This window comes from Anomaloglossus baeobatrachus, chromosome 10, assembly GCF_048569485.1.
Source record: "Anomaloglossus baeobatrachus isolate aAnoBae1 chromosome 10, aAnoBae1.hap1, whole genome shotgun sequence".
Lineage (NCBI taxonomy): Eukaryota > Metazoa > Chordata > Amphibia > Anura > Aromobatidae > Anomaloglossus > Anomaloglossus baeobatrachus.
Genome location: NC_134362.1, coordinates 34,283,325 through 34,427,503, shown reverse-complemented (window position 1 = coordinate 34,427,503; position 144,179 = coordinate 34,283,325). Strand labels below are relative to the sequence as shown.

The following is a 144,179-nucleotide window of genomic DNA, read 5'->3' as shown; positions in this document are numbered from 1 at the left end:
ACGGAGTCCGCCAAAGAGAAGAAGGGAATTTTGTTACTTACCGTAAATTCCTTTTCTTCTAGCTCCTATTGGGAGACCCAGACGATTGGGTGTATAGCACTGCCTCCGGAGGCCACACAAAGCAATTACACTAAAAAGTGTAAGGCCCCTCCCCTTCTGGCTATACACCCCCAGTGGGATCACTGGCTCACCAGTTTTAGTGCAAAAGCAAGAAGGAGGAAAGCCAATAACTGGTTTAAACAAATTCACTCCGAAGTAACCTCGGAGAACTGAAAACCGTTCAACATGAACAACATGTGTACCCGAAAAACAACCAAAAATCCCGAAGGACAACAGGGCGGGTGCTGGGTCTCCCAATAGGAGCTAGAAGAAAAGGAATTTACGGTAAGTAACAAAATTCCCTTCTTCTTCGGCGCTCCATTGGGAGACCCAGACGATTGGGACGTCCAAAAGCTGTCCCTGGGTGGGTAAAGAATACCTCATGTTAGAGCTGCAAGACAGCCCTCCCCTATATGGAGGCAACTGCCGCCTGCAGGACTCTTCTACCTAGGCTGGCGTCCGCCGAAGCGTAGGTATGCACCTGATAATGTTTGGTGAAAGTGTGCAGACTCGACCAGGTAGCTGCCTGGCACACCTGTTGAGCCGTAGCCTGGTGTCGCAATGCCCAGGACGCACCCACGGCTCTGGTAGAATGGGCCTTCAGCCCTGATGGAACCGGAAGCCCAGCAGAACGGTAGGCTTCAAGAATTGGTTCTTTGATCCATCGAGCCAGGGTGGCTTTGGAAGCCTGCGACCCTTTGCGCTTGCCAGCGACAAGGACAAAGAGTGCATCCGAGCGGCGCAGGGGCGCCGTGCGGGAAATGTAGATTCTGAGTGCTCTCACCAGATCTAACAAATGTAAATCCTTTTCATACCGATGAACTGCATGAGGACAAAACGAAGGCAAAGAGATATCCTGATTAAGATGAAAAGAGGATACCACCTTCGGGAGAAACTCCTGAATGGGGCGCAGCACTACCTTGTTCTGGTGGAAGACCAGGAAGGGAGCCTTGCATGATAGCGCTGCCAGCTCAGACACTCTCCGAAGAGATGTGATCGCTACCAGAAAAACCACTTTCTGTGATAGTCTAGAAAGTGAAACCTCCCTCAGAGGCTCGAAGGGCGGCTTCTGGAGGGCAACTAGTACCCTGTTCAGATCCCATGGATCTAACGGCCGCTTGTACGGGGGTACGATATGGCAAACCCCCTGTAAGAACGTGCGCACCTTAGGAAGGCGTGCCAAACGCCTCTGAAAAAAGACGGATAGCGCCGAGACCTGACCTTTAAGGGAGCCGAGCTACAAACCTTTTTCTAACCCAGATTGCAGGAAAGAAAGAAAGGTAGACAATGCAAATGGCCAGGGAGACACTCCCTGAGCAGAGCACCAGGATAAGAATATCCTCCACGTTCTGTGGTAGATCTTAGCGGACGTGGGCTTCCTAGCCTGTCTCATGGTGGCAACGACCCCTTGGGATAATCCTGAAGACGCTAGGATCCAGGACTCAATGGCCACACAGTCAGGTTCAGGGCCGCAGAATTCCGATGGAAAAACGGCCCTTGGGACAGTAAGTCTGGTCGGTCTGGTAGTGCCCACGGTTGGCCGACCGTGAGCTGCCACAGATCCGGATACCACGCCCTCCTCGGCCAGTCTGGAGCGACGAGTATGACGCGGCTGCAATCGGATCTGATCTTGCGTAGCACTCTGGGCAAGAGTGCCAGAGGTGGAAACACATAAGGGAGCCGGAACTGCGACCAATCTTGCACTAGGGCGTCTGCCGCCAGCGCTCTTTGATCGCGAGACCGTGCCATGAAGGTTGGGACCTTGTTGTTGTGCCGGGACGCCATGAGGTCGACGTCCGGCCTTCCCCATCGGCGACAGATTTCCTGAAACGCGTCTGGGTGAAGGGACCATTCCCCTGCGTCCATGCCCTGGCGACTGAGGAAGTCTGTTTCCCAGTTTTCTACGCCGGGGATGTGAACTGCGGATATGGTGGAGGCCGTGGCTTCCACCCACATCAGAATCCGCCGGACTTCCTGGAAGGCTTGCCGACTGCGTGTCCCCCCTTGGTGGTTGATGTATGCCACCGCTGTGGAGTTGTCCGACTGAATTCGGATCTGCCTTCCTTCCAGCCACTGCTGGAAGGCTAGTAGGGCAAGATACACTGCTCTGATTTCCAGAACATTGATCTGAAGGGTGGACTCCTGCTGAGTCCACGTACCCTGAGCCCTGTGGTGGAGAAAAACTGCTCCCCACCCTGACAGACTCGCGTCTGTCGTGACCACCGCCCAAGACGGTGGTAGGAAGGATCTTCCCTGTGATAATGAGGTGGGAAGAAGCCACCACTGCAGAGAGTCCTTGGCCGTCTGGGAAAGGGAGACTTTCCTGTCCAGGGATTTTGACTTCCCGTCCCATTGGCGGAGAATGTCCAATTGAAGTGGGCGCAGATGAAACTGCGCAAACGGAACCGCCTCCATTGCCGCCACCATCTTCCCGAGGAAGTGCATGAGGCGTCTTAAGGAGTGCGACTGATCTTGAAGGAGAGCCTGCACCCCAGTCTGTAGAGACCGCTGCTTGTCCAGCGGAAGCTTCACTATCGCTGAGAGAGTATGAAACTCCATGCCAAGATACGTTAGTGACTGGGTCGGTGACAGATTTGACTTTGAGAAGTTGATGATCCACCCGAACGTCTGGAGAGTCTCCAGTGCAACAGTCAAGCTGAGTTGGCATGCCTCTTGAGAGGGTGCCTTGACCAGTAGATCGTCCAAGTAAGGGATCACAGAGTGTCCCTGAGAGTGCAAGACTGCTACCACTGCCGCCATGATCTTGGTGAACACCCGTGGGGCTGTCGCGAGACCAAATGGCAGAGCTACGAACTGAAGATGGTCGTCTCCTATCACGAAGCGTAGAAAGCGTTGGTGCTCTGTAGCAATCGGCACGTGGAGATAAGCATCCTTGATGTCTATTGATGCTAGGAAATCTCCTTGAGACATTGAGGCAATGACTGAGCGGAGGGATTCCATCCGGAACCGCCTGGCGTTCACATGCTTGTTGAGCAGTTTTAGGTCCAGAACAGGACGGAATGAGCCGTCCTTTTTTGGCACCACAAAGAGATTGGAGTAAAAACCTTGACCTTGTTCCTGAAGAGGAACAGGGACCACCACTCCATCTGCTCTTAGAGAAGTCACCGCCTGCAGAAGGGCATCTGCTCGGTCGGGATGTGGGGAAGTTCTGAAGAACCGAGGCGGAGGCCGAGAACTGAACTCTATCCTGTACCCGTGAGACAAAATGTCTGTTACCCACCGGTCTTTGACCTGTGGCAGCCAAATGTCGCAAAAGCGGGAGAGCCTGCCACCGACCGAGGATGCGGAGGGAGGCGGCCGAAAGTCATGAGGCAGCCGCCTTGGAAGCGGTACCTCCGGTTGCTTTCTTGGGGCGTGAGTGAGCCCGCCAGGAATCAGAGCTCCTTTGCTCTTTCTGAGTCCCTTTGGACGAGGAGAATTGGGGCTTGCCCGAGCCTCGAAAGGACCGAAACTTTGACTGCCACTTCCTCTGTGGAGGTTTGCTTGATCTGGGCTGGGGTAAGGAGGAGTCCTTACCTTTGGACTGTTTAATGATTTCCGCCAATTGCTCACCAAACAGTCTGTCTCCAGATAATGGCAAGCTGGTTAAACATTTTTTAGAAGCAGAATCTGCTTTCCATTCCTTTAACCACAAGGCCCTGCGCAAAACTACAGAGTTGGCGGATGCCATTGAGGTACGGCTCGTAGAGTCCAGTACCGCATTGATAGCGTAGGTCGCAAACGCAGACATTTGCGTAGTTAGGGACGCCACTTGCGGCACTGCTGGACGTATGAGAGAGTCCACCTGTGCCAGACCAGCTGAAATAGCTTGGAGCGCCCACACGGCCGCGAATGCTGGAGCAAACGACGCGCCGATAGCTTCATAGACAGATTTCAACCAAAGGTCCATCTGTCTGTCATTGGCATCTTTAAGTGAAGCCCCATCCTCCACTGCAACTATGGATCTAGCTGCAAGCCTGGATATTGGAGGGTCCACTTTTGGACACTGGGTCCAGCGTTTGACCACGTCAGGGGGAAAAGGATAACGTGTATCCTTAAGGCGTTTAGAAAAACGCTTGTCCGGATAAGTATTGTGTTTCTGGATGGATTCTCTGAAGTCAGAGTGGTCCAGAAAAGTACTCAATTTACGCTTGGGATACAGGAAATGGAATTTCTCCTGCTGTGCAGCTGCCTCCTCTGCAGAAGGGGCTGGGGGAGAAATATCCAACAGCCTATTGATGGCCGCTATAAGGTCATTTACCATGGCGTCACCATCTGGCGTATCCAAATTGAGTGCGGCGTCAGGACAAGACTCCTGATCACCCACCTCTGAACCATCATATAGGGACCCTTCTCGCTGAGACCCTGATCCGCGTGATGACGTGGAGGGTCTCTCCCAGCGAGCTCGCTTAGGCGGACTGGGACTGTCATCGGAGTCAGAGCCCTCAGCCTGTGATGCCTGGGACCCCCTTGAAGTACGGATTAGTTCCAACTGAGGGGGACCGGGGAACATAGACGCAGCAGTGTCTATGGTCTGAGCAACTGGCCTGGACTGCAAGGTCTCCAGGATTTTTGTCATAGTCACAGACATTTTATCAGCAAAGACTGCAAATTCTGTCCCCGTCACCGGGGCAGGGTTCACAGGCGTCTCTGCCTGGGCTACCACCACAATAGGCTCTGGCTGACGAAGTGCCACTGGGACTGAACATTGCACACAATGAGAGTCGTTGGAGCCTGCTGGTAGATTAGCCCCACATGCTGTACAAGCCGTGTATACAGCCCGTGCCTTGGCACCCTTGCGTTTTGCGGATGACATGCTGTTGTCTCCTCAAAGCAATATAGGGTGTACAGCCAAGAAGCGACCTTACAGTGCAGTATATAAATATATCTGGTACAGCGAAAAATATAACACTGTGGCACTAGTGGGGCCGCACGTATGTGCTGCTTACCGCCCGCTTAGCGCGGGTGTGTGGTCGCCAGAAACCCCTAGCCTGGGTCCCCCAGAGCCTGCGTCCGTTCTCCAGCCAGACTGCATGTGTATAATGGCTGCCGGCGTCCTGGGGAGCTGCAAGCCTGGGGGCGGGCCTAGGGCGTGCACAGAGAAAAAGCGCGAAGCCTGTGTCCTACTGTGCTCAGTGAGAGGGCTGGTGCATGTAAATCGTGCTCCAGCCCTCGGCGCTGCCGATTGAACAACGTCTCTCCCCTACCCTGATTGACAGGGTGGGGGGCGTTAACGAAGCGGAGCTAGGCCGCAGAAGACCGGGGACTAAAGTTAGAAGCGCCGCCGCCGTAAAAGCGCGGTCGGCGCGTCCCCGGCGCACTACAAGTCGCAGCTGCGCCGCCGCTCCAGGGGCGGTCGGCGCGGCGATCCACACACATAAAGTCCCCCAGTAATCTGCGGGGACTATAAGCCCAGCGCACAGCGCTACAGTCCCCGGCGCACTAGCACACCCAGCAAGCCTGGGGTGTGCGTGGCCTGCCATACGGGGACACAGAGTACCTGAAAGTTGCAGGGCCTTGTCCCTGAACGGCACTCCCGCTCCACATCCAGCAGGTTCTATGGGTCTGTGGATGGAGCCCGGCCTCAGGGCTTGGTGGCCGGTAAGATCCCACTTCCTCAGAGCCCCTCAGGGGGATGGGGAAGGAAAACAGCATGTGGGCTCCAGCCTCCGTACCCGCAATGGGTACCTCAACCTTACAAACCACAAGTGGGGTAAGAAGGGAGCATGCTGGGGGCCCCATATGGGCCCTCTTTTCTTCCATCCGATATAGTCAGCAGCTACTGCTGACTAAACAGTGGAGCTATGCGTGGATGTCTGACCTCCTTCGCACAAAGCAGAAAACTGGTGAGCCAGTGATCCCACTGGGGGTGTATAGCCAGAAGGGGAGGGGCCTTACACTTTTTAGTGTAATTGCTTTGTGTGGCCTCCGGAGGCAGTGCTATACACCCAATCGTCTGGGTCTCCCAATGGAGCGCTGAAGAAAACCGCTTTTGTTACGCCGGAGGGTCTCTTCCACTATGTTGTCTTGCCTTTTGGGTTACATGGCGCTCCGGCCACGTTCCAGAGGTTGATGGACTTGGTGCTGGAACCCCACCAGGCGTATGCATCAGCGTACCTTGATGACATCATTATTTACAGCTCTGAGTGGCAGACCCACTTGGAACAGGTACAAGCGGTGGTGAACGCGCTCCGAACAGCCGGATTGACAGCCAATCCCAAGAAATGTGCGTTGGGGCTCACGGAAGCCCGCTACTTGGGCTACGTAATAGGCCAAGGAGTGATTAAGCCCCAAATTAACAAAGTTGAGGCGATCCAGAAGTGGCCTAGACCCCTGACCACGAAGCAGGTTAGGGCCTTCCTGGGTATCGTGGGGTACTACAGGAGGTTTGTAAAAAATTTTGCGGGACTCTCAGCCCCCTTAACGGACCTTCTCAAAGGCAAGAAGTCCGTCATGGTGCGCTGGACTCCGCATGCCGAGGACTCCTTCCGGGCCCTGAAGGGGGTCCTGTGCGGACAGCCCGTTCTTGTTAACCCTGATTTCCGGAAGGAGTTCGTAGTTCAGACTGACGCCTCCGAGGTCGGCCTGGGGGCAGAGCTGTCTCAGATGGTTCAGGGGGAGGAACACCCAGTCACCTTCTTAAGTAGGAAGCTCACCCCTCCCGAGCGGAATTATAGCGTAGTGGAGAAGGAGTGCCTGGCGATCAAGTGGGCCTTGGAGTCCCTACGCTATTACCTGCTGGGACGGCAGTTTCGCTTGGTGACTGATCACTCTCCGCTGGTCTGGATGAGGTCCGCCAAGGAACGGAATGTCCGGGTTACCCGGTGGTTCCTTTCTCTGCAGAACTTCTGGTTTACGGTTGAACACCGGGCCGGTAGGTTGCAGGGCAACGCCGATGCCTTGTCCCGCAGCCCGTGTTTGGTGGCGGGAGTTCAACCCCGCACGTTTGAACTGAGGGGGGGGGTATGTGAGACTGTGACCAGGGTTGTCTATGACGGCCGGTACGTCTCGCCCCGGTTATCCTCCCTCCATGTATAGAAAGCTACTCCACTCCAGGGTTAATGCTGTTTCCCTGCAGGCTGAAAGGAGGGTTAAAAGGAAACAGGAACATGGGCGTGGGTCCCTAGTGTGAGGGAGTGAACACAACTCCCTGAGTTTCTGCCAGAGAAACACATGTGTGCTGTTTTGGACTTTTGGTTTGAGCAATAAACCGTGTGCTGTGACTATTGGTGCCTGGATCCCGTGTCTTCTGCCGCGCAGCCGACCTCGCTCCCTCACAATTCCCATCTCACTTGTTTATTTTCGCCAGGTAAACCAATATAACTGCACAAAAAAGAGAATTTTGTTTACTTACCCTAAATTCTTTTTCTTATAGTTCCGTATTGGGAGACCCAGACCATGGGTGTTTAGCTTCTGCCTCTGGAGGACACACAAAGTACTACACTTAAAAGTGTAGCTTCTCCCTCTGAGCTTATACACCCCCTGGTGAGCCAGTCACAGCCAGTTTAGTGCAAAAGCTGAAGGAGAATAGCCACCCACAAGTAAAAACAGAGCAAAAAAAACCCCAGAACAACCGGAGACTCTGTCCACGACAACAGCCGGTGATAACACGCGGAACAAGAAATTGCCAACAGGCAACAGGGAGGGAGCTGGGTCTCCCAATACGAAACTATAAGAAAAAGAATTTACGGTAAGTAAACATAATTCTCTTTTTCTTCACCGTTCCTATGGGAGACCCAGACCATGGGACGTCTCAAAGCAATCCATGGGTGGGAAATAAACAGAAAAACTAAGTAGGCAGAACCTAACTTCACAAATGGGCGACAGCCGCCTAAAGGATGCGTCTGCCCAAGCTCGCATCTGCCGAAGCATGAGCATGCACTTGGTAATGCTTCGAAAAGGTATGCAGGCTAGTCCAAGTGGCAGCCTGACAGACTTGTTGAGCCGTAGCCTGGTGCCTGAAAGCCCAAGAGGCACCGACAGCTCTGGTCGAGTGTGCCTTGATCCCCGGCGGGGGAGGCACCTGAGAACACTGGTAGGCGTCCGAAATGGTCGACCTAATCCAACGGGCTAAGGTCGGCTTAGAAGCAGAGAGGCCCTTGCGCCGACCTGTGGTTAGCACAAAAAGAGAAGTGCACCGCCTAAGAGCAGTGGTGCGAGACAGATTGGATCTGGTGCGTGCTCTCCGGATCTGAGTATGCAGCGCTTTTTCAAAGCGATGAACAGGAGCCGGACAAAAGGAAGGTAGGGTAATGTCCTGGTTAAGGTGGAAAGGAGAGACCACCTTAGGAAGAAAGTCCGGAGTCGGACGGAGAACCACCTTGTCTTGATGAAAAACCAAAAAAGGTGACTCCGAAGAGAGCGCAACCAAGTCGGAGACTCTCCTGAGGGAAGTTATGGCCACTAGAAAGACCACTTTCTGTGAAAGCTGAAACAAAGAAACCTCCCTAAGAGGCTCAAAGGGGGGTTTCTGCAAAACCGTGAGAACCAAATTGAGGTCCCAGGGATCCAAGGGCCGCCGGTAAGGCGGAATGATGTGAGACGCTCCCTGCATGAAGGTGCGGACCTGAGCCAGCCGAGCAAGACGCCGCTGGGACAGCACTGACAGAGCTGAGACTTGTCCCTTGAGAGAGTTGAGGGACAGTCCTAGCTGCAGACCGGACTGTAGAAAGGACAGAAGGGTCGGCAAGGAAAATGGCCAAGGAGGATGGCCGGAAGAGCGACACAACAGGACAGGAAAATTTTCCAAGTCCTGTGATAGATCTTGGCGGAGGAAGACTTATGGGCCCGAGTCATAGTGGAGATGACTTCAGGAGGGATACCAGAAGCCGTCAAGATCCAGGACTCAAGAGCCACGCCGTCAATTTGAGAGCCGCAGAATTCAGGCGGAAAAACGGACCTTGTGAGAGAAGGTCTGGACGGTCCGGAAGATGCCACGGCACCTCTACGGACAGGAGGAGCAGGTCTGGGTACCAAGCTCGCCTGGGCCAGTCCGGAGCAATGAGAATGGCTCAACGGTCCTCCATTCTGATCTTGCGCAGGACTCTGGGCAAGAGAGCTAGAGGTGGAAACACGTAGGACAGACGAAACTGGGACCAGTCTTGGACCAGAGCGTCCGCGGCGAATGCCTGAGGATCGTGGGAGCGAGCCACATAAACGGGAACTTTGTTGTTGTGACGGGATGCCATTAGGTCCACGTCCGGAGTGCCCCATTTGCGGCAGATTGACTGAAAAACTGCCAGGTGCAGGGACCACTCGCCACTGTCCACGGTTTGACGGCTGAGATAATCTGCCTCCCAGTTTTCCACGCCTGGGATATGGACTGCGGATATGGTGGACTTGGAGTCCTCCGCCCATTGAAGGATGCGTTGTACCTCCAACATTGCCAGGCGGCTGCGTGTCCCGCCTTGGTGATTGATGTAGGCAACCGCTGTCGCGTTGTCCGACTGGACTCGGATGTGCCTGCCCGCCAGCAGATGGTGAAAAGCTAGGAGAGCCAGAAGCACGGCTCTGGTTTCCAGCACATTGATCGCAAGGGCTGACTCGGACGGAGTCCAAGTGCCCTGCGCTCGGTGGTGGAGACATACCGCTCCCCAGTCGGATAGACTGGCATCCGTGGTGAGGATCACCCAGGACGGGGCCAGAAAGGAGCGCCCCTGGGACAGAGAGAGGGGCCGAAGCCACCACTGGAGAGAGCTCCTGGTCTGTGGCGACAGAGCCTCTAACCTGTGCAAGGAGGAAGGCCGCTTGTCCCAGCAGCGGAGAATGTCCAGCTGCAGGGGACGCAGATGGAACTGGGCAAAGAGAGCAGCCTCCATTGACGCCACCATTTGACCCAGCACCTGCATCAGGCGCCTGAGGGAATAACGGCGGGGTCTCAGCAGAGAGCGCACCGCCAGTTGGAGGGACTGCTGTTTGACTAAGGGCAACTTCACAAGTGCCGGCAAAGTCTCGAACTGCATCCCTAGGTACGTGAGACTCTGGGTCGGAATCAGAGTGGACTTGGGAAGATTGACAAGCCACCCGAATTGGGCTAGAGTGGCGAGAGTGAGCGAGACACTCCGCTGACAGTCCACGCTGGATGAAGCCTTTACCAGAAGGTCGTCCAGGTAAGGGATCACTGCCAACCCCTGTAGGTGCAGGACCGCAATCACTGCTGCAATGACCTTGGTGAATACCCGAGGAGCTGTGGCCAACCCGAAGGGGAGAGCCACGAATTGGAAATGTTCCCCTCCGATTGCAAACCGTAGCCAACGCTGGTGTGAAACTGCAATTGGCACATGCAGATAGGCATCTCTGATGCAGAGATGGCTTTGAGAGCCCACACTGCTGCAAAAGTCGGTGAGAACGAAGCCCCCGCCGCTTCATATATGGATTTGGCCAGAAGGTCAATCTGGCGGTCAGTGGAATCCTTAAGGGAGGTGCCATCAGCCACCGAAACAACGGTCCGGGCTGAGAGTCTAGACACCGGGGGGTCTACCTTTGGAGAATGAGCCCACTCCTTGACCACCTCAGGTGGAAAGGGAAAGCGGTCATCAGAACCACGCTTTGGGAAGCGTTTGTCAAGACAGGCCCTGGGCTTAGTCACAGCGGCCTGAAAACTGGAGTGGTTAAAGAACACACTCTTTACTGTCTTAGGTGAGGTAAACTGGTGCTTTTCTGCCAAAGAGGGTTGTTCCTCTGATACTGGCGGATTGAGATCCAGTACAGAATTAATGGACGCAATCAAATCACTAACATCTGAGTCACTTTCGGACAGATCAATGTGTCGCGGGCGGAGGAGGGGACGCTGCGCTCTCCCACTGCTCGGGTCCGGCTGCCGCTGCGGCCTGCTGCTGCTCGGTGGCTCGAGCGATGGGCCGGATCCCCGGGACTCTAGCGGCGCTCCTCGCCCGTGAGTGAAAGGGGTTTGGTTTTTGGGATAGTCTATTGTCCGTGACGCCACCCACGGTTGTGGTGATTGAGTGGACACCACCGCTGCTCTGTCTGGGGAGCCCGGGAGTGATGGTATGGAGCAGCCAGTTGTTGATTTGCCCCTCCGTGGGTAGGGGGTTTGGTGATCCCGGGGCCCAGTGATGGGGTTGGAATGGTGGACAGGCGGGTATGGGGCATGTAGAGGTGCAGGGGCGCAGGGGCAGCGCTGTGCCGCACGGCACGGAAGTACTCACTCAGCCAGTAAACACGACACAGTTCTCGGTAAACAAACAGCTGGTTGGACGGGTCCCTCAGACGGTTACGGTGCTGATGTTCCCTGCAGTTGACGGTGACTGTCTCTTCCCTGCACCCATGTGTAATCTTTTGGTAGCGATGGATTCCCACCGGTAACCCGCTCCCCGACCTGGATATGAGCCAGAGGAGTTCCACTCTTGCCCGCAGGCGCTGGCCCTGGGAAACTGGTGCCTTGGCGGTGGCGGTGTCTCCCTTTAACGGTCGGACTATTGCCTTCAAACGGGACTTGGTTGTTGGGAGACAGACGTCCCCGTCACTGACTGATTTGGCAAATTATGGCGACTCCTAGCCTTGCCGGGATCCGAAAGGCCCCTGCCCTGGTGCTGACTGTTCTTTTTATACCGCTCCGGTACCGCCGGGTCACCACCCGTCCGCGGTCCTTTCGGCAACCTCCGAGCAATCTCTCCTGCAGACTGTCACCGCCGTCTGCCAACCTTGCTGTCTCAGTCCGGGGCACACACCTGGACCAACTTCAGGCTTCTTGCTGTCACTTTTCCCTTTTCACTTCCACTACTGTCACTTGCTCCTTTACCACTTCCTTCTACTCTCAACTCTACAACTCAACTGCCTGGTTCTTCCCGCCTCCAGGGCTGTGAACTCCTCGGTGGGCGGAGCCAACCACCTGGCCCACCCCCTGGTGTGGACATCAGCCCCTGGAGGAAGGCAACAAGGATTTTAGTTTTGACTTCAGTGTACCTGCAGGGAATGTGGGGTGCGTGTGTTGTTGTGACCTGTGACCCCTGGCTTGCCCAGGGCATCACAAATGGGGTGCATGGAGTTAACCTCTGAGCTCCCCGTAAAGGCACCCTCCTCGTCCTGCGAGTCAGCTCCTGAATCAGAGCCGCGGGACGAGGAAGGAGAGGGAACCCTGCATCTCTTCTTAGAAGGACGGGGTCTGGGACCAGATGATGAATCCTCTGTGAGCTCCGGTCCTGAGAGACTCCTAGCAGCAGAGGCACCCTGTGAAGGGGGCTGATGCATGTTTAGCAAAGTCCTGAACAGAAGTCCCATGGAGTCAGCAAAAGACTGGGAGATAGACCTAGAAAAGGATTCTACCCAAGCCGGGGGTTCAGCCACAGGAGCAGGAGCAGCCTGAGAGACCACTGGGGGTGAGACTCCAGGCTGAGACACCGCCAGGTTAGAGCAGGCATCACAATGTGGGAATATGCTCGGTTCAGGCAGCAGGAGCTTACATGCAGTGCCTACTGAATACAGCTTTGGAGCCTTGCTCCTCGTGTGAGACATGCTGCTGAAGTGAGGGCTCTGCCAGAGAATGAACCCCAGAGAGAATAAACAGAGGTCCACAACCGGAGACCGGCTGTGGCTTACCGGACCGCTGGAGCGGTGTTGTGTGCCCTCCAGATCCCGAAGCCCGGACCCCCCCAAGCACAGCAACTTAGCAGAGATGCTGCAGACCAGCACCTGCAGAGAGAACGCTGAGAAAATGGCCGCCGGAGCGGAGAGGGAGCGGGACTTGCTTTGAGGAGCGGGAACTGGAGGGCTATAGAGACCTGCAGGGGAGGAGGGACGCCCCTGCAGTGGGGAGTGTCCTCTCCCCTATGCAGAAAGGCCGCCGGGCAGAGCCGAGCCTGTCCCTCTGCATGAGTGACATGCGAGGGCAGTGAAACCGAAACTAGGCCTCCGGCGAAGCCGGGGCCTAAATTTGAGCGGCGCGGCCGGCGCGCAGGCACCATCGGCGCGGTTCTCATGCGACAGCCAGAGAACCCGCCGGAAATGTCATAAAACACTCAGCACACTCTCCCACAACAATAAAGTACAGGGACCCCCAAAATATAAAACGTCTCAGGTACTTAGCTTGCTGAGACGCAGAGTTCCAAGTCCCTGGGGATGAGTGCTCCGGTCCAGCAGGGTCCTGAAGGGCTGCGGATGGAGACCGGTCTCCTGCCAAGCATGGAGACCGTGCTGGCTCCCACTTCAAGCCAGAGCCCAGGAGGGATGGTGAAGGAGCACGGCATGTAAGGCTCCAGCCTAGGAATCAACCTTACAACACTGCCGACACAGTGGGGTGAGAAGGGACATGCCGGGAGTCCAGACATGAACCCGCTTTTCTTCAAACTCTTTCCAAAAATCAAGGAAATCAGATGAGAATGCATGTGTGGATGTATGCCTCTTGAACACAAAGCGATAAACTAGCTAGATCTGGTTCTCCAGGGGGTGTATAAGCTCAGAGGGAGGAGCTACACTTTTAGTGTAGTACTTTAGCTTCTGCCTCCGGAGGACACACAAAACACCCATGGTCTGGGTCTCCCATAGGAACGATAAAGAAATTTAGAAGAAGGGAATTTTGTTACTTACCGTAAATTCCTTTTCTTCTAGCTCCTATTGGGAGACCCAGACGATTGGGGTGTATAGCACTGCCTCCGGAGGCCACACAAAGCATTACACTAAAAAGTGTAAGGCCCCTCCCCTTCTGGCTATACACCCCCAGTGGGATCACTGGCTCACCAGTTTTAGTGCAAAAGCAAGAAGGAGGAAAGCCAATAACTGGTTTAAACAAATTCACTCCGAGTAACATCGGAGAACTGAAAAACCGTTCAACATGAGCAACATGTGTACCCGAAACAACCCAAAAATCCCGAAGGACAACAGGGCGGGTGCTGGGTCTCCCAATAGGAGCTAGAAGAAAAGGAAGTTACGGTAAGTAACAAAATTCCCTTCTTCTTCGTCGCTCCATTGGGAGACCCAGACGATTGGGACGTCCAAAAGCTGTCCCTGGGTGGGTAAAGAAATACCTCATGTTAGAGCTGCAAGACAGCCCTCCCCTACGAGGAGGCAACTGCCGCCTGCAGGACTCTTCTACCTAGGCTGGCGTCCGCCGAAGCATAGGTATGCACCTGATAATGTTTGGTGAAAGTGTGCAGACTCGACCAGGTAGCTGCCTGGCACACCTGTTGAGCCGTAGCCTGGTGTCGTAATGCCCAGGATGCACCCACGGCTCTGGTAGAATGGGCCTTCAGCCCTGAAGGAACCGGAAGCCCAGCAGAACGGTAGGCTTCAAGAATTGGTTCTTTGATCCATCGAGCCAGGGTGGCCTTAGAAGCCTGCGACCCTTTGCGCTGACCAGCGACAAGGACAAAGAGTGCATCCGAACGGCGCAAGGGCGCCGTGCGGGAAATGTAGATTCTGAGTCCTCTCACCAGATCTAACAAATGTAAATCCTTCTCATACCGATGAACTGCATGAGGACAAAACGAAGGCAAGGAGATATCCTGATTAAGATGAAAAGAGGATACCACCTTCGGGAGAAACTCCTGAATGGGGCGCAGCACTACCTTGTCCTGGTGGAAGACCAGGAAGGGAGTCTTGGATGACAGCGCTGCTAGCTCAGACACTCTCCGAAGAGATGTGATCGCTACCAGAAAAGCCACGTTCTGGGATAGTCTAGAAAGTGAAACCTCCCTCAGAGGCTCGAAGGACGGCTTCTGGAGGGCAACTAGTACCCTGTTCAGATCCCATGGATCTAACGGCCGCTTGCACGGGGGAACGATATGGCAAACCCCCTGTAGGAACGTGCGCACCATAGGAAGGCGTGCCAAACGCCTCTGAAAAAAGACGGATAGCGCCGATACCTGACCTTTAAGGGAGCTGAGCGACAAACCTTTTACTAACCCAGATAGCAGGAAAGAAAGAAAGGTAGGCAATGCAAATGGCCAGGGAGACACTCCCTGAGCAGAGCACCAGGATAAGAATATCCTCCACGTTCTGTGGTTCTTAGCGGACGTGGGCTTCCTAGCCTGTCTCATGGTGGCAACGACCCCGTGGAATAATCCTGAAGACGCTAGGATCCAGGACTCAATGGCCACACAGTCAGGTTCAGGGCCGCAGAATTCCGATGGAAAAACAGCCCTTGGGACAGTAAGTCTGGTCGGTCTGGTAGTGCCCCCGGTTGGCCGACCGTGAGCTGCCACAGATCCGGATACCACGCCCTCCTCGGCCAGTCTGGGGCGACGAGTATGACGCGGCTGCAATCGGATCTGATCTTGCGTAGCACTCTGGGCAAGGGTGCCAGAGGTGGAAACACATAAGGGAGCCGGAACTGCGACCAATCTTGCGCTAGGGCGTCTGCCGCCAGCGCTCTTTGATCGCGAGACCGTGCCATGAAGGTTGGGACCTTGTTGTTGTGCCGGGACGCCATTAGGTCGACGTCCGGCCTTCCCCAGCGGCGACAGATTTCCTGAAACACGTCCGGGAGAAGGGACCATTCCCCTGCGTCCATGCCCTGGCGACTGAGGAAGTCTGCCTCCCAGTTTTCTACGCCGGGGATGTGAACTGCGGATATGGTGGAGGCCGTGGCATCCACCCACATCAGAATCCGCCGGACTTCCTGGAAGGCTTGCCGACTGCGTGTCCCCCCTTGGTGATTGATGTATGCCACCGCTGTGGAGTTGTCCGATTGAATTCGGATCTGCTTTCTTTCCAGCCACTGCTGGAAGGCTAGTAGGGCAAGATACACTGCTCTGATTACCAGAACATTGATCTGAAGGGTGGACTCCTGCTGAGTCCACAGACCCTGAGCCCTGTGGTGGAGAAAAACGCTCCCCACCCTGACAGACTCGCGTCTGTCGTGACCACCGCCCAAGACGGTGGTAGGAAGGATCTTCCCTGTGATAATGAGGTGGGAAGAAGCCACCATTGCAGAGAGTCCTTGCCGTCTGTGAAAGGGATACTTTCCTGTACAGGGATGTTGACTTCCCGTCTCATTGGCGGAGAATGTCCCATTGAAGTGAACGCAGATGAAACTGCGCAAACGGAACCGCCTCCATTGCCGCCACTATCTTCCCGAGGAAGTGCATGAGGCGTCTTAAGAAGTGCGACTGACCTTGAAGGAGAGTCTGCACCCCAGTTTGTAGTGACCGCTGCTTGTCCAGCGGAAGCTTCACTACCGCTGAGAGGGTATGAAACTCCATGCCAAGATACGTTAGTGATTGGGTCGTGACAGGTTTGACTTTGAGAAGTTGATGATCCACCCGAACGTCTGGAGAGTCTCCAGCGCAACATTCAGGCTGAGTTGGCATGCCTCTTGAGAGGGTGCCTTGACAAGTATATCGTCCAAGTAAGGGATCACAGAGTGTCCCTGTGAGTGCAAGACTGCTACCACTGCCGTCATGACCTTGGCGAACACCCGTGGGGCTGTCGCCAGCCCGAATGGCAGAGCTACGAACTGAAGCTGGTCGTTTCCTATCACGAAATGTAGAAAAACATTGGTGCTCTGTAGCAATCGGCACGTGGAGATAAGCATCTTAGATGTCTATTGATGCTAGGAAATTTCCTTGAGACATTGAGGCAATGACGGAGCGGAGGGTATCATCCGGAACCGCCTGGCCTCCACGTGCTTGTTGAGCAGTTTTAGGTCCAGAACGGAACGGAAAGAGCCATCCTTGTTTGGCACCACAACCAGATTGGAGGAAAACCGTGTCTTGTTCCTGAAGAGGAACCGGGATTACCACTCCTTCTGCCTGCAGAAGAGCATCTGCTCGGTGGGGAGGTGGGGACGTTCTGAAGAATCGAGTCGGAGGACGAGAACAGAACTCTGTCCTGTGCACGTGGGCACACTGTCCCTCACCCACCGGTCTGTGACCTGTGGCAGCTAAATGTCGCCAAAGGCGAGCGAGTCTGCCATCAACCGCGGATGCGGAAAGATGAGAGAGCTGAGAGTCATGAGGAGACCGCCTTGGTAGCGGTTCCTCCGGCTGCCTTCCTTGGGCGTGATCGAGCCCGGCCGGCAGCTGAGCCCCTCTGAGGCTTTTCAGCCCTTTTGGACGAGGACAATTGGGACCTGCCCGAGCCTGGGAAGGACCGAAACCTCGGCTGTCCTTCCAGGACAGCATTAATAGGGTAAGTCGCAATGCAGACATTGCGAGGTTACGGACGCCCCTGCGGCACAGATGTACTTGTGCTCAAGACCAGCTGCGCAAGAACAGCTGAAAAGCTTAGGGTGCCCATACGGCTGTGAATGCCGGAGCAACCGACACGCCGATAGCCTCACAGACAGATTTCAACCAGAGTCCATCTGTCTGTCAATGGCATCTGTAAGTGAAGTCCCATCTCCACTGCAACTATGGCTCTAGCCGCAAGCCTGGAGATTGGAGAATCCACCTTTGGACCCTGGGTCCAACGCCTGACCACGTCAGGGGGAAAGTGATAACGTGTATCCTTAATACGTTTGGAGAAAACGCTTATCTGGGAAGCGTGGTGTTCCTGGACTGCTTCTCTGCAGTCAGCGTGGCCAGAACAATACTCAATATACGTTTGAGCTTGAAATGGGACTTCTCCTGCTGTGAAGCTGACTCCTCCGCTGGGGGAGCTGAGGGAGAAAAGATCCAACATTCCATTGATGGACGCTATAGGATCATTCCTTATGGCGTCACCATCCGGTGTATCCGGAGTGAGAGCGGTGTCAGGATCAAAGTCCTGATGAGCTACGTCTACCTCATCATACAGAGAGCCTCCTGGGACCCCCCCGGAGCACCGATTTTTAATCCAAGTGAGGGTGGCCAGGGAGCAACGATCCAGATTGCCCATGGCCTGTCCGGACTGCAAGTCTCTATCCCATTGCAACTCCGTCCCTGTCCTTGGACAGGGTTGAGAGGTGGTTCTTTTGGCCACGTCAAGTAGAGACCCCGGCTGACCAAGTGCTACAGGGGAGCATTGCACCCAATGGGGAGCAGTGCCGTGGAACAGTATCACATGCAGCAAAAACAGCATCGAAAGCCTGTGTTGCTTATATGCTGCTGCCGACTTATAGAGCCAAGAATGGCTACCGTACAGTGCAATGTATATCATACAAGCATAAAGTACAAATGAACACTGCAGCACATGCAATACAAGCAGCATAGAAAGCCTGCTTTTCTGCTGCTGTAGACTAGCCATCTAGGGGAATATAGCCCAGAATAGCGACCATACAGTGCAATGTATAGCATACAAGCATAAGTACAAATGAACACTGCAACACCTGCAATACAAGCAGCATAGAAAAGAAGGGAATTTTGTTACTTACCGTAAATTCCTTTTCTTCTAGCTCTTATTGGGAGACCCAGACGATTGGGGTATAGCTACTGCCTCCGGAGGCCACACAAAGCACTACACCAAAAAGTGCAAGGCCCCTCCCCTTCTGGCTATACCCCCCCGTGGTATCACGGGTTCTCCAGTTTTAGTGCCAAAGCAAGAAGGAGGAAAGCCAATAACTGGTTTAAACAAATTAACTCCGAGTAACATCGGAGAACTGAAAAACCGTTCAACATGAACAACATGTGTACCCGCAAACCACAAAAAAATCCCGAAGGACAACAGGGCGGGTGCTGGGTCTCCCAATAAGAGCTAGAAGAAAAGGAATTTACGGTAAGTAACAAAATTCCCTTCTTCTTCAGCGCTCTATTGGGAGACCCAGACGATTGGGACGTCCAAAAGCTGTCCCTGGGTGGGTAAAGAAATACCTCATGTTAGAGCTGCAAAACAGCCCTCCCCTACGGGGGTGTCACTGCCGCCTGCAGGACTCTTCTACCTAAGCTGGCATCCGCCGAAGCATAGGTATGCACCTGATAATGCTTGGTGAAAGTGTGCAGACTCGACCAGGTAGCTGCCTGGCACACTTGTTGAGCCGAAGCCTGGTGTCGTAATGCCCAGGACGCACCCACGGCTCTGGTTGAGTGGGCTTTTAGCCCTGAAGGAACCGGAAGCCCCGCAGAACGGTAGGCCTCTAGAATTGGTTCTTTGATCCATCGAGCCAGGGTGGCTTTAGAAGCCTGCAACCCCTTGCGCGGACCAGCGACAAGGACAAAAAGTGCATCGGAACGGCGCATGGGCGCCGTGCGGGAAATGTAGATTCTGAGTGCTCTCACCAGATCCAGCAAACGTAAGTCCTTTTCATACCGGTGAACCGGATGAGGACAAAAGGAAGGCAAGGATATATCCTGATTAAGATGAAACGAGGAGACGACCTTAGGGAGAAACTCCGGAATGGGGCGCAGCACTACCTTGTCCTGGTGGAACACCAGGAAGGGAGCCTTGGATGACAGAGCTGCCAGCTCCGACACTCGAAGCGATGTGATCGCAACAAGAAACGCCACTTTCTGTGACAGGCGAGAAAAGGAAACTTCCTTCAGAGGCTCGAAAGGCGGCTTCTGGAGAGCAACTAGTACCCTGTTCAGATCCCATGGATCTAACGGCCGCCTGTACGGGGGCACAATATGACAGACCCCCTGCAGGAACGTGCGCACCTTAGGAAGACGTGCTAGACGCTTCTGAAAAAACACGGATATTGCCGATACTTGCCCTTTAAGGAAAGCTGAGCGACAAGCCCTTTTCTAACCCCGATTGCAGGAAAGAAAGAAAAGTGGGCAATGCAAATGGCCAGGGAGACACTCCCTGAGCGGAACACCAGGATAAGAAAATCTTCCACGTTCTGTGGTAGATCTTAGCAGAAGTCGACTTTCTAGCCTGTCTCATTGTGGCTACAACTCCTTGGGATAATCCTGCAGACGCTAGGATCCAGGACTCAATGGCCACACAGTCAGGTTCAGGGCCGCAGAATTCTGATGGAAAAACGGCCCTTGGGACAGTAAGTCTGGTCTGTCTGGAAGTGACCACGGTCGGCCGACCGTGAGATGCCACAGATCCGGATACCACGATCTCCTCGGCCAGTCTGGGGCGACGAGTATGACGCGGCTGCAATCGGATCTGATCTTGCGTAAGACTCTGGGCAAGAGTGCCAGAGGCGGGAATACGTATGGGAGCCGGAACTGCGACCAATCTTCTACTAAGGCGTCTGCCGCCAGAGCTCTTTGATCGCGCGACCTCGCCATAAATGCCGGGACCTTGTTGTTGTGCCGGGACGCCATTAGGTCGACGTCCGGCACTCCCCAGCGGCGACAGATTTCCTGAAACGCGTCCGGGTGAAGGGACCATTCCCCTGCGTCCATGCCCTGGCGACTGAGGAAGTCTGCTTCCCAGTTTTCGACGCCTGGGATGTGAACCGCGGATATGGTGGATGCTGTGTCTTCCACCCACATTAGAATGCGCCGGACTTCTTGGAAGGCTTGCCGACTGCGCGTCCCTCCTTGGTGGTTGATGTATGCCACCGCTGTGGAGTTGTCCGACTGGATTCGGATCTGCTTTCCTTCCAGCCACTGTTGGAAGGCTAGTAGGGCAAGATACACTGCCCTGATTTCCAGAACATTGATCTGAAGGGTGGACTCCTGCGGAGTCCACGTTCCCTGAGTCCTGTGGTGGAGAAAAACTGCTCCCCACCCTGACAGACTCGCATCTGTCGTGACCACTGCCCAGGATGGGGGCAGGAAGGATCTTCCCTGAGACAATGAGGTGGGAAGGAGCCACCATTGTAGAGAGTCCTTGGCCGTCTGGGAAAGGGAGACTTTCCTGTCTAGTGACGTTGACTTTCCGTCCCATTGGCGGAGAATGTCCCATTGAAGTGGGCGCAGATGAAACTGCGCAAATGGAACTGCTTCCATGGCTGCCACCATCTTCCCTAGGAAGTGCATGAGGCGCCGCAAGGGGTGCGACTGACCCTGAAGGAGAGATTGCACCCCTGTTTGTAGTGATCGCTGTTTGTTCAGCGGAAGCTTCACTATCGCTGCTAGAGTATGGAACTCCATGCCAAGATACGTGAGTGATTGGGTCGGTGACAGGATCGACTTTGGAAAGTTGATGATCCATCCGAAAGACTGTAGAGTCTCCAGCGTAGCATTCAGGCTGAGTTGGCATGTCTCTTGAGAGGGTGCCTTGACCAGTAGATCGTCTAGGTAAGGGATCACCGAGTGTCCCTGAGAGTGCAAGACTGCTACCACTGCCGCCATGACCTTGGTGAAGACCCGTGGGGCTGTCGCCAGACCGAATGGCAGAGCTACGAACTGAAGATGGTCGTCTCCTATCACAAAACGTAGAAAACGTTGATGTTCTGTAGCAATTGGCACGTGGAGATAAGCATCTTTGATGTCTATTGAGGCAAGGAAGTCTCCTCGAGACATTGAGGCAATGACAGATCGTAGGGTTTCCATCCGGAACCGCCTGGCGTGCACATGTTTGTTGAGCAGTTTTAGGTCCAGAACAGGACGGAATGAGCCGTCCTTTTTTGGAACCACAAAGAGATTGGAGTAAAACCCTCGACCCTGTTCCTGAGGAGGGACAGGGATCACTACTCCTTCCGCTCTTAGGGAGTCCACTGTCTGACCTCCTTCGCACAAAGCTTGAAAACTGGAGAACCCGTGATACCACGGGGGGGTATAGCCAGAAGGGGAGGGGCCTTGCACTTTTTGGTGTAGTGCTTTGTGTGGCCTCCGGAGGCAGTAGCTATACCCCAATCGTCTGGGTCTCCCAATAGAGCGCTGAAGAAAAACCTGTGCCTCAGCACCCTTGCTTTTCTGCTGCTGTAGTCTAGCCATTCTATGGCGAATATAGCCAAGACTAGTGACCGTACAGTGCAGTGTATAGCATACAAGCATAAATACACATGAACACTTCAGTACGTGCAATACAAGCAGCATAGAAAGCCTGTGCCGTAGCACCCATGCTTTTCTGCTGCTGATGTGTCGCCATCTAAGAGGGCATATAGCCCGAAATAGCGACCTATGCAGTGTACTTAAATACAAATAGACAAACTGCGGTATTTAGTGTCAGCACCCCAGGTGCCGCTTACCGCCCGCCTATAAGCGGGTGTGTGGTCGCCCTATTCCTGTTGGTTGCCCAGAGTCCGTTCTCTCTGGCTCGGGCTTCAGGAATGGCTGCCGGCGTCCTTCTCCAGCTCGTGTGAGTAGGGGCGGGCCGTGGGCGTGCCCCAAGTCAGAGCGGGAAACCGGCGTCCCACAGTGTCTAGTGAGAGGGCTGGAGCATGTAAATAAGGCTCCAGCCCTCGGCGCTGCTGAGTGTACAGCGTCTCTCCCCTACCCTGATTGACAGGGTGGGGGCGGGAACGAAGCTGAGCTAGGCCGCAAAAGCCGGGGACTGGATTTATGAGCGCCGCCGCCGTAAAAGCGCGGTCGGCGCTAAGTCCCCGGCGCACTACAAGTCCCAGCCGCGCCGCCGCTCCCGGAGCGTCCGGCGCGGTAGTTCCCAATAAATAAAGTCACTCAGCTAGGCTGCAGTGACTGTAACCCTTTACTGTCCCCGGCGCACTAGCACACCCAGCAAGTCTGGAGTGTGCTGTGCCTGTGTGTACGGGGACACAGAGTACCTGAATGGTGCAGGGCCATGTCCCTGAATGGCACTCCCGCTCCACATCCAGCAGGTTCAATGGGTCTGTGGATGGAGCCCGGCCTCAGGGCTTTGGGGCCGGTAAGATCCCACTTCCTCAGAGCCCCTCAGGGGGATGGGGAAGGAAAACAGCATGTGGGCTCCAGCCGCCGTACCAGCAATAGGTACCTCAACCTTACAAACCACCAGTGGGGTGAGAAGGGAGCATGCTGGGGGCCCCATATGGGCCCTCTTTTCTTCCATCAGATATAGTCAGCAGCTACTGCTGACTAAACAGTGGAGCTATGCGTGGATGTCTGACCTCCTTCGCACAAAGCCGAAAACTGGTGAGCCAGTGATCCCACTGGGGGTGTATAGCCAGAAGGGGAGGGGCCTTACACTTTTTAGTGTAATGCTTTGTGTGGCCTCCGGAGGCAGTGCTATACACCCCAATCGTCTGGGTCTCCCAATGGAGCGACGAAGAAATAAACATTTCTGACATGCAAAAACAAAACCCAAAAAATGAGTGACCAATATAGCCACCTTTCTTTCTGATGACACTCAACAGCCTACCATAGATTCTGTCATTGCTTGATCTGTTTACGATCAACATTGCGTGCAGCAGCCACCGCAGCCTCTAGACACTGCTCCGAGAGGTGGACTTGTTTCCCTCCCTGTAGAGCTCACATTTTATGAGGGGCCACAGGTGCTCTATGGGGTTCAGATCAGGTGAGCAAGGGTGCCATGTCATTATTTTTTCATCTTTTAGACCTTTACTGGCCAGCCACGCTGTGGAGTAGTTGGATGCATGTGATTGAGCATTCTCCTGCACGAAAATCATGTTTTTCTTGAACGATACCTACTTCTTCCTGTACCACTGCTTGAAGAAGTTGTCTTCCAGAAACTGGCAGTAGGTCTGGGAGTTGCGCTTCACTCCATCCCCAACCCATAAAGGTCCCACAAGTTCATGTTTGATGATCCCAGCCCATACCAGTGCCCACCTCCACCTCGCTGGCGTCTGAGTCGGAGTGGAGCTCTCTGCCCTTTACTGATCCAGCCTCTGGCCCATCAAGAGTCACTCATTTCATCAGTCCATAAAACCTTTCAAAAATCCTTCTTAAGATATTTCTTGGCCCAGTCTTGACATTTTAGCTTATGTTTCTTGTTCAGAGGTGCTGGTTTTTCAGCCTTCCTTACCTTGGCCATGTCCCTGAGTATGGTACACCTTGTGCTTTTTGATACTCCATTAACGTTGCAGCTCTGAAATATGGCCGAACTGGTGGCAAATGGCATCTACACGCTTTATTTTCCTCAATTCATGGGCAGATATTTTGCGCCTTTTTTGCCCAACACGCTTCTTGCGACCCTGTTGGCCTTTTTGCCATGAAACACTTGATTGTTCGGTGATCACGCTTCAAAAGTTTGGCAATTTGAAGACCGCCGCATCCCTCTGCAAGACATCTCACAATTTTTGACTTTTCAGAGCCCGTCAAATCTCTCTTCTGACCCATTTTGCCAAAGGAAAGGAAGTTGCCTAATAATTAAGCACACCTTATATATAGGGTGGTGATGTCATTACACCGCACCCCTCCTCATTACAGAGATGCACATCACCTCATTTACTTAATTGGTAGTTCGCTCTCAGCCTATACAGCTTGGAGTAGGACAACATGTATACAAAGTATCATGTGATCACAATACTCATTTGCCTAATAATTCAGCACACAGTGTATGTATGCCCTTTTTCACATGTAAAGCGCCATAGAATAAATGGTGCTATAATACAATGTAATCTTAAAATGGATGGAAATAAACAGCATTTGTATAAAGTATATAAAGGGAAAGTGTTTAAAAACCCAAAAGTACTGGAGGCCTGTGCGGACCACTCCTGACATTGTATGGAAAGAAGAGACTGGTGCGGACAAGGGGTAGAAATGAATGGATTGCACTTTAATAACAAGATTCTTACATAAGATCTAAAGTATTAAAAGCAAAAAAAAAAAAAAAAAATTATTATTATATGGACAACACTGCACACATAGATCCATCAGCAGCACACACTCCAGCCATCACCCATCGCCTGCAGCGCCCCCGGGTGTAAGACAGTCAGATCACTAGAGGCAGACACTATTGATGATGACCACACAAAAATCATTCCCCGTTGCAGAGAATCCCCCCAAAAAAGTAACATTTACACAATTCATTTAGTTACAAGGTCACAGCCTGTACCCCATATTTGCATAGGAGCTTCTAATCTGGCTATGCTCTGATCACATCCAGAGCTGCATTTGCAATTCTGCATTGTTGCAGTCATTATGCACGATCTGCTGCGGCAGATGTAGATCGTATGTGGCCATACTGTATCTGTGAATCACAACTACCGTAATACAGGAGCTTTAGACATCTCACATGTAAGGTTATAATAGCAGAATTATGAGTGCAGCTCTGGTTAGGACTGGGAAGAAAAAAAATGGCAATATATTCACTTAATTACAGGATCTACATAGAAGAGGGCAACTATGAGCACAACTGAGATTGTCAACAGTAACCAGACTATGTATGTATTTCACAATTTTATTTAATTTTTAAAAAAATGCAGCTCCAGTTGTGACTAGAGAAGACAAAACACCGTGTAGACTCTGTAAAAATGCAACATATTCGCTGACGTCGGATCTCAACCAGGACTATCCGCTCAGCGGAGACAAACTGCAGAGTGTACAAAGCGGCAGTCTCCTCTGGTCACAACCAAAGCTGCACTTACAATATGGTCACAGCTGTGCGTAATATTCAATTCATCGTAATATTTTTTTTTATAAAAATGCATTACATTATCCGCATTGTAGGATGTCGACTAAGGGCAGTGCACACTGCTGCGACATATTGCCAACGAGCAGAATTATGAATGCAGCTCAGGAGGAGTCTCAAATATCAGGTATAAAGTCCCCACCCTCCATCTCTAACGGGGACTTTCAGCTCTCCTCTTGCTCGGCAGGCAGATACCGTCACACACGTCAAGTATCACAATGTTTATTTCATAGATACAAGTATATAAAATCAGGGCATGAACAGGTTTCGATAAATTAATTAGACCCAATTCATTCTTGTTCCCCCCCCCCAGCATTATAAGCGTCACTCTCACAGTGTCACTTTCCAGGGCAGCAATTGATCTCTGAAAAATGGAGCAGAATTTGTGCAAGTAAACCAGGTGTGTGTATATATTTTTCATTTCATTTTTTTTTTTTTCTTTAAAGACTTGTGCACTTGCCCAGGCTCAAAGATATTAAAAATCTAGCACGAAAAAAAAAAAAATAATAATTAAGCGCCCATTACTAGAGGTAGAAATACAGGCAATATATACTATACGGCAACAACCATCGATTACAGTTATAGAGTCACTGTAACAACCAAATATTGCAACGACTCAAGTATCACACTGAGCAAAGTGCATCTACAGTATTCAGTGTTGCTAATCAGTTTTTTTCCTCTCGCCCTCTTAGTTTTCGGCAGCAGAGTCCTTGCCATTGACCAGCGTCTTGTTTTGAGAACTTTGGGGTGTAAATTATTGCATGCTGCTTATATACGGATCTAAACATTACAGATACTCTAAAAATATTGCATGGCTGACTATGATTAAGACGTTACACTTAAAAACCTGTTTTCATTTCTTTTTCTCCTCTTTTTAGGCAGAAGGATTCTAGTAGGACATGCCTCGCTGCGTTAGATATTGCCAAAAAAAAATAATAAAAAAACATTACAGCGGAATGGTGTTTTCGCAGTGGTTAGGTCAAAAGAAACGCAGTTTACATCATAGCAACAGTATGTCTGCACAACGTTTAAGGCTTTGGCTGGTTCGTTAGTCGGCCTCTTCCTCGGATTCTTCTTCTTCCGCCGTCTCCAGCCATGTCAGCCACTGGTTCACCTGCAAGTGGAGGGGGCGGAAAAAATAAATAAATAAAAATATATTAAGTAGGACTCTTACGTCTCACCTGGGTTGTTTCAAACATCTGTGCAAATTGATCCCAGCATGGCCACACTTTATTTTTCGGATTAGAAGATGCACTTTTCCTTCCAAACATTTGTATGGAGAATGGGCGCTGTGTATGCTGCGAAGGCTGAGTGGAGCAGGCTTCAAATAATGGTGCCCGGAATTGGCGTGTGCGCAGATGGGAGCTCTCAGCTCAATATCTCAACTGCGCACGCGCCGCTTCCGGTCTCCCATTGATCTCCCAGCAGCAGACTTAAGGAAAGTGGTGCCTTGAGGTGGCGCATGCGCAGATGAGATCTTGGCTTATCATTGAGCAGAGAGCTCAATCTGCACATGCGCAGGCTCCGGGCACCATTTCTTTTCAGCCCGCACCGCCGACAGAGCATCTGTGACAGCCGCCACACCGCCCTGCTCCACACAGACCCTATCACAGCATTGCGCGACTCCACCGCTCCCGCCCATCCTCCAGTAAGACACCACCGGAGTATAAGACTGACTTCCTTTAACACCTTCTCTCTAAATTTGGGACGAGTCTTATAATCCAGTGCATCTTATAAAACGAAAAATATGGTACGTGTATGAGGATCGGGTCCGATCTAGATGGACATCAAGACATCCCGTAAAGGAACGAGGGATCATGTAAGATTTTACAAAGTTAGAAATTACCATTTTAGATCCCGGTTTGCTATGAAGAATGATATTCTTGATAATGTTCGCACCAGGAAGCCGCAAGGTCTTAGTAGACTTAGGTCATTTGGTTAAATTTTAGTCAGAAGTGTGTTCCGTTTCCCCTGTAACTGGGGCCAATGTCATCTCCAGTTACAGGGGAAATCCTCAGATCAGTCAATTCATCCTACAAATAAAGAGTTCTTCATCCACTTACTAATGGCTGCCACGTAATAAAGACTTATACCACAACATTGATAAGTATAGATCATTAACCCCACCATCCTCTGAATATCTACAACGGATGTGACCAAAGGAGCCTCGTGGCAGAGGCCTTGGTATACCACAGGTGCCAGCAGTGTTACACGACTGATACCACCTGGGAAGGAGCAATTTACCCTTCCATATCCCAAAAACGAGACCACAGGGTGCCGCTGGGCTGTCATGGCAGGAAATTGGGAGTAAGATTTATGGTGCAAACACCACCGCTCCCAAGTTTGAAGAGTGGTGGTACCAAAGGGCAATTAACTTGCTGAAGCTCGGGCAAACATGGCGTTAGACCACCAAAATTTGAAAAATTTTATTGCAGCCTCAAGTTACGCAATACATTTTCATGCCAGAATCCTGGAGTAAAAGCTTTGATGAATTTTGAGCCTTAGGGGTACTTTGCACGCTGCGACATCGGTAGCCGATGCTAGCGATGCCGAGCGCGATAGTCCCCGCCCCCATCGCACATGCGATATCTTGTGATAGCTGGCGTAGCGAACATTATCGCTACGGCAGCTTCACACACACTTACCTGCCCTGCGACGTCGCTCTGGCCAGCGACCCGCCTCCTTCCTAAGGGGGCGGGTCGTGCGGTGTCATAGCGACGTCACACGGCAGGCGCCCAATAGAAGCGGAGATGAGCGGGACATAAAATATCGCCCACCTTCTCCCTTCCGCATAGCCAGTGGAGGCAGGTAAGGAGATGTTCCTCGCTCCTGCGGCTTCACACACAGCGATGTGTGCTGCCGCAGGAACATCGGTCATCCCGAAATTATGGAAAATGACCGACGCTACACAGATTGCAGATTTACGACGCTTTTGCGATCGTAAATCGGCGCATCTAGGCTTTGCGACATAGTTACTGGCGCCGGATGTGCGTCACTTTCGATTTGACCCTGACGATATCGCAGTAGCGATGTCGCAACGTGCAAAGTACCCCTTAGTTTGTAGGGTGGAATGAGTCACTCCTTAGGCCCTTATTACCCCCCCACCAAAAGATTCTGGCATCATCTTACCTGGAACAAAGCTTTTCCTTTCCCAGGAAACTCCTGTGTGATGTCTTCCTTCCATGCCAAAAAGGCCTCCTCTTCTATTATCTCCATATCATAGAAATGGACAAAGAAGCGCAGTAACATGCCTAAAAAATGAAAAGCAAGTCCGTACATATTAGGGAGACTGAAGATGCACGCCTGCTGCCAGCGGTCAGGTAGGAGGAGGAGGAGGAGGAAAGCGAACCTTTGGGGAAGCTTTTAGTGTAGCAGTGCACCTGGAGGGCGTAGAGGGCACTGACTTGTAATTCCACATGGTCATGGAGGAACTTCTGCATCACCGGCTTGAAAGACAGCAGCAGCTGCTTCTCCTGCTCCAGCTGCTCCTTGGATGGCGCTGCCGTCTGCTCGTCATCTTCCATTGGGCAAACATCATTACAAATATACTGTAAAAAGCTGAAAAGGAAGGAAGGAAATAAAATCAGTGGTAAATTAGTGACAAAGTATTACCATCAGCACATGCACCTCTGCCGCCAAATGTGAACACCTCAAGCAGAAGCCGCTTCTCCCACAGGAGACTCACCTGGTCATCAAAATATTCACAAATCCTTTATCTACATGAAGTTTAGGAGAAATGTTATCCTTAATCCACTTGTAGATTGTTTGTGGAGACGGATCCATCTTAATTTGTTTCAACAACTCTTTCTCCAGTTTCATCAAAGGAAATAGGAAGCTCAAGCCCTTTCCTTCAAGGATCTCCAGCATGCGGTCCTTGTTCTGGTCGATTTCTAGGGGAGAAAGGAACATGGTTCAGCTGTGTATTCCCATTAGGTGCGTTTGCAGGATTTTTAAGACCCCTTTAAAAAGGGAATCTGTCACCAGGTTTTTACCACCTAGTCTGAGAGCAGCATAATGTAGGGGCAGAGATCCTGATTCCAGCGATAAGTCACTTACTGAGCTGCCTAGTGTAGCTTTGATAAAATCACTAATTAAATCAGCGGTAGATCATTACAAGACTACTTGGCGTGCTATAGATAGTCCAGCATATCCATGAGCTCTGTATATCTGCAGCAGAGAAAACATTGACAGCAAACAGCTCAGTAAGTGACACATTGCTGGAATCAGGGTCTCTGTATTATGCTGCTCTCAGATGGAGGAGCAGAAACCTGGTGACAGATTCCCTTTAAGTGACTCATGCACATGACTGGGGCCATGGTGAATCTGCGCAATTAGGTGACCCAGGCAAAATCAAAGCAAATCTGCGGCACCTTCATTTTCAGGATCCGTGAAGGTCCCACAGGCCAGACCCCTAAAACTCATTGTGATTGTTGCATTTGGACAATGCAGTGTTTAGGGCATGCCAGGTGCCGACTTTGTAATCAAAGGGACCACAGCAGCTCTGTACCCCCAATCTTCCATGTGAAAGTGCCACAATCCACTCACCTGGCAACATCTTCTGCATATTCACTTTGCTCTGCTGGAACAGCTCCGTCAGCCACTCCCGATCTTTAAGCTTGGCCAGTTGTTGAAGGCAGAGTAGGAACAAAGGAAAATGGGTGCCATTCTCCAGGGGCTGAGCCAGCTCAGAGATGCTCACCAGGTCAGCGATTATGGCACGAGCTGCAAATTGTGCCAGGTAAGACTTCACCAGGGGTATGTCCACCTCCAGTTTAGAGCACTGGTCCAGCACATTTAGGAAAGCCTGCAAAAAAGACAATGTAGTCAGCAAGGAAGGTACAGGAGAAAAATAAAATAAAAAAAAAATATTATAAAAAGCCTAAAGATGGGGGGGGGGGAGAAGCAGCTTACCTGCATGAAGTTGTCACTAGTGGCCACACCTTCTTGCCGCAGGACCCCGATCAGAGAGCTGGCGCGCTCCTTGTCTTCATCGGACCGGTCAAGTGATTGCAGGATGATCCTACTGATCATTTCTGGGATGAAGTGTTTGGGAGCCCTCATTTCTTTCACGCTGTTTATGGCATCGGCATCATTTCCATTGTTCAAGTACTCTGTGACAAACGCTTCCTGAAACGAGAAACGGTCATCCATGAAATGCAACGTGTAACACTGTTGACTATTTTGGATGGCAAGAGATCATGTCCACAGATGGGAATGGCAATCAGACTAGTAACCTCCTCTGAAAGGGGGTCATGAGGTCCAATCATATATTACAATGTAATAGCTCGCTTGTATTTTTATTTCCATTCTTCAAAAAAGGACTTTTCAATTCAAAAGACAAAATCAGCAGGTTTTTGCTATGCAATCTGAAAGCATGATAGAGGTGCAGACACCCAGACTTTAATAATGAGTCATTTATGGTGCCGTGTTAGGCGGTTTCACTACAATCAGCAGGAGACCACCACTACAGGACTAGGTGTCTTATGCCTCCTGGTCCAACCATATCACTACCACCGAATTTGCAGCTTTCTGCCTATGCACAGAAAGATGCCAAATCAGTTATGTGGGTAGGTGGGTGGGTGTTATACACAGCAAAGTAAACCAAGTGATATATTGCTGGAATCAGGTTCTCAGCTCCTACTTCTCAGATTACATAGCAAAAAGCTGCTGACAGATTCCCTTTACTTGGGTAGGAAAGACCTTAAGGCCCTGTGCGCACACTGTTTTCATACGCTTTTTTTTTTTTTTTTTTTTAGTTTTGCAGCAGAAATTTGAGAAAAAAAGAATTGTTTACTTACCGTAAATTCTTTTTCTTATAGTTCCGTAATGGGAGACCCAGACCATGGGTGTATAGCTTCTGCCTCCGGAGGACACACAAAGTACTACACTAAAAAGTGTAGCTCCTCCCTCTGAGCATATACACCCCCTGGATGACCAAATCTAGCCAGTTTAGTGCAAAAGCTGAAGGAGAATAGCCACCCACAAGTAGAGAGAGCAAGAACCGGAACAACCGGAGACTGTCTACAACAACAGCCGGTGATAACACGCGGAACGAGAAACTGCCAACAGGCAACAGGGAGGGTGCTGGGTCTCCCAATACGGAACTATAAGAAAAAGAATTTACGGTAAGTAAACAAAGAAGGGAATTTTGTTTACTTACCGTAAATTCCTTTTCTTCTAGCTCCAATTGGGAGACCCAGACAATTGGGGTGTATAGGCTATGCCTCCGGAGGCCGCACAAAGTATTACACTAAAAGTGTAAAGCCCCTCCCCTTCTGCCTATACACCCCCCGTGCTCCCACGGGCTCCTCAGTTTTGGTGCAAAAGCAAGAAGGAGGAAAAGAATTATAAACTGGTTTAAAGTAAATTCAATCCGAAGGAATATCGGAGAACTGAAACCATTCAACATGAACAACATGTGTACACAAAAAAACAGGGGCGGGTGCTGGGTCTCCCAATTGGAGCTAGAAGAAAAGGAATTTACGGTAAACAAAATTCCCTTCTTCTTTGTCGCTCCATTGGGAGACCCAGACAATTGGGACGTCCAAAAGCAGTCCCTGGGTGGGTAAAATAATACCTCGTGATAGAGCTGTAAAAACGGCCCCTTCCTACAGGTGGGCAACCGCCGCCTAAAGGACTAGTCTACCTAGGCTGGCATCCGCCGAAGCATAGGTATGCACCTGATAGCGTTTCGTGAAAGTGTGCAGGCTCGACCAGGTAGCTGCCTGACACACCTGCTGAGCCGTAGCCTGGTGCCTCAAAGCCCAGGACGCGCCCACGGCTCTGGTAGAATGGGCCTTCAGCCCTGAGGGAACCGGAAGCCCAGCAGAACGGTAAGCTTCGAGAATTGGTTCCTTGATCCACCGAGCCAGGGTTGATTTGGAAGCCTGTGACCCTTTACGCTGGCCAGCGACAAGGACAAAGAGTGCATCCGAGCGGCGCAGGGGCGCCAACCGAGAAATGTAGAGCCTGAGTGCTCTCACCAGATCTAACAAGTGCAAATCCTTTTCACATTGGTGAACCGGATGAGGACAAAGAAGGGAATTTTGTTACCGTAAATTCCTTTTCTTCTAGCTCCAATTGGGAGACCCAGACGATTGGGTGTATAGCTACTTCCTCCGGAGGCCACACAAAGCATTACACTAAAAAGTGTAAGGCCCCTCCCCTTCTGGCTATACACCCCCCGTGGGATCACGGCTGCTCAGTTTTAGTGCTAAAGCAAGAAGGAGGAAAGCCAATAACTGGTTTAAACAAATTCAATCCGAAGTAACATCGGAGAACTGAAACCGTTCAACATGAACAACATGTGTACCCGAAAAAACCAAAAATCCCGAAGGAAACAGGGCGGGTGCTGGGTCTCCCAATTGGAGCTAGAAGAAAAGGAATTTACGGTAAGTAACAAAATTCCCTTCTTCGGCGCTCCATTGGGAGACCCAGACGATTGGGACGTCCAAAAGCAGTCCCTGGGTGGGTAAAGTAATACCTCAAGTTTGAGCTGCAAAACAGCTCTCCCCTACGAGGAGGCAACCGCCGCCTGCAGGACTCTTCTACCTAGGCTGGCGTCCGCCGAAGCGTAGGTATGCACCTGATAATGTTTGGTGAAAGTGTGCAGACTCGACCAGGTAGCTGCCTGGCACACCTGTTGAGCCGTAGCCTGGTGTCGTAATGCCCAGGACGCACCCACGGCTCTGGTAGAATGGGCTTTCAGCCCTGATGGAACCGGCAGCCCAGCAGAACGGTAGGCTTCAAGAATTGGTTCCTTGATCCATCGAGCCAGGGTGGATTTGGAAGCCTGCGATCCTTTGCGCTTACCAGCGACAAGGACAAAGAGTGCATCCGAGCGGCGCAGGGGCGCCGTGCGGGAAATGTAGATTCTGAGTGCTCTCACGAGATCCAACAAATGCAAATCCTTTTCAAACCGATGAACTGGATGAGGACAAAAGGAAGGTAAGGAGATATCCTGATTGAGATGAAAAGAGGATACCACCTTAGGGAGAAACTCCTGAACGGGGCGCAGCACTACCTTGTCCTGGTGAAAAACCAGGAAGGGAGCTTTGGATGACAGCGCTGCCAGCTCGGATACCCTCCGAAGAGACGTGACCGCTACCAGAAAGGCCACTTTCTGTGAGAGTCGAGAAAGTGAAACATCCCTCAGAGGCTCGAAGGGCGGCTTCTGGAGAGCAACTAGTACCCTGTTCAGATCCCATGGATCTAACGGCCGTTTGTACGGAGGGACGATGTGTCAAACCCCCTGCAGGAACGTGCGTACCTGAGGAAGTCGCGCTAGACGCTTTTGAAAAAATACCGATAGCGCTGAGACTTGCCCTTTAAGGGAGCCGAGTGATAAGCCTTTTTCCAAACCAGATTGCAGGAAGGAAAGAAAAGTAGGCAATGCAAATGGCCAGGGGGACACTCCCTGTGCCGAGCACCAGGATAAGAAAATCTTCCACGTTCTGTGGTAGATCTTCGCAGACGTGGGCTTCCTAGCCTGTCTCATGGTGGCCACGACCCCTTGGGATAATCCTGAAGACGCTAGGATCCAGGACTCAATGGCCACACAGTCAGGTTCAGGGCCGCAGAATTCAGATGGAAAAACGGCCCTTGTGACAGTAAGTCTGGCCGGTCTGGTAGCGCCCACGGTTGGCCGACCGTGAGATGCCACAGATCCGGATACCACGACCTTCTCGGCCAGTCTGGAGCGACGAGCAGGACGCGGCGGCACTCGGACCTGATCTTGCGTAGCACTCTGGGCAAGAGTGCCAGAGGGGGAAACACATAGGGCAGCTGGAACTGCGACCAATCTTGCACTAAGGCGTCTGCCGCCAGAGCTCTGTGATCACGAGACCGTGCCATGAAAATTGGGACGTGGTTGTTGTGCCGGGACGCCATTAGGTCGACATCCGGCACTCCCCAGCGGCGACAGATTTCCTGAAACACGTCCGGGTGAAGGGACCATTCCCCTGCGTCCATACCCTGGCGACTGAGGAAGTCCGCTTCCCAGTTTTCTACGCCCGGGATGTGAACTGCGGAGATGGTGGAGGCCGTGGCTTCCACCCACATCAGAATCCGCCGGACTTCCTGGAAGGCTTGCCGACTGCGTGTCCCGCCTTGGTGGTTGATGTAAGCCACCGCTGTGGAGTTGTCCGACTGAATTCGGATCTGCTTTCCTTCCAGCCACTGCTGGAAGGCTTGTAGGGCAAGATACACTGCCCTGATTTCCAGAACATTGATCTGAAGGGTGGACTCCTGCTGAGTCCACGTACCCTGAGCCCTGTGGTGGAGAAAAACTGCTCCCCACCCTGACAGACTCGCGTCTGTCGTGACCACCGCCCAGGATGGGGGTAGGAATGACCTTCCCTGTGATAATGAGGTGGGAAGAAGCCACCATTGAAGAGAGTCCTTGGCCATCTGGGAAAGGGAGACTTTCCTGTCTAAGGACGTCGACTTCCCGTCCCATTGGCGGAGAATGTCCCATTGAAGTGGGCGCAGATGAAACTGCGCAAACGGGACTGCCTCCATTGCTGCCACCATCTTCCCCAGGAAGTGCATGAGGCGTCTTAAGGGGTGCGACTGGCCTTGAAGGAGAGTGTGCACCCCTGTCTGTAGTGAACGCTGCTTGTCCATCGGAAGCTTCACTATCGCTGAGAGAGTATGAAACTCCATGCCAAGATATGTTAGTGATTGGGTCGGTGACAGATTGGACTTTGAAAAGTTGATGATCCACCCGAAAGTCTGGAGAGTCTCCAGCGCAACGTTCAGGCTGTGTTGGCATGCCTCTTGAGAGGGTGCCTTGACAAGTAGATCGTCCAAGTAAGGGATCACCGAGTGTCCCTGAGAGTGCAAGACTGCTACCACTGCTGCCATGACCTTGGTGAAAACCCGTGGGGCTGTCGCCAGACCAAATGGCAGGGCTACGAACTGAAGGTGTTCGTCTCCTATAACGAAGCGTAGAAAACGCTGGTGCTCTGGAGCAATCGGCACGTGGAGATAAGCATCTTTGATGTCTATTGATGCTAGGAAATCTCCTTGAGACATTGAGGCAATGACGGAGCGGAGAGATTCCATCCGGAACCGCCTGTTTTTCACGTGCTTGTTGAGCAGTTTTAGGTCCAGAACAGGACGGAAAGAGCCGTCCTTTTTTGGCACCACAAACAGATTGGAGTAAAAACCTTGACCTCGTTCCTGAAGAGGAACAGGGATCACCACTCCTTCTGCCCTTAGGGAGCACACCGCCTGCAGAAGAGCATCGGCTCGGTCGGGATGTGGGGAAGTTCTGAAGAACCGAGGCGGAGGACGAGAACTGAACTCTATCCGGTACCCGTGAGACAAAATGTCTGTTACCCACCGGTCTTTGACCTGTGGCAGCCAAATGCCGCAAAAGCGGGAGAGCCTGCCACCGACCGAGGATGCGGAGAGAAGAGGCCGAAAGTCATGAGGCAGCCGGCTTGGAAGTGGTTCCTCCGGCTGCTTTCTTTGGGCGTGAGTGAGTCCGCCAGGAATCTGAGCTCCTCTGCTCCTTCTGAGTCCTTTTGGACGAGGAGAATTGGGCCCTGCCCGAACCTCGAAAGGACCGAAACCTCGACTGTCCCTTCCACTGTTGAGGTTTGCTTGATCTGGGCTGGGGTAAGGAAGAGTCCTTACCCTTGGACTGTTTAATGATTTCCGCCAATTGCTCACCAAACAGTCTGTCTTGAGATAATGGCAAACTGGTTAAGCATTTTTTGGAAGCAGAATCTGCTTTCCATTCCTTTAACCATAAGGCTCTGCGTAAAACCACAGAGTTGGCGGACGCCATTGACGTACGGCTGGTAGAGTCCAAGACCGCATTGATAGCGTAAGTCGCAAACGCAGACATTTGCGATGTCAAGGACGCCACTTGCGGCACTGATGGACGTATGACAGAGTCCACCTGCGCCAGACCAGCTGAAATAGCTTGGAGTGCCCACACGGCTGCGAATGCTGGAGCAAACGACGCGCCGATAGCTTCATAGACAGATTTCAACCAAAGGTCCATCTGTCTGTCATTGGCATCTTTAAGTGAAGCCCCATCTTCCACTGCAACTATGGATCTAGCCGCAAGCCTGGAGATTGGGGGGTCCACCTTTGGACACTGGGTCCAGCGTTTGACCACGTCAGGGGGAAAGGGATAACGTGTATCCTTAAGACGTTTGGAGAAACGCTTATCTGGATAAGCATGGTGTTTCTGGACTGCTTCTCTGAAGTCAGCGTGGTCCAGGAAAGTACTCAATTTACGTTTGGGATACCTGAAATGGAATTTCTCCTGCTGTGCTGCTGCCTCCTCCGCTGGAGGAGAAATATCCAGCAGTCTATTGATGGCCGCTATAAGATCATTCACCATGGCGTCACCATCAGGGGTATCCAGGTTGAGAGCAGTCTCAGGATTAGACTCCTGATCACCTAGCTCTGTCTCATCATACAGAGAATCCTCTCGCTGAGACCCTGACCAGCGTGATGACGCCGAGGGTCTCTCCCAGCGAGCTCGCTTAGGCTGCCTGGGACTGTCGTCCGAGTCAGAGCCTTCAGCCTGTGATGTCTGGGACCCCCTTGGAGCACGGATTAGTTCCAACTGAGGGGGACTAGAATCAGCAGTACCCATGGTCTGAGTGACCGGCCTGGACTGCAAAGTTTCCAGAATCTTTGTCATAGTCAGACATCTTATCAGCAAAAACTGCAAACTCTGTCCCCGTCACCGGGGCAGGGTTCACAGGCGTCTCTGCCTGGGCCACTACTAGCATAGACTCCGGCTGACGAAGTGGCACAGGGACCGAACATTGCACACAATGGGGGTCCGTGGAACCTGCCGGTAGATCAGCCCCACATGCGGTACAGGCAGCATATGAAGCCCGTGCCTTGGCACCCTTCCTTTTTGCGGATGACATGCTGTTGTCTCCTCAGAGCAAGATAGGGGTATAAGCCAAGAAGCGACCGTACAGTGCAATATATAGGTACAGATAAAAGTACACAAAACAACACTGTGGCACTAGTGGGGTCAGCACCTAGGTGCTGCTTACCGCCCGCTAAACAGCGGGTGTGTGGTCGCCAGAATCCCTTGTCTGGGTCTCCCAGGGCTATGTCCGTTCTCCAGCTCAGACTGCGTGCAGGAATGGCTGCCGGCGTCCTGTGAAGAGGGGCGGGCCGTGGGCGTGCTGCAGACAAAGAGCGGGAAACTGGCGTCCCACTGTGCCCAGTGAGAGGGCTGGAGTATGTAAATAAGCCTCCAGCCCTCGGCGCTGACTATTGTACAGCGTCTCTCCCCTTCCCTGACTGACAGGGCTGGGGGCGGGAACGAAGCGTAACTAGGCCGCAGAAGCCGGGGACTAGATTTATAAGCGCTGCCGTCGTAAAAGCACGGTCGGCGCGAAGTCCCCGGCGCACCACAAGTCTCAGCCGCGCCGCAGTCACCATGGCGGCCGGCGCGGTAGTTCCCCACACAAACTCACTCAGCAAAGCTGCAGTGAGTATAACCCAAGCGCGCAGCGCTACTGTCCCCGGCGCACTAGAACACCCAGCAACGCTGGAGTGTGTCTGTGCCTGTCTGTACGGGGACACAGAGTACCTGAATGTTGCAGGGCCTTGTCCCTGACGGTACCCAGCTCCGTATCCAGCAGGATCTCCGGGTCTGTGGATGGAGCCCGGCCTCAGAGTCTGGAGGCCGGTAAGATCCCACTTCACCAGAGCCCTTCAGGGGGATGGGGAAGGAAAACAGCATGTGGGCTCCAGCCTCCGTACCCGCAATGGGTACCTCAACCTTAAACACCGCCGACAAAAGTGGGGTGAGAAGGGAGCATGCTGGGGGCCCTTAGTATGGGCCCTCTTTTCTTCCATCCGACATAGTCAGCAGCTACTGCTGACTAAACAGTGGAGCTATGCGTGGATGTCTGACCTCCTTCGCACAAAGCATAAAACTGAGCAGCCCGTGATCCCACGGGGGGTGTATAGCCAGAAGGGGAGGGGCCTTGCACTTTTTAGTGTAGTGCTTTGTGTGGCCTCCGGAGGCAGTAGCTATACACCCAATCGTCTGGGTCTCCCAATGGAGCGCCGAAGAAATGCTGGTTTAACCTGGCCTTGGTCTTAGCGATCCCTAGGTGTCCGGCCATCGGAATCTCATGTGCGATCCGCAACAACTCCGTCCGGAACGGATAGGGTACCACCAACTGTCGGTCCCTGGGCCACGCCTCCGGTGAACCCTGCTGGACCGTGACCCGGTACAGCCGTCCTTGGTCCCAGACCACTCGCTCCGGGTCCGAGTCCGAGGGAGGCTGTGCCGCCTGCTCCTTTAGAGCTTTCAGGCTGTCGTCAGCTTCTAACGCTGCCTGAAACCCCTGACTAGATGTGGCCAGAATCGACGAGACTGTCACATCTTCGGTCAGTACCCCGGGACCTGTGTCCTGGACTCGGCTGCCACTTGGTCAGAAGGGGAAGAGCTATCGGACCTCCGGGAGGCCCCTTGGCTTCCAGCACTCCCACTGCGGGTGACAGCGGCCACAGCCGCTGCGACCGTGGGTCGTGCCTGCTCCTCCTCCGTTCCTGACCAAGTCGCCGGTTCAGGCAGACCTACCTGGCTTCCTGACACCCCGGTTGTGGGGGAACCCTGCACCGAGATCTTACCTGGGAGCACTTCCGCTCCGGGACCGGCCCCAATCTCACCTGCCTGTTCCCTCCCTGCAGCAACAGAACCCCGCTGTGAAATCTCTGGGGACCCCACATTTGCTGTGGTAGCCCCCACCCCACACACAGGTCCTCCCCCTGCAGCACCCTGCTCTCTGCTTATCCCTGCAGAGGGCAACAGATCCCAGCTCACAGGCTGATTACTTGTAGAGGCATTGTCACACCTTTCTCTGACCCCCTCCCCTCCTGTCACAGCTGCCGCTGTGTGTGTGTCTATGGTGTCTATGCAAGCAGAAAAATCAGAGTTCACTCCCTCCTCCCTTACATCATTCATGGAGAACACATTAACATTGTCCGGAGGCATGTCAGTACTGGCTGAAGGGTCAGCCCTTGGGGGGGCCCAAACTGGGAGGTTATCTGCCCCAAATCTGTCCCAAGTAACACGTTTGCGGGGATCCAATAAGTTACCCCCACCTCTCTCACCCCTCGCCCTGCGCCCCAGTCCACATAAATGCCAGCAACAGGCAGCGCCGGGTCAATGCCTCCAATCCCGGAGACAGCGAGGGTTTTTCCAGGTATCAAGTCTTGGGGGGACACCATCTCAGGCCGCACCAGAGTCACCTCCGAGGCGCTGTCTCGCAGTCCTATGGTCACAGACCGGCCGACGGTGACAGGTTGGAAGCTGTCCAGGGACCTACCACCACCCCCACCCACACAATACACCTTGGGCGGCCCTTGGGACGGGGACGGAGCCGGGGCCTTGGGACGCTGAGGGCACATGGCCTTGAAGTGTCCAGGTAGGTTGCACTGGTGGCACCGTCTTGGTTCTGGCACGGGCCTGGAGAGGGGAGTTGAGGGGGGACACCTGTAGCCGTGGACCCCTTTGGCTTCTGGTCTCGGATGAACTGGCGGAGATCCTCAGGGCAGTTCCACAAGAGTTGCTCTGTGATGACCAAGTCCAGGATCTCCGGTCCGGTGGAAAGCTGCAGGCCTTGGGTCCAGTGGTCGGCAGCTCGGGCAAGTGCCCGCCGGTGGTCAGCCCAGGAGTCCTTTGGTCCCTTCTGCAGGGTCCGGAACTTCTTGCGGTAGGACTCCGGAGTGAGGTTGTACTGTTGGATCAGGGCCCGCTTGATGGTGTCGTAGCCCTGATCTGCCTCAGTAGGCAAGTCCCCAAGGATTTCCAGGGCCTTACCCCTTAAACGGGGGGTCAGGTATTTGGCCCACTGGTCCTTGTCCAGATGGTGCTGCAGGCAAGTCCGTTCAAAAGCAGTCAGGAAAGAGTCCAAGTCTCCATCCTTCTCCAGCACGGGAAAGTCCTCAACACGGACCTTTGGAAGTTTGGTGTCTTGAAGGTCACGGGTGGCTGATGAGGGCCGGAGCTGAGCTAGCTGCAGCTGGTGGTCACGGTCTGCCTGTTGCTGTCGCTCTTCACGCGCTGCCTGCCGCTCCGCAGCCTCACGCGCTGCTTGCCGCTCCGCAGCCTCAGCGTCATGCGCTGCCTGTCGCTCACGCTCGGCCATGAGTATCTCGTAGGTATCCCGGTCTCCAGCCATAAGCCTGGCCAAGGCAGCTTGAAGGAGGGCCTCTGCACCTCTCAGGCCAGAGGGATTGGCAAGTGGTGATCTGCGGCGCGCTGCAGAGCCAGGTGATTCACTGTCCATTTCAGAGCGGAGGACTGGCATCTGGCTCGTTGAGGACCCTTGGGCGAGCTCCTCCTCATTTTGTCCAGCAGTGCCAGGTTGTGCGATGTCCTCTGCAGAGCTGTTCTCTGGCGTCGGGCTCTTGGAGGGCTCATGGACAACCTCCTCATCGTCTCTGGCCTGAGCATCGGCCATTCCTTTGGCTTTGCTCCTGGTGCTCTCAGCCATTCTTGCAGACTTTTGGTCACTGACACAGAACTGACACCTGATGCGCCCACACACCTTACAGTATCTGCACTCTGACACTCTAGTGTTGAGCTAGTCTGAAGACCCCAGCAGCCACAGCTGCTGTAGGCAGTCTTTAGTGTCTGGGAGTATGGGTCTCACACTCACACACACTATTATCTCGATCCCACCGCTGCCACCAATATGTCACGAACCACCGGGGGGGGGGGGGGGTCACTCAGAAATCCCCCGCGCTGGCTACCAGTACGTCACAATCGGGGGGTAACAAGTGGGGGGTCACCCCTCCTTTATACCTCCCGACCGACAGACAGAGCACGTGACGCGCTCTCTAGCGCCCCTCTTATAGTCAGGCCAATTATGGAATTGCCCGACAATAAGCAAGGAGGCCGCTATACTACTTATGCCGATTATTGAAGGGTCCCCGGTGAGAGTAGGGTATATATTCCCCCGACCTCCGCGGGCGGAATATATAAAACCTCCCCGAATCTCACTGGCCTCCCCACAATAATCCTTGGCACAACTCGCTGCCACCAACCGCTTCACGGTAACTATTAGCCGAACACACAGACGTGGGATTCAAGATCGAGATAACAGAACAGCCCAAGATTAATTATATAATTTAATCAGCCTAAAGCCACACTAGAAAATACAATATATACAATAGGGAATCTACAGAATATACATATGTCAGAGTACAGTTACAGATAAAGCATGGTTTACAAACAGGCATACACAGTTATTATTATTATTATTATTATTTATTATTATAGCGCCATTTATTCCATGGCGCTTTACAAGTGAAAGAGGGTATACGTACAACAATCATTAACAGTTCCAGCAGTTACCTTGTGCGTCTGGCCACAGGGGGGCGCCGTGGACCAGGTTTCTAGGATCCTTCCCACAGATGTTTCCTACACGTGACCCCCAGCGAAAGAACACTGGAAAATGGCCGAAGTAGGGTTATCAACCTGGGCAAATCCAGGTCCCCTCCTACCTTAGTGACCTCAGAGGGAGCACTGCTCCACCCCTGGCTGGAGTTATGGACAATATCCACAACAGGGAATATGGGCCATAACTTGGCCTGGGAGCGCCGTAGGCGGACGCCAACACTCTCATTGTGACAGTTATGAATTTAGCTACAGAACGAGAGGACTCATGACTTGTCTACTAGTTCCCCATTGGCTGATATCACGCCTGGGGTACTTCCCAAGCTCCCGCTCCCATAAAAAAGGTGTGCCAGCATCGTCCGCATGCGCAAACACCATTTTTATGGTTGCCATATTTATCGGAAATATGGCTTGCGAGATATGAACCATATTTTACTGGAGTCGTCCTGTCTGGATACTTCCATAGCCTTGCTAATTAGATAGCAGCCCCTACCACAGGGTCACGGCAGGGAGTCATCCTGTGTCCATTGTTCCCACATCATCTAATCTCCATATCACAGGAGATGGCCATGGGATGTGTTGCTAGGATGTGACACCTTCCAAGATGTTGGACATTGAGAACAAGAAGGGAGGGGGCACGGCCATGGAGTGATGAGAGCGATTATGACTGGAAGAAGGGAATTTTGTTACTTACCGTAAATTCCTTTTCTTCTAGCTCTTATTGGGAGACCCAGACGATTGGGTGTATAGCACTGCCTCCGGAGGCCACACAAAGCAATTACACTAAAAAGTGTAAGGCCCCTCCCCTTCTGGCTATACACCCCCAGTGGGATCACTGGCTCACCAGTTTTAGTGCAAAAGCAAGAAGGAGGAAAGCCAATAACTGGTTTAAACAAATTCACTCCGAGTAACATCGGAGAACTGAAAACCGTTCAACATGAACAACATGTGTACCCGCAAACAAACCAAAAATCCCGAAGGACAACAGGGCGGGTGCTGGGTCTCCCAATAAGAGCTAGAAGAAAAGGAATTTACGGTAAGTAACAAAATTCCCTTCTTCTTCGGCGCTCTATTGGGAGACCCAGACGATTGGGACGTCCAAAAGCTGTCCCTGGGTGGGTAAAGAAATACCTCATGTTAGAGCTGCAAGACAGCCCTCCACTACGGGGAGGCAACTGCCGCCTGCAGGACTCTTCTACCTAGGCTGGCGTCCGCCGAAGCATAGGTATGCACCTGATAATGTTTGGTGAAAGTGTGCAGACTCGACCAGGTAGCTGCCTGGCACACCTGTTGAGCCGTAGCCTGGTGTCGCAATGCCCAGGACGCACCCACGGCTCTGGTAGAATGGGCCTTCAGCCCTGATGGAACCGGAAGCCCAGCAGAACGGTAGGCTTCAAGAATTGGTTCTTTGATCCATCGAGCCAGGGTGGCCTTAGAAGCCTGCGACCCTTTGCGCTTACCAGCGACAAGGACAAAGAGTGCATCCGAACGGCGCAGGGGCGCCGTGCGGGAAATGTAGATTCTGAGTGCTCTCACCAGATCTAACAAATGTAAATCCTTCTCATACCGATGAACTGCATGAGGACAAAACGAAGGCAAAGAGATATCCTGATTAAGATGAAAAGAGGATACCACCTTCGGGAGAAACTCCTGAATGGGGCACAGCACTACCTTGTCCTGGTGGAAGACCAGGAAGGGAGCATTGGAAGACAGCGCTGCTAGCTCAGACACTCTCCGAAGAGATGTGATCGCTACCAGAAAAGCCACTTTCTGTGATAGTCTAGAAAGTGAAACCTCCCTCAGAGGCTCGAAGGGCGGCTTCTGGAGGGCAACTAGTACCCTGTTCAGATCCCATGGATCTAACGGCCGCTTGTACGGGGGTGCAATATGACAAACCCCCTGCAGGAACGTGCGCACCTTAGGAAGTCGTGCTAGACGCTTCTGAAAAAAGACGGATAGCGCCGAGACTTGCCCTTTAAGGGAGCCGAGCGACAAACCTTTTTCTAACCCAGATTGCAGGAAAGAAAGAAAGGTAGGCAATGCAAATGGCCAGGGAGACACTCCCTGAGCAGAGCACCAGGATAAGAATATCCTCCACGTTCTGTGGTAGATCTTAGCGGACGTGGGCTTCCTAGCCTGTCTCATGGTGGCAACGACCCCTTGGGATAATCCTGAAGACCCTAGGATCCAGGACTCAATGGCCACACAGTCAGGTTCAGGGCCGCAGAATTCCGATGGAAAAACGGCCCTTGGGACAGTAAGTCTGGTCGGTCTGGTAGTGCCCACGGTTGGCCGAGCGTGAGATGCCACAGATCCGGATACCACGCCCTCCTTGGCCAGTCTGGGGCGACGAGTATGACGCGGCTGCAGTCGGATCTGATCTTGCGTAGCACTCTGGGCAAGAGTGCCAGAGGTGGAAAAGCATAAGGGAGCCGGAACTGCGACCAATCTTGCACTAAGGCGTCTGCCGCCAGAGCTCTGTGATCGCGGGACCGTGCTATGAAGGTTGGGACCTTGTTGTTGTGCCTGGACGCCATTAGGTCGACGTCCGGCCTTCCCCAGCGGCTACAGATTTCCTGAAACACGTCCGGGTGAAGGGACCATTCTCCTGCGTCCATGCCCTGGCGGCTGAGGAAGTCTGCTTCCCAGTTTTCTACGCCGGGGATGTGAACTGCGGATACGGTGGAGGCCGTGGCTTCCACCCACATCATAATCCGCCGGACTTCCTGGAAGGCTTGCCGACTGCGTGTCCCCCCTTGGTGATTGATGTATGCCACCGCTGTGGAGTTGTCCGATTGAATTCGGATCTGCTTCCCTTCCAGCCACTGTTGGAAGGCTAGTAGGGCAAGATACACTGCTCTGATTTCCAGAACATTGATCTGAAGGGTGGACTCCTGCTGAATCCACGTACCCTGAGCCCTGTGGTGGAGAAACACTGCTCCCCACCCTGACAGACTCGCGTCTGTCGTGACTACCGCCCAAGACGGTGGTAGGAAGGATCTTCCCTGTGATAATGAGGTGGGAAGAAGCCACCATTGCAGAGAGTCCTTGGCCGTCTGTGAAAGGGATACTTTCCTGTTCAGGGATGTTGACTTCCCGTCCCATTGGCAGAGAATGTCCCAATAAAGAGGACGCAGATGAAACTGCGCAAACGGAACCGCCTCCATTGCCGCCACCATCTTCCCGAGGAAGTGCATGAGGCGTCTTAAGGAGTGCGACTGACCGTGACGGAGAGTCTGCACCCCGGTCTGTAGAGACCGCTGCTTGTCCCGCGGAAGCTTCACTAGCGCTGAGAGGGTATGAAACTCCATGCCAAGATACGTTAGTGATTGGGTCGGTGACAGGTTTGACTTTGGGAAGTTGATGATCCACCCGAACGTCTGGAGAGTCTCCAGCGCAACATTCAGGCTGAGTTGGCATGCCTCTTGAGAGGGTGCCTTGACAAGTAGATCGTCCAAGTAAGGGATCACAGAGTGTCCCTGTGAGTGCAAGACTGCTACCACTGCCGCCATGACCTTGGTGAACACCCGTGGGGCTGTCGCCAAACCAAATGGCAGAGCTACGAACTGGAGATGTTCGTGTCCTATCACAAAACGTAGAAAACGTTGGTGCTCTGTAGCAATCGGCACGTGGAGATAAGCATCTTTGATGTCTATTGATGCTAGGAAATTTCCTTGAGACATTGAGGCAATGACGGAGCGGAGGGTTTCATCCGGAACCGCCTGGCCTCCACGTGCTTGTTGAGCAGTTTTGGGTCCAGAACGGAACGGAAAGAGCCGTCCTTTTTTGGCACCACAACCAGATTGGAGGAAAACCGTGTCTTGTTCCTGAAGAGGAACAGGGATTACAACTCCTTCTGCCTGCAGAAGAGCATCGGCTCGGTGGGGACGTTCTGAAGAATCGAGTCGGAGGACGAGAACAGAACTCTGTCCTGTGCACGTGGGCACAATGTCCCTCACCCACCGGTCTGTGACCTGTGGCAGCTAAATGTCGCCAAAGGCGAGCGAGTCTGCCATCAACCGCGGATGCGGAGAGATGAGAGAGCTGAGAGTCATGAGGAGACCGCCTTGGTAGCGGTTCCTCCGGCTGCCTTCCTTGGGCGTGATTGAGCCCCCGGAAGCTGAGCCCCTCTGAGGCTTTTCAGCTCCTTTGGACGAGGACAATTGGGACCTGCCCGAGCTTGGGAAGGACCGAAACCTCGACTGTCCTTCCAGGACAGCATTAATAGGGTAAGTCGCAATGCAGACATTGCGAGGTTACGGACGCCCCTGCGGCACAAATGTACATATGCTCAAGACCAGCTGTGCAAGAACAGCTGAAAAGCTTAGGGTGCCCATACGGCTGTAAATGCCGGAGCAACCGACACGCCGATAGCCTCATAGACAGATTTCAACCAGAGTCCATCTGTCTAGCATCTTCAAGTGAAGTCCCATCTCCACTGCAACTATGCTCTAGCCGCAAGCCTGGAGATTGGAGAATCCACCTTTGGACCCTGGGTCCCGCGCTTGACCACGTCAGGGGGAAAAGGATAACGTGTATCCTTAATACGTTTGGAGAAAACGCTTATCTGGTAAGCGTGGTGTTCCTGGACTGCTTCTCTGAAGTCAGCGTGGCCAGAAAAATACTCAATATACGTTTGAGCTACTGAAATGGGACTTCTCCTGCTGTGAAGCTGACTCCTCCGCTGGGGGAGCTGAGGGAGAAAGATCCAACATTCCATTGATGGACGCTATAGGATCATTCCTTATGGCGTCACCATCCGGTGTATCCGGATTGAGAGCGGTGTCAGGATCAAAGTCCTGATGAGCTACGTCTGCCTCATCATACAGAGAGCCTCCTGGGACCCCCCCGGAGCACCGATTTTATTCCAAATGAGGGTGGCCAGGGAGCAATGATCCAGATTGCCCATGGCCTGTCCGGACTGCAAGTCTCTATCCCATTGCAACTCCATCCCTGTCCTTGGACAGGGTTGACAGGTGGTTCCTTTGGCCACGTCTAGTAGAGACCCCGGCTGACCAAGTGCTACAGGGGAGCATTGCACACAATGGGGTTCAGTGCCGTGGAACAGTATCACATGCAGTAAAAACAGCATCGAAAGCCTGCGTTGCATATATGCTGCTGCCGGCTAGCCATCTAGGATATAGAGCCAAGAATGGCGACCGTACAGTGCAATGTATAGCATACAAGCATAAAGTACAAATGAACACTGCAGCACATGCAATACAAGCAGCATAGAAAGCCTGTGCCTTGGCACCCCTGCTTTTCTGCTGCTGTAGACTAGCCATCTAGGGGAATATAGCCCAGAATAGCGACCATACAGTGCAATGTATAGCATACAAGCATAAGTACAAATGAACACTGCAACCCCTGCAATACAAGCAGCATAGAAAAGAAGGGAATTTTGTTACTTACCGTAAATTCCTTTTCTTCTAGCTCCTATTGGGAGACCCAGACGATTGGGTGTATAGCACTGCCTCCGGAGGCCACACAAAGCAATTACACTAAAAAGTGTAAGGCCCCTCCCCTTCTGGCTATACACCCCCAGTGGGATCACTGGCTCACCAGTTTTAGTGCAAAAGCAAGAAGGAGGAAAGCCAATAACTGGTTTAAACAAATTCACTCCGAAATAACCTCGGAGAACTGAAAACCCATTCAACATGAACAACATGTGTACCCGAAAAACAACCAAAAATCCCGAAGGACAACAGGGCGGGTGCTGGGTCTCCCAATAGGAGCTAGAAGAAAAGGAATTTACGGTAAGTAACAAAATTCCCTTCTTCAGCGCTCCATTGGGAGACCCAGACGATTGGGACGTCCAAAAGCAGTCCCTGGGTGGGTAAAGAAATACCTCATGTTAGAGCTGCAAAGACAGTCCTCCCCTACGGGGAGGCAACTGCCGCCTGCAGGACTCTTCTACCTAGGCTGGCGTCCGCCGAAGCATAGGTATGCACCTGATAATGTTTGGTGAAAGTGTGCAGACTCGACCAGGTAGCTGCCTGGCACACCTGTTGAGCCGTAGCCTGGTGACGCAATGCCCAGGACGCACCCACGGCTCTGGTAGAATGGGCCTTCAGCCCTGATGGAACCGGAAGCCCAGCAGAACGGTAGGCCTCAAGAATTGGTTCTTTGATCCATCGAGTCAGGGTGGCCTTAGAAGCCTGCGACCCCTTGCGCTTACCAGCGACAAGGACAAAGAGTGCATCCGAACGGCGCAGGGGCGCCGTGCGGGAAATGTAGATTCTGAGTGCTCGCACCAGATCTAACAAATGTAAATCCTTCTCATACCGATGAACTGCATGAGGACAAAAAGAAGGCAAAGAGATATCCTGATTAAGATGAAAAGAGGATACCACCTTCGGGAGAAACTCCTGAATGGGGCGCAGCACTACCTTGTCCTGGTGGAAGACCAGGAAGGGAGCCTTGGATGACAGCGCTGCTAGCTCAGACACTCTCCGAAGAGATGTGATCGCTACCAGAAAAGCCACTTTCTGTGACAGTCTAGAAAGTGAAACCTCCTTCAGAGGCTCGAAGGGCGGCTTCTGGAGGGCAACTAGCACCCTGTTCAGGTCCCATGGATCTAATGGTCGCTTGTACGGGGGTACGATATGACAAACCCCCTGCAGGAACGTGCGCACCTTAGAGAGTCGTGCTAGACGCTTCTGAAAAAAGACGGATAGCGCCGAGACTTGCCCCTTAAGGGAGCCGAGCGACAAACCTTTTTCTAACCCAGATTGTAGGAAAGAAAGAAAGGTAGGCAATGCAAATGGCCAGGGAGACACTCCCCGAGCAGAGCACCAGGATAAGAATATCCTCCACGTTCTGTGGTAGATCTTAGCGGACGTGGGCTTCCTAGCCTGTCTCATGGTGGCAACGACCCCTTGGGATAATCCTGAAGACGCTAGGATCCAGGACTCAATGGCCACACAGTCAGGTTCAGGGCCGCGGAATTCCGATGGAAAAACGGCCCTTGGGACAGTAAGTCTGGTCGGTCTGGTAGTGCCCACGGTTGGCCGACCGTGAGACGCCACAGATCCGGATACCACGCCCTCCTTGGCCAGTCTGGGGCGACGAGTATGACGCGGCTGCAGTCGGATCTGATCTTGCGTAGCACCCTGGGCAAGAGTGCCAGAGGTGGAAACACATAAGGGAGCCGGAACTGCGACCAATCTTGCACTAAGGCGTCTGCCGCCAGAGCTCTGTGATCGCGAGACCGTGCCATGAAGGTCGGGACCTTGTTGTTGTGCCGGGACGCCATTAGATCGACGTCCGGCCTTCCCCAGCGGCGACAGATTTCCTGAAACACTTCCGGGTGAAGGGACCATTCCCCTGCGTCCATACCCTGGCGGCTGAGGAAGTCTGCTTCCCAGTTTTCTACGCCGGGGATGTGAACTGCGGATATGGTGGAGGCCGTGGCTTCCACCCACATCAGGATCCGCCGGACTTCCTGGAAGGCTTGCCGACTGCGAGTCCCCCCTTGGTGGTTGATGTATGCCACCGCTGTGGAGTTGTCCGACTGAATTCGGATCTGCTTTCCTTCCAGCCACTGCTGGAAGGCTAGTAGGGCAAGATACACTGCTCTGATCTCCAGAACATTGATCGGAAGGGTGGACTCCTGCTGAGTCCACGTACCCTGAGCCCTGTGGTGGAGAAAAACTGCTCCCCACACTGAGAGACTCGCGTCTGTCGTGACCACCGCCCAGGACGGTGGTAGGAAGGATCTTCCCTGTGACAATGAGGTGGGAAGAAGCCACCACTGCAGAGAGTCTTTGGCCGTCTGGGAAAGGGAGACTTTCCTGTCCAGGGATGTTGACTTCCCGTCCCATTGGCGGAGAATGTCCCATTGAAGCGGGCGCAGATGAAACTGCGCAAACGGAACCGCCTCCATTGCCGCCACCATCTTCCCGAGGAAGTGCATGAGGCGTCTTAAGGAGTGCGACTGACTTTGAAGGAGAGCCTGCACCCCAGTCTGTAGTGACCTCTGCTTGTCCAGCGGAAGCTTCACTATCGCTGAGAGAGTATGAAACTCCATGCCAAGATACGTTAGCGATTGGGTCGGTGACAGATTCGACTTTGAGAAGTTGATGATCCACCCGAACGTCTGGAGAGTCTCCAGTGCAACATTCAGGCTGAGTTGGCATGCCTCCTGAGAGGGTGCCTTGACAAGTAGATCGTCCAAGTAAGGGATCACAGAGTGTCCCTGAGAGTGCAAGACTGCTACCACTGCCGCCATGACCTTGGTGAACACCCGTGGGGCTGTCGCCAGACCAAATGGCAGAGCTACGAACTGAAGATGGTCGTCTCCTATCACGAAGCGTAGAAAACGTTGGTGCTCTGTAGCAATCGGCACGTGGAGATAAGCATCTTTGATGTCTATTGATGCTAGGAAATCTCCTTGAGACATTGAGGCAATGACGGAGCGGAGGGATTCCATCCGGAACCGCCTGGCGTTCACATGCTTGTTGAGCAGTTTTAGGTCCAGAACAGGACGGAACGAGCCGTCCTTTTTTGGCACCACAAAGAGATTGGAGTAAAAACCTTGTCCTTGTTCCTGAAGAGGAACAGGGACCACCACTCCTTCTGCTCTTAGAGAATTCACCGCCTGCAGAAGGGCATCTGCTCGGTCGGGATGTGGGGAAGTTCTGAAGAACCGAGGCGGAGGACGAGAACTGAACTCTATCCTGTACCCGTGAGACAAAATGTCTGTTACCCACCGGTCTTTGACCTGTGGCAGCCAAATGTCGCAAAAGCGGGAGAGCCTGCCACCGACCGAGGATGCGGAGGGATGAGGCCGAAAGTCATGAGGCAGCCGCCTTGGAAGCGGTACCTCCGGCTGCTTTCTTGGGGCGTGAGTGAGCCCGCCAGGAATCAGAGCTCCTTTGCTCTCTGAGTCCCTTTGGACGAGGCGAACTGGGGCTTGCCCGAGCCTCGAAAGGACCGAAACTTTGACTGCCACTTCCTCTGTTGGTTTGCTTGATCTGGGCTGGGGTAAGGAAGAGTCCTTACCTTTGGACTGTTTAATGATTTCCGCCAATTGCTCACCAAACAGTCTGTCTCCAGATAATGGCAAGCTGGTTAAACATTTTTTAGAAGCAGAATCTGCTTTCCATTCCTTTAACCACAAGGCTCTGCGCAAAACAACAGAGTTGGCGGAAGCCATTGCAGTACGGCTCGTAGAGTCCAGTACCGCATTAATAGCGTAGGTCGCAAACGCAGTCATTTGCGTAGTTAAGGACGCCACTTGCGGCACTGCTGGACGTATAAAAGAGTCCACCTGTGCCAAACCAGCTGAAATAGCTTGGAGCGCCCACACGGCCGCGAATGCTGGAGCAAACGACGCGCCAATAGCTTCATAGACAGATTTCAACCAAAGGTCCATCTGTCTGTCATTGGCATCTTTAAGAGAAGCCCCATCCTCCACTGCAACTATGGATCTAGCTGCAAGCCTGGATATTGGAGGGTCCACTTTTGGACACTGGGTCCAGCGTTTGACCACGTCAGGGGGAAAGGGATAACGTGTATCCTTAAGACGTTTGGAAAAACGCTTGTCCGGATTAGCATGGTGTTTCTGGATTGATGCTCTGAAGTCAGAGTGGTCCAGAAAGGTGCTCAATTTACGCTTGGGATACAGGAAATGGAATTTCTCCTGCTGGGCAGCTGCCTCCTCTGCTGAAGGGGCTGGGGGAGAGATATCCAACAGCCTATTGATGGCCGCTATAAGGTCATTTACCATGGCGTCACCATCTGGCGTATCCAAATTGAGTGCGGTGTCAGGGCTAGACTCCTGATCACCCACCTCTGTCTCATCATATAGAGACCCTTCTCGCTGAGACCCTGACCCACGTGATGACGTGGAGGGTCTCTCCCAGCGAGCTCGCTTAGGCGGCCTGGGACTGTCATCGGAGTCAGAGCCCTCAGCCAGTGATGCCTGGGACCCCCGTGAAGTACGGATTAGTTCCAACTGAGGGGGACCGGGGAACATAGGGACAGTAGTGTCCATGGTCTGAGCAACTGGCCTGGACTGCAAGGTCTCCAGGATTTTTGTCATAGTCACAGACATCTTATCAGCAAAGACTGCAAATTCTGTCCCCGTCACCGGGGCAGGGTTCACAGGCGACTCTGCCTGGGCTACTACCACCATAGGCTCTGGCTGACGAAGTGCCACTGGGACTGAACATTGCACACAATGAGAGTCGTTGGAGCCTGCTGGTAGATTAGCCCCACATGCTGTACAAACAGTGTATACAGCCCGTGCCTTGGCACCCTTGCGTTTTGTGGATGACATGTTGTTGTCTTCCCAGAGCAATATAGGGTATACAGCCAAGAAGCGACCGTACAGTGCAGTATATATCTATAGGTATCTGGTACAGGAAAAAGTACACCAATACACACTGTGGCACAAGAGGGGCCAGCACTAAAGTGCTGCTTACCGCCCGCTAAACGCGGGTGTGTGGTCCAGAAATCCCTAGTCTTGGGTCTCCCAGAGCCTGTGTCCGTCCTCCAGCCAGAACTGCATGCAGGAATGGCTGCCGGCGTCCTGTGGAGGGGGGGGGGCGGGCCCTGGGCGTGCCAGACCAAAAGCGGGAAACCTGTGTCCCACTGTGCCAAGTGAGAGGGCTGGAGCATGTAAATAAGGCTCCAGCCCTCGGCGCTGAGTAAACGTACAGCGTCTCTCCCCTTCCCTGATTGACAGGGAGGGGGCGGGAACGAAGCGGAGCTAGGCCGCAAAAGCCGGGGACTAAATTTATAAGCGCCGCCGCCGTAAAAGCGCGGTCGGCGCCAAGTCCCCGGCGCACTACAAGTCCCAGCCGTGCCGCCGCTCCGAGAGTGGCCGGCGCGGTAGTTCCCAGCACATGAAGTCACACAGCTAAGCTGCTGTGACTCAAACCCCAGCGTTACTGTCCCCGGCGCACTAACACACCCAGCAAGTCTGGTGTGTGCGTGCCCGCCTGAACGGGGACACAGAGTACCTGAAAGTTGCAGGGCCTTGTCCCTGAATGGTACACAGCTCCGTATCCAGCAGGTTCTATGGGTCTGTGGATGGAGCCCGGCCTCAGGGCTTGGGGGCCGGTAAGATCCCACTTCCACAGAGCCCCTCAGGGGGATGGGGAAGGAAAACAGCATGTGGGCTCCAGCCTCCGTACCCGCAATGGGTACCTCAACCTTACGAACCACAAGTGGGGTAAGAAGGGAGCATGCTGGGGGCCGTATATGGGCCCTCTTTTCTTCCATCCGACATAGTCAGCAGCTACTGCTGACTAAACAGTGGAGCTATGCGTGGATGTCTGACCTCCTTCGCACAAAGCAGAAAACTGGTGAGCCAGTGATCCCACTGGGGGTGTATAGCCAGAAGGGGAGGGGCCTTACACTTTTTAGTGTAATTGCTTTGTGTGGCCTCCGGAGGCAGTGCTATACACCCAATCGTCTGGGTCTCCCAATGGAGCGCTGAAGAAAACCTGTGCCTCAGCACCCCTGCTTTTCTGCTGCTGTAGTCTAGTCATTCTAGGCGAAAATAGCCCAGACTAGCGACCGTACAGTGCAGTGTATAGCATACAAGCATAAATACACATGAACACTTCAGTACATGCAATACAAGCAGCATGGAAAGCCTGTGCCTTAGCACCCCTGCTTTCCTGCTGCTGATGTGTCGCCATCTAAGAGGGCATATAGCCAAAAATAGCGACCTATGCAGTGTAAGCATAAAATACAAATGGACAACTGCGGTATTTAGTGGGGTCAGCACTTCAGGTGCCGCTTACCGCCCGCCTATAAGCGGGTGTGTGGTCGCCCTAGTCCTGTGCCTGGTTGCCCAGAGTCCGATCTCTCAGCTCGGACTGCAGGAATGGCTGCCGGCGTCCTTCTCCAGCTCGTGTGGGTAGGGGCGGGCCGTGGGCGTGCCCCCAAGTCAGAGCGGGAAACCGGCGTCCCACAGTGTCCAGTGAGAGGGCTGGAGCATGTAAATAAGGCTCCAGCCCTCGGCACTGCTGATTGACAGGGTGGGGGCGGGAACGAAGCGGAGCTAGGCCGCAAAAGCCGGGGACTGGATTTATAAGCGCCGCCGCCGTAAAAGCGCGGTCGGCGCTAAGTCCCCGGCGCACTACAAGTCCCAGCCGCGCCGCCGCTCCCGGAGCGTCCGGCGCGGTAGTTCCCCATACATAAAGTCACTCAGCTAGGCTGCAGTGACTGTAACCCTTTACTGTCCCCAGCGCACTAGCACACCCAGCAAGTCTGGAGTGTGCTGTGCCTGTGTGTACGGGGACACAGAATACCTGAATGGTGCAGGGCCATGTCCCTGAACGGTACCCAGCTCCGTATCCAGCAGGTTCAATGGGTCTGTGGATGGAGCCCGGTCTCAGGGCTTTGGGGCCGGTAAGATCCCACTTCCTCAGAGCCCCTCAGGGGGATGGGGAAGGAAAAACAGCATGTGGGCTCCAGCCGCCGTACCAGCAATAGGTACCTCAACCTTACAAACCACCAGCGGGGTGAGAAGGGAGCATGCTGGGGGCCCTATATGGGCCCTCTTTTCTTCCATCCGATATAGTCAGCAGCTACTGCTGACTAAACAGTGGAGCTATGCGTGGATGTCTGACCTCCTTCGCACAAAGCAGAAAACTGGTGAGCCAGTGATCCCACTGGGGGTGTATAGCCAGAAGGGGAGGGGCCTTACACTTTTTAGTGTAATGCTTTGTGTGGCCTCCGGAGGCAGTAGCTATACACCCAATCGTCTGGGTCTCCCAATGGAGCGCCGAAGAAATGTAGATTCTGAGTGCTCTCACCAGATCTAACAAATGTAAATCCTTCTCATACCGATGAACTGCATGAGGACAAAATGAAGGCAAAGAGATATCCTGATTAAGATGAAAAGAGGATACCACCTTCGGGAGAAACTCCTGAATGGGGCGCAGCACTACCTTGTCCTGGTGGAAGACCAGGAAGGGAGCCTTGGAAGACAGCGCTGCTAGCTCAGACACTCTCCGAAGAGATGTGATCGCTACCAGAAAAGCCACTTTCTGTGATAGTCTAGAAAGTGAAACCTCCCTCAGAGGCTCGAAGGGCGGCTTCTGGAGGGCAACTAGTACCCTGTTCAGATCCCATGGATCTAACGGCCGCTTGTACGGGGGAACGATGTGGCAAACCCCCTGTAGGAACGTGCGCACCTTAGAAAGTCGTGCTAGACGCTTCTGAAAAAAGACGGATAGCGCCGAGACTTGTCCTTTAAGGGAGCCGAGCGACAAACCTTTTTCTAACCCAGATTGCAGGAAAGAAAGAAAGGTAGGCAATGCAAATGGCCAGGGAGACACTCCCTGAGCAGAGCACCAGGATAAGAATATCCTCCACGTTCTGTGGTAGATCTTAGCAGACGTGGGCTTCCTAGCCTGTCTCATGGTGGCAACGACCCCTTGGGGTAAGCCTGAAGACGCTAGGATCCAAGACTCAATGGCCACACAGTCAGGTTCAGGGCCGCAGAATTCCGATGGAAAAAAGGCCCTTGGGACAGTAAGTCTGGTCGGTCTGGTAGTGCCCACGGTTGGCCGACCGTGAGACGCCACAGATCCGGATACCACGCCCTCCTCGGCCAGTCTGGAGCGACGAGTATGACGCGGCTGCAGTCGGATCTGATCTTGCGTAGCACTCTGGGCAAGAGTGCCAGAGGTGGAAACACATAAGGGAGCCGGAACTGCGACCAATCTTGCACTAGGGCGTCTGCTGCTAGAGCTCTGTGATCGCGAGACCGTGCCATGAAGGTTGGGACCTTGTTGTTGTGCCGGGACGCCATTAGGTCGACGTCCGGCCTTCCCCATCGGCGACAGATTTCCTGAAACACGTCCGGGTGAAGGGACCATTCCCCTGCGTCCATGCCCTGGCGACTGAGGAAGTCTGCTTCCCAGTTTTCTACGCCGGGGATGTGAACCGCGGATATGGTGGAGGCCGTGGCTTCCACCCACATCATAATCCGCCGGACTTCCTGGAAGGCTTGCCGACTGCGTGTCCCCCCTTGGTGATTGATGTATGCCACCGCTGTGGAGTTGTCCGATTGAATTCGGATCTGCTTCCCTTCCAGCCACTGTTGGAAGGCTAGTAGGGCAAGATACACTGCTCTGATTTCCAGAACATTGATCTGAAGGGTGGACTCCTGCTGAGTCCACGTACCCTGAGCCCTGTGGTGGAGAAACACTGCTCCCCACCCTGACAGACTCGCGTCCGTCGTGACCACCGCCCAGGACGGTGGTAGGAAGGATCTTCCCTGTGATAATGAGGTGGAAAGGAGCCACCACTGCAGAGAGTCCTTGGCCGTCTGGGAAAGGGAGACTTTCCTGTCCAGGGATGTTGACTTCCCGTCCCATTGGCGGAGAATGTCCCATTGAAGTGGACGCAGATGAAACTGCGCAAACGGAACCGCCTCTATTGCCGCCACCATCTTCCCGAGGAAGTGCATGAGGCGTCTTAAGGAGTGCGACTGACTTTGAAGGAGAGCCTGCACCCCAGTCTGTAGAGACCGCTGCTTGTCCAGCGGAAGCTTCACTATCGCTGAGAGAGTATGAAACTCCATGCCAAGATACGTTAGTGATTGGGTCGGTGACAGATTTGACTTTGGGAAGTTGATGATCCACCCGAACGCCTGGAGAGTCTCCAGTGCAACATTCAGGCTGAGTTGGCATGCCTCTTGAGAGGGTGCCTTGACCAGTAGATCGTCCAAGTAAGGGATCACAGAGTGTCCGTGAGAGTGCAAGACTGCTACCACTGCCGCCATGATCTTGGTGAACACCCGAGGGGCTGTCGCCAGACCAAATGGCAGAGCTACGAACTGAAGATGGTCGTCTCCTATCACGAAGCGTAGAAAGCGTTGGTGCTCTGTAGCAATCGGCACGTGGAGATAAGCATCTTTGATGTCTATTGATGCTAGGAAATCTCCTTGAGACATTGAGGCAATGACTGAGCGGAGGGATTCCATCCGGAACCGCCTGGCGTTCACATGCTTGTTGAGCAGTTTTAGGTCCAGAACAGGACGGAAGGAGCCGTCCTTTTTTGGAACCACAAAGAGATTGGAGTAAAATCCTCGCCCCCGTTCCTGAGGGGGGACAGGGATCACGACTCCTTCTGCTCTTAGAGAGTCCACCGCCTGCAGCAGGGCATCTGCTCGGTTGGGGTGTGGGGAGGTTCTGAAGAACCGAAGTGGAGGCCGAGAACTGAACTCGATTCTGTACCCGCGAGACAAAATGTCTGTGACCCACCGGTCTTTGACCTGTGACAGCCAAATGTCGCAAAAGCGGGAGAGCCTGCCACCGACCGAGGATGCGGAGGGAGGAGGCCGAAAGTCATGAGGTAGCCGCTTTGGAAGCGGTTCCTCCATTTGTTTTCCTGGGGCGTGAGTGAGCCCGCCAGGAATCTGAGCTCCCTTGTTCTTTCTGAGTCCTTTTGGACGAGGAGAATTGGGCCTTGCCCGAGCCTCGAAAGGACCGAAACCTCGACTGCCACTTTTTCTGTTGAGGTTTACTTGCTCTGGGCTGTGGTAAGGAAGAGTCCTTACCCTTGGACTGTTTTATGATTTCAGCCAATGGCTCACCAAACAGTCTGTCTCTAGATAATGGCAAGCTGGTTAAGCATTTTTTGGAACCAGCATCTGCTTTCCAGTCCTTTAACCACAAGGCTCTGCGCAAAACCACAGAATTGGCGGACGCCATAGCGGTACGGCTCGTAGATTCTAGGACAGCATTGATAGCATAGGTCGCAAACGCAGACATTTGCGAAGTTAGGGACGCCACCTGCGGTACTGCTGGATGTATGATAGCTTCCACCTGTGCTAAACCAGCTGAAATAGCTTGGAGTGCCCACACGGCCGCGAATGCTGGAGCAAACGACGCGCCGATAGCTTCATAGACAGATTTCAACCAAAGGTCCATCTGTCTGTCATTGGCATCTTTAAGTGAAGCGCCATCCTCTACTGCGACTATGGATCTAGCCGCAAGCTTGGAAATTGGGGGATCCACCTTTGCACACTGGGTCCAGCGTTTGGCCACCTCAGAGGGAAAAGGATAACGGGTATCCTTAGAACGTTTAGAGAAACGCTTGTCTGGATGAGCGTCGTGTTTCTGGATCGATTCTCTGAAGTCAGAGTGGTCCAAAAAAGCACTTAATTTACGCTTGGGATACAGGAAATGGAACTTCTCCTGCTGTGCAGCTGCCTCCTCTGCTGACGGAGCTGGGGGAGAAATATCCAACAGTCTATTAATTGCCGATATAAGGTCATTAACCATGGCGTCACCATCAGGGGCATCCAGATTGAGAGGGGCCTCAGGATTAGAATCCTGATCACCGTCCTCAGTCTCATCACAGAGAGACTCTTCTCGCTGAGACCCTGAGCAGTGTGATGACGTCGAGGGTCTTTCCCAGCGAGCTCGCTTAGGCTGCCTGGGACTGTCATCTGAGTCAGAGACTTCAGCCTGTGATGCTTGAGACCCCCTTGAAGTACGGATTAGTTCCAACTGAGGGGGACCGGAGAGCATAGACACAGCAGTGTCCATGGTCTGAGTAACTGGCCTGGACTGCAAGGTCTCCAGGATTTTTGTCATAGTCACAGACATTTTATCAGCAAAAACTGCAAAGTCTGTCCCCGTCACCGGGGCAGGGTTCACAGGCGTCTCTGCCTGGGCCACTGCCACCATAGGCTCTGGCTGACGAAGTGCCACTGGGACTGAACATTGCACACAATGTGAGTCATTGGAGCCTGCCGGTAGATCAGCCCCACATGCAGTACAAACAGTGTACACAGCCTTTGTCTTAGCACCCTTGCGTTTTGCGGATGACATGTTGCTGCCTCCTCAGAGCAGTACAGGGTGTCCAGCCAAGAAGCGACCTTACAGTGCAAATATATATATATATATATATATATATATATATATATATATATATATATATATATATATATATATATATATATATATATATATATATATATATATATATATATATATATATATATATATATATATATAGTACCACGAAAAAAGTACACCAATATAACACTGAGGCACTAGTGGGGCCAGCACTAAAGTGCTGCTTACCGCCCGCTTAGGAGCGGGTGTGTGGTCGCCGAAATCCCTTTAGTCTGGGTCTCCCAGAGCCTGCTGCCTTTCCCCAGCCAGACCGCATGTGTAATGGCTGCCGGCGTCCTTGTGGAGAGGGGGGGCGGGCCCTGGGCGTATACAGACGAAGAGCGGGAAGCCTGCTTCCCACTGTGCCTAGTGAGAGGGCTGGAGCATGTAAATAAAGCTCCAGCCCTCGGCGCTGCCAATTGAGCAGCGTCTCTCCCCTACCCTGATTGACAGGGTGGGGGCGGGAACGAAGCGGCGCTAGGCCGCAGAAGCCGGGGGCTAAAGTTAGAAGCACCGCCGCCGTAAAAGCGTGGTCGGCGCAAAGTCCCCGGCGCACCACAAGTCGCAGCTGCGCCGCCGCTCCAGGAGCGGTCGGCGCAGTAGTTCCCAACATGTAACGTCACTCAGCAAAGCTGCAGTGACCTAACCCCAGCGCACAGCGCTACTGTCCCCGGCGCACTATAACGCTCAGCAAGCCTTGAGAGTGTCCGTGCCTGCCGGGGACACCGAGTACCTGAATGATGCAGGGCCTTGTCCCTGACTGTACTCATGCTCCAAATCCAGCAGGTTCTCTGGGTCTGTGGATGGAGCCCGGCCTCAGGGCTTGGGGGCCGGCAAGATCCCACTTCCACAGAGCCCTCCAGGGGATGTGGAAGGAAAACAGCATGTGGGCTCCAGCCTCTGTACCAGCAATAGGTACCTCAACCTTACAAGCACCACCGCGGGTGAGAAGGGAGCATGCTGGGGGCCCTATATGGGCCCTCTTTTCTTCCATCCGATATAGCCAGCAGCTACTGCTGACTAAACAGTGGAGCTATGCGTGGATGTCTGACCTCCTTCGCACAAAGCAGAAAACTGGTGAGCCAGTGATCCCACTGGGGGTGTATAGCCAGAAGGGGAGGGGCCTTACACTTTTTAGTGTAATTGCTTTGTGTGGCCTCCGGAGGCAGTGCTATACACCCAATCGTCTGGGTCTCCCAATAGAGCGCCGAAGAAATCATAATTCCTCTTCATATCCCAGGATTTGCCTCACAGCCTGTCAGTGGCATCTTTGAGTGAAGCCCCATCTTCCACTACAAGTATGGATCTAGCCGCCAGTCTGGAGATTGGAGGATCCACTTTGGGACACTGAGCCCAACTTTTGACCACGTCAGGGGGAAAGGGATAACGTGTATCCTTAAGGCGCTTAGAAAAACGCTTATCTGGACAAGCATGGTGATTCTGGACTGCCTCTCTGAAATCAGAGTGGTCCAGAAACATACTCGGTGTACGCTTGGGAAACCTGAAACGGAATTTCTCCTGCTGAGAAGCTGACTCCTCCACCGGAGGAGCTGAGGGAGAAATATCCAGCATTAGAATGATGGGACGCAATAAGATCGTTCACTATGGCGTCCCCGTCAGGAGTATCAAGATTGAGAGCGGCCTCAGGATCAGAATCCTGATCAACTGTCTCCGCTTCATCAACCAGAGATTCCCCCCTCTGAGACCCTGCACAATATGATGATGTCGAGGGAAATTCTAAGCGAGCTCGCTTAGTCGGTCTGGGGCTGGGGTCTGTGTCAGAACCCTCAGCCTGGGACCCATGAGATACCCCGGGAGGACATTGTTGGTCCAACTGAGGTGGGCCAGGGGATTCAACAGAGTCCCTGTGCTGAGATACCGGCCTGGACTGCAAGGCTTCTAGTATCTTAGCCATAGTCTCAGAGAGTTTTGCAAACTCCGTCCCCGTCACCTGAAACAGTGTCAGCAGGTGGCTCCCCCTGGGCCCCTCTTAGCAGAGGCTCTGGCTGAGTAAGTGCCACAGGGGCCGAACAGTGCACACAATGGGGGTCAGTGGAACCTGCCGGTAGCGGGGTCGTACATGCGGCGCAGGCAGCATAAAAAGCCTGTGTTTTGGCACCCCTGCCTTTCGTGGGCGCCATGCTATTATCTTCCCTGAGCAACACAATAGGGTATATAGCCAGAAATCAACTGTGCACCATACAGTGTAAAATATATATACCATAAACATATAATGTTACACTACTGCACAATGGGGCTAGCACCACAGGTGCTGCTTACCACCCGCTTAAAGCGGTTGTGAGGCCACCAGAGTCCCTGCCTGGGTCTCCCAGACTTTGTCCCCCTCTGCAGCGTCCGAGGAGCTGACAGGAATGGCTGCCGGCGTCCTGAGGAGAGGAGGGAGCCGTGGGCGTGACCCAGAAAGTGCGGGAACTGGTGCCCGCACTGTGCACAGTGAGGGGGGTGGAGTATGCAAAGCATGCTCCAGCCCTCAGTGCTGCTCGTTCTGTGCAGCGTCCCGCCCTTCCCCTGCCTGTCAGGGCTGGGGGTGGGAAGAAAAGAAACTAGGCCGCAAAAAGCCGGGGACTCTAGTAATGAACGCGGCCGCCGTAAAAGCGCGGCCGGCGTGGAAGTCCCCGGCGCACTACAAGTCCCAGCCGCGCCGCGGTGTTTCCATGGCAGCGGCGGTCAGTGCGGCAGTCCCTATACATAAACACTCAGCAACGCTGAGTGTGTAATGGCACATATTAACCCGGTCAGCGCCGCGGTCCCCGGTGCACTAGCACACCCAGCAAAGCTGGAGTGTTGCTGTGCGCTGTCCCCACAGGGATACAGAGTACCTCCAAGTAGCAGGGCCATGTCCCTGAACGATACCCGGCTCCTATCCAGCAGGCTCCACAGGAGTTGTGGATGAAGCACGGTCTCAGTGCCTGGAGACCGATAGGATCCCACTTCACCCAGAGCCCTGAGGGGGATGGGGAAGGAAAACAGCATGTGGGCTCCAGCCTCCGTACCCGCAATGGATACCTCAACCTTAACCACACCGCCGACAAGAGTGGGGTGAGAAGGGAGCATGCTGGGGGCCCTATATGGGCCCACTTTTCTTCCATCCGATATAGTCAGCAGCTGCTGCTGACCAATCTGTGGAGCTGTGCGTGCATGTCTGCCTCCTTCGCACAAAGCAAAAAAACTGAGGAGCCCGTGGGAGCACGGGGGGTGTATAGGCAGAAGGGGAGGGGCTTTACACTTTTAGTGTAATACTTTGTGCGGCCTCCGGAGGCATAGCCTATACACCCCAATTGTCTGGGTCTCCCAATGGAGCGACAAAGAAATTCTCTTTTTCTTAATCGTTCCTTATGGGAGACCCAGACCATGGGACGTCTCAAAGCAGTCCATGGGTGGGAATAAACAGAAAAAACTGAGAAGTAGGCGAAACCTAACTTCACAAATTGGCGACAGCCGCCTGAAGGATGCGTCTGCCCAAGCTCGCATCTGCCGAAGCATGAGCATGCACTTGGTAGTGCTTCGAAAAGGTATGCAGACTAGACCAAGTGGCAGCCTGACAGACCTGCTGAGCCGTAGCTTGGTGCCTGAAAGCCCAAGAGGCACCGACAGCTCTAGTAGAGTGTGCCTGGATCCCCGGCGGGGGAGGCACCTGAGAACACTGGTAGGCATCGGAAATGGCCGACCTAATCCAACGAGCTAGGGTCGGTTTAGAAGCCGAGAGGCCCTTACGCCGACCTGTGATTAGCACAAAAAGAGGTGCACCGCCTAAGAGCAGCGGTGCGAGACACAGATCCAGAGCGCCCGCACCAGATTCAGAGTATGCAACGCTTTTTCAAAGCGATGAACAGGAGCCGGACAAAAAGGAAGGCAATGTAATGTCCTGGTTAAGGTGGAAAGGAGAAACCACCTTAGGGAGAAAGTCCGGAGTCGGACGGAGAACCACCTTGTCTTGATGAAAAACCAAAAAAGGTGACTCCGAAGAGAGCGCAGCCAAATCAGAGACTCTCCTGAGGGAAGTTATGGCCACTAGAAAGACCACTTTCTGTGAAAGACGAGACAAAAACCTCCGTAAGAGGCTCAAAGGGGGGTTTCTACAAGGCCGTGAGGACCAGATTAAGGTCCCAGGGATCCAAAGGCCGCCGGTAAGGAGGAATGATGTGAGATGCGCCCTGCATGAAGGTGCGCACCTGGGCCAGTCGGGCGATACGCCGCTGGAACAGCACAGAGCAGAGACCTGTCCCTTGAGGGAATTGAGGGATAGTCCGAGCTGCAGACCGGACTGTAGAAAGGACAGGAGGGTCGGCAAGGAAAGAAGGGAATTTTGTTACTTACCGTAAATTCCTTTTCTTCTAGCTCCTATTGGGAGACCCAGACGATTGGGTGTATAGCTACTGCCTCCGGAGGCCACACAAAGCATTACACTAAAAAGTGTAAGGCCCCTCCCCTTCTGGCTATACACCCCCAGTGGGATCACTGGCTCACCAGTTTTAGTGCAAAAGCAAGAAGGAGGAAAGCCAATAACTTGGTTAAACAAATTCACTCCGAGTAACATCGGAGAACTGAAAAACCGTTCAACATGAACATGTGTTCCCGAAAAAACCCAAAAATCCCGAAGGACAACAGGGCGGGTGCTGGGTCTCCCAATAGGAGCTAGAAGAAAAGGAATTTACGGTAAGTAACAAAATTCCCTTCTTCTTCGGCGCTCCATTGGGAGACCCAGACGATTGGGACGTCCAAAAGCTGTCCCTGGGTGGGTAAAGAAATACCTCATGTTAGAGCTGCGAAGACAGCCCTCCCCTACGGGGAGGCAACTGCCGCCTGCAGGACTCTTCTACCTAGGCTGGCGTCCGCCGAAGCATAGGTATGCACCTGATAATGTTTGGTGAAAGTGTGCAGACTCGACCAGGTAGCTGCCTGGCACACCTGTTGAGCCGTAGCCTGGTGTCGCAATGCCCAGGACGCACCCACGGCTCTGGTAGAATGGGCCTTCAGCCCTGATGGAACCGGAAGCCCAGCAGAACGGTAGGCTTCAAGAATTGGTTCTTTGATCCATCGAGCCAGGGTGGCCTTAGAAGCCTGCGACCCTTTGCGCTTACCAGCGACAAGGACAAAGAGTGCATCCGAACGGCGCAGGGGCGCCGTGCGGGAAATGTAGATTCTGAGTGCTCTCACCCGATCTAACAAATGTAAATCCTTCTCATACCGATGAACTGCATGAGGACAAAACGAAGGCAAAGAGATATCCTGATTAAGATGAAAAGAGGATACCACCTTCGGGAGAAACTCCTGAATGGGGCGCAGCACTACCTTGTCCTGGTGGAAGACCAGGAAGGGAGCCTTGGAAGACAGCGCTGCTAGCTCAGACACTCTCCGAAGAGATGTGATCGCTACCAGAAAAGCCACTTTCTGTGATAGTCTAGAAAGTGAAACCTCCCTCAGAGGCTCGAAGGGCGGCTTCTGGAGGGCAACTAGTACTCTGTTCAGATCCCATGGATCTAACGGCCGCTTGTACGGGGGTACAATATGACAAACCCCCTGCAGGAACGTGCGCACCTTAGGAAGTTGTGCTAGACTCTTCTGAAAAAAGACTGATAGCGCCGAGACTTGCCCTTTAAGGGAGCCGAGCGACAAACCTTTTTCTAACCCAGATTGTAGGAAAGAAAGAAAGGTAGGCAATGCAAATGGCCAGGGAGACACTCCCTGAGCAGAGCACCAGGATAAGAATATCCTCCACGTTCTGTGGTAGATCTTAGCGGACGTGGGCTTCCTAGCCTGTCTCATGGTGGCAACGACCCCTTGGGATAATCCTGAAGACCCTAGGATCCAGGACTCAATGGCCACACAGTCAGGTTCAGGGCCGCAGAATTCCGATGGAAAAACGGCCCTTGGGACAGTAAGTCTGGTCGGTCTGGTAGTGCTCACGGTTGGCCGACCGTGAGATGCCACAGATCCGGATACCACGCCCTCCTTGGCCAGTCTGGGGCGACGAGTATGACGCGGCTGCAGTCGGATCTGATCTTTGCGTAGCACCCTGGGCAAGAGTGCCAGAGGTGGAAACACATAAGGGAGCCGGAACTGCGACCAATCTTGCACTAAGGCGTCTGCCGCCAGAGCTCTGTGATCGCGGGACCGTGCTATGAAGGTTGGGACCTTGTTGTTGTGCCTGGACGCCATTAGGTCGACGTCCGGCCTTCCCCAGCGGCTACAGATTTCCTGAAACACGTCCGGGTGAAGGGACCATTCCCCTGCGTCCATGCCCTGGCGGCTGAGGAAGTCTGCTTCCCAGTTTTCTACGCCGGGGATGTGAACTGCGGATACGGTGGAGGCCCTGGCTTCCACCCACCTCATAATCCGCCGGACTTCCTGGAAGGCTTGCCGACTGCGTGTCCCCCCTTGGTGATTGATGTATGCCACCGCTGTGGAGTTGTCCGATTGAATTCGGATCTGCTTCCCTTCCAGCCACTGTTGGAAGGCTAGTAGGGCAAGATACACTGCTCTGATTTCCAGAACATTGATCTGAAGGGTGGACTCCTGCTGAGTCCACGTACCCTGAGCCCTGTGGTGGAGAAACACTGCTCCCCACCCTGACAGACTCGCGTCTGTCGTGACTACCGCCCAAGACGGTGGTAGGAAGGATCTTCCCTGTGATAATGAGGTGGGAAGAAGCCACCATTGCAGAGAGTCCTTGGCCGTCTGTGAAAGGGATACTTTCCTGTTCAGGGATGTTGACTTCCCGTCCCATTGGCGGAGAATGTCCCAATAAAGAGGACGCAGATGAAACTGCGCAAACGGAACCGCCTCCATTGCCGCCACCATCTTCCCGAGGAAGTGCATGAGGCGTCTTAAGGAGTGCGACTGACCGTGACGGAGAGTCTGCACCCCGGTCTGTAGTGACCGCTGCTTGTCCAGCGGAAGCTTCACTAGCGCTGAGAGGGTATGAAACTCCATGCCAAGATACGTTAGTGATTGGGTCGGTGACAGGTTTGACTTTGGGAAGTTGATGATCCACCCGAACGTCTGGAGAGTCTCCAGCGCAACATTCAGGCTGAGTTGGCATGCCTCTTGAGAGGGTGCCTTGACAAGTAGATCGTCCAAGTAAGGGATCACAGAGTGTCCCTGTGAGTGCAAGACTGCTACCACTGCCGCCATGACCTTGGTGAACACCCGTGGGGCTGTCGCCAGACCAAATGGCAGAGCTACGAACTGGAGATGTTCGTGTCCTATCACAAACCGTAGAAAACGTTGGTGCTCTGTAGCAATCGGCACGTGGAGATAAGCATCTTTGATGTCTATTGATGCTAGGAAATTTCCTTGAGACATTGAGGCAATGACGGAGCGGAGGGTTTCATCCGGAACCGCCTGGCCTCCACGTGCTTGTTGAGCAGTTTTGGGTCCAGAACGGAACGGAAAGAGCCGTCCTTTTTTGGCACCACAACCAGATTGGAGGAAAACCGTGTCTTGTTCCTGAAGAGGAACAGGGATTACCACTCCTTCTGCCTGCAGAAGAGCATCGGCTCGGTGGGGAGGTGGGGACGTTCTGAAGAATCGAGTCAGAGGACGAGAACAGAACTCTGTCCTGTGCACGTGGGCACAATGTCCCTCACCCACCGGTCTGTGACCTGTGGCAGCTAAATGTCGCCAAAGGCGAGCGAGTCTGCCATCAACCGCGGATGCGGAGAGATGAGAGAGCTGAGAGTCATGAGGAGACCGCCTTGGTAGCGGTTCCTCCGGCTGCCTTCCTTGGGCGTGATTGAGCCCCCGGAAGCTGAGCCCCTCTGAGGCTTTTCAGCTCCTTTGGACGAGGACAATTGGGACCTGCCCGAGCTTGGGAAGGACCGAAACCTCGACTGTCCTTCCAGGACAGCATTAATAGGGTAAGTCGCAATGCAGACATTGCGAGGTTACGGACGCCCCTGCGGCACAAAATGTACATATGCTCAAGACCAGCTGTGCAAGAACAGCTGAAAAGCTTAGGGTGCCCATACGGCTGTAAATGCCGGAGCAACCAACACGCCGATAGCCTCATAGACAGATTTCAACCAGAGTCCATCTGTCTAGCATCTTTAAGTGAAGTCCCATCTCCACTGCAACTATGCTCTAGCCGCAAGCCTGGAGATTGGAGAATCCACCTTTGGACCCTGGGTCCCGCGCTTGACCACGTCAGGGGGAAAAGGATAACGTGTATCCTTAATACGTTTGGAGAAAACGCTTATCTGGTAAGCGTGGTGTTCCTGGACTGCTTCTCTGAAGTCAGCGTGGCCAGAAAAATACTCAATATACGTTTGAGCTACTGAAATGGGACTTCTCCTGCTGTGAAGCTGACTCCTCCGCTGGGGGAGCTGAGGGAGAAAGATCCAACATTCCATTGATGGACGCTATAGGATCATTCCTTATGGCGTCACCATCCGGTGTATCCGGATTGAGAGCGGTGTCAGGATCAAAGTCCTGATGAGCTACGTCTGCCTCATCAGAGAGCCTCCTGGGACCCCCCCGGAGCACCGATTTTATTCCAAATGAGGGTGGCCAGGGAGCAATGATCCAGATTGCCCATGGCCTGTCCGGACTGCAAGTCTCTATCCCATTGCAACTCCATCCCTGTCCTTGGACAGGGTTGACAGGTGGTTCCTTTGGCCACGTCTAGTAGAGACCCCGGCTGACCAAGTGCTACAGGGGAGCATTGCACACAATGGGGTTCAGTGCCGTGGAACAGTATCACATGCAGTAAAAACAGCATCGAAAGCCTGTGTTGCTTATATGCTGCTGCCGGCTAGCCATCTAGGATATAGAGCCAAGAATGGCGACCGTACAGTGCAATGTATAGCATACAAGCATAAAGTACAAATGAACACTGCAGCACATGCAATACAAGCAGCACAGAAAGCCTGTGCCTTGGCACCCCTGCTTTTCTGCTGCTGTAGACTAGCCATCTAGGGGAATATAGCCCAGAATATCGACCATACAGTGCAATGTATAGCATACAAGCATAAGTACAAATGAACACTGCAACCCCTGCAATACAAGCAGCATAGAAAAAAACCTGTGCCTCAGCACCCTTGCTTTTCTGCTGCTGTAGTCTAGTCATTCTAGGCGAAAATAGCCCAGACTAGCGACCGTACAGTGCAGTGTATAGCATACAAGCATAAATACACATGAACACTTCAGTACATGCAATACAAGCAGCATGGAAAGCCTGTGCCTTAGCACCCCTGCTTTCCTGCTGCTGATGTGTCGCCATCTAAGAGGGCATATAGCCAAAAATAGCGACCTATGCAGTGTAAGCATAAAATACAAATGGACAACTGCGGTATTTAGTGGGGTCAGCACTTCAGGTGCCGCTTACCGCCCGCCTATAAGCGGGTGTGTGGTCGCCCTAGTCCTGTGCCTGGTTGCCCAGAGTCCGATCTCTCAGCTCGGACTGCAGGAATGGCTGCCGGCGTCCTTCTCCAGCTCGTGTGGGTAGGGGCGGGCCGTGGGCGTGCCCCCAAGTCAGAGCGGGAAACCGGCGTCCCACAGTGTCCAGTGAGAGGGCTGGAGCATGTAAATAAGGCTCCAGCCCTCGGCACTGCTGATTGACAGGGTGGGGGCGGGAACGAAGCGGAGCTAGGCCGCAAAAGCCGGGGACTGGATTTATAAGCGCCGCCGCCGTAAAAGCGCGGTCGGCGCTAAGTCCCCGGCGCACTACAAGTCCCAGCCGCGCCGCCGCTCCCGGAGCGTCCGGCGCGGTAGTTCCCAATACACAAAGTCACTCAGCTAGGCTGCAGTGACTGTAACCCTTTACTGTCCCCAGCGCACTAGCACACCCAGCAAGTCTGGAGTGTGCTGTGCCTGTGTGTACGGGGACACAGAGTACCTGAATGGTGCAGGGCCATGTCCCTGAACGGTACCCAGCTCCGTATCCAGCAGGTTCAATGGGTCTGTGGATGGAGCCCGGCCTCAGGGCTTTGGGGCCGGTAAGATCCCACTTCCTCAGAGCCCCTCAGGGGGATGGGGAAGGAAAACAGCATGTGGGCTCCAGCCGCCGTACCAGCAATAGGTACCTCAACCTTACAAACCACAAGCGGGGTGAGAAGGGAGCATGCTGGGGGCCCTATATGGGCCCTCTTTTCTTCCATCCGATATAGTCAGCAGCTACTGCTGACTAAACAGTGGAGCTATGCGTGGATGTCTGACCTCCTTCGCACAAAGCAGAAAACTGGTGAGCCAGTGATCCCACTGGGGGTGTATAGCCAGAAGGGGAGGGGCCTTACACTTTTTAGTGTAATGCTTTGTGTGGCCTCCGGAGGCAGTAGCTATACACCCAATCGTCTGGGTCTCCCAATGGAGCGCCGAAGAAAAGGCCAAGGAGCATGGCCAGAAGAGCGACACCAGGACAGGAAAATTCTCCAGGTCCTGTGATATATTTTGGCCGAGGAAGACTTCAGAGCCCGAGTCATAGTGGAGATGACTTCAGGAGGGATACCAGAAGTCGTCAGGATCCAGGACTCAAGAGCCACGCCGTCAATCTGAGAGCCGCAGAATTCTGGCGGAAAAACGGACCTTTGAGAAGGTCTGGACGGTCCGGGAGATGCCACGGCACCTCTACGGACAGATTGAGCAGGTCTGGGTACCAAGCTCGCCTGGGCCAGTCTGGAGCAATGAGGATGACCCGACGGCCCTCCATTGTGATCTTGCCCAGGACTCTGGGCAAGAGAGCTAGAGGTGGAAACACGTAGGCCAGACGGAACTGGGACCAATCTTGAACCAGCGCGTCCGCTACAAAGGCCTGAGGATCGTGGGAGCGAGCCACGTAAACCGGGACCTTGTTGTTGTGCCGGGATGCCATTAGATCCACTTCCGGAGTGCCCCACTTGCGGCAGATTGACCGAAACACTGCCGGATGCAGGGCCCACTCGCCGCTGTCCACGGTCTGACGGCTGAGATAACCTGCCTCCCAGTTTTCTACGCCTGGGATGTGGACTGCAGATATGGTGGACTTGGAGTCCTCCGTCCACTGAAGGATGCGTTGAACCTCCAACATTGCCAGGCGGCTGCGTGTCCCGCCCTGGTGATTGATGTAGGCAACCGCTGTCGCGTTGTCTGACTGGACTCGAATGTGCTTGCCCGCCAACAGGTGGTGAAAGGCTACGAGAGCTAGGAGCACAGCTCTGATTTCCAGCACATTGATCGAGAGGGCTGATTCGGACGGAGTCCAAGTGCCCTGCGCTCTGTGGTGGAGATATACTGCTCCCCAGCCGGATAGACTGGCATCCGTGGTGAGGATCACCCAGGACAGGGCCAGGAAGGAGCGTCCCTGAGACAGAGAGAGGGGCCGAAGCCACCACTGAAGGGAGCCCCTGGTCTGTGGCGACAGAGCCACTAACCTGTGCAAGGAGGAAGTCAGCTTGTCCCAACAGCGGAGAATGTCCAGCTGCAGAGGGCGCAGATGGAACTGGGCAAAGGGAACCGCTTCCATTGACGCCACAATCTGACCCAGCACCTGCATGAGGTGCCTGATGGAATGACGGCGGGGCCTCAGCAAAGAGCGCACCGCCAGATGGAGGGACTGCTGTTTGACTAAGGGCAGCTTCACAAGTGCCGGCAGTCTCGAATTGCATCCCTAGGTACGTGAGCTTCTGGGTCGGAGTCAGAGTGGACTTGGGCAGATTGACAAGCCACCCGAATTGAACAAGAGTGGCGAGAGTGAGCGAGACACTCCGCTGACAGTCCACGCTGGATGAAGCCTTGACAAGAAGGTCGTCCAGGTAAGGAGTTACTGCCAACCCCTGGAGGTGCAGAACCGCAACCACTGCTGCCATGACCTTGGTGAATACACGAGGGGCCGTGGCTAACCCGAAGGGGAGAGCCACGAATTGGAAATGTTCCTCTCCGATTGCAAAAACGTAGCCAACGCTGGTGTGAAACTGCAATTGGCACATGCAGATAGGCATCTCTGATGCCTATGGATGCCAGGAAATCCCCTTGGGTCATTGAGGCAATGACTGATCGCAGAGACTCCATGCTGAAGTGCCGCACCTGAACATGCTTGTTGAGAAGCTTGAGATCCAGGATGGGCCGGAAGGAACCGTCCTTCTTGGGGACTAGGAAGAGGTTTGAGTAGAAACCTCTGAACCGTTCCCGGGCGGGAACCGGTACAATTACTCCGTTGGCCTGCAAGGATGCCACGGTCTGAGAGAAGGCGGCGGCCTTGGAGCAGGGGGGAGTTGGCAGAAAAAATCTGTTTGGCGGGCTGGATAGAATTCTATCCTGTAGCCGTGGGAGATGATATCCCGCCCCCACTGATCGGAGACGTGTTGAAACCACACGTCGCCAAAGTGGGAGAGCCTGCCACCGACCAAGGACGTTGCTGGCGCGGCCAGATAGTCAAGAGGAGGCTGCCTTAGTGGCAGCAGCTCCTGCGGTCTTCTGAGGACGCGGCTTCGTGCGCCAGTTGGGTTTTTGGTCCTTGGCTGAGTTAGTGGACGAGGCCGAGGGCTTAGAGGAGGACCAGTTGGAGGAACGAAAGGAACGAAACCTCGACTGGTTCCTGCCCTGGACAGGTTTCCTGGTTTTAGTCTGTGGCAAGGAAGTACTCTTCCCGCCAGTAGCTTCCTTAATAATCTCGTCCAATTGTTCACCGAACAGCCTAGACCCAGCAAATGGGAGCCCAGCAAGGTACTTCTTTGAAGAAGCATCTGCCTTCCACTCTCGAAGCCACAAGATCCTGCGGATAGCGAGGGAATTAGCCGAAGCCACCGCAGTGCAGTGAGAAGCCTCCAGCATGGCAGACATGGCATAGGATGAAAAAGCTGAAGCTTGGAAGTTAAGGTAACCATTTCGGGCATAGAGTCCCTGGTGAGGGAATACATCTCCTCTAGAGAAGCAGAGATGGCTTTGAAAGCCCACACTGCTGCAAAAGTTGGGGAGAACGAGGCCCCTGCCGCCTCATATACAGATTTGGCCAGAAGGTCAACCTGGCGGTCAGTGGAATCCTTAAGTGAGGTGCCGTCAGCCACCGACAACGGTCCGGGCTGAGAGTCTAGACACCGGGGGGTCTACCTTTGGTGAGTGAGCCCACTCCTTGACCACCTCTGGTGGAAAGGGAAAACGGTCATTAGAACCACGCTTTGGGAAGCGTTTGTCAGGACAGGCCCTAGGCTTGGTCACAGCGGCCTGAAAACTGGAGTGGTTAAAGAACACACTCCTTGTTCTCTTAGGCAAGGTAAACTGGTGCTTTTCTGCCAGAGAGGGTTGCTCCTCTGATACTGGCGGAATGAGGTCCAGTACAGAATTAATGGACGCAATCAAATCACCAACATCTGAGTCACCCTCGGACAGATCAATGGGGCACATGGAGGTAGCGTCCGAGCCCCCAGTAACGGCATCCTCCTTGTCCTGCGAGTCAGCTCGTGAATCAGAGCCGCGGGACGAGGAAGGAGAGGGGACCCTGCGTCTCCTCTTAGGAGGACGGGGTCTGGGACCAGATGAAGAATCCTCTGAGCTCTGCAGAGCGAGCCGTAGCAGCAGAGGCGCCCTGAGAAGGGGGCTAATGCATGCTCAGCAGAGTCCGGGACAGCTGTCCCACGGAGAGAAGGATTCTACCCAAGCCGGGGGTTCAGCCACCGGAGCCGGAGCAGCCGGAGGGACCACTGGGGAGACTCCAGGCTGAGGCACCACCATGTTAGAGCAGGCATCACAATGTGGATATGTGCTCGGTTCAGGCAGTACGAGCTTACATGCAGTGCATATTGAGTACAGCCTTGCTCCTAGTGTGAGACATGCTGCTGAAGTGGGGGCTCTGAGCCAGAATGACCCCCAGAGAGTATAAGCAGGTCCACAACCGGAGGTTGTGGCTTACCAGACCGTTTGTGTGCCCTCCAGATCCCACAGCCCGGACCCCCAGAGAGATGCTGCAGCCAGCGCCGATCGCTGTGAGAACGCTGATAAAATGGCGCCGGAGCGAGGAGAGGGGGCGGGGCCTACTCCAAGAGCGGGATCCGGAGGGCCAAGGAGATATACAGGGGAGGGAATATTGCCTCAGAGAGGAGTGTCCCTCCCCTGTGCCGAACGGCCGCTGGGCGGAGCCGCACTGTCCCTCTGCATGACTGACATGCAGGGGCAGTGAAATCGAAACTAGGCTTCAGGCGAAGCCGGGGACTAAATTTAACGATGCGGCCGGCGCGCAGGCACCATCGGCGCGGTTCTCAGGTGAAAACCAGAGAACCGGCCAGAAATGTCACAAACGTTACACAGCACACTCTCCCCAACAATAAAGTAAAAGGGATCCCCCGACAATAACGTCTCATATACTTAGCTTGTGAGACGCAGGTGCCAGGTCCCTGAGGGATGAGTGCTCCGTCCGGCAGGATCCTGAAAGGGCTGTGGATGGAGACCAGTCTCCTGCAAGGCAGTGAGAACCGTGCTGGCTCCCACTTCAAGCCAGAGCCCGAGGGATGGTGAAGGAGCGCGGCATGTAAGGCTCCAGCCCTGAAATCAACCTTAACACCGCCGACAGAGTGGGGTGAGAAGGGACATGCTGGGGGTCCAGGCTTGGACCTGCTTTTCTTCAAACTCTTTTCAAAAATCATTTGAGAATGCATGTGTGGATGTATGCCTCCTGAACACAAAGCATTGAACTGGCTATATTTGGTTATCCAGGGGGTGTATAAGCTCAGAGGGAGGAGCTACACTTTTTAGTGTAGTACTTTGTGTGTCCTCCGGAGGCAGAAGCTATACACCCAGGGTCTGGGTCTCCCATAGGAACGGTGAAGAAATGGTTGTAACCTTTCAGAAGACATTCCCCAGCAAAACCTATGATTGGGTGGGGGGGGGGGTGGGGGTGAGTAAATTAAAAAAAAAAAAAAAGTCTGCGCACACTGCATTTTTCACAAGAACATTCTTTCTGCAGAATTTCTTGAGAAAAGAAGGGAATTTTGTATACTTACCGTAAATTCCTTTTCTTCTAGCTCCAATTGGGAGACCCAGACAATTGGGTGTATAGCTACTGCCTCCGGAGGCCACACAAAGTATTACACTCAAAAGTGTAAGGCCCCTCCCCTTCTGGCTATACACCCCCAGTGGGAACACTGGCTCACCAGTTTAGTGCAAAAGCAAGAAGGAGGAAAGCCAATAACTGGTTTAAAGACCAATTCAATCCGAAGAAACATCGGAGAACTGCAACCATTCACATGAACAACATGTGGACCGAAAAAAACCCTAAGAAAACAGGGCGGGCGCTGGGTCTCCCAATTGGAGCTAGAAGAAAAGGAATTTACGGTAAGTATACAAAATTCCCTTCTTCTTTGTCGCTCCATTGGGAGACCCAGACAATTGGGATGTCCAAAAGCAATCCCTGGGTGGGTAAAATAATACCTCGTAATAGAGCCGTAAAACGGCCCCTTTCTACAGGTGGGCAACCGCCGCCTGAAGGACTTGTCTACCTAGGCTGGCGTCTGCCGAAGCGTAGGTATGCACCTGATAATGCTTGGTAAAAGTGTGCAGACTCGACCAGGTAGGTGCCTGGCACACCTGCTGAGCCGTAGCCTGGTGCCGTAATGCCCAGGACTCACCCACGGCTCTGGTAGAATGGGCATTCAGCCCTGAGGGAACCGGGAGCCTAGCAGAACGGTAGGTTTCAAGAATTGGTTCCTTGAGCCACCGAGTCAGGGTGGATCTGGAAGCTTGCGACCCCTTACGCTGACCAGCGACAAGGACAAAGAGTGCATCCGGGCGGCACAGGAGCGCCGTGCGGGAATGTAGATCCTGAGTGCTCTCACCAGATCCAACAGATGCAAATCCTTTTCAAATTGATGGACTGGATGAGGACACAAAGAAGGTAAGGTGATATCTTGATTGAGATGAAAGTGGGATACCACCTTAGGGAGAAAGTCCGGAATCGGACGCCGAACCCCCTTGTCCTGGTGAAGACCAGGAATGGAGATTTGCATGACAGCGCTGCTAGCTCGGACACTCTCTGAAGAGACGTGACCGCTACTAGAAAGGCCACTTTCTGTGAAATACGGAAAGGGAAACAACTTTCAAAAGCTCGAAAGGCGGCTTCAAGAGAGTCATTAGAACCTTGTTCAGACTCCAGAGCTCTAATGGCCGCTTGTACGGAGTGATGAGAAGACAAACTCCCTGCAGGAACGTGCATACCTGCGGAAGTCGGCTAGGCGTTTCTGAAAAAATACAGATAGCGCTGAGACTTGTCCTTTAAGGGAGCTGAGCGACCAACTATTTTCCAACCAAGATGGTAGGAAGGAAGGAAAAATAGGCGATGCAAATGGCCAGGGAGAAACTCATTGAGCAGAGCACCAAGAAAAGAATATCTTCCACGATCTGTGGTAGATCTTGGCGGACGTTGGCTTCTTGGCCTGCGTCATGGTGACAACCACTCCTGAGATAATCCTGAAGAAGCTAGGATCCAGGACTCAATGGCTACACCGTCATGTTCAGGGCCGCAGAGTTCAGATGGAAAAAAGGGCCCTTGAAACAGCAAGTCTGGTCGGTCTGGTAGTGGCCACGGTAGGCCTACCGTGAGGTACCACAGATCCGGGAACCCCGACCTCCTCGGCCAATCTGCGACCAATGTTGAACTGAGGCGTCCGCCGCCAGAGCTCGATGATCGTGAGACTGTGCTATGAAGCCGGAACAAAGTTGTTGTGCCGTGACGCCATTATGTCGACGTCCGGCATCCCGCAGCGGCGACAGATCTCCTGAAACCCGTCCGGGTGAAGAAACCAGTCTCCTGCGTCCATACCCTGGCGACTGAGGAAGTCTGCTTCCTAGTTTACCACGCCTGGGATGTGAACTGCGGATATGGTGGATGCCGTGTCTTCTACCCACGTTAGAATCCGCCGGACTTCCTGGAAGGCTTGCCGGCTGCGTGTTCTTCCGTGGTGGTTGATGTATGCCACCGCTGTGGAGATATCCGACTGAATTCGGATGTGCTTGCTTTTCAGCCACTGCTGGAAGGCTTGTAGGACAAGATACACTGCTCTGATTTCCAGAACATTGAGCTGAAGGGTGGACTCTTGCTGAATCCACGTACCTTGAGCCCTGTGGCGGAGAAAAAACTGCTCCCCACTCTGATAGACTCGTGCCTGTCGTAACTACCGCCCAGGATGGGGGTAGGAAGGACCTTTTTTCTGACCATGAGGTGGGAAGAAGCCACCACCGTAGAGATTCTTTGGCCGCCTGAGAAGGGGGAGACGTCTCTGTCGATGGGCGTCGACTTCCCGTCTCATCGGCGGGGAATGTCCCATTGTAGTGGACGCAGATGAAACTGCGCGAAAGGGACTGCCGCCATTGCTACCATCTTACGTGAGAAGTGCATGAGGCGTCTCAATGTGTGCGACTGATCCTAAGGAGAAATTGCAGCCTTGTCTGTAGTGAACGCTGTTTGTCTAGCGGAAGCTTCACTATCGCTGAGAGAGTATGAAACTCCATGCCTAGATATGTTAGTGATTGGCTCGGGGTCGGATCTGACTTTGAAAAGTTGATGATCCACCCGAAACTCTGGAGTCTCCAGCGCAACGTTCGGCTGTGTTGGCATGTTCCTTAAGAGGGTGCCTTGACAAGTAGATCTCCCAAACACGGGATCACAGAGTGACCTTGAGATTGCAGGACTGGTACTACTGCTGGCATGACCTTAGCGAAGACCCGTGGGGCTATCGCCAGCCAGAAGGCAGGGTTACGAACTGAAGGTGTTCGCGTCTTATAACAAAGCGTAGAAACGCTGGAGCTCTGGATCAATCGGCACGTGGGGATAAGCATCCTTGACGTCTATCGATGTTAGGAAATTTCCTTGAAACATTGAGGCGATGACGGAGCGGGGGATTACATCCGGAACCGCCTGGTGTTCACGAGCTGGTTGAGCCGTGTTAGATCCAGAACGGGACGGAAATACTCGTCCTTTCTTGGCATCGCAAATAATTCGGAGTAAAAACCGTGACCTTGTTCCTGAAGAGGAACGGGGGTCACCACTCGTTGTGCCTTTAGAGTGCCCACCGCCTGCAGAAGAGCGTCGGCTCGGTCGGAAGATGGAGAAGTTCTGAAGAATTGAGTTGGAGGACGAGAACTGAACTCTATCCTGTACCCGTGAGACAGAATGTCTCTCACCCAACGGTCTTTGACCTGAGACAGCTAAATATCGCCAAAGCGGGAGAGCCTGCTACCGACCGAGGATGCGGAGAGAGGAGGCCGCAAGTCATGAGGAAGCCTCTTGGAAGTAGGTTTTCAGGCTGTCTTTTTTTGGGCGTGACTGAGCCCGCCAAGAAACTGAGCTCCTCTGATCCTTTTGAGTCCTCTTTGGACGAGGAGAAATGGGACCTGCCCGAGCCTTGAAAAAACCGAAAACCCCGACTGTCCCTTGGTATGTTGGGGTTTGTTTTGTCTGGGCTGAGGTAAGGAAGAATCCTTACTCTTGAACTGTTTAATGATTACATCTCACGCACACTAAACAGTCGGTCAGCAGAACAAGGCAAACTGGTTAAGCCCTTTTTTGGAAGCAGAATCTGCCTTCCATTCAGTTAACACCCAGGCCCTGCGTAAAACCACGGAGTGAGCGGACGCCACTGCCGTACGGGTCGTAGAGTCCAGGACAGCATTAATCGCCTAAGACGCAAATGCAGACATTTGAGCGGTTAAGGATGACACTTGCGGAACAGATGTACGTGTGACCGTGTCCATCTGTGTAAGACAAGCTGAAGTAGCTTGGAGTGCCTCTACGGCTGCGAATGCTTAACAGCGCGCCGATAGCCTCATAGATGGATTTCGACCAGAGATCCCTCTGTCTGTCAGTGGCATCTTTAAGTGCAGCCCCATCTTCCACTGCAACTATGGATCTAGCTGCAAGCTGGAGATTGGAGGATGCCCCTTGGGACACTGGGTCCAGCCATTGCCCACGTCAGGGGGTAGGGATAACGTGTATCCTCAGCCGTTTGGAGAAGCGCTTAACTGGATAAGCGTGGTGTTCCTGGACTGCCTGTGTAAAGTCAGGGTGGTCAAGGAAAGTATTTAATTTACGCTTGGGATACGTGAATGGAATTTCTCCTGCTATGAAGCTGACTCTTCCACTGGAGGAGCTGGGGGAGAAATAACTAACATTCTATTGATGGACGCTATGAGATTATTGACTATGGCGTCACCATCAGGTGTATCCAGATTGAGAGCGGTCTCAGGATTAGATCTTGAGGAGCTACCTCCGCCACATCACACAGAGAGTCCGCTTGCTGGGACCCTGACTAGTGTGATGAAGTCGATGGCCGCTCATAGTGAGCCTCTCAGGCTGTCTGGGACTGTCGTCCGTGTCAGAGCCGTCACTCTGGGAAGCACATGACCCCTCGGAGCTCAAAGTTGTTCCCACTGAGGGGGACCATGGATAATGTGAACAGTGGCCATGGATTTGAGAGACTTGTCTGGACTGCAAGGCTTCTAGTATCATAGCCATAGTCTCAGAAAATCTGTCAGTAAATACTGCAGGCACCGTCCCCATGTCCTGGACGGTTAGCAGAGACTCCGTAGTATACAATGGGGGTCTATGTACACTGCCGGCCATATAGCCATACATGCTGTACCGGCTGCATAGAAAACATGTGCTTCTGCACCTCTGTTTTACACAGACAATATGCTGTTATGTCCTCCGCACAATCAAGGAGGGTATATACAAAAATGCAGCTAAACAGTGCAATGCATAGTGAATAAGCATATATGTATATGTGCACTTCGGCACTAGTGGAGCCAGCCCCACAGGTGCTGCTTAACGCCTGGTCACAGCGGTTGTGTGACTATCCGAATCCCTGCCAGGGATTCCTAAACTTGTCTCTTCTGTCGCTACAGAAAACACTGACAAGAATGGCTGCCGGCGTCCTGTGCAGAGGAAGAAGCCGTGGGCGTGCCTGAGAAAATGTGGGAATCCGGCTTCACAGCGTACACAGTGAGAGGGGTGGAGTATGCAAAGCATACTCCAGCTCTCAGCGCTGCCGGATTCACCGTGCATCCAGTGAGAGGGGTGGAGTATGCAAAGCATACTCCAGCTCTCAGCGCTGCCGTGCTGTGCAGCGTCACGCCCCTACCCTGACTGGCAGGTCTGTGGGCGGAAACGAAGTGAGACTAGGCCGCGCAAGCCGGGGACTCGAGTGATAAGCGCGGCCGGCATATAAGCCTTGGTCGGCGCGGAAGTCCCCGGCGCACCACAAGTCCCAGCCGCGCCCGAAATAAAAATGGCAACGGCGGTTAGCGCGGTAGTCCCCTAATACACTAACACACCCAGCAAGCTGTAGTGTGCGATGGCACTAGTGCGGGCAGCGCCGCCGTCCCTGGCGCACTAACACACCCAGCAATGCTGCCGTGTGTCCGTGCGCGGTCCCCACAGGGACACAGAGTACCTTAACGTAGCAGGGCCATGTCCCTGAGGATACTCCGCTCCATGTCCAGCAGATTCCCAGGGGCTGTGGATGGAGCACGGCCTCAGTGCCTGGAGACCGATAAGATCCCACTTCACCCAGAGCCCTAAGGGGATGGGGAAGGAAAGCAGCATGTGGGCTCCAGCCTCTGTACCCGCAATGGGTACCTCAACCTTACAAACACCGCCAAGAGTGGGGTGAGAAGGGAGCATGCTGGGGGCCCTTTAGTATGGGCTCTCTTTTCTTCCATCCGATATAGTCAGCAGCTACTGCTGACTAAACAGTGGAGCTATGCGTGGATGTCTGACCTCCTTCGCACAAAGCACAAAACTGGTGAGCCAGTGTTCCCACTGGGGGTGTATAGCCAGAAGGGGAGGGGCCTTACACTTTTGAGTGTAATACTTTGTGTGGCCTCCGGAGGCAGTAGCTATACACCCAATTGTCTGGGTCTCCCAATGGAGCGACAAAGAAATAATCATTTTATTCATTTATATAGCGCTATTAATTCCACAGCGCTTTACACACATTGGCCTCACTGTCCCCATAGGGACTCTAGATTGTGAGCCCCAATCAGTATGTCTTTGGAGTGTGGGAGGAAACCGGAGAACCCGGAAGGAACCCACGCAAACACGGAAAGAACATACAAACTCCTTGCAGTTGGTGTCCTTGGTGGGATTTGAACCCAGGACCCCAGCGCTGCAAGACTGCAGTGCTAACCACTGAGCCACCCGTCACTTCCTTGATGCAGGTACCTGCGGTCTTTTGCCATAGAGAATGTTAAAAAAAAAAACCCGCAGGGACCAACCTGCGGAAAAAATGCGTCAAAAACGCATGCGTTTGTGAGTTATTGGTGAATTTTTTTAACGCAAGTGCGCTAATCTTTCAGATGCGAAATTTCTTGACAAAAATCCTTTTTCTAGTGTTAACAGAGCCTAAGTGACCCTTTAGGTTTATCTCGGTAGGAGGAATGACCAAATCCTTAATGTGTGAACTAACCCCACATTATTGACATTCCACAGATTAAGCATTTGGTGCAAATAATCCAGAGTAATACAGTGCCAGTGCGTAGACGAAGCATTAATCTCATCCTACATACTATAGCAGCTGGGCTCCGATCACTTACAGTAAGTTTAAGTAGCTCTTCTTTCGATGGTGGCGGCTTCTTCACTGTCTTCGCAGGCTTCTCTTGGATGGGTGGTGGATTGGTTTTGAGGCCAAGCTGCGGAGTCTGTCCCATGGGTGGCGTTTGCGTGCGAGGGGGCATAATGCTTATTTGTGGCTGAAGCTTTGGCACTTGGTTTTTATTCATTAGGAAAGACTGAGCCGGTCTCAAGCTGATCTGGAAAACAATTTTTTTTGGGAGAGTTTATAAAACTTTAGAAATTAAGAAAAATCAAACACAAATGAATTACCGAATGGCCGTAATGCCCTCATATCTCATAATCTTGCTCAAAGGACACTGGATTCTCCAGAAGAAGGAGATAGCTGTGAAGAGCGGGGGGGGTGAGGGGGACGGGAAGACAAAGTAAGAAGGAGGCAAGGGGTAAAAAGAGGAGATGCCAGCTTCCGTCCTCGTAATAACGCGTCTTTTCTTAATCATCGGGCATATATTGTGTCCGCATTGTCGGGGATACATACCTCATCCGCATTAAGCTGCCCTTTTTTAATGAATCGAGGAGGCATATCCTTAGACTGTCCTTGCTGTGATAAGAGCCCCTGACTCTGGTACAAAGGACCTTGTCCCTTTAAAAAAGGCAAAAATAAACGATGACATTTACAAGTTTATTGGCCCCTTGGCTCGGCATCAGGCCGAATATTCTCACAAGGAGCTGCAGAAGTTTATACTTTAGAAATGGCCGTCAAAACTTTACCTGGCTTTTCATGAACGTTTTTCCTCCAATTTCACCAAACTGGGACGGTACAGGAGGTATGATGTGCCCACCATGCCCGTTAAACAACTGATTTGAGCGATGACGTCCTAAGGTTGGAGAGAACCTGTCCTGTATAACCCCAGGACCAGTGCCTATTCCGCTGCCTGAAGAACACACAGGCGTCAGTGCAAACCGGGTAAGAAAGGTTAGGACTAATACCATTAAAAGGCAAAGAAGGGAATTTTGTTACTTACCGTAAATTCCTTTTCTTCTAGCTCTTATTGGGAGACCCAGACGATTGGGGTATAGCTACTGCCCTCTGGAGGCCACACAAAGCACTACATTAAAAGTGCAAGGCCCCTCCCCCTCTGGCTATACCCCCCCCGTGGTATCACGGGTTCTCCAGTTTTAGTGCCAAAGCAAGAAGGAGGAAGCCAATAACTGGTTTAAACAAATTAACTCCGAATAACATCGGAGAACTGAAAAACCGTTCAACATGAACAACATGTGTACCCGCAAACAACAAAAAACATCCCGAAGGACAACAGGGCGGGTGCTGGGTCTCCCAATAAGAGCTAGAAGAAAAGGAATTTACGGTAAGTAACAAAATTCCCTTCTTCTTCAGCGCTCTATTGGGAGACCCAGACGATTGGGACGTCCAAAAGCTGTCCCTGGGTGGGTAAATAAATACCTCATGTTAGAGCTGCAAAACAGCCCTCCCCTACGGGGGTGTCACTGCCGCCTGCAGGACTCTTCTACCTAAGCTGGCATCCGCCGAAGCATAGGTATGCACCTGATAATGCTTGGTGAAAGTGTGCAGACTGGACCAGGTAGCTGCCTGGCACACCTGTTGAGCCGAAGCCTGGTGACGTAATGCCCAGGACGCACCCACGGCTCTGGTTGAGTGGGCTTTTAGCCCTGAAGGAACCGGAAGCCCCGCAGAACGGTAGGCCTCTAGAATTGGTTCTTTGATCCATCGAGCCAGGGTGGCTTTAGAAGCCTGCAACCCCTTGCGCGGACCAGCGACAAGGACGAAAAGTGCATCGGCACGGCGTATGGGCGCCGTGCGGGAAATGTAGATTCTGAGTGCTCTCACCAGATCTAGCAAACGTAAGGCCTTTTCATACCGGTGAACCGGATGAGGGCAAAAAGAAGGCAAGGAAATATCCTGATTAAGATGAAAAGAGGATACGACCTTAGGGAGAAACTCCGGAATGGGGCGCAGCACAACCTTGTCCTGGTGGAACACCAGGAAGGGAGCCTTAGATGACAGAGCTGCCAGCTCAGACACTCGCCGAAGCGATGTGATTGCAACAAGAAACGCCACTTTCTGCGACAGCCGAGAAAAGGAAACCTCCTTCAGAGGCTCGAAGGGCGGCTTCTGGAGAGCAACTAGTACCCTGTTCAGATCCCATGGATCTAACGGTCGCTTGTACGGGGGCACAATATGACAGACCCCCTGCAGGAACGTGCGCACCTTAGGAAGACGTGCTAGACGCTTCTGAAAAAACACGGATAGTGCCGAAACTTGCCCTTTAAGGGAGCTGAGCGACAAGCCCTTTTCTAACCCCGATTGCAGGAAGGAAAGAAACTTGGGCAATGCAAATGGCCAGGGAGACACTCCCTGAGCAGAGCACCAGGACAAGAAAATCTTCCACGTTCTGTGGTAGATCTTAGCCGAATTCGACTTTCTAGCTTGTCTCATTGTGGCAATGACTCCCTGAGATAATCCAGCAGATGCTAGGATCCAGGACTCAATGGCCACACAGTCAGGTTCAGGGCCGCAGAATTCTGATGGAAAAACGGCCCTTGGGACAGTAAGTCTGGTCGGTCTGGCAGTGACCACGGTCGACCGATTGTGAGATGCCACAGATCCGGATACCACGACCTCCTCGGCCAGTCTGGAGCGACGAGTATGACGCGGCTGCACTCGGATCTGATCTTGCGTAGCACTCTGGGCAAGAGCGCCAGAGGCGGAAACACGTATGGGAGCTGAAACTGCGACCAATCTTGAACCAAGGCGTCTGCCGCCAGAGCTCTTTGATCGCGCGACCTCGCCATGAATGCCGGGACCTTGTTGTTGTGCCGGGATGCCATTAGGTCGACGTCCGGCACTCCCCAGCGGCGACAGATTTCCTGAAACACGTCCGGGTGGAGGGACCATTCCCCTGCGTCCATGCCCTGGCGACTGAGGAAGTCTGCTTCCCAGTTTTCTACGCCTGGGATGTGAACCGCGGATATGGTGGATGCTCTGTCCTCCACCCACATTAGAATGCGTCGGACTTCTTGGAAGGCTTGCCGACTGCGCGTCCCTCCTTGGTGGTTGATGTATGCCACCGCTGTGGAGTTGTCCGATTGGATTCGGATCTGCTTTCCTTCCAGCCACTGTTGGAAGGCCAGTAGAGCAAGATACACTGCTCTGATCTCCAGAACATTGATCTGAAGTGTGGACTCCTGCGGAGACCACGTCCCCTGAGCCCTGTGGTGGAGAAATACTGCTCCCCACCCTGACAGACTCGCATCTGTCGTGACTACTGCCCAGGATGGAGGCAGGAAGGATCTTCCCTGAGACAATGATGTGGGAAGGAGCCACAATTGTAGAGAGTCCTTGGCCGTCTGGGAAAGCGAGACTTTCCTGTCCAGGGACGTTGACTTCCCGTCCCATTGGCGGAGAATGTCCCATTGAAGTGGGCGCAGATGAAACTGCGCAAAGGGAACTGCTTCCATGGCTGCCACCATCTTCCCTAGGAAATGCATGAGGCGTCGCAAGGGATGCAACTGGCCCTGCAGGAGAGATTGCACCCCTGTCTGTAGTGACCGCTGCTTGTCCAGCGGAAGCTTCACTATCGCTGCTAGAGTATGAAACTCCATGCCAAGATACGTTAGTGACTGAGTCGGTGATAGGATCGACTTTGGAAAGTTGATGATCCATCCGAAAGACTGTAGAGTCTCCAGCGTAGCATTCAGGCTGAGTTGGCATGCCTCCTGAGAGGGAGCTTTGACCAATAAGTCGTCTAGGTAAGGGATCACCGAGTGTCCCTGAGAGTGCAAGACTGCTACCACCGCCGCCATGACCTTGGTGAAGACCCGTGGGGCTGTCGCCAGACCAAATGGAAGAGCTACGAACTGAAAATGGTCGTCTCCTATCACAAAACGTAGAAAACGTTGATGTTCTGTAGCAATTGGCACGTGGAGATAAGCATCTTTGATGTCTATTGAGGCAAGGAAGTCTCCTCTGGACATTGAGGCAATGACAGAGCGGAGGGTTTCCATCCGGAACCTCCTGGCGTGCACATGTTTGTTGAGCCGTTTTAGGTCCAGAACAGGACGGAACGAGCCGTCCTTTTTTGGAACCACAAAGAGATTGGAGTAAAACCCTTGCCCTTGTTCCTGAGGAGGGACTGGGATAACCACTCCTTCCGCTTTTAGGGAGTCCACCGCCTGCAGCAGAGCATCTGCTCGGTCTGGACGTGGGGAGGTTCTGAAGAACCGAGCTGGAGGACGAGAATTGAACTCGATTCTGTACCCGCGAGACAAAATGTCCGTCACCCACCGGTCTTTGACCTGTGACATCCAAATGCCGGAAAAGCGGGAGAGCCTGCCCCCGACCGGCGATGCGGAGGGGAGGGGCTGGAAGTCATGAGGTAGTCGCTTTGGAAGCGGTACCTCCATTTGCTTTCTTGGGGCGTGTGTGAGTCCGCCACGAATCTGAGTTTCTTTGCGTCCTCTGAGTCCCTTTGGACGAGGTAAATGGTGTCTTGCCCGAACCTCGAAAGGACTGAAACCTCTGCTGCCACTTTTTCTGCTGAGGTTTGGGTGTTCTGGGTTGTGGTAAAGAGGAGTCTTTACCCTTGGACTGCTTAATGATGTCAGCCAATGGCTCGCCAAACAGTCTCTCTCTAGACAAAGGCAAACTGGTTAAACATTTTTTGGAACCAGCATCTGCTTTCCAGTCCTTTAACCACAAGGCTCTGCGCAAAACTACCGAATTGGCGGATGCCATTGAGGTGCGACTGGTAGATTCTAGGACCGCATTGATAGCGTAAGACGCAAACGCAGACATCTGCGTGGTAAGGTGCGCCACTTGCGGCACTGCTGGATGCATGATAGCATCCACTTTTGCTAAGCCAGCTGAAATAGCCTGGAGTGCCCATACGGCTGCGAATGCCGGAGCAAACGACGCGCCTATAGCTTCATAGACAGATTTTAACCAAAGGTCCATCTGTCTGTCATTGGCATCTTTAAGTGAAGCGCCATCCTCCACTGCAACTATGGATCTAGCTGCAAGTTTGGAAATCGGGGGGTCTACCTTTGGACACGGTGTCCAGCGCTTGACCACCTCAGGGGGGAAAGGGAAACGCGTATCTTTAGATCGTTTAGAGAAACGCCTTTCTGGGTGAGCGTCGTGCTTCTGGATTGATTCTCTGAAGTCAGAGTGATCCAACAAAGCACTTAATTTACGCTTGGGATAAAGGAAACGAAACTTTTCCTGCTCCGCAGCCGCCTCTTCTGCTGAAGGAGCTGGGGGAGAAATATCCAACAGCCTATTGATGGCTGAGATAAGGTCGTCTACCATGGCATCCCCATCCGGGGTATCCAGGTTGAGAGGGGTTCCAGGAGTGGATTCCTGATCACTCTCATCAGACACGTCACAGGGAGACTGATTGCGCTGAGACCCTGAGCAGTGTGATGACGTCGAGGGTCTTTCCCAGCGAGCTCGCTTAGGGTGGCTGGGGCCATCATCTGAGTCATAATCCTCGGCCTGTGAAGCCGGGGACCCCCCTGTGGGCTGGATACATTCCAAGTAAGGGGGACCTGAGGACATAGGCCTCGCCGTGCCCAGAGACTGAGCCCCATGCATAGATTGCAAGGTCTCAAGGATTTTTGCCATAGATACAGACATATTATCTGCAAAAACTGCAAAGTCCGTCCCTGTCACCGGGGCAGAACTTACAAGCGTCTCAGCCTGGGTCGCTACCTCTCCTGACTCCGGCTGGCGAAGCAGCACCGGGTCGGAGCATTGCACACAATGGGGATCATCAGAGCCTGCTGGTAGATTAGCCCCACATGCAGCACACGCAGTATACACAGCCCTTTTTGCCTTGGCCGCCTTGCGTTTTGAGGATGACATGTTGCTGCTTCCACAGAGCGATCTGGGATATGCAGCCAGAAGCGCACCTCACAGTGCAAGAAATACAATATCTATATATATGTAATCAGTACACTGACACACAGTGAGGCACTAGAGGGACCAGCACAGAAAAAACGCTTACCGCCCGCTTAAAAAGCGGGTGTGTGGTCGCCAGATAGCCCCCAGACCAGGTCTCCCAGAGCCTTGCGTCCTTCCTCCAGCCAGGCATGCATGTAATGGCTGCCGGCGTCTCTAGAGAGGAAGGGGGGCGGGCCCTGGGCGTGGCCAAGAGCGGGAAGCCTGCTTCCCTCTGTGCATAGTGTGAGGGCTGGAGCATGTAAATCAGGCTCCAGCCCTCGTCGCTGCTTGCGAACAGCGTCTCTCCCCTACCCTGAGTGACAGGGTGGGGGCGGGAACGAAACGGAGCTGCCGGCGTCCTAGGCCCAAAAAGCCGGGGACTAAAGTTATAACCGCCGCCGCCGTAAAAGCGCGGACGGCGGATCCCCGGCGCACCACAAGTCACAGCAGCGCCGCCCGGTCCAGAGGGGGTCGGCGCTGCGTTCCCATACACAAAACATCCCCCAGTAATCTGTAGGGACACTGGCTCCAACGTTGCGGTCCCCGGCGCACTACAACACCCAGCCAGCCCTGAGTGTGTCTGTGCCTGCCGGGGACACAGAGTACCTGTAAGATGCAGGGCCCTGTCCCTGATCGTACTCCTGCTCCGAATCCATCAGGTTCTAATGGGTCTGTGGATGGAGCCCGGCATCAGAGCTGAGAGGCCGGCAGGATCCCACTTCCACAGAGCCCTACCAGGGGATGTGGAAGGAAAACAGCATGTCAGGCTCCAGCCCTATACCAGCAATAGGTACCTCAACCTTACAGCACCATCCAGGGGTGAGAAGGGAGCATGCTGGGGACACTATATGTGTCCTCTTTTCTTCCATCCGAAACAGTCAGCAGCTACTGCTGACTAAAATCTGTGGAGCTATGCATGGAATGTCTGACCTCCTTCGCACACAAAGCTAAAACTGGAGAACCCGTGATACCACGGGGGGGTATAGCCAGAGGGGGAGGGGCCTTGCACTTTTAATGTAGTGCTTTGTGTGGCCTCCAGAGGGCAGTAGCTATACCCCAATCGTCTGGGTCTCCCAATAGAGCGCTGAAGAAAATCACCCACCTGGCATCTGCCTAAACATGTCAGCAAGTCCTCCAAGAGGGTCCCGGTCAAGCTTCATTCTTGGTGGCATGAACGGTCCTTCCAAAAAGAAGTCACTACGCATTCCTTGCGACATAGGAGCAGGAATAAAGACTCCTAGATCCTATCGAAAACACAGGAAAGGAAGCATTGAAGAAGGCACAGGTACCACAAGGTCAAAGCAAGCCCTCCTCACACCCATGACCGATCACTGGAGTGATCCGAAAAGCTTCTACTCACTTTCACTGCATCTTGGCGGATTTGTGTGATAGTCTTTGGTCCATTATCAATGAAAGCTTTGCGAGGAACCCAACCGTTTTCTCGCAACTCCACAGTATCCTACAAAAAAATAAAAAAAAAATGAATAAATTTATATATATATATATATATATATATATATATATATATATATATATATATATATATATATATATATATATATATATATATATATATATATATATATATATATATATATATATATATATATATATTATATTTATTTTACACACAAATTTTATATATTATATAATTTTATATATAATTTAATAATTGTATATAATATAATTTTATATATATTTATCTATCCATCTATTTTATAGCCAGGAGAATTTATGAACTTATGGAGTAGGATATTAGCTACGGAAGTTTCACATAAAATTAATGAGAAACACTTACTTGCAGCAGGAAACGAATCCTTGCTGGCAAATCCTTACAAGACTTCAAGGCGCACATCCGGGCAAAGTACTGATCCATTAAGGACTAGAGGGGGAAAAAAAAAAACAAAAACAAAACAAAACACCAAAGTGGTAACAGTTTTCTTAAATGTTTATAGCGATACGGGCACGGTTCCACTTGCGTTTTGAACGGACGAGTGCAATCTGATAAAACATCGGATTGCACTTGCACCAGTGCAAAACTATGGGGCAGAGTCCATCTGCGATGGATTTCTCATGCCATAGCGTCCTGAGAAATGAATCACAGTATCCTGAGTTTGGCTCACGCACCCCCATACAAGTCTATGGGAGAGTGTTAAACATCACACTGCACTCTCATGTCATCTGACTGCAGTGCGATATAAGCAGAGACAGGTGGCGGCGGCGAGGGAGAAAGTGCTCCCTCCATCTTCTCTGCACCTGTGACCCGATCGCAAGATCACATCAGTCGCATGAACCTCGCAGCAGAGGATCATTAGCATATCACTTCCAATGCTCTCACATCGAAAGCTATGCGTGGAACCGAGCCCTAAAGGGAACAGGCAACATATACATACCTTGGCTTTTTCATGGTCTAATCTAGGCCCAACAGTCCTCATTATCTGACAGAGACACTCCAAATCCTCTCCCATGTCCTTAAGTTGGACCCTCTTCTTCTTTTCCAAAAGCTAATGAAAGAAGATAGCAGTGTGAATAGATTAGAAAGTGTTCATACAACAGGAGTGGGTGCACCTAAAAATATAATTGTACTAGAATCATCCCAAAACAACATTTGCTTGCATATATAGGGTTAATCTGCAGCTAAACAGTGTTCCAAAGCTGCTTGTCCACCTTATCTATAGTGTTTACTGGGAGAAAATGATCTTATTTCTCCCAACACCTGCTGGCCTTCAGTTATGGAGGCGTGAACGGGGCAGCTAAAAAAGAGTCATGCTCACTATACTGGACCCCTGGACTTTGACAGCTACCAGTACACTGCATCTGTGCAGATCCAGCCGGCAAAGTGCTGGGACATGCGTATTACAGCTGCCAATAACAAAGCCAGCAGGTCCTGAGCAAAAAGAAGATCATTTTCTCCTGGTAGCCGCACTTTCAGAATGGCGGCCAGTAAGTGTCGTAGTGCCACTAGCCTGCAGATTAATAGCATTTATCCAAAGAGACAGGCTCCCTTTTTAAGATCCCCAAACATAACTGCTGGGACTTGTTTACTCCCCAACCCATGGGTTTAATCTTGATTAGGCTGGGGCCACACGGGGACTACTGCGATCCTCGCATGACACTGGGCTCACGCTGGCAGCACAGCGGGAGCAGAGTGTCATTGTGACTGAGGTCCGATCGGACCACAGCTGTGGGCCGGCACTGAGGAGGGGAGGGCTTTATCTCCCTCTCTCCTCTGTTGCCGACTATTGCCAATCTCGCCCTGCACTCGCGGTACACCGGTGTACTGCGAGTGCAGTGCGATTTTTCTCTCGCCCCATAGACTTAAATGGGTGAAGAGACAATGATCGCATTACACTCGTAGCATGCTGCGACTGTTTTCTCGGTCCGATTACGGCTGAGAAAAATCGCTCATGGGTGCTGGCGCATAGGCTAATATTGATCCGAGTGGAATGCGATGTTTTATCACATTCCACTCGCTCCGATTTTCATGCCGTTTGGCTTAGGCCGTAGTCCCAGTCTAGTGTAAAGTACAACAGCAGAACAGTTTGCAGCGCCCCCCATACTCACTGTTTTGATGCACTTATGAAGGATAGATTCATGAATAAGGTCAAGCTTGCCAAGCTCCCCAATAAACTTGATGTTTCCCAGCATCTTGAGCTTGGCAATAGCTCTTTGTTCCTCTTCCTCAGGGAGGAGGGGGCCGTCTCTTTTGTCATACACTGCAGAAAACACAAACAAATTCCACGTTACAGACACATGAAGGGGGATCTTCCTCCAGGGCCACTAACCATGCTCCGGCACGCTGCGCACTCACCATCAACATTTTTCGATCTGTTCTCAAACTCATCTTGAAGTTTTGAAATTAGGAGGCGTCTAAACGTCTAAGGGAAAACAATTGAAAAAAAATAAGAATTGTGGTTTGTACGAACTGATCTAGAACTACAACATAAAACCTATATGAGGCTCCAGATTTGTAGGTGGCCTCCACACTCACGGTGCTTTGCTTCTGCCCTGGTTGACCCTCGGTTGGTGGGCCGTCAAAGTTTGGTGCATCTTCTGCTAATCGCAGACATAGCTGAGCGTAGAGTGAGCTGTACTTTGGCTCTTCGAGGGCTTTGTCTACAATCTGAGAAGACCAAGACCTTGCATTAGTAAAGTGACCAGGCTTATCCTGTGTAGCCATTTTATTCCAAAGCGCCATACATTAAATAAAAAAATAAAAAAAAAAAAACCACCACCACATTCTCAATATCCGGTAATGGTCACTAAGACGAGAAACAGTAATACAGGGCCGACTTAAGTATCAGCCTAAAGACATAATCAAGGAAGGGTCTGTTCGGTCGTCTGGCACCTTCCAACTACCTCGGAGAACACGTGGCCGAGCATTGAAATATAAGGGGAAAGTGGAGTCCACTGGCAACTTATTCTCCCCCCCCAACCATAATTAGGAGCCACCACAGACTGACTTGAGTGTATGGTGGCTTCAAAGTTTTATTTTTTTTCGGTTTAGGTAAACTGTCAGCAGCTGCAGTTTGTCTTAAAAACACAAATCAGTGCGTCTGTCTGCAGCACTGAAGCCAGCGAGATCAGCAGCTCGTGCTGTCCACAGGCATTGTGACAATAATATAGCGACAGACTCTGCTCTGGACTCAGGGAGGGTGAGAATAACAGAAGAAAAAAAAAAAAAAAATAAATTATATATTTTATAATATATTTTATACACACACATCCTGCTGAAAAGAATGCACAAGGAGTAGAGGAACAACCAGCACCTACTCAGGAGATCCAAAACAAAAAAAAAACAAAAAAAAAAAAAAAAACACAAAAACCTTCCTTATTGCAAAAACCATGCATGTAAAAACAATGCAATATATGCAATATAAAAGTAGACCATGTCTGTTTCAGGGTTCAAAAAGCGTAGACGTGGTCTACTTTTTAATATTGCATTATTTTTTTATATGCATGGTTTTTGCAATAAAGGGTTTTTTTTGTATCTCCAGAGTAGGTGCTGGTCTTTCCTCTACTCCTTGTGCAGGGTGAGAATAATGCATAGTTTTAAAGCAAATTTCAGCCAGGGAATAGGAGGTTTTCCCCCCAAAACACTTATGGATGATAGGAAACCCCCCAAAGAAACAGGGACTATGATCCATTTTAATATCAGCGCTGCAGCAAGATTGAAGGTGAAACCCAGGAGCTAAAGAGGAGACCCCTGTGAGTGAAAAGCTATTCCCTCCATCTGGGGCGGCTTCGGCAGCGGGGTCCGATCATTGCAAGCCTCAAATCAATCAGATCTATTCTGCAGGTCACACAACCAACAAAAAAAAAAAAAAACCCTGTATCCGACCCAGTTCTATGCGGCGGCACTGGACAGACATTTAATGACCCCGTTCTTACTTACAAGCAGTATGACTCCTTTGAGGATGAGTTTGGAATCTACACCCACATTGAGGAGCTCAAGGCATAGCTTGTCAAACTTCTCAGGAGCAAGCTTGTTTAAGATGCTGGAGAGAGAAAAATAAATAAAATAGTTTTAGGCAACATGAACAAATAAATTATGCGATACAGTCGAATTCTGCCTTTTCCCACCAACGTAATTGTTCAAAGAAGGGAATTTTGTTTACTTACCGTAAATTCCTTTTCTTCTAGCTCCAATTGGGAGACCCAGACAATTGGGTGTATAGCTTCTGCCTCCGGAGGCCACACAAAGTATTACACTAAAAGTGTAAAGCCCCTCCCCTTCAGCCTATACACCCCCCGTACTGCTACGGGCTCATCAGTTTTGGTGCAAAAGCCAGAAGGAGGAAAAAACTATAAACTGGTTTAAAGTAAATTCAATCCGAAGGAATATCGGAGAACTGAAACCATTCAACATGAACAACATGTGTATACAAAAGAAGGGAATTTTGTTACTTACCGTAAATTCCTTTTCTTCTAGCTCCTATTGGGAGACCCAGACGATTGGGTGTATAGCACTGCCTCCGGAGGCCACACAAAGTATTACACTAAAAAGTGTAAGGCCCCTCCCCTTCTGGCTATACACCCCCAGTGGGATCACTGGCTCACCAGTTTTAGTGCAAAAGCAAGAAGGAGGAAAGCCAATAACTTGGTTAAACAAATTCACTCCGAGTAACATCGGAGAACTGAAAAACCGTTCAACATGAACAACATGTGTACCCGAAAAAACCCAAAAATCCCGAAGGACAACAGGGCGGGTGCTGGGTCTCCCAATAGGAGCTAGAAGAAAAGGAATTTACGGTAAGTAACAAAATTCCCTTCTTCGGCGCTCCATTGGGAGACCCAGACGATTGGGACGTCCAAAAGCTGTCCCTGGGTGGGTAAAGAAATACCTCATGTTAGAGCTGCGAAGACAGCCCTCCCCTACGGGGAGGCAACTGCCGCCTGCAGGACTCTTCTACCTAGGCTGGCGTCCGCCGAAGCATAGGTATTGTGAGGTAAATCCGGAGATATGACGATAAATCATGACATTCAAGTCATGTCAGGAAGCCCTCTCCTGGTGTCACCCCCCCCCCCTTCCCTTCACACAACTGGTTTAGCAACAAATCCATGGCCATGTCCTGTGATATGGAAATTAGGTGGCTTGAGGACAATGGACACAGGATGACTCCCTGCCGTCACCCTGTAGTGGGGGCTGCTAGCTAGTTAGCAAGGCTATGGAAATAGCCAGACAGAACGACTCCAGTAAAAAATGGTTCATATCTCGCAAGCCATATTTCCGATAAATATGGCAACCATAAAAATGGTGTCTCCGCATGTGGACGATGCCGGCACACCCTTTTTATGGGAGCAGGACATTGGGAAATGCCCCAGGCGTGATATCAGCCAATGGGGAACTGGCAGACAGGTCATGAGTCCCCTCGTTCTGTAGCTAAATTCATAACTGTCACAATGAGAGCGTTGGCGTCTGCCTACGACGCTCCCAGGCAAAGTTATGGCCCATATTCCATGTTGTGGATTGTCCATAACTCAAGCCAGGGGTGGAGCAGTGCTCCCTGTGAGGTCACTAAGGTAGGAGGGGACCTGGATTGCCCAGGTTGATAACCCTACTTCGGCCATTTTCCAGGGTTCTTCTCGCTGGGGGCACGTGTAGGAAACATCTGTGGGAGTTCCTGGAAACCTGGTCTACAGCGCCCCCCTGTGGCCAGACGCAACAAGGTAACTGATTGAACTGTGTATGCCTGTTTGTAACCCATGCTTTATCTGTAACTGTACTCTGACCTATGTATATTCTGTAGATTCCCTATTGTATATATTGTAGTTTCTAGTGTGCTTTAGGCGATTAAATTATATAATTAATCTTGGGCTGTTCTGTTATCTCGATCTTGAATCCCACGTCTGTGTGTTCGGCTAATAGTTACCGTGAAGCGGTTGGTGGCAGCGAGTTGTGCCAAGGATTATTGTGGGGAGGCCAGTGAGATTCGGGAAGATATTATATATTCCGCCCGCGGAGGTCGGGGGAATATATACCTTACTCTCACCGGGGACCCTTCAATAATCGGCATAAGTAGTATAGCGGCCTCCTTGCTTATTGTCGGGCAATTCCATAATTGGCCTGACTATAAGAGGGGCGCTAGAGAGCGCGTCACGTGCTCTGTCTGTCGGTCGGGAGGTATAAAGTAGGGGTGACCCCCACTTGTTACCCCCCGATTGTGACGTACTGGTAGCCAGCGCGGGGGATTTCTGAGTGACCCCCCGGTGGTTTGTGACATATTGGTGGCAAGCGGTGGGATCGAGATAATAGTGTGTGTGAGTGTGAGACCCATACTCCCAGACACTAAAGACTGCCTGCAGCAGCTGTGGCTGCTGGGGTCTTCAGACTAGCTCAACACTAGAGTGTCAGAGTGCAGATACTGTAAGGTGTGTGGAGGCATCAGGTGTCAGTTCTGTGTCAGTGACCAAAAGTCTGCAAGAATGGCTGAGAGCACCAGGAGCAAAGCCAAAGGAATGGCCGATGCTCAGGCCAGAGACGATGAGGAGGTTGTCCACGAGTCCTCCAGGAGCTCGACGCCAGAAAACAGCTCTGCAGAGGACATTGCACAACCGGGCACTGCTGGACAAGATGAGGAGCAGCTCGCCCAAGGGTCCTCAACGAGCCAGATGCCAGCCCTCCGCTCTGCAATGGACAGTGAAGCACCAGGCTCCGCAGCGGGCCGCAGATCACCACGTGCCATTCCACCGAGCCTGGGAGGCTCGGATAGCCTCCTTCAAATGGCTATGGCCCTACGCCAGGCTGGAGACCGGGAGGGCTACAAGGAACTCATGGCCGAGCGTGAGCGGCAAGCAGCGCGTGAAGAGCGCCAGGCAGAGCGTAACTACCAGCTGCAGCTAGCTCAGCTCCGGCCCTCATCAGCCACCCGTGACCTTCCAGACACCAAACTTCCAAAGGTCCGTGTTGAGGACTTCCCAGTGCTGGAGAAGGATGGAGACTTGGACTCTTTCTTGACTGCTTTTGAACGGACTTGCTTGCAGCACCATCTGAACAAGGACCAGTGGGCCAAATACCTGACCCCCCGTTTAAGGGGTAAGGCCCTGGATGTCCTTGGGGACTTGCCTGCTGAGGCAGATCAGGGCTACGACACCATCAAGCGGGCCCTGATCCAACAGTACAACCTCACTCCAGAGTCCTACCGCAAGAAGTTCCGGAGCCTACAGAAGGGACCAAAGGACTCCTGGGCTGACCACAGGCGGGCACTTGCCCGAGCTGCCGACCACTGGACCCAAGGCCTGCAGCTTTCCACCGGACCGGAGATCCTGGACTTGTTCATCACGGAGCAACTCTTGTGGAACTGCCCTGAGGATCTCCGCCAGTTCATCCGAGACCAGAAGCCAAAGGGGTCCACGGCTACAGCTGCCCTGGCCGATGACTACACCAACAATCGGGCTCCTGAAGCCAGGAGAGCAGCCACCAGCAGCACCTGGAGAGGGGGTAAGATGAACTCTGCGACTGCCCCACCTGCCCCTAGACTGCAGGGGGTGTCCCCCTCAACTCCCCTCTCCAGGCCCGTGGCAGAACCAAGACGGTGCCACCAGTGCAACCTACCTGGACACTTCAAGGCCATGTGCCCTCAGCGTCCCAAGGCCCCGGCTCCGTCCCCGTCCCAAGGGCCGCCCAAGGTGTATTGTGTGGGTGGGGGTGGTGGTAGGTCCCTGGACAGCTTCCAACCTGTCACCGTCGGCCGGTCTGTGACCATGGGACTGCGAGACAGCGCCTCGGAGGTGACTCTGGTGCGGCCTGAGATGGTGTCCCCCCAAGACTTGATCCCTGGAAAAACCCTCGCTGTCTCCGGGATTGGAGGCATTGACCCGGCGCTGCCTGTTGCTGACATTTATGTGGACTGGGGCGCAGGGCGAGGGGTGAGGGAGGTGGGGGTAACTGATCGGATCCCCGCAAACGTGCTACTTGGGACAGATTTGGGGCAGATAACCTCCCAGTTTGGGCCCCCCCCAAGGGCTGAACCTTCAGCCAGTACTGACATGACTCCTAACAATGTTAATGTGTATTCTATGAATGATGTGAGGGAGGAGGGAGTGAACTCTGATATTTCTGCTTGCATAGACACCATAGACACACACACAGCTGCAGCTGTGACAGGGGAGGGGGTCAGAGAAAGGTGTGACAATGCCTCTACAAGTAACCAGCCTGTGAGCTGGGATCTGTTGCCCTCTGCAGGGATAAGCAGAGAGCAGGGTGCTGCAGGGGGAGGACCAGTGTGTGGGGTGGGGGCTACCACAGCAAATGTGGGGTCCCCAGAGATTTCACAGCGGGGTTCTGTTGCTGCAGGGGGGGAACAGGCAGGTGAGATTGGGGCCGGTCCAGGAGCGGAAGTGCTCCCAGGTAAGATCTCGGTGCAGGGTTCCCCCACAGCCGGGGTGTCAGGAAGCCAGGTAGGTCTGCCTGAACCGGCGACTTGGTCAGGAACGGAGGAGGAGCAGGCACGACCCACGGTCGCAGCGGCTGTGGCCGCTGTCACCCGCAGTGGGAGTGCTGGAAGCCAAGGGGCCTCCCGGAGGTCCGATAGCTCTTCCCCTTCTGACCAAGTGGCAGCCGAGTCAGGTGGAGGCCAGGACACAGGTCCCGGGGTACTGACTGAAGATGTGACAGTCTCGTCGATTCTGGCCACATCTAGTCAGGAGTTTCAGGCAGCGTTAGAAGCTGACGACAGCCTGAAAGCTCTAAAGGAGCAGGCGGCACAGCCTCCCTCGGACTCGGACCCGGAGCGAGTGGTCTGGGACCAAGGACGGCTGTACCGGGCCACGGTCCAGCAGGGTTCACCGGAGGCGTGGCCCAGGGACCGACAGTTGGTGGTACCCTATCCGTTCCGGACGGAGTTGTTGCGGATCGCACATGAGATTCCGATGGCCGGACACCTAGGGATCGCTAAGACCAAGGCCAGGTTAAACCAGCATTTCTACTGGCCAAAAATGGGGGCCGATGTGGCTGCCTACTGCCGTTCGTGTGAAACCTGTCAGAGAGTGGGGAAGGCGGGGCCACACCCCAAAGCCCCACTAGTATCTCTGCCAATCATCGATGAGCCTTTCAGGAGGGTGGCTGTGGATCTGGTCGGCCCGCTGGCCATCCCCAGCAGCTCCGGGAAACGCTTCATACTGACGGTAGTGGACTATGCCACCCGGTACCCAGAAGCAGTGGCCTTGTCGTCCATTCGGGCTGACAAGGTGGCCACCGCATTGCTGGAGATTTTCTCCCGAGTGGGTTTTCCCCAGGAAATGCTCACTGACCGGGGGACCCAATTCATGTCCCAGCTGATGGAGGCCCTCTGTAAGCAAGTCCAGGTGCGACATCTGGTGGCCAGCCCGTACCATCCACAGACTAATGGCCTGTGCGAGCGGTTCAATGGCACCTTAAAGCAGATGCTTAAGATGTTGGTCGACTCCCATGGGCGTGACTGGGAGCGGTATCTCCCACACCTGTTATTTGCTTACCGGGAGGTTCCACAGGCCTCAACAGGATTCTCACCGTTTGAGCTCCTGTACGGGCGACGTGTGCGGGGCCCCCTGGCTCTGGTGAAAGAGGCTTGGGAAGGGGATTTGGCCACCCCTGGAGTGTCGGTTATCGAGTATGTCATGCGCTTCCGGGACAAAATGCAGGCCTTGACGCAACTGGTACACGACAATATGGCTCAAGCCCAGGCTGATCAGAAGCGTTGGTACGACCAGAACGCTTGTGAGAGGACCTACCAAGTGGGTCAAGAGGTGTGGGTACTGGTCCCCGTACCACAGGACAAGCTTCAGGCAACCTGGGAAGGCCCATACCTCGTGTACCAGCAGCTCAACCCTGTGACGTACCTGGTCACCCTGGACCCTGCCCGTGGAAGGCGGAAGCCCTTCCATGTGAACATGATGAAGGCACATCATGAGCGGGAGGCATGTGCGCTCCCCGTGTGCAACCTGCCCGAGGAGGGAGAAGCGGAAACCCTCTTGGATATGCTAGCCCAGGTTAGGGCAGGCGGATCCATTGAGGATGTGGAGGTTGGCCACCAGCTCTTGGAGGACCAACGGTCCCAGCTGTGGGCCACCCTACACCCCTTCCGGGGGTTGTTTACCAACCAGCCCGGAAGGACTGACTTGGCTGTCCATCACGTGGACACTGGGGATCATCCCCCGATCCGGCGTTCAGCATATCGGGTCTCCCTGGAGGTGCAGCAACACATGCGCCAGGAGATTGACGAGATGCTGGAGCTGGGGGTGATCCAGGCATCCAACAGCGCTTGGGCCTCGCCTGTAGTCCTCGTCCCTAAGAAGGACCGAACCACTCGGTTCTGCGTGGACTACAGGGGGCTCAATGCTGTCACGGTCGCCGATGCGTACCCAATGCCACGCATCGATGACCTGCTCGATCAGTTGGCCGGGGCTCAGTACCTGACCATCATGGATCTGAGCCGGGGATATTGGCAGATCCCCCTGACTCCCAAGGCCAGGGAACGCTCTGCCTTTATTACCCCATTTGGACTGTACGAGTCCACGGTGATGCCATTCGGGATGAGGAATGCCCCTGCCACTTTCCAGCGGATGGTCAACACCCTGCTCAAAGGACTTGAAGGGTACGCGGCCGCGTACCTGGATGACATTGCCGTCTTCAGTCCCACCTGGGAGGACCACCTAGAGCATCTAGCACAGGTGCTCAGGCGGATCCACCGGGCAGGTTTGACCATCAAGCCGGGAAAGTGTCAGCTGGCCATGAGCGAGGTCCAGTACCTCGGTCACCGGGTAGGTGGGGGAACGCTGAAGCCCGAGCCTGAGAAAGTGGAGGCCATCGCATCCTGGCCCACCCCCAGGACCAAGAAGCAGGTGATGTCCTTCTTGGGGACCGCTGGGTACTATAGGAGGTTTGTTCCATGCTATAGTAGCCTGGCAAAGCCCTTGACGGACCTCACCAAGAAGAAGCTGCCCTCTGCAGTCGATTGGACAATGGACTGCGAGACAGCCTTCCGGGCCCTAAAGGACGCCCTGTCCAGCCCGCCCGTGCTACAGGCAGCCGACTTCACGCGGCCGTTTGTAGTACAGACCGACGCCAGTGACTTCGGCCTCGGTGCGGTGCTCAGCCAGGTGGACTCTGCGAGCCAAGAGCACCCAGTCTTGTACCTGAGCAGGAAGCTGTTACCAAGGGAAGTTGCCTATTCCACGATGGAGAAGGAGTGCCTGGCCATAGTGTGGGCCCTGCAGCGTCTGCAACCCTATCTATACGGGCGCCACTTCATCGTGGAGACGGACCACAATCCCCTCAGCTGGTTGCACACCGTCTCTGGGACGAATGGGCGATTGTTGCGATGGAGCCTTGCGCTCCAGCAATACAACTTCACCATTCGCCACAAAAGGGGCCGTGACCACGGTAACGCAGACGGGCTGTCCCGACAAGGAGAGGTCGCGGACGGGCGCACGGGGGAACACCGGAGTGTGCTGCCCCCTAGCGCCCTCAAAAGGGGGGAGGTGTGAGGTAAATCCGGAGATATGACGATAAATCATGACATTCAAGTCATGTCAGGAAGCCCTCTCCTGGTGTCACCCCCCCCCCCTTCCCTTCACACAACTGGTTTAGCAACAAATCCATGGCCATGTCCTGTGATATGGAAATTAGGTGGCTTGAGGACAATGGACACAGGATGACTCCCTGCCGTCACCCTGTAGTGGGGGCTGCTAGCTAGTTAGCAAGGCTATGGAAATAGCCAGACAGAACGACTCCAGTAAAAAATGGTTCATATCTCGCAAGCCATATTTCCGATAAATATGGCAACCATAAAAATGGTGTCTCCGCATGTGGACGATGCCGGCACACCCTTTTTATGGGAGCAGGACATTGGGAAATGCCCCAGGCGTGATATCAGCCAATGGGGAACTGGCAGACAGGTCATGAGTCCCCTCGTTCTGTAGCTAAATTCGTAACTGTCACAATGAGAGCGTTGGCGTCTGCCTACGACGCTCCCAGGCAAAGTTATGGCCCATATTCCATGTTGTGGATTGTCCATAACTCAAGCCAGGGGTGGAGCAGTGCTCCCTGTGAGGTCACTAAGGTAGGAGGGGACCTGGATTGCCCAGGTTGATAACCCTACTTCGGCCATTTTCCAGGGTTCTTCTCGCTGGGGGCACGTGTAGGAAACATCTGTGGGAGTTCCTGGAAACCTGGTCTACAGCGCCCCCCTGTGGCCAGACGCAACAAGGTAACTGATTGAACTGTGTATGCCTGTTTGTAACCCATGCTTTATCTGTAACTGTACTCTGACCTATGTATATTCTGTAGATTCCCTATTGTATATATTGTAGTTTCTAGTGTGCTTTAGGCGATTAAATTATATAATTAATCTTGGGCTGTTCTGTTATCTCGATCTTGAATCCCACGTCTGTGTGTTCGGCTAATAGTTACCGTGAAGCGGTTGGTGGCAGCGAGTTGTGCCAAGGATTATTGTGGGGAGGCCAGTGAGATTCGGGAAGATATTATATATTCCGCCCGCGGAGGTCGGGGGAATATATACCTTACTCTCACCGGGGACCCTTCAATAATCGGCATAAGTAGTATAGCGGCCTCCTTGCTTATTGTCGGGCAATTCCATAATTGGCCTGACTATAAGAGGGGCGCTAGAGAGCGCGTCACGTGCTCTGTCTGTCGGTCGGGAGGTATAAAGTAGGGGTGACCCCCACTTGTTACCCCCCGATTGTGACGTACTGGTAGCCAGCGCGGGGGATTTCTGAGTGACCCCCCGGTGGTTTGTGACAGGTATGCACCTGATAATGTTTGGTGAAAGTGTGCAGACTCGACCAGGTAGCTGCCTGGCACACCTGTTGAGCCGTAGCCTGGTGTCGCAATGCCCAGGACGCACCCACGGCTCTGGTAGAATGGGCCTTCAGCCCTGATGGAACCGGAAGCCCAGCAGAACGGTAGGCTTCAAGAATTGGTTCTTTGATCCATCGAGCCAGGGTGGCCTTAGAAGCCTGCGACCCTTTGCGCTTACCAGCGACAAGGACAAAGAGTGCATCCGAACGGCGCAGGGGCGCCGTGCGGGAAATGTAGATTCTGAGTGCTCTCACCAGATCTAACAAATGTAAATCCTTCTCATACCGATGAACTGCATGAGGACAAAACGAAGGCAAAGAGATATCCTGATTAAGATGAAAAGAGGATACCACCTTCGGGAGAAACTCCTGAATGGGGCGCAGCACTACCTTGTCCTGGTGGAAGACCAGGAAGGGAGCCTTGGAAGACAGCGCTGCTAGCTCAGACACTCTCCGAAGAGATGTGATCGCTACCAGAAAAGCCACTTTCTGTGATAGTCTAGAAAGTGAAACCTCCCTCAGAGGCTCGAAGGGCGGCTTCTGGAGGGCAACTAGTACCCTGTTCAGATCCCATGGATCTAACGGCCGCTTGTACGGGGGTACAATATGACAAACCCCCTGCAGGAACGTGCGCACCTTAGGAAGTTGTGCTAGACGCTTCTGAAAAAAGACGGATAGCGCCGAGACTTGCCCTTTAAGGGAGCCGAGCGACAAACCTTTTTCTAACCCAGATTGCAGGAAAGAAAGAAAGGTAGGCAATGCAAATGGCCAGGGAGACACTCCCTGAGCAGAGCACCAGGATAAGAATATCCTCCACGTTCTGTGGTAGATCTTAGCGGACGTGGGCTTCCTAGCCTGTCTCATGGTGGCAACGACCCCTTGGGATAATCCTGAAGACCCTAGGATCCAGGACTCAATGGCCACACAATCAGGTTCAGGGCCGCAGAATTCCGATGGAAAAACGGCCCTTGGGACAGTAAGTCTGGTCGGTCTGGTAGTGCTCACGGTTGGCCGACCGTGAGATGCCACAGATCCGGATACCACGCCCTCCTTGGCCAGTCTGGGGCGACGAGTATGACGCGGCTGCAGTCGGATCTGATCTTTGCGTAGCACTCTGGGCAAGAGTGCCAGAGGTGGAAACACATAAGGGAGCCGGAACTGCGACCAATCTTGCACTAAGGCGTCTGCCGCCAGAGCTCTGTGATCGCGGGACCGTGCTATGAAGGTTGGGACCTTGTTGTTGTGCCTGGACGCCATTAGGTCGACGTCCGGCCTTCCCCAGCGGCTACAGATTTCCTGAAACACGTCCGGGTGAAGGGACCATTCCCCTGCGTCCATGCCCTGGCGGCTGAGGAAGTCTGCTTCCCAGTTTTCTACGCCGGGGATGTGAACTGCGGATACGGTGGAGGCCGTGGCTTCCACCCACCTCATAATCCGCCGGACTTCCTGGAAGGCTTGCCGACTGCGTGTCCCCCCTTGGTGATTGATGTATGCCACCGCTGTGGAGTTGTCCGATTGAATTCGGATCTGCTTCCCTTCCAGCCACTGTTGGAAGGCTAGTAGGGCAAGATACACTGCTCTGATTTCCAGAACATTGATCTGAAGGGTGGACTCCTGCTGAGTCCACGTACCCTGAGCCCTGTGGTGGAGAAACACTGCTCCCCACCCTGACAGACTCGCGTCTGTCGTGACTACCGCCCAAGACGGTGGTAGGAAGGATCTTCCCTGTGATAATGAGGTGGGAAGAAGCCACCATTGCAGAGAGTCCTTGGCCGTCTGTGAAAGGGATACTTTCCTGTTCAGGGATGTTGACTTCCCGTCCCATTGGCGGAGAATGTCCCAATAAAGAGGACGCAGATGAAACTGCGCAAACGGAACCGCCTCCATTGCCGCCACCATCTTCCCGAGGAAGTGCATGAGGCGTCTTAAGGAGTGCGACTGACCGTGACGGAGAGTCTGCACCCCGGTCTGTAGTGACCGCTGCTTGTCCAGCGGAAGCTTCACTAGCGCTGAGAGGGTATGAAACTCCATGCCAAGATACGTTAGTGATTGGGTCGGTGACAGGTTTGAGTTTGAGAAGTTGATGATCCACCCGAACGTCTGGAGAGTCTCCAGCGCAACATTCAGGTTGAGTTGGCATGCCTCTTGAGAGGGTGCCTTGACAAGTAGATCGTCCAAGTAAGGGATCACAGAGTGTCCCTGTGAGTGCAAGACTGCTACCACTGCCGCCATAACCTTGGTGAACACCCGTGGGGCTGTCGCCAGACCAAATGGCAGAGCTACGAACTGGAGATGTTCGTCTCCTATCACAAAACGTAGAAAACGTTGGTGCTCTGTAGCAATCGGCACGTGGAGATAAGCATCTTTGATGTCTATTGATGCTAGGAAATTTCCTTGAGACATTGAGGCAATGACGGAGCGGAGGGTTTCATCCGGAACCGCCTGGCCTCCACGTGCTTGTTGAGCAGTTTTGGGTCCAGAACGGAACGGAAAGAGCCGTCCTTTTTTGGCACCACAACCAGATTGGAGGAAAACCGTGTCTTGTTCCTGAAGAGGAACAGGGATTACCACTCCTTCTGCCTGCAGAAGAGCATCGGCTCGGTGGGGAGGTGGGGACGTTCTGAAGAATCGAGTCGGAGGACGAGAACAGAACTCTGTCCTGTGCACGTGGGCACAATGTCCCTCACCCACCGGTCTGTGACCTGTGGCAGCTAAATGTCGCCAAAGGCGAGCGAGTCTGCCATCAACCGCGGATGCGGAGAGATGAGAGAGCTGAGAGTCATGAGGAGACCGCCTTCGTAGCGGTTCCTCCGGCTGCCTTCCTTGGGCGTGATTGAGCCCCCGGAAGCTGAGCCCCTCTGAGGCTTTTCAGCTCTTTTGGACGAGGACAATTGGGACCTGCCCGAGCTTGGGAAGGACCGAAACCTCGACTGTCCTTCCAGGACAGCATTAATAGGGTAAGTCGCAATGCAGACATTGCGAGGTTACGGACGCCCCTGCGGCACAAATGTACATATGCTCAAGACCAGCTGTGCAAGAACAGCTGAAAAGCTTAGGGTGCCCATACGGCTGTAAATGCCGGAGCAACCGACACGCCGATAGCCTCATAGACAGATTTCAACCAGAGTCCATCTGTCTAGCATCTTTAAGTGAAGTCCCATCTCCACTGCAACTATAGCTCTAGCCGCAAGCCTGGAGATTGGAGAATCCACCTTTGGACCCTGGGTCCCGCGCTTGACCACGTCAGGGGGAAAAGGATAACGTGTATCCTTAATACGTTTGGAGGAAAACGCTTATCTGGTAAGCGTGGTGTTCCTGGACTGCTTCTCTGAAGTCAGCGTGGCCAGAAAAATACTCAATATACGTTTGAGCTACTGAAATGGGACTTCTCCTGCTGTGAAGCTGACTCCTCCGCTGGGGGAGCTGAGGGAGAAAGATCCAACATTCCATTGATGGACGCTATAGGATCATTCCTTATGGCGTCACCATCCGGTGTATCCGGATTGAGAGCGGTGTCAGGATCAAAGTCCTGATGAGCTACGTCTGCCTCATCATACAGAGAGCCTCCTGGGACCCCCCCGGAGCACCGATTTTATTCCAAATGAGGGTGGCCAGGGAGCAATGATCCAGATTGCCCATGGCCTGTCCGGACTGCAAGTCTCTATCCCATTGCAACTCCATCCCTGTCCTTGGACAGGGTTGACAGGTGGTTCCTTTGGCCACGTCTAGTAGAGACCCCGGCTGACCAAGTGCTACAGGGGAGCATTGCACACAATGGGGTTCAGTGCCGTGGAACAGTATCACATGCAGTAAAAACAGCATCGAAAGCCTGTGTTGCTTACATGCTGCTGCCGGCTAGCCATCTAGGATATAGAGCCAAGAATGGCGACCGTACAGTGCAATGTATAGCATACAAGCATAAAGTACAAATGAACACTGCAGCACATGCAATACAAGCAGCATAGAAAGCCTGTGCCTTGGCACCCCTGCTTTTCTGCTGCTGTAGACTAGCCATCTAGGGGAATATAGCCCAGAATAGCGACCGTACAGTGCAGTGTATAGCATACAAGCATAAATACACATGAACACTTCAGTACATGCAATACAAGCAGCATGGAAAGCCTGTGCCTTAGCACCCCTGCTTTCCTGCTGCCGATGTGTCGCCATCTAAGAGGGCATATAGCCAAAAATAGCGACCTATGCAGTGTAAGCATAAAATACAAATGGACAACTGCGGTATTTAGTGGGGTCAGCACTTCAGGTGCCGCTTACCGCCCGCCTATAAGCGGGTGTGTGGTCGCCCTAGTCCTGTGCCTGGTTGCCCAGAGTCCGATCTCTCAGCTCGGACTGCAGGAATGGCTGCCGGCGTCCTTCTCCAGCTCGTGTGAGTAGGGGCGGGCCGTGGGCGTGCCCCCAAGTCAGAGCGGGAAACCGGCGTCCCACAGTGTCCAGTGAGAGGGCTGGAGCATGTAAATAAGGCTCCAGCCCTCGGCGCTGCTGATTGTACAGCGTCTCTCCCCTACCCTGATTGACAGGGTGGGGGCGGGAACGAAGCGGAGCTAGGCCGCAAAAGCCGGGGACTGGATTTATAAGCGCCGCCGCCGTAAAAGCGCGGTCGGCGCTAAGTCCCCGGCGCACTACAAGTCCCAGCCGCGCCGCCGCTCCCAGCGCGGTAGTTCCCAATACACAAAGTCACTCAGCTAGGCTGCAGTGACCGTAACCCTTTACTGTCCCCGGCGCACTAGCACACCCAGCAAGTCTGGAGTGTGCTGTGCCTGTGTGTACGGGGACACAGAGTACCTGAATGGTGCAGGGCCATGTCCCTGAACGGTACCCAGCTCCGTATCCAGCAGGTTCAATGGGTCTGTGGATGGAGCCCGGCCTCAGGGCTTTGGGGCCGGTAAGATCCCACTTCCTCAGAGCCCCTCAGGGGGATGGGGAAGGAAAACAGCATGTGGGCTCCAGCCGCCGTACCAGCAATAGGTACCTCAACCTTACAAACCACAAGCGGGGTGAGAAGGGAGCATGCTGGGGGCCCTATATGGGCCCTCTTTTCTTCCATCCGATATAGTCAGCAGCTACTGCTGACTAAACAGTGGAGCCATGCGTGGATGTCTGACCTCCTTCGCACAAAGCAGAAAACTGGTGAGCCAGTGATCCCACTGGGGGTGTATAGCCAGAAGGGGAGGGGCCTTACACTTTTTAGTGTAATGCTTTGTGTGGCCTCCGGAGGCAGTAGCTATACACCCAATCGTCTGGGTCTCCCAATGGAGCGCCGAAGAAAACAGGGGCGGGCGCTGGGTCTCCCAATTGGAGCTAGAAGAAAAGGAATTTACGGTAAGTAAACAAAATTCCCTTCTTTGTCGCTCCTAATTGGGAGACCCAGACAATTGGGACGTCCAAAAGCAGTCCCTGGGTGGGTAAATAATACCTCATAATAGAGCCGTAACGGCTCCGTCCTACAGGTGGGCAACTGCCGCCTGAAGGACTCGCCTACCTAGGCTGGCATCTGCCGAAGCATAGGTATGCACCTGATAGTGTTTCGTGAAAGTGTGCAGGCTCGACCAGGTAGCCGCCTGACACATCTGCTGAGCCGTAGCCTGGTGTCGCAAGGCCCAGGACGCTCCCACGGCCCTGGTAGAATGGGCCTTCAGTCCTGAGGGAACCGGAAGCCCCGAGGAACGGTAAGCTTCGAGAATTGGTTCCTTGATCCACCGAGCCAGGGTTGATTTGGAAGCTTGTGTCCCTTTACGCTGGCCAGCGACAAGGACAAAGAGAGCATCGGAGCGGCGCAGGGGCGCCGTACGAGAAATGTAGAGTCTGAGTGCTCTCACCAGATCTAACAAGTGCAAATCCTTTTCACATTGGTGAACTGGATGAGGACAAAACGAGGGTAAGGAGATGTCCTGATTGAGATGAAAAGTGGGCAAGGCAAATGGCCAGGGAGAAAACGTCTGAGCAGAGCACCACGACAGGAATATTTTCCACGTCCTATGGTAGATCTTGGCGGACGTTGGTTTCCTAGCCTGTCTCAGTGGCAATGACCTCTTGAGATAATCCTGAAGACGCTAGGATCCAGGACTCAATGGCCACACAGTCAGGTTGAGGGCCGCAGAATTCAGATGGAAAAACGGCCCTTGAGACAGCAAATCTGGTCGGTCTGGCAGTGCCCACGGTTGGCCGACCGTGAGATGCCACAGATCCGGGTACCACGACCTCCTCGGCCAGTCTGGAGCGACGAGGATGGCGCGGCGGCAGTCGGCCCTTATCTTGCGTAACACTCTGGGCAACAGAGCCAGAGGAAGAAACACATAAGGAGGCTGAAACTGCGACCAATCCTGAACTAAGGCGTCTGCCGCCAGAGCTCTGTGATCTTGAGATCGAGCCATGAATGTTGGGACCTTGTTGTTGTGCCGTGACGCCATTAGGTCGACGTCCGGCATCCCCCAGCGGCAACAGATCTCCTGAAACACGTCCGGGTGAAGGGACCATTCCCCTGCGTCCATGCCCTGGCGACTGAGAAAGTCTGCTTCCCAGTTTTCTACGCCCGGGATGTGAACTGCGGATATGGTGGATGCTGTGGCTTCCACCCACAGCAGAATCCTCCGGACTTCCTGGAAGGCTTGCCGACTGCGTGTCCCACCTTGGTGGTTGATGTAAGCCACCGCTGTGGAGTTGTCCGACTGAATTCGGATCTGCTTGCCTTCCAGCCACTGCTGGAACGCTTTTAGGGCAAGATACACTGCCCTGATCTCCAGAACATTGATCTGAAGTGAGGACTCTTGCTGAGTCCACGTACCCTGAGCCCTGTGGTGGAGAAAAACTGCTCCCCACCCTGACAGGCTCGCGTCCGTCGTGACCACCGCCCAGGATGGGGGTAGGAAGGATTTCCCTTTCGATAATGAGGCGGGAAGAAGCCACCACCGAAGGGAAGCTTTGGTTGCTTGAGAGAGGGAGACGTTCCTGTCTAGGGACGTCAGCCTCCTGTCCCACTTGCGTAGGATGTCCCATTGAAGAGGACGCAGGTAAAACTGCGCGAAAGGGACTGCCTCCATTGCTGCCACCATCTTCCCCAGGAAGTGCATGAGGCGCCTCAAGGGGTGTGACCGACCTTGAAGGAGAGATTGTACCCCTGTGTGTAGTGAACGCTGTTTGTCCAGCGGAAGCTTCACTATCGCTGGAAGAGTATGAAACTCCATGCCAAGATATGTCAGTGATTGGACTGGTGTCAGATTTGACTTTGGAAAATTGATGATCCACCCGAAACTCTGGAGAATCTCCAGAGTAAACGTTGAGGCTGTGTTGGCATGCCTCTTGAGAGGGTGCCTTGACCAGCAGATCGTCTAAGTAAGGTATCACTGAGTGACCCTGAGAGTGGAGGACCGCAACTACTGTAGCCATGACCTTGGTGAAAACCCTTGGGGCTGTCGCCAGGCCGAACGGCAGTGCCGCGAACTGAAGGTGTTCGTCTCCTATGGCGAAGCGCAAGAAGCGCTGATGCTCTGGAGCAATTGGTACGTGGAGATAAGCATCCTTTATATCGATCGATGCTAGGAAATCTCCTTGGGACATTGAGGCGATGACGGAGCGGAGGGATTCCATCCGGAACCGCCTGGTCCTTACGTGTTTGTTGAGCAGTTTTAGGTCCAAAACAGGACGGAAGGACCCGTCCTTCTTTGGAACCACAAACAGGTTGGAGTAGAAACCGTGACCCTGTTGCTGAAGAGGAACCGGGACCACCACTCCTTCTGCCTTCAAAATGCCCACCGCCTGCAGAAGAGCCTCGGCTCGCTCGGGAGGCGGAGATGTTCTGAAGAATCGAGTCGGAGGACGAGAGCTGAACTCTATCCTGTAACCGTGAGACAAAAAGGTCTCTCACCCAACGGTCTTTTACTTGTGGCAGCCAGGTGTCGCAAAAGCGGGAGAGCCTGCCACCGACCGAGGATGCGGTGTGAGGAGGCCGTAAGTCATGAGGAAGCCGCCTTGGTAGCGGCACCTCCGGCGGTCTTTTTAGGGCGTGATTTAGACCGCCATGCGTCGGCGTTCCTCTGATCCTTCTGAGGCCTTTTGGACGAGGAGAATGGTGACCTGCCCGCACCCCGAAAGGACCGAAACCTCGACTGTCCCCTCCTTTGTTGGGGTGTTTTTGGTTTGGCTTGGGGTAAGGATGTTTCCTTTCCCTTGGATTGTTTGATGATTTCATCCAATCTCTCACCAAACAAACAGTCGCCAGAAAATGGCAATCCAGTTAAGCACTTTTTGGAAGCCGAATCTGCCTTCCATTCCCGCAGCCACAAGGCCCTGCGTATTACCACCGAATTGGCGGCTGCAACCGCCGTACGGGTCGCAGAGTCCAGGACAGCATTAATAGCGTAGGACGCAAATGCCGACGTTTGAGAGGTTATGGACGCCACCTGCGGCGCAGACGTACGTGAGTGCGTCAATTTGCGCCTGACCAGCTGAGATAGCTTGAGTGCCCATACGGCTGCGAATGCTGGAGCAAAAGACGCGCCGATAGCTTCATAGATGGATTTCAACCAGAGCTCCATCTGTCTGTCAGTGGCATCCTTGAGTGAAGCTCCATCTTCCACTGCAACTATGGATCTAGCCGCCAGTCTGGAGATTGGAGGATCCACCTTGGGACACTGAGTCCAGCCCTTGACCACGTCAGGGGGGAAAGGGATAACGTGTATCCTTAAGGCGCTTGGAAAAACGCTTATCTGGACAAGCTCGGTGTTTCTGGACTGCCTCTCTGAAGTCAGAGTGGTCCAGAAACATACTCTTTGTACGCTTGGGAAACCTGAAACAGAATTTCTCCTGCTGAGAGGCTGACTCCTCCACTGGAGGAGCTGAGGGAGAAATATCCAACATTTCATTGATGGACGCAATAAGATCATTCACTATGGCGTCCCCATCAGGAGTATCAAGGTTGAGAGCGGCTTCAGGATCAGAATCCTGATCAGCTACCTCCGCTTCATCATACAGAGAGTCCTCTCGCTGAGACCCTGAACATTGTGATGTCGAGGGGATTTCATAGCGAGCTCGCTTAGTCGGTCTGGGGCTGTGGTCCGTGTCAGAGACCTCACCCTGGGATCCATGAGACACCCCGGGAAGACATTGCTGTTCCAACTGAGGGGAACCAGGGGGCAATGATTCCACAGTGCCCCTGGCTTGAGATGCCGGCCTGGACTGCAGGGCTTCTAATATCTTAGCCATAGTCTCAGAAAGTCTTTCAGTAAAAACTGCAAACTCCGTCCCTGTCACCTGGACAGTGTTAACAGGTGGTTCTCCCTGGGCCGCCCCTAGCAGAGGCTCCGGCTGAGAAAGTGCCACAGGGGCCGAGCATTGCACACAATGAGGGTCAGTGGAACCTGCCGGCAGTATAGCCGTACATGCTGCACAGGCAGCATAGTAAGTCTGTGCTTTGGCACCCTTGCTATTTGTGGACGACATGCTGTTGTCTCCTCTGAGCAATACAGGAGGGTAAATAGCCACAAATCAACAGTGCACCCTACAGTGTAAAGTATAGACTATAATCATATAAACTAATACACTTCTGCACTAGTGGGGCCAGCACCACAGGTGCTGCTTACCGCCTTCGCAAAGCGTTTGTGTGGGCATCAGAATTCCTGCCTGGGTCTCTTTGAGCTTGTCTCTCCTCTCCAGCGTTAGCAGAGCTGAGAGGAATGGCTGCCAGCGTCCTGGGGAGAGGAGGGAGCCGTGGGCGTGACCCAGAAAAGTCCGGGAACTGGTGCCCCACTGTGCAGAGTGAGGGGGGTGGAGTATGCAAAGCATGCTCCAGCCCTCAGTGCTGCCGACCTGTACAGCGTCCCGCCCTTCCCCTGACTGGCAGGGCTGGGGGCGGGAAAAGAATGAGACTAGGCCGCAGAAGCCGGGGACTATAGTTATAAGCGCGGCCGCCGTATAAGCGCGGTCGGCGCGGAAGTCCCCGGCGCACTAACAGTCCCAGCCGCGCCGCAGGGATAACCATGGCAGCGGCGGTCAACGCGGCAGTCCCCCTACACAAATACACTCAGCGACGCTGAAGTGTATAGTGGCACAAATGCAGCCAGCGCTGCTGTCCCCGGTGCACTAGCACACCCAGCAATGCTGGAGTGTTGCTGTGCGCGGTCCCCACGGGGACACAGAGTACCTCCAAGTAGCAGGGCCATGTCCCTGAACGATACTCGGCTCCTATCCAGCAGGGTCCTCAGGAGCTGTGGATGGAGCACGGTCTCCTGTGCCTGGAGACCGATGGGATCCCACTTCACCCAGAGCCCTAATTGAGGGATGGGGAAGGAAAGCAGCATGTGGGCTCCAGCCTCCGTACCCGCAATGGATACCTCAACCTTAACAACACCGCCGACAAGAGTGGGGTGAGAAGGGAGCATGCTGGGGGCCCTGTTATGGGCCCTCTTTTCTTCCATCCGACATAGTCAGCAGCAGCTGCTGACTAAGCTGTGGAGCTATGCGTGGATGTCTGACCTCCTTCGCACAAAGCATAAAAACTGATGAGCCCGTAGCAGTACGGGGGGTGTATAGGCTGAAGGGGAGGGGCTTTACACTTTTAGTGTAATACTTTGTGTGGCCTCCGGAGGCATAGCTATACACCCAATTGTCTGGGTCTCCCAATTAGGAGCGACAAAGAAACACCAATTGTCCAATGACCTATACAGTGGTTGCACCGAAACACTGTCGCAGCAGGTGCAGAGCTACCAATATAACCTGACCGCCCCCGGTATGCAGGACCATTGGTGAAGAAGTGATTGTCTGCCCAATTTCAGCTAGTGTGTAGAGCAGTCTTAAAGGGAACCTGTCTTTTTTTATATTAAACCACTCCCAATGTGTTTTAAATTATGCAATGTACATCATTAACATATTCCAAGTCTTTTTTTATGCTTAGGAGAATGCAGTAAATACCGTAGGTTTCAGTCATAGGGGTGGAGCTTTTGCTGGGATCAGTTACTGTCACTCAGGTTCAGGCATGATTCTTTTTTTTTTAACTTGGTCACGCCCCCAGCATTGTAATTGATTACATTACAGGTCCTTTACCAGCACGTCTCTGCTGAGCTCCGCCCCTTATGGTCACATGGTCGTGACATCACAAGTCCTTTACCTCTTTTTGAAGAAAAGGTGGTGAAAAACCTGTGCTGATGTCATGATCATGTGACTAATGGGTAGAGCTCAGCAGAGAACTGATGATGTTGGAGGACCTGTGGAAGAAAAGTGGTTGTGCAGGACCTATGGTGATGATCATGTGACATGACATGTGACCATAATGGGAGGAGATCAGCAGAGAAGTGCTGGTGAAGGACCAGTGGTGTAATTACAATGCTGGGGGTGTGACCAAGAAAAAAAAAAAAACAAAACAAAAAAAACACACCCCACCATGGCTGAATTTGAGGGACAGTGACTGATCCCAGCAAAAGTGCCGCCCCTGCGACTGAAACATAAGGCATTTACAAATTCACCCATGCATATAAAAGTTATGTATTTATCTTAAAGAAAAAAACTATGATTTTTAAAGAATAAAAAAACAAAAAACAAAAAAAACACAAACATTGGAGTGGTAGGTATCTATAAAGACAGGTTTCCCCTTTAAAAAGGGGGGGCACTTTCTAGGTGCACGTTTCTGCATAAGCGGCCCATACAGCGATTACTGACGGAACAGCTTGTGACCAGAACTGTCCATCAACCATCAATAAAAGACAGCAGCGTTCCATTGCGAGATACTCGATAATGGTCTCAGGAGAGGGTCCAGATCACAGGACCCCACATATTCGGTAACCTGTACATTAAAATAGTTTAAAAACTAGAAAAGTCCTTTAAAAAGGGGACACATCAGAATGTGACCTATTGGTTAAATCAGGCCGACACTAATTTTAAAAATAAAATAAAGAATATAATTATTAATTACTAGGACTTAATCAGGTAATTCACATTACATGCCTGACAACAGAACAATCTCAGCAGTCTCACCCATACACAGGAGGGCTCGTTTGGCCGAGCGCTCACCATCTATGAGAGCTGCTGCCAAACATGTCCACTGGGGGCCTATTACCGAGAGAACATTGTGATCAGCACTGCAAAAATCAGACATGATCGATCGATTGATATTGACCCCAAAAATCAATTGCACAGGGCTCTCATACATATTCCACTGTCAGTCGAAAGGAAGGAGAAGAAAAAGAAGGGAATTTTGTTTACTAACCGTAAATTCCTTTTCTTCTAGCTCCTATTGGGAGACCCAGACAATTGGGTGTATAGCTACTGCCTCCGGAGGCCACACAAAGTATTACACTTAAAAGTGTAAAGCCCCTCCCCTTCTGGCTATACACCCTCCCGTGCATCACGGGCTCCTCAGTTTTGGTGCAAAAGCAGGAAGGAGGAAACTTATAAATTGGTCTAAGGTAAATTCAATCCGAAGGATGTTCGGAGAACTGAAACCATGAACCAAGAACAATTCAACATGAACAACATGTGTACACAAAAGAACAACAGCCCGAAGGGAACAGGGGCGGGTGCTGGGTCTCCCAATAGGAGCTAGAAGAAAAGGAATTTACGGTAAGTAAACAAAATTCCCTTCTTTGTCGCTCCATTGGGAGACCCAGACAATTGGGACGTCCAAAAGCAGTCCCTGGGTGGGTAAAGAATACCCCGGTAATAGAGCCGAAAGACGGCCCCTTCCTACAGGTGGGCAACCGCCGCCTGGAGGACTCGCCTACCTAAGCTGGCATCTGCCGAAGCATAGGTATGCACCTGATAGTGCTTCGTGAAAGTGTGCAGACTCGACCAGGTAGCCGCCTGACACACCTGCTGAGCCGTAGCCTGGTGCCGCAATGCCCAGGACGCACCCACGGCTCTGGTAGAATGGGCCTTCAGTCCTGAAGGAACCGGAAGGCCAGAAGAACGGTAGGCTTCAAGAATTGGTTCCTTGATCCACCGAGCCAAGGTTGACTTGGATGCCTGCGACCCCTTACGCTGGCCAGCGACAAGGACAAAGAGCACATCCGAGCGGCGCAGAGGTGCCGTACGAGAAATGTAGAGTCTGAGTGCTCTCACGAGGTCTAACAAGTGCAAATCCTTTTCACATTGGTGAACTGGATGAGGACAAAAAGAAGGTAAGGAGATATCCTGATTGAGATGAAAAGGGGATACCACCTTCGGGAGAAATTCCGGAACCGGACGCAGAACCACCTTGTCCTGGTGAAAAACCAGGAAGGGAGCTTTGCATGACAGTGCAGCTAGCTCATACACTCTCCGAAGTGATGTGACTGCCACTAGGAAGACCACCTTCTGCGAGAGGCGAGAAAGAGAAATATCTCTCATTGGCTCGAAAGGTGGTTTCTGAAGAGCCATTAGCACCCTGTTCAGATCCCAGGGTTCTAGTGGGCGCTTGTAAGGGGGGACTATGTGGCAAACCCCCTGCAGGAACGTGCGTACTTGCGGAAGCCTTGCTAGACGCTTTTGAAAAAATACAGAGAGCGCCGAGACTTGTCCCTTAAGAGAGCCAAGAGACAGCCCCTTTTCCATTCCGGATTGAAGGAAAGACAGAAAAGTGGGCAAGGCAAATGGCCATGGACTAAAACCCTGATCAGAGCACCAGGATAAGAAGATCCTCCAAGTCCTGTGGTAGATCTTGGCTGACGTTGGTTTCCTGGCCTGTCTCATAGTGGCAATGACCCCTTGAGATAATCCTGAAGACGCTAGGATCCAGGTACCCAGGCGCACTATGCGCCGTCCCCAAGGGGACACCGAGTACCTCAGAGTCGCAGGGCCTTGTCCCTGATGATACCCGGCTCCTGTCCAGCAGATTCCCCCAGGGGCTGCGGAGGGAGCGCGGTCCCAGCGTCTGGTGACCGGTCAGGATCCCAATTCACCCAGAGCCCCTAAGGGATGGGGAAGGAAAACAGCATGTGGCTCCTGCCTATGTACCCACAATGGGTACCTCAACCTTAACAGCACCGCCGACCCAAGTGGGGTGAGAAGGGAGCATGCCGGGGGCCCTGTATGGGCCCACTTTTCTTCCATCCGATATAGTCAGCAGCTGCTGCTGACTAAAATGTGGAGCTTGCGTGGATGTCTGCCTCCTTCCACAAAGCAATAAAACTGAGGAGCCCGTGATGCACGGGCGGGTGTATAGGCAGAGGGGAGGGGTTACACTTTTAAGTGTAATGCTTTGTGTGACCTCCGGAGGCATAAGCTATACACCCAATTGTCTGGGTCTCCCAATGGAGCGACAAAGAAAAAAAAAAGTGGCTTAATATTTGACATACTTTCTATGATAAACAGAATTATAATGACTGATCACAGGATTCACCATAGATGATATCACAGCTCTCCTCCTCCTCTTGTACAAATTGTACAATGCCTGATATCTACTGTATATAGAGGTGTTATCAGGCATTGTACAGGAGGAGGTAAGCTGTGACATCTATTGGGAATGGTGGCGCCTGTTATCTACTGTATATAGAGGTGTTAACATAGGCACAACCATTCCCAATAGCTGCAAAGCACACCTTCTCCTGTCCACTGCCTGATAACACCAATATACAGTAGATAACATAGGATCCTCCATTCACAATAGGTGATGTCACAGCTCACTTCCTCCTCCTGTACAATGCCTGATAACACCTCTATATACAGTAAATATCAGGCATTGTACAAGAGGAGGTAAGCTGTGACATCTATTGGGAATGGTGGCGCCTATGTTATCTACAGGTGTTAACATAAGCACCACCATTCCCAATTGATGTACAGGAGGAGGAGGTAAGCTGTGACAATGACTGATAACTCCCCCCTCATTGCCTTACAATTGGGTTGGAGTCACGATCACTTACCCTCTTACTTTCCTAAAGATTGCATCGTGCCGTTCTTTCTCACTTGCGGAGGTGTGCGCAGTGTTGTTGGCGGAGTTACTTGTGGAGTTAACATCTCGTCTAGTGCTTCGTGAAGGAATCCATCTTTGAACGCCAGGCCCTGGGGTTTTCCCCAGGTACTCGCTGCAAACAGAGGAAAAGAAAAGAAATTTCAGCCAGATTATAAAAACGTCTCCATTTTCACATCTGATCAGAAATAAATCGCACAGATGATAATGATAATGAGGAAACTAGAACCAGACGCCCATTGTCCTTCCCTAGCGAGCGGCCGTCACCGTCCTCGCATTAAACGTACATTACAGGAGGAATCCGATGAGACGTCAGACAAGGGGCAGACCGTCTCGTCTGAAATATTACCATTCATCTCCTTGCTATATTTAAGATCACTTCTTGCAGTCAGCATCTAAGCTTTAATTTCTGTACATCCAGACATTAAAAGGCCCATCCTCACTTCATATTTCTCACAGCTGAGGGTTTGTTTAAATGCGTCAGCAGTCTGCACAAATCCAGCATGTGTATTGGGGTGGGGGTGGGGGGGCGCAACTGATGTAAAACTACAATTACCAGCCCCCCCCCCCCCCCCCCCCCAGACAGGGATATTGCTGGAGCTTTGTAAGCCAAATAGAGACATTGTTGCAAATTTTGGAGTGTCCCTGACCTCGGAGGAGGTGAAATGTATCAGACTGGATGCAATTGTAACAAACCCTCTGCCGTGAGATACTGCAGGTGAACGGGCTTATACCAGTATATTACAAAAATTAATTATTTCATTTTTCTGCAAATCTTAAGAAAGGAGGAGTGTACAGTCAGTAAGAAGTGAGGTACGCCCACTGGGTACAGAGGTGCATGCTCATTCATCGTTACAGGGGTCTCCCATTAAATTTAGGTAGCAAAGATGGCATCACTGAGGGGAGTCTTCCTTCACCGTATATAAGTATACACACCAGCGTTTCCGCGAGGCTGAGTCACTGTGCGTTACAGGCGCACAACCCGCGGAGTCCGCTCCAACTAACGCGCGCTGCATGCAACTGCACGACGCGCGGATGTATTACAGAAATACACCAGCGAGTTAGAGACTGGGGGACGCGGGGGAACGTTTGGGCCTTTCTCTCTGTCTCAGACGGTCTTCTCTGGGCGGTAATTTCACCCAATCAAAATCCTGGCAAAACACTGAAGATCACAGCTGTCCACCTGCCAACGATCAAACGTGGGACAAAGAGCCAAAGTGAGGGACACATGGTACACAGCCAACCCGGAATATAGACGACAATGCAGGACCCCCCCCACCCACACAAGGTGATCAGCAATCAGGGCCTTATAGGAAAGCCCTGGTGGGACGCAAGAACGGCCACAATACAAGAGCCTTCATTCTGTATTATGCAAGCAACACAATCATACAACACTTAAGGGTTAAGTGGCCGCTGCCCGGTACTACAGATCAGAAGCAGTCATCACAGATTGTTCAAACCAAGCACAGGCACTTAGTGCAGCCAAAGAGTTTGGTGCACCGTCCCACCATCTCTGCCCTCTTTGGCTGTATAGAGCCAGAGAAGAGAGTAGATGGGTGGAAAACAATTGGATGGGACGCTGCAATGAACGGTTTGCTATGAAACAATGAGCTCCCGTGCTAGGTTTGAACAGTCATTCTGTGCTGGCCAACTCTAAGGCTGCAGTCAGACATGCTCGGCACTAGTGATGAGCAGAAACTACCATGCGTAGGTGCTCAGTACTTGTAACCAGCAGTTGGTGGTCAGACTGGCGTGCCTCGAGTACCATGGAAGTCAATGGGAACGCTAGCATTTCTTTCAGGAAGATTTTGCAGAAAAATGCACGAGTCCTTCATTGACTTACTATACTCGGTACTCGAGGCGCGCCAGTCCGAGCGTTCGACTTGCTCGTTTTTGAACGCCGATCATGGTAGCACTCGCTCGTCACTAATTCTGAGTACTTTGGGTGAACAGATCCTGCTCCAGTCTCGGGTGTTGCAGTCACAATACAGATATGAAATGCACCCGTACTATGGAATATCTGCCACCATAAGCCTGTTCAGACATTCACCAATTTGACATTTAAAAAGGGAACCTGTCAGGTGCAATATGCACCCAGATCCACAAGCCATTTTGGGTGCATATTGCTAATCAGAAGGGAAAGCAGGTGATCCAGTTTAGCTGTGGCAAGGTCCAGCATGCAAGGATACCACTCTGGTAGTGCAGGGATCCAATAGAAGAAAAAAAAAAAATATATATAATCCAGCTTCCGGAATATAAAATCTTGTGCAAGCTTTATTTTAAAAAGGACGTAAAAAATACTTGTCATTACAAGGGACAAAATAGGAAGCCCGTGTTCTGCTGCGCGTTTCGAACGCTACCTGTGTTCTTTGTCAAGCCATGACAAGATTTTATATTATTCCAGAAGCTGGATTATTTTTTTTCCTTCTACTGCATATTACTAATCCCTGCATAGATAAAGAGATCTACACAAAAAGTATTTCTAAAGAGCTGTTATGATATGCTAATGAGCGCAGGGACTAGTCACACAGGCATTAGTTCCCTGACTAGTCCGCCCTCTCAGCATGTTCAATGCGGCGTCAAAAAAGGATGACACATGTACCTGTGTCCACTGTCACCTCTGATCAGGAGTCCTGGCACTTCCAGTCATTCACAGTATGAAGCTGGGTGTAGGTGTAAGGGCTTCAGAGAGGTCTAGTGCGCATGACCGAAAATGCCCAGGACTCCTGATCAGAGGTGACAACGGACACAGGTACGCGCCTTGTGACTAGTCCCTGCGCTCATTAGCATATCAGAGGATTTTTAGAAATACGTTTTCAATAGATCTCTTTATCTATGCTACTAGATACAGGGACGCTTAGGCAGGGATTAGCAATATGCACCCAGAACTGCTCGTGGTTTTGGGTGCATATTGCACCTGACAGGTTCCCTTTAATTCGTAAAATTAAATTTATAGTCAGACATATCCCCAGGTTGCCGCAAAAAGAGTTCTGCAACTGCCCCAATCACTCGACACCACAAGAGAACCAATTTTCAATTGCACAGATTTCTGCAACGTGTGAATTCATTTGTACATGCAGCAGCTTCTTAAAGCCAAAGCCAAAGCAAAAGTGGATGTGCAAGGAACGGGAAATATAAATGGCCTCTCCCTCCCTCCGTCCTGCTGAATCCACTTCTGAGTTTGGCTCAAAAATCTGCACCAAAAAGGTTCCAAAAACCTGAGTGGACGTGTCGCTCTGCACTTGTGGCACATTATGGGGCAGAGTCACCATCTATAGAGAATCTCCAGGTCAGTGACTGTCTTCGCGACACGTGTGACCTCCAGGGCCGTCTGCTCCATAGAATCACCACTAGTGTTGAGCGAGTAGTTGACTATTCGTACTCCCTATGCTGTTAGTATTGTCCGCTACTTGCATATTCGTTACGAATAGCGGGCGTAAAGCAAGTCAATGGGAAATACTCGCCAAGTAGTGAGTAAACCGAAAGCCGTACTTTGTGTGTGGGTAGTGGATAGTGCGGCTTTTGGGTATTTGCCATTGACTTACATTGCGCTCGTAACGAATATGCGAGTAGCGGACAGTACTCGCTAACAGCATAGCGAGTACGAATAGTCAACTACTTGCTCAACACATGTGCAGCGTGACAGGTTCACCGAGATGAGCTGCAGACAATCCTCACCCTGAGCTGCCGAGGAGGCACTTACCTGTTGCCGACAGTTTTGGGATAGTGCTGAGAGGCACCCCTACCTCCTCCACCCGACGAAGCACTGCAACGAGACAAAGCGGGGGTTACACCCTATACCAGCGCCGTAGACGTCTATCACGCACACTGGGGCGTTACGGGGCGACCTACCTGAAACGAGAAGCACCCCCTTCTGCAATCGCACTCTCCACTTTGGCGGCTTGATAACAAAGAATGTTCAAAAAAAGAATAAATACTCAGTGGGCAGGGCGGGGAGGGGGACGCACGCTGCAAGACAAAAACAGAGAATCAGTGAGGACGGTCGTCTGCCGGAACGAGAACGGTACATCACCGGCAATTCCTCCACTCAGGACCCCAAACATCAAGTGAGGGGGGGGGAATGTGTCGTAGAAAGATGAACCTCTCTTTTAGGAACACGAATCAGAACGACACTAGAAACAGAAAACTATTCACATTTTTGGAAACCAGCATTATCTACTGCTCGCTGTTATCATCCACACAGCCAGGGAGGAACTGTAACCGTAGCGTTCCATCGATGGGATGAGTGACAGGAGGTGTAGAAAGATCCCTGCCCAAACCATCAACGTCACGCATCTCCAGATACCATCTACTCTTCAAATGGCTGATAGCAGAGAGCAATAGATTGCGTTTAAGCCCATACGAACAGATCCTTTTTTGCAAATTCATGAGGACATCCAGCAGTGCAGACAAAGGCTGCGGATCAATACTTGTTTCCCTGCCCATGGCCGATATTGGCCGGGTAATTAATGTGACCGCCCTTGGTTGTATAACCACATCCATAGCAGGAGGGAGAGGAAGGTGGTGGTGATAGGGGGGGACGGACGATACGGGGTGGGGGGGAAGCAATGAAGCTTTTGTTTCAGGCCGATGCTGCGAATTTGTAAAAGTGAAGAAAAAAAAAAAAGAAGAAAAAAAAGGCAGGATTAACAACAAAGGAGCGCAGGTTTCGGCTGCAGGAGGAGGGGGCCCGGAGCCAGGGGAGGGAGGGCGAGGGGGAGGTGGTGCCGGCAGCCGGGGCCTCTGAGCGGACGCCTCCTTCTTTGTTCTCCAGGAAGGAGACAAGAAAAAAAAAAAAAAAAAAACCCTTAAAACCAACAGATGAGAAGCACGGGGGTCCTCCTCCCCAATCTCATACCTGGAGGTGGTAATATGGGTGCCCCCTCCCCGGGGATGGGCAGACATGGCGTCACAATCCTCATCAGCACCACATAAAAAGGCATTTCTGCAAGTCACTGTGTGCGGGGGACGTCCCATCCGGAGACACCTATATACGGGGAAATGCGAGGATCGGGACCCCCGCTGGGATGGGCCCCTATTGCAGCAGATCCTTGTAATCCTCAGGGGTCCTACTGCGATGACAGGGGGGCACAAATCATGTCACCGCCGTCCGGGCCTGAGGGTCCCTAGATCAGAGCAGCCTGATGCCATCGCTTCCCCTCTCTGCGGCACTGATCCCACTGAGGGTCCGCAGATCCCCCCCCCGTACACTGCGAGCAGCAACGCTCTGTGTGATCTGATCTCTATCACTTTGTGCACCAATCTGCCCCTGATTTTCCATCCTGGGACCACCCTCACAACCTGCCATTTTGGAGATGCTCTGACCCAGTCGTCTAGACATCATCTGGCTCGGATCCCTTCTCTTTGCCCATGTATCCGTGGCATCCGTGTGGGCGCGTTACACCAGCACCGCCAGGGCCTGTGCCCGTCTGTACAACGGTGCCACCAAGCACACAGATTCTGCAGAACCCCCATATCAGGACGGGACGTAACCCACTAACTGAGCGAGGAGTCAGCGCGGCCACGAGCCCGAGGAGGAAGCAAACCCCCCCCCCCCCTCCTCCCAGTATGGATTAGTGTGACCAGTATAAACCAGTAACATCACAACCAATATCATATCAGAACTGGGGGGATAATGGAGCCGCCGGAGATGCAACCAAAAGCAACAACACCGGGGAGGAAGGATACAAAGTAACCAGCGAGAGGGGAGGGAAGAAAAGAGGGGAGAAATACAGATGTAACTGGGGGGGCACACAGCCAGCGTTAGGTCGGGGGTGACAACGCCATCATGAGATTGAGGGGGGCACAGCCAGCGTTAAAAAAGGGGGGGGGGTTATGGGATGATGAGGGTGGCCACACAGCCAGCCTTAGGTTGGAGGGCCACAGCCATCATGAGATTGGGGGCACAGACCACGGGGGTGGAGGATTATACCATGTGATAGATATGTGGGGGGTGGTGCAGGTGTAATCAGCTGTGGGGGTGATTGTGTATGGAGGGGCAGTATTATCGTGGATTATACCATGTGATGATAGATATTGGGGCTCAGGTGTAGTGAGGGGGGCGATATATGGGGGGACTGCATTATATGATGGATTCTAACATGTGATACCAGATGTGGGGGGGATTATATATTATAGCACCATTTATTCCATGGCGCTTTACAAGTGAGAGAGGGTATACGTACAACAATATATGGAGGGGAGTATTATATGGTGGATTATACCATGTGATAGCAGGTATGGGGGTGATTATATATTGGGGGGCTGTATTATACCATGTGATATCAGATGTGGGGGGCTCCAGGTGTAATCGTATGGGGGGTTTCAGGCATAATCAGCTGTGGGGGTGATAGCACTATTATATGATGGATTATACCATGTGATATCAGAGATGGGGGAATAGTATATATAGGGCTATAAGGGGGGAGATTCCATATGGGGGTGGGTGTAATCAGTTGTGGGGATTTTTTATAAAGGGGGTCTATATGATGGATTATAGCATGTGACATCATATAGGGGGGGGGAATAGATATGGAGGTGTAATCAGCTGTGGGGGTTATACATATATGTGAGGGTGTTCCGCCATTTAATATCAGATATGGGGGGGGGCATAATAAGGGTTATACCATGTGACATCAGATGGGGGGGGGTGAATAGATATAGAGATTATATATGGGGGTGTAATCAGCTGTGGGGGAGATATATATCTATACACACTACCACGTGATAGATATGGGGGATGAAGGGGTGATAATATATAGGGAGGGGGTCATTATATGATGGAATGTACCATGCGATCAGATATGGGGGGGGGGGGGGGGTTCTGGTGTAATCAAGTGTGGGGTTATATAAGAGGGGGCATTATATGATGGATTATACCATGTGATCAGATAGGGGGGGGTATTATCTACTGGATGATCACGTGACGTCAGCTGCAGGATCGCACATCTGGAAACAAAGGGGCCCTCCCCGGAGCTGCTGTGGCCCCCCGGGTGCCCGGCGCCCCCCGTGCCTGCCATCCGCCCATATTCCCGGCTATAACAGCAGTGTTCTGTGGCGATACCGAGAAAACGACCCCCCGTCCACAGCCCCTCAGCCCCAGGCCCCGCCATCCCCATCCAGCCGCCGCCATTTTCTCAGTGTCCGCCATCTTAGGCGGAGAGCCGTCGCTGCTCACCTCTCCTAGAGTCCCGGCAGTTTCCTGGTGTGGTATGGAGCGTATCCCAGGGAGAAAAAAATATAACGGGTCAGAAGAGCCGGGGACGGGGGGGAAAAGGGGAGCGGCCGGGTCCTGTGTACGGAGCAGCAGCAGCCGCGGTCCCGACACCTCCGCTATCACTCAGCGAATCCCGGGGAAACACACTGGACAAACTTTATCAACGAGCTCAGCCTAACCTGCTCTCAGCCTGCAGGGTGGGGAAAATAGTAACCGTCTAGCCAGTCACAGCGCGAGGACTGATGATGGACGTGGTCGGTGGGGGGAGGTAAACCAATCAGAAGGCTGTGGGCGTGTTAGTGCTAGTGGGTTGGGTTGAGGCGCAGCACAGCCGCAGTGCAGCAGCGCTATTCACGAAGACGGGTAGTGTGCGTAGACTGCGTACACACACTGCGGGGGCTGCGAGGGGCGCCGCGGGGTTTTGGGGTCTTCTGGTCTGGGTGGAGAGTGTAAATGGCCGGCACTGGTCACAGGGCAGTGTGCCCGGGCCAGTGCCGGCTCTGGGCTGCGGGAGCCTCCCATTTCCGGGCTCCTTTGTTTGCTTATGTGCAGTCACCCTGATTGTGTAAGACTGATGCGACCCTCACCCCATCCCCCGGCTCGTCTGCTGTCTACAATAATGGCGACGCATTTTGGGCGATTTTTTTTTTGGGTACAAAATCCTTTTTTAAAATATGGAAAGGGAAGATGGCAAAAAATGGCGTCACGACTGCGGTGACTGTAGACAAGTACAGGGAGCGGGGTATCGCTGGCGTATCCAAGCAAACCGCACAGTAGTATCGCCCGGGGCGTCGTCACGACTGCGGTGACCATAGACGAGCGCAGGGAGCGGGGTATCCCCGGCGTATCCAAACAAACCGCACAGTGGTATCACCCGGGGCGTCGTCACGACTGCGATGACCGTAGATGAGTGCGGGGTATCTCCAGCGTATCCAAGCAAATTGCACAGTGGTATCACCTGGGGCATCGTCACGACTGCGATGACCGTAGATGAGTGCGGGGTATTTCCAGCGTATCCAAGCAAACCGCACAGTGGTATCACCCGGGGCGTCGTCACGACTGCGATGACCGTAGATGAGTGCGGGGTATCTCCAGCGTATCCAAGCAAACTGCACAGTGGTATCACCCGGGGCGTCGTCACGACTGCGGTGACCGTAGATGAGTGCGGGGTATCCAAGCAAACTGCACAGTGGTATCACCCGGGGCGTCGTCACGACTACGGTGACCGTAGACGAGCGCATGGAGCGGGGTATCCAAGCAAACCGCACAGTAGTATCACCCGGGGCGTCGTCACGACTGCGGTGACCGTAGACAAGCACAGGGAGCAGGGTATCCCCGACGTATCTAAGCAAACCGCACAGCGGTATCACCTGGGGCGTCGTCACGACTGCGGTGACCATAGACAAACGCAGGGAGCAGGGTGTCCCCGACGTATCTAAGCAAACCACACAGTGGTATCACCTGGGGCGTCGTCACGACTGCGGTGATCGTAGACGAGCACGGGGTATCTCCATGCGTATCGGCGGTATCACCGGGGCGTCGTCATGGCTGCGGAAGCGAAACTGCCTCGCCGGGGTTATCGGACACACTGGAGGCTTATTATAAACATGGGGGGATTATCGATTACTATACACAGGCGTTATCGGATACACGGGTGGTTATCGGATACACTGAGGGCTTATCAGATTCATAGGAGATTACCGGGTACACGGGGGGGGGTGTTATCTTATACATGGGGGTTATTGAATACTTGAGGAGATTATCGGATGCACAGGGGTTATCAGATACATGGGGTCATTGGATATATGGGGGTTATCGGATACACGGGGGTCATTGGATACCTGGGGGCTTATTGGATACATGGGGGGTCATCGGATACACACGGAGGTATCCGATAAACTGGGGGCTTATTGGATTCATGGGGGGGGTTATCGGGTACACAGAGGGTTATCAAATACTTGGGATTATCGCATACAAGGAGTTATTGGATACATGGGGGTTATGGAATACTTGTGGGGATTATCGGATATATGGGAGTTATTGGATACACGGGGGGTTATAAGATACAATGGGGACATATTTCAACTTTATTTGAAAAAAATTAACACTGTTAGGCTGCCAGCAGGGGGAGCTGGAGCCCTGCAGGATAGACACTAGACAGTGACGAATAAGCGAGGAGATAGAAACACCGTGTGTGCTTGGTGCAATACCTCACAGTACCAGCTGTAAAGCAGATGCCGAGAGGCGTGCGTGGGATGGTCGGGCAGGCCAGGTCAAATACTGAGCGGGGAGAAAGAAGACCTTAGGGACGAACAGAAGCGAGGTCGTCAGGCCGAGGTCAATGTCGGAGGAAACAACCGAGAGGGAAAGTAGGAATGGAGAGACAGCCGGAGCTATATGGGAAGGAACGGAGGTGGGACCGGGGAATGGACGAAGAACTAGGGGACAGAACACAGACAGAGAGCGAGGACACAGGGGAGGCGGATCAGGATCAACACTTACAGGGACCAGCAATCACAGGCAGAGCAGCTCTAAGCTCATAGCCGGCGGTGGTTCATCGGAGATGACACTATATGAAGCATCCTAGGTCCGGAAGTGAGGCCCGGGAAAAGACTCCGACCCCTAGCCATGTGGTCGAGAATGCAAAACCTTGACAAACCCATTTTGAAATCAATGACAGCAACGCATCTCAAAAAAGTGGAGACAGAGTTAACAAAAGGCTGAAAAAGTAAGGGGTACTAATGAATAACAGCTGGAAGGTCAATTTTCAACTAAGCCTCATGACTGTATAAAAAGATCATGTTAGAGAGGCAGAGTCTCTCAGAAGTAAAGGTAGTCAGATTTTCACCAATCTGTGAACGATTGCATCTAAAAATCATGAAATATTTAAAAAAAAAGTATTCCTCATTATAAAATTACAATGGCTTTGAATATCCTACCATGATGATAAAATTTTAATACTTGTGATATACGAGCACTCAGTCGGCACTGCATGATTTCGTTGTGCACATCACTGCATGGGTTCAGGAATACTTCCAGAAATCATTATCTGAATAGTTCGCCGTACAACTGGCAAATTCAAGTTACTCCTGTATCCTGCATATACAGTTAGGTCCAGAAATATTTGGACAGTGACACAAGTTTTGTTATTTTAGCTGTTTACAAAAACATGTTCAGAAATACAATTATATATATAATATGGGCTGAAAGTGCACACTCCCAGCTGCAATATGAGAGTTTTCACATCCAAATCGGAGAAAGGGTTTAGGAATCATAGCTCTGTAATGCATAGCCTCCTCTTTTTCAAGGGACCAAAAGTAATTGGACAAGGGACTCTAAGGGCTGCAATTAACTCTGAAGGCATCTCCCTCGTTAACCTGTAATCAATGAAGTAGTTAAAAGGTCTGGGGTTGATTACAGGTGTGTGGTTTTGCATTTGGAAGCTGTTGCTGTGACCAGACAACATGCGGTCTAAGGAACTCTCAATTGAGGTGAAGCAGAACATCCTGAGGCTGAAAAAAAAGAAAAAATCCATCAGAGAGATAGCAGACATGCTTGGAGTAGCAAAATCAACAGTCGGGTACATTCTGAGAAAAAAGGAATTGACTGGTGAGCTTGGGAACTCAAAAAGGCCTGGGCGTCCACGGATGACAACAGTGGTGGATGATCTCCGCATACTTTCTTTGGTGAAGAAGAACCCGTTCACAACATCAACTGAAGTCCAGAACACTCTCAGTGAAGTAGGTGTATCTGTCTCTAAGTCAACAGTAAAGAGAAGACTCCATGAAAGTAAATACAAAGGGTTCACATCTAGATGCAAACCATTCATCAATTCCAAAAATAGACAGGCCAGAGTTAAATTTGCTTAAAAACACCTCATGAAGCCAGCTCAGTTCTGGAAAAGTATTCTATGGACAGATGAGACAAAGATCAACCTGTACCAGAATGATGGGAAGAAAAAAGTTTGGAGAAGAAAGGGAACGGCACATGATCCAAGGCACACCACATCCTCTGTAAAACATGGTGGAGGCAACTTGATGGCATGGGCATGCATGGCTTTCAATGGCACTGGGTCACTTGTGTTTATTGATGACATAACAGCAGACAAGAGTAGCCGGATGAATTCTGAAGTGTACCGGGATATACTTTCAGCCCAGATTCAGCCAAATGCCGCAAAGTTGATCGGACGGCGCTTCATAGTACAGATGGACAATGACCCCAAGCATACAGCCAAAGCTACCCAGGAGTTCATGAGTGCAAAAAAGTGGAACATTCTGCAATGGCCAAGTCAATCACCAGATCTTAACCCAATTGAGCACGCATTTCACTTGCTCAAATCCAGACTTAAGACGGAAAGACCCACAAACAAGCAAGACCTGAAGGCTGCGGCTGTAAAGGCCTGGCAAAGCATTAAGAAGGAGCAAACCCAGCGTTTGGTGATGTCCATGGGTTCCAGACTTAAGGCAGTGATTGCCTCCAAAGGATTCGCAACAAAATATTGAAAATAAAAATATTTTGTTTGGGTTTGGTTTATTTGTCCAATTACGTTTGACCTCCTAAAATGTGGAATGTTTGTAAAGAAATGTGACAATTCCTACAATTTCTATCAGATATGTTTGTTCAAACCTTCAAATTAAACGTTACAATCTGCACTTGAATTCTGTTGTAGAGATTTCATTTCAAATCCAATGTGGTGGCATGCAGAGCCCAACTCGCCAAAATTGTGTCACTGTCCAAAGATTTCTGGACCTAACTGTATCAGTAGTTTCCAGAATCACTGCTGTCTTCTCTGGGCCAAAGCTCATTTAGAATGGACAGAGGCAAAATGGAAAATGGTTATGTAGTCAGAGGAATCAAAATGTGAAATTCTTTATGGAAACAACGGACTTCGTGTCCATCAGACTCGAGGAGAGGGACCATCCAGCTTATCAGTACACAGTTCCTGCATCTCTGATGGTCCGGGCTGTATTAATGCCTATGGTATGGACAGCTTACACATGGACGGTGCCATCAATGCTGATATGATAGAAAAACATATGCTCCATTTACACAATGTCTATTTCAGTTGAGGCCTTGCATATTTCAGTAAGACAATGCTAAACCAGATACTGCATCCATCACAACAGCATTGCTCCGAAACAGGAGTTCAGGTGATGAACCGGCAGCTTTTAGGGTATGTGCGCACGTTGCTTTTTACCTGCTTTTTACCTGCTTTTTTGCTGCTTTTTCTTCTGCGCTGTTTAATGCCAAAATGGATGTGTTCTTCTATTCAAGCAAAGTCTATGGGAATTTGGGTTTCTTGTTCACACTATGTTGTTCAAAATGCTGCCTTTTTGTGGCAGAACTTTGGTCAAAAACTCAGCTTTTCAAAGAAGCAACATGTCAATTGTTTTTGCCATTTGGGTTTTGCACTGCAAAGCTGAGTTTTTGACCAAAGTTCTGCCACAAAAAGGCAGCATTTTGAACAACATAGTGTGAACAAGAAACCCAAATTCCCATAGACTTTGCTTGAATAGAAGAACACATCCATTTTGGCATTAAACAGCGCAGAAGAAAAAGCAGCAAAAAAGCAGGTAAAAAGCAACGTGCGCACATACCCTAAGTCCAGACCTTTCACCAATAGAAAACATTTGGTGCATTATGAAATTAAAAATCCAATAAAGACGACCCTGGACTGTTGAGAATCAAGAACCCTACAGTGTGCAGTGAAAATCCTCATGGATCTATAGACGATTTATTTTTACAAATGTAAGAGGGACATTGGGTAAATTAACATTGTGGAAGACAATCTTGTACCCTTCAGTGTAACAATACCATCTGCCATGTTGAATAGATATGAGCGATGAGTATATGAGTGCTGTACGTATGCAAACCACTTACGCGAGCATTGCTGTACTCAGAAATGATCGGTGCTCAGCCCAGTGCAAGCCACTTGTAGTGTTTGACTGGCTCGCACTGGGGGGTAACAACAGCGTGATTGGATGTAGTGTATGCACCCTCCAAAAAATGGAAAAACTCCGGCCACCTGTCCCCGGCCAGAAGTGATCTGTTTATGTCTGGTTGTGTGTGGGTGGACAACCAGAGTGCCCAATTAGTGCCTTCCACTGGGGTTCAGGTCAAGTCCGGGTCCCAAACCAAACTTTATCTAAAGTCCGGCTGAACCCACCGAACCGAACTTCCACGGGTCCGCTCATCTATAGTGTTGAATACCCTCTGCCAATACATCGGAGGCTGAATAAGACAGTACACCCATGGCAAGCTGATATTGCTGATGTGGTTGGTGCAGCTGTTGAATAAACAGGTCCATCACGTTCTTCAGGCTGCAGGTGCTGCTGCTTCTTGTAGTGGTCATGGGTAAGGCAAGATTGGTTCTGTGGGGATCGGAGAGGGGCCTTCTGGATGCAGCCATGACAGACATTCGTCGTGCTGAGCTCAGATCTTATACTGGTAATACACCAATTTTGCCCTGTATTCAGAATCAAGACTATATATCATTTAGCTTTTGTACAGAGGGTATAAACAGGGGTGGGATTCAAATTTTTAACAACAGGTTCTCTGTAAACCCCGCCCATTTAAAAACCACACCCATTCTGTAACCACACCCATTTTGTTAGCCACACCCATTTTCACGCACTTTCCTCAACCAAAAAATCCAAGTAATTTAAAGTAAAATCTCCTTCCCCTTCTTCCCCTCCTATACCGTCACTCTCCTGTCCAGCACCAGTTGTTCCAGTCAGTGTCACTCTTATTGTATTAAACGGTTTTTCTACAGTTTTTAAAAATTATTACTAAAGGAGCCCTGCTAAAATTGGAACGGACGACCTTCCCCATACAGATCTCATCCCATGTGGCTGCTTTCCCCTGCAGATCCCATCCCATGTGGTCTCTTTCCCCCTACAGATCCCATCCCATGTGGTCTCTCCCCCCCTGCAGATCCCATCCCATTATGGCCTCTTTCCCCCCTACAGATCCCATCCCATGTGGTCTCTTTCCCCTGCAGATCCCATCCCATTGTGGCCTATTTCCCCTGCAGATCCCATCCCATTATGGCCTCTTTCCCCTGCAGATCCCATCCCATTATGGCCTCTTTCCCCTGCAGATCCCATCCCATTATGGCCTCTTTCCCCTGCAAATCCCATCCCATTATAGCCTCTTTCCCCCTACAGATCCCATCCCATATGGTCTCTTTCCCCCTGCAGATCCCATCTCATTATGGCCTCTTTCCCCTTCAGATCCCATCCCATTATGGTCTCTTTCCCCTGCAGATCCCATCCCATTATGGTCTCTTTCCCCTGCAGATCCCATCCCATTATGGCCTCTTTCCCCTGCAGATCCCATCCCATTATGGCCTCTTTCCCCTGCAGATCCCATCCCATTATGGCCTCTTTCCCCCTACAGATCCCATCCCATGTGGTCTCTTTCCCATGCAGATCCCATTCCATTATGGCCTCTTTCCCCTGCAAATCCCATCCCATTATGGCCTCTTTCCCCTGCAAATCCCATCCCATTATGGTCTCTTTCCCCTGCAGATCCCATCCCATTATGGTCTCTTTCCCCTGCAGATCCCATCCCATTATGGCCTCTTTCCCCTGCAGATCCCATCCCATTATGACCTCTTTCCCCTGCAGATCCCATCCCATTATGGCCTCTTTCCCCCTACAGATCCCATCCCATGTGGTCTCTTTCCCATGCAGATCCCATTCCATTATGGCCTCTTTCCCCTGCAAATCCCATCCCATTATGGCCTCTTTCCCCTGCAAATCCCATCCCATTATGGCCTCTTTCCCCTGCAAATCCCATCCCATTATGGCCTCTTTCCCCTGCAAATTCCATCCCATTATTGCCTCTTTCCCACTACAGATCCCATCCCATATGGTCTCTTTCCCCCTGCAGATCCCATCTCATTATGGCCTCTTTCCCCTTCAGATCCCATCCCATTATGGTCTCTTTCCCCTGCAGATCCCATCCCATTATGGTCTCTTTCCCCTGCAGATCCCATCCCATTATGGCCTCTTTCCCCTGCAGATCCCATCCCATTATGGCCTCTTTCCCCTGCAGATCCCATCCCATTATGGCCTCTTTCCCCCTACAGATCCCATCCCATGTGGTCTCTTTCCCATGCAGATCCCATTCCATTATGGCCTCTTTCCCCTGCAAATCCCATCCCATTATGGCCTCTTTCCCCTGCAAATCCCATCCCATTATGGTCTCTTTCCCCTGCAGATCCCATCCCATTATGGTCTCTTTCCCCTGCAGACCCCATCCCATTATGGCCTCTTTCCCCTGCAGATCCCATCCCATTATGGCCTCTTTCCCCTGCAGATCCCATCCCATTATGGCCTCTTTCCCCCTACAGATCCCATCCCATGTGGTCTCTTTCCCCCTGCAGATCCCATCCCATTATGGCCTCTTTCCCCTGCAAATCCCATCCCATTATGGCCTCTTTCCCCTGCAAATCCCATCCCATTATGGCCTCTTTCCCCTGCAAATCCCATCCCATTATGGCCTCTTTCCCCTGCAAATTCCATCCCATTATTGCCTCTTTCCCCCTACAGATCCCATCGCATGTGGTCTCTTTCCCCTGCAGATCCCATCCCATTATGGCCTCTTTCCCCTACAGATCCCATCCCATTATGGCCATTTTCCCCCTTCAGATCCCATCCCATTATGGCCTCTTTCCCCTGCAGATCCCATCCCATTATGGCCTCTTTCCCCTGCAGATCCCATCCCATTATAGCCTCTATCCCCCTGCAGATCCCATCCCATTATGGCCTCTTTCCCCCTGCAGATCCCATCCCATTATGGCCTCTTTCCCCCTGCAGATCCCATCCCATTATGGCCTCTTTCCCCTGCAGATCCCATCCCATTATGGCCTCCTTCCCCCTGCAGATCCCATCTCATTATGACCTCTTTCCCCTGCAGATCCCATCCCATTATGGCCTCTTTCCCCCTGCAGATCCCATCCCATTATGGCCTCTTTCCCCCTGCAGATCCCATCCCATTATGGCCTTTTTCCCCTGCAGATCCCATCCCATTATAGCCTCTATCCCCCTGCAGATCCCATCTCATTATGGCCTCTTTCCCCCTGCAGATCCCATCCCATTATGGCCTCTTTCCCCCTGCAGATCCCATCCCATTATGGCCTTTTTCCCCTGCAGATCCCATCCCATTATAGCCTCTATCCCCCTGCAGATCCCATCCCATTATGGCCTCTTTCCCCCTGCAGATCCCATCCCATTATGGCCTCTTTCCCCAGCAGATCTCATCCCATGTGCTCCTTTTCCACTGCAGACCCTGTCCCATATGACTCCTTTTCCCATATAGCTCCCATCTTATGTGGTCCCTCTCCCCATATAGCTCCCATCTTATGTGGTCTCCTTTCCCCATATAGCTGCCATCTTATGTGGTCTCCTTTCCCCATAAAGCTACCATCTTTATGCGGCCCCCCCTCCCTGCATCTTCGGCTCAATGAGTGCTTACCTGCTCCAAGCACCGGCGGCCTCTCCTCAGTCTTCCGTCCTCCTCCGCAGCACTCTGCACACTGACGCTGACAGACGGCAGGAGGAGGAGCTACCTCCTTACACTGCCGTAACCTCTGCAGCGTCAACGTGTTGCTGCACGCCAGGTCAGGTAGCAGACAGGCTCCACTGAACCCGGAAGTGCGGCACGGAGGTGCAGGGATTCATTTGTGTTAGAGTCTTAAAGACACTAACACAAATGAATTCCGGGAACCGGATCGCTGGAGCTGTTTCTTGCCGGTTCGGGGAACCGGCTGCTATTTTAACAACCGGTTCTCCACCCCTGGGTATAAAGCATGGCTGTCCAATAGTCAGCTCTTTGATTGATGTCAAACAATACATCTGTGAGCCCACCAGCAACTGAGCATGCGGCCTGCCATGCTCACCGGTTTAATTTTGCTCTATGTCTCACACTGTGATGCTTGGTCATCACAGCAAGAGAGGTTGTCCTCATCATTACAGAAACCATCAACCTCAAACCCTAGATATTCATGGCATATCTCCACGTCCCCTTCTGTACCCACCTAGTCTTCCCAAAGGAAGACCATTCTGTTGCTGCAAAGCACGGAGGGCACTCTGTCATGACACGGACTTGGGTAAATCCAGCATGAGGCCAAATACAAAACTAAACAGGGGTAGTACCATGACAAGTAAGAGGTACACCGGGGGACACATTAACAACGGAGAACCCTAGTGCTAGTGAAAGGGAAGATGGACACTTCCTCACTTACCTGCCGCTGTACCCTGCACTCCTAGCCAGTCCCTATACAGGTTCCTTACCTGTCGCTGAGCAGGAACCTGAAGCCCTAAGAGACCCCACAATAGTCCCTATGTCATGAACCAGGACCGGTATTCTCTGCTCCAGAGTTTCCCAGACCCGGCCTGGTCATGTCAGGGGTAAACTCCCATCAGCCTTGTTCCGGTTTCAGGAGACACTATATCTGGGCGCTGCACCAGAATTTCAGCGCTGGTTATAGTTTTGCTCTGCAGCCTGTGACTGTCTCTGGTGAGATTTCCTATTTGATCTGACTCCTTGATGTTGGGCCCTGACCTGTACCCCCCCCCCCCTTGTTCTTCTGTCTGTCCCAGGCCCTGACTTCCCGCTCCTGTCAGTTGTTTACCCATCCTGGTTCATGCTCTTCCCGTGTTTGTGTCTCCTCACCCTCCGGTCTTGTCTCCTCTTCCCTGTGCCCATTTGTGTTCCTCTCTCCATACCTGATCTTCTGGCATGCGACTTCAATTCTGTTTTCTGACCTGATTTTGATTCTCCCTTTGCAGTGACTTGACTTTCCTGGCTAGACCCTGACTGCTTGACTACTCTATTGCCCCCTGGTGGTTCACCTGTGAACTGCCTGCTGAAGTTACTCTGCTGTACTTCAGCCTTGTTTCTGTTACAGTGTTACTTTGACTCTCCTTCACTACACTGCTGCCACCTAGTGGGGAATACGCTGTACTACCTCTTACCAGCCCTTTGTACACCGTGACACATTAGCTAGAAAGTGGGCTGGTAAGAGATGCTAGCCCCACCGCTGCACTGAAACAACATACCAGATAAGGAAGACAGACAGGGAAAAAGACTGCTGCAGTCAGCACCAAGACTGCAGGCACACCAGCAACTTCAACAGAGGGTTTCAGCAGCTCCTTCCACCTCCAGGCCAAGCATCCAAATTAATGAAATCAGAGAATAACTAGCACCCTCTGCTGGTAACAGAGGGTATAGAAAGGGACTGGGAGTGGTTCCAAACTGGAAACACCTGAGATGGTAATTAGCTTGCTTGCTGGCAAGGAATACTGACATTAACCCTACAACTGCCAAAGGAAAAGGAAAACACATTTAAAGGGGTGGTTCACCCATATTTTTTATTGTCTAGATCGATATTATATTGAGAAACAATGTTTCTCTCAAATACCTTGTGTTGTCAATAGTGCCTGTGAGAGGCGTTATTGCAGACCGCTGTTCCCCGTCCAGTGACGTACCCGTCCAATGCTGCCAAGTCACATCCGTGCAGCCGGCTACAGTCTTCCAGACTCTGAGCTGTGAGCGGTGTTTCACTGCTGTCACAGCCCATTTTCTCCCCCCTCCTCCTCCCTCCTAGCACAGCACGGCGCGTCTCCTGCTCCCCCCTCCCTCCTCCCTCCTCGCAGAACGCTGCAAGCAAGAGACGTGCTGTGAGGGAGGAGGGAGGAGGGAGCAGATGGGCTCAGAATGTAGCCGGCTGCACGGATGTGACGAGGCAGCATTGGACGGGTACGTCACTGGACGGGGAGCAGCGGTCTGCAATAGCGCCTCTCACAGGCACTATTGACAACACAAGGTATTTGAGAGAAACATTGTTTCTCAATATAATATCGATCTAGACAATAAAAAATATGGGTGAACCACCCCTTTAATATTGAGCTTTAAGAATGGAAATGACTCTCAAGTCCTGAATTTGTCACTAGTCTCATAATGCAGAGAGACACACTCTTTGCCAAGAATGACTGAAATGCCCAGACACTTTACGGGGGCGTGCGCACTACCTCAAAAACATTAAATTTATGAGGTCCAGCATCTAGGGAGAATGTGCCAAAACGTAATGCTGACACAATGTTGCTGTAAATCTACTGCAAAAAATGATGAAGAGGAGAAACTCCTTTGTGGTAACTGAAGCAACTTGGCCAGGTGTGCATTCAGTTGGCTCATGGATGATTGGTAGCATCCTGGACACATGAATCAGGTATGGATAACTGCCGATGGAAAAGAGGTGGAGTACAGCAAGTAGTAGATGATGTTGACAATGATAGTGATAATAAACACCAGATACTAGTTCAGGGATCTCAAATATGCCAGCCGTATGCAGCCACTGAGGCTGCTTCATGCGGCCCGCAAGCACCGAGGTTCTCGTGGCCCAGTACCAGGGGCCTGTCGAGGTCAGTGCTTCACTTACGGTAATTTAAATGTGCATCCTCAAATGCACATTTAGTTGTAATGTACTGGCTCTCCGCACCCCAATACCAGCCATCCACCAATCAGAGGTTGGCAGCTGACATCAGCCTGCTTGCACAGGCTGTGTATGATATCACTGCCATGGGCCACATCAGCTGTGGAAGAGAAGAGGACGCTCTTTTTCCGAGGGAGTGAGGTCATGTGAGAAAGATCTATTTTTTTATATGTGACCAAGATGGGTGACATTACTACAAAATGGGGACAAGGATGGGGAGATACAAAATGGATACAGCCGCACACTAAATGCTATCAATGTATAAGGGAACTCTGGTACTGCATTTCTGCTATATGAAAAAATGAGATTTTTAGTTTATGAATTGGCCAATGCATGTAAGCCTGGAAACCAACGGCAAGGTAAATCTCAATATTCCGGGTACCTAAATAAAATGCCACTATCTAGGTTAAAAACATCCTTGTCTGGGCAGCTAGACTAAAAAAAAATTCTAACTTGAAATGCCACTATGTGGACTAACCTCCATGTCTGGGCAGCTAGGACTCCTGGTATAAGGATTGTGAACACAGCCTGGTTTATAGGGCGGAGTGCTCAGTCAGAAAGAAATTCACTGCAAATATTTCAAAAGACTGACCTACACATCCTACAAGTGTGTATAGGTGCCAGCTTACATGCATTGTATCCAATTTTTTTTAGCCTAGCTGCCCAGACAAGGATGTTTTTAACCTAGATAGTGGCATTTTAGTTAGGTACCCGGAATATTGAGATTTACCTTGCCGTTGGTTTCCGGGCTTACATGCATTGGCCAATTCATAAACTAAAAATCTCATTTTTTCATATAGCAGTAATGCAGTACCAGAGTTCCCTTATACATTGATGGCATTTAGTGTGCGGCTGTATCCATTTTGTATTTGCTAGGTTTTTTCAGCTGGCACCTATACACACTTGTAGGATGTGCGGGTCAGTTTTTTGAAATATTTGCAAGGATGGGGAGATAGCTGCAAGATGAGGACCAGGATGGGGGTCATTATTACAAGATGTAGACCGGGATGGGGGACATTACTACAAAATGGGGGCATAACTAGAAGATGAGGACCAGGATGGGGGTCCTTATTACAAGATGTAGACCGGGATGGGGGACATTACTACAAAATGGAAACATAACTACAAGATGAGGACCAGGATGGGGCTCATTACTACAAGATGGAGACCAGGATGGGGAACATTACTACAAAATGGGGACATACTGTAACTACAAGATGAGGACCAGGATGAGGTCGATACTACAAGATGGGGACCAGGATGGGGATAATAACTTCAAGTTGAGGACCAGAATGGGGACAATAATTAAAAGATGAGGACCAGTATGGGGACAATAACTACAAGATGAGGACCAGGATGGGAACAAAACTACAAGATTGATACATAACTACAAGATGAGCACCAGGATGGGGACAAAACTGCAAGATTGATACATAACTACAAGATGAGGACCAGGATGGGGACATTACTTCAAGATGCGGATCAGGATGGGCACATTACTACAAGATGGGGTCCAGGATGAGGACATTACTACAAGATGAGGACCAGGATGGGGACATTACTACAGCAGGATGGGGGCCAGGATGCTGACACTACTACACGATGAGGACCAGGATGGGGACATTACTACAATATTGGGAGGACCAGGATGGGGACAATACTACAATATGAGGACCAGGATGGGGACATTACTACAATATGGAGATGACCAGGATGGGGACATTACTACAATATGGGGACCAGGATGGGAACATTGCTACAATATGGGGACCAGAATGAGGACATTACTACAAGATGAGGACCAAAATGGAGACATTACTACAAGATGGGGTCCAGGATGGGGAGATTACTAGAAGATGGGGACCAGGATGTGCATATTACTACAAGAAGGTGACCAGGATGGGTACATATTTACAATGCTGGGATATAACAACAAGATGGGGACATTACTACAAGATGAAGGCCAGGATGGGGACATTAATACAAGATAAGGAACAGTATGAGGACAATAACTACAAGATAAGGACCAGGATGGGGACATTATTGCAAGATAATTACTATGAGATATTGGTCACAATTACTATATTCTGTTAATTGTAAGACAGTATTACTGTATGGGGCCATATGAGGCAAATAAAGGGAAAAAAAAGTTGTAATAAAAGAAAAATTCATATAAAGTATGAAAAAATATTTTGCCACTAAAAATGCTTTTTTTGTGCATAAACTAAAGTAAACAAAAAGTGCACGTTTGTCATCGCCGCATCCATAATAACCCAAGCTATAAAAGTGCACCATAACCCATATTTTTGAATGCCATTTAAAGGAATAAAATAAAAAAACCACATCAAAAAAGTAAAAAAAAAATTATCAAAAGGTGTTGAGAAAAAAAAATATATCAGTAAAAATGTTATCTTGTTCTGCAGATAATAAGCACCTACAAATTCAATATTTTTTATATATGTGGCCCTTATTCCCAGCTGAGTTTGAGACCCCTGTATTAGTGGATGCAGCCTAGCTACTAGAATGATGATAGGGAGGTAGAAGAAGAGGCTATTTTTGCTAACATTGACCAATGTGCTTACCCCACAATAGCTGTTGATACCAATTCACGTGGTGATGGAGAGACTTAGTTCTTAGTTGATTTGTGGCTGAAAGGCCACGACTTATATTCCGCCTACACAACACCTATATATTTATATTCCGCCTGCACCTTGCAATACTTTTGTCATTTTGGTCAATGTAGATAAAATTTCCCATACAGGAGATATCTGCATATAGTCACCATCAGCAACTTGTTGGACAATTTCTGCCACCAGCACGACCAACGACCACCACCTTCCGTACTTCAACATAGCTATGGTGTTATCGCCTCCTGAGCTGACCACAGTAGAGGCAAATCTGTCTCTGGAAGATTTAGATCTTTTGGGCATACGTCAGTGTGCCGCCCCTGCAGCAGTCAAACTACTCGGATCCGGGGTCGCTGTGACTCGAGGGTCTCCGGACCCGGAGCTTGCGGCCACTTCGAAATGTAAAGGGGGGAATATTTACAAGGGAGAGTTCGTGACGCCACCCGTGGTTCACGGTAAGGGGAGTACCAACGCTGCCGATGGGAGTACCTGGGGGAGATGGAGCGGGGCAGGGGAGACCCCAGGACTCTGGAGAATAGGATAGGATAGCGTGGTGCGGGCTGTGTGGGCAGGCAGGACGCAGGGGCAGCAGTGTACTCACTCAGGCGGTGCAGTTGTTAGTGCAGCGAATAAGTAGACTCTTGACACAGAAGTAAACCAAGTCTCTGGGTGCCGCTGCCACTCTCGGGAGCTCGTCCGGGAATCTGTCCCCGCTGGTATTGCTTAGTGGTCTGGATCCTGCCTCCATGCACAATTGTGAAGATGTTCCTGAGTGATCCTTCGGCCTGAAGCTGTCGGGGTCCCGCTCTCTATATTAAAATAGTGGAGCTGTGCTCTCGATGACTGACACTTGGGATTTCTGTAGGCCGCATAAGCTGGAAAGCCCTATCCCCCTCGTTGTGTTGGTGCCTTTGATCTCTGAGCTCTTGTAGAAAGTTCATAAAGATACTATCCTCCACAGGTGAATTACCAGGTTGCGTGAAGCTACTCCCTGATCTAGGGTCCTGTACCCTGCCGTAGTGGTCCGGTTACTGGACTTTCCGGTGCTGACCGTTCTCCAAAACTAAGTCTGGGCACCCTTCTCCAATACCCCTTCGATCGGGTCTCCGACTCCTCCAGTCCAGACCACCGTCTGCGAACCCTCCCACCAGTCTACCTGACCCTTAGGCGGGTGGCCCTGTTCCAGCTAGACCACCCACCCACTGGTGTGCCTGACAGGGTGTGGTGTGAGGTGTGGTTAGGATTTGAGTGCTGATAGGAGCAATACCAAAGTTAGGATCCCAGAACCATGGGGGATGAGTTCTGCACCATAAGAGACAGGGGTGCAGTTCCCTGTGACACCCTGATAGGGTCAGGGGTGTCACATCAGCTGCACTCTTGATCCCTGATGTCATTACTCTTCTCTCGTGACATCATCCCCTTTTTGCCACATCAATCTGGTTCCTAGGTCCTGTCCACCATACAACTAATGCCAGTTTTGTCAGTCTGGACTTGTCACTGGGTTCTTACCCCTCCACATTTGGATTTGTACTACTGCCATCATCAGCGTAACAATGAATTTCAGCCACATTCTCCATCTGATTGTCTGCTTCAGTCCAAAGCCTTACCGTTCTCATCCAACTCCTCCACGGGAAAAATCTCCGGAGAATTAACTTCCTTTGCACCCGGTGTGCTGTCTCTTAGAAGCAAAGGCCTCTTACTCGATGTCAGGGAAAACAGTAATGTCACTGACGAAATAGAAAGGCCACACGGGAATAGCTAGCAAGACCCGACCTTCATATTCCCTTCCTGTTGCACCTGTCAATCAAATAGCAGTGCGTTGCTGGAACTTTACTTGCACATATTTCTGAAATAAAACATCCAATCTCAGAACAAAAGGCATGCTTACATTCAGCATCCTAGTGTCAGTATAGCACTGGCTTTACTTTATATATGAAAATCCTGCTGGCTGGTTACCTATAATAGGGCAAAGTTGATGGGGGAGAGGGAGAAACCTGTATTTTTTACTTTAGTAAATTAAATCTCCCCATTAATGCTCATAATGACCTTAATGGCCCCATACACATTATGTTGGCCAAACCTATCAATATCATCAAGTTCTGTTGATGGTCTACAATTAATGGCGGCGTCGGCTGACTCATGGTCGAGAGAGATGTTGATGGAGCGTGTCCGATTTCGGACTGTCGATCGCGTTGTTCTCCTGGAGATAAGGGGTTATGTCACATTTAGACAAATATTCAGACCATGTTCATTGCCTGTCCTTACTATATATCCCTTCAATAGTGGAAGAAAGGATATCTAGTACTTCCCAGATGTTTCCAGAATGTTGTAAGGAGAAGAGGGGACACTACACAATGGTGGATACGGCCCGGGACCAACTCTCTTGAGATGTGTTGCTGCCATCAATTGCCAAATACCGTATTTTCCGGTGTATACAATGACTGGGCGTATAGGACGACCCCCAACTTTTCCAGTAAAAATATAGAATTTGGGATATATCGTACATACTTGAGTGTAAGCCAACCCAAGTAATTGCCCATTGTTTAATGATGTCCCCTACAGTAATATGCCCATTGTTTAATAATGTCCCCTGCAGTAATGTGCCCATTGTTTAATAATGTCCCCTGCAGTAATGTGCCCATTGTTTAATAATGTGCCCTGCAGTAATGTGCCCATTGTTTAATAATGTCCCCTACAGTAATGTGCTAATTGTTTAATAATGTCCCCTGCTGTAATGTCCCCATTGTATAGGAATGTCCCCTACTGTAATGTCCCATGCAGTAATGTGCCTATTGTTTAATAATGTCCCCTGCTGTTATGTCCCCATTGTATAGGAATGTCCCCTGCTGTAATGTCCCCATTGTATAGGAATGTCCCCTGATGTAATGTCCCATGCAGTAATGTGCCCATTGTTTAATAATGTCCCCTGCTGTAATGTCCCCATTGTATAGGAATGTCCTCTGCTGTAATGTCCCATGCAGTAATGTGCCCATTGTTTAATAATGTCCCCTGCTGTAATGTCCCCATTGTATAGGAATGTCCTCTGCTGTAATGTCCCATGCAGGAATGAGCCCATTGTTTACCAATGTCCTCCTGCTGGTTCCCTTCTGTCCCTTATCATGCAGTTGTTTACATACAATAAAAGATATTCTCACCTTTCCTCCGTGCCCGCGGTGCCTCCAGCTGCCTCTTGCAGTCCGCAAGCACACAGACCCCTCCATGATAGCGTCCGGTGTACGGAGCGGCTTCTGCAGGATGTCGTCATGGTTTTACTACAGTTGAATACTTTACGGTGCCACAAAGCATTCAACTGCAGGAAAGCGCGTGCAATACACAGGGCCGCCGCTATTGTCAGCGCTTTACTGCAGTTCAATGCTTTGTGGCACCGTAAAGCATTGAACTGTAGTAAAGCCATGACGACATCCTGCAGCGGACGCTATCACGGTGCGGTCTGTGTGCCTGCGGACTGCAAGAAACAGCTGGAGACACCACGGGCACGGAGGAGAGGTGAGAATATATTTTATTGTGCGTAAAGCCATGACGGCACCGTGCACCGCCGTATAAGATGACCCCCGACTTTTGAAAAGATTTTGAGGGGTTAAAAAGTCGTCTTATACGCCGGAAAAAACGGTAAGATAATTTTCCAAATAAAATGAGAAAATATCCAACTTCTGATCTGTGTTCTGCTGTGAATAAAATAAGTCAATAGGGAATTTCCAAATCATTGCATTCTTGTTTTCTTTACATTTTACACAGTGACACAACTTCTTTGGAATTGGGGTAAACCCGTTGCACTTAATGCCGCATCTCCTTATCGTATTTTATGGAAGGAATTTCTGTTGAATGGTGTCGGCTACGGTAGCTTGATGCCCGTTCTCATCTACTCAGCAAACTCTGACCCAGAGAATTCCCAAGAACATCTGCAAGGACAACGGAGAAGATAAGGAGTAACACTGACCAATCGTCAAATCTACCAAAGAGCCATAAGAATCATATTTACTAAACATCTCAGATGTGATTAGACCAAATACTTCTCACTTCTGAGAATTTCTTACAATCCTCTGAGAAGTAAACACACCTGAAACACATTTCTCTTCTGTCTTGACCATTTGCTACAATGTATCAATCTGGAGTCCAGCGTATTGTCTAGACCGGATACAATTGTAGCAAACTCTCTGTATTAGTTTTGTATTTCTTTTTAATCTCTGTATTTCCTGGTAGAAAGCAGAGATCTTGGACATAATTCTACAATTTTAACTAATTTCTATAAAAATGTTCCAGCAGAGCTGTGTCACAATGTGACTTGCTGGATAACAAGGGATAGGTGCCCCTATGTGTTGTCCCTCACGCTAGTAGGGCCCTATGCTATCTCTAATCTCTGGGATACTCCTAATGGTGGAGAGGCCTGAGTCCCGTTTCTGGCCTAGCTCCTGACCGGGTTTTTTTTCTTTTGCTCCCCTTCTTCCGAGAGACATAACTTTTTTATTTTTCCGTCAATCTTGGCATTTAAGGGCTTGTGTGAGGCAAATCCCGGGATATGAAGATGAATTATGACTCCAGTCATAATCTCTCATCACTCCCTGGCAGTGCCCCCTCCCTTCTTGTTCTCAATGTCCAGCATCTGTGAAGGTGTTACACCTCCATGGCCATGTCCTGTGATATGGAAATGAGGTGGTGTGGGAACAATGGACACAGGATGACTCCCTGCCGTCACCCTGTAACAAGAGTTGTATCTCATTAGCAAGGCTATGGAACTAGCTAGACAGAACGACTCCAGTAAAAAATGGTTCATATCTCGCAAGCCATATTTCCGATAAATATGGCAACCATAAAAATGGTGTCTCCGCATGCGGACGATGCCGGCACACCCTTTTTATGGGAGCAGGACATTGGGAAATGCCCCAGGCGTGATATCAGCCAATGGGGAACTGGCAGACAGGTCATGAGTCCCCTCGTTCTGTAGCTAAATTCATAACTGTCACAATGAGAGCATTGGCGTCCGCCTACGACGCTCCCAGGCCAAGTTATGGCCATATTCCATGTTGTGGATTTTGTCCATAACTCCAGCCAGGGGTGGAGCAGTGCTCCCTCTGAGGTCACTAAGGTAGGAGGGGACCTGGATTGCCCAGGTTGATAACCCTACTTCGGCCATTTTCCAGTGTTCTTTCGCTGGGGGTCACGTGCAGGAAACATCTGCGGGAGTTCCTAGAAACCTGGTCTACAGCGCCCCCCTGTGGCCAGACGCACAAGGTAACTGATTGAATTGCATACCTGTTGTAAACCATGCTTTATCTGTAACTGTACTCTGACATATGTATATTCTGTAGATTCCCTATTGTATATATTGTAGTTCTAGTGTGCTTTAGGCTGATTAAATTATATAATTAATCTTGGGCTGTTCTGTTATCTCGATCTTGAATCCCACGTCTGTGTGTTCGGCTAATAGTTACCGTGAAGCGGTTGGTGGCAGCGAGTTGTGCCAAGGATTATTGTGGGGAGGCCAGTGAGATTCGGGAAGATATTATATATTCCGCCCGCGGAGGTCGGGGGAATATATACCCTACTCTCACCGGGGACCCTTCAATAATCGGCATAAGTAGTATAGCGGCCTCCTTGCTTATCGTCGGGCAATTCCATAATTGGCCTGACTATAAGAGGGGCGCTAGAGAGCGCATCACGTGCTCTGTCTGTCGGTCGGGAGGTATAAAGGAGGGGTGACCCCCACTTGTTACCCCCCGATTGTGACGTACTGGTAGCCAGCGCGGGGGATTTCTGAGTGACCCCCCCGGTGGTTTGTGACATATTGGTGGCATAGCGGTGGGATCGAGATAATAGTGTGTGTGAGTGTGAGACCCATACTCCCAGACACTAAAGACTGCCTGCAGCAGCTGTGGCTGCTGGGGTCTTCAGACTAGCTCAACACTAGAGTGTCAGAGTGCAGATACTGTAAGGTGTGTGGAGGCATCAGGTGTCAGTTCTGTGTCAGTGACCAAAAGTCTGCAAGAATGGCTGATGGCACCAGGAGCAGAGCTATGCAACTGGCCAATGCTAAGGCAGGAGCCGAAGAGAGGGAGGACGGTGCTGTGGACAGCAATGAGGAGGTTGCCCACGAGTCCTCCAGGAGCTCGACGCCAGAAAACCGTTCTGCCGAGGACATTGCGCAACCTGGCACTGCTGGACAAGATGAGGAGGAGCTCACCCAAGGTTCCTCAACGAGCCAGATGCCAGCCCTCCGCTCTGAAAGGGACAGTGAATCGCCTAGCTCTGCAGCGTGCCGCAGATCACCACGTGCCATTCCACCGAGCCTGGGAGGCTCGGATAGCCTTCTTCAAATGGCTATGGCCCTTCTCCAGGCTGGAGACCAGAAGGGCTACAAGGAACTCCTGGCAGAGCGCAGGGCAGAGCGGCAGGCAGCGCGTGACGCTGAGGCTGCGGAGCGGCACGCAGAGCGTGAGGCTGCGGAGCGAGAGCGGCAGGCAGCGCGTGAAGAGCGAGAGCGAGAGCGACAGGCAGACCGTGACTACCAGCTGCAGCTAGCTCAGCTCCGGCCCTCATCAGCCACATGTGACCTTCG

The 144,179-nt window shown here is 52.0% G+C and overlaps 1 protein-coding gene and 1 non-coding gene across 2 annotated transcripts; both read right to left on the bottom strand.

Moving 5' to 3' along the window:
- Nucleotides 1-24,462: 24,462 nt before the first annotated feature.
- EIF4G2 (eukaryotic translation initiation factor 4 gamma 2) lies at nucleotides 24,463-120,206 on the bottom strand. The gene is made up of 21 exons (XM_075325361.1): nucleotides 120,122-120,206; nucleotides 119,116-119,200; nucleotides 118,967-119,029; nucleotides 115,217-115,378; nucleotides 91,474-91,576; nucleotides 90,070-90,201; nucleotides 89,890-89,956; nucleotides 89,643-89,794; nucleotides 88,472-88,582; nucleotides 87,877-87,960; nucleotides 87,439-87,537; nucleotides 87,181-87,322; nucleotides 80,870-81,033; nucleotides 80,637-80,741; nucleotides 80,122-80,337; nucleotides 30,250-30,465; nucleotides 29,884-30,142; nucleotides 29,024-29,228; nucleotides 28,688-28,896; nucleotides 28,468-28,589; nucleotides 24,463-26,452 (listed from the first exon to the last, which is right to left on the bottom strand). The coding sequence occupies exons 1-21, from the start codon at nucleotides 120,204-120,206 to the stop codon at nucleotides 26,387-26,389; spliced, it is 2,847 nt and encodes a 948-aa protein (XP_075181476.1). The 3' UTR covers nucleotides 24,463-26,386.
- LOC142255522 (small nucleolar RNA SNORD97) lies at nucleotides 80,423-80,605 on the bottom strand. Its single transcript, XR_012727447.1, has one exon. It is a non-coding gene; the product is annotated as a small nucleolar RNA SNORD97 (small nucleolar RNA).
- Nucleotides 120,207-144,179: the final 23,973 nt, after the last annotated feature.

Bases quoted from the DNA above. Each gene is read 5' to 3' on its own strand.
- EIF4G2 (XM_075325361.1), bottom strand. From the start codon at position 120,206: ATGCCTTTTTATGTGGTGCTGATGAGGATTGTGACGCCATGTCTGCCC. The intron at 119,201-120,121 runs GTATGAGATTGG...CTGCCCACTGAG, and splicing joins ACCCATATTACCACCTCCAG to TATTTATTCTTTTTTTGAAC. The intron at 91,577-115,216 runs GTAAGTGATCGT...TTCTCTCTCCAG, and splicing joins ATCTTTAGGAAAGTAAGAGG to CATCTTAAACAAGCTTGCTC.